Source organism: Lepus europaeus, chromosome 17 (assembly GCF_033115175.1).
Source record: "Lepus europaeus isolate LE1 chromosome 17, mLepTim1.pri, whole genome shotgun sequence".
In the NCBI taxonomy this organism is placed as follows: Eukaryota; Metazoa; Chordata; class Mammalia; order Lagomorpha; family Leporidae; genus Lepus; species Lepus europaeus.
Window position 1 is genome coordinate 12,223,070 of NC_084843.1, and position 143,677 is coordinate 12,366,746.

The 143,677-nt window shown below is 46.3% G+C and overlaps 1 protein-coding gene and 1 long non-coding RNA gene across 3 annotated transcripts; one reads left to right on the forward strand and one right to left on the reverse strand.

Moving 5' to 3' along the window:
• The first annotated feature begins 41,320 nt into the window (after positions 1–41,320).
• Positions 41,321–84,347, forward strand: RAB11FIP2 (RAB11 family interacting protein 2). Of its 2 annotated transcripts, XM_062214163.1 has the most exons (6): positions 41,321–41,751; positions 47,038–47,480; positions 48,181–48,649; positions 53,749–53,889; positions 74,285–74,330; positions 80,180–84,347. In XM_062214163.1, exons 1-6 carry the CDS (start codon positions 41,402–41,404, stop codon positions 80,399–80,401), a joined length of 1,671 nt encoding a protein of 556 aa, XP_062070147.1. In that variant the 5' UTR covers positions 41,321–41,401; the 3' UTR covers positions 80,402–84,347. The 2 variants fall into 2 exon arrangements, with proteins under 2 accessions (XP_062070147.1, XP_062070148.1); XM_062214164.1 differs by lacking the exon at positions 53,749–53,889 and having other exon boundaries at positions 41,323–41,751.
• LOC133775695 (uncharacterized) lies at positions 42,218–44,860 on the reverse strand. The gene is made up of 3 exons (XR_009868300.1): positions 44,809–44,860; positions 44,620–44,704; positions 42,218–42,399 (listed from the first exon to the last, which is right to left on the reverse strand). It is a non-coding gene; the product is annotated as an uncharacterized LOC133775695 (long non-coding RNA).
• Positions 84,348–143,677: the final 59,330 nt, after the last annotated feature.

Below are 143,677 nucleotides of genomic sequence, written 5' to 3' on the forward strand. Positions count from 1 at the left end.
TACTATCCTTTCTCCTACATTACATTGAATGACTTGCAGTATCACAAAGAAACTCTATGTGTGTGTATGTGTGTATATGTATGTGTTTGTGTATGTGTGTATATGTGTATAAGTGTGTATAAGTATGCGTGTATGTGCATGTGTGTATGTTTGTGTATATGTATGCGTTTGTATACATGTGTATGTGTGTTTGTGTGTATGTGTATATGTATGTCTATGTGTGCATGTGTGTATGTGTGTATATGTATGTCTATGTGTGCATGTGTGTATGTGTTTGTGTGTATATGTGTGTGTATGTTTGTGTGTGTGTGTGTGTCACAGGGGCTGCTTTGTTGTGGTTGGTTTTCCCCTACCTCTCTTGGACCTGATGAAGGAGCAATGCCTTCTAGTGGTTAGTCGTCCTCAACCTCCTACAATGCCTCCACACGACCCACAGGAGTAGGGCAGGAAGAGAAACCTGTTGGAATGTGAGGGGAAGGAGCGCCCGCACTTTGAAAAAGTCAGCTGCCCTAAAAACACACCGCCACCTCCATGCACTTGCGAGTCATGCTCTACACGGGTGAAGTTTAAAGGTGGGCTGGTGTTTGGCACGGTGGTTAAGTTGCTGCTCAGATCACCTGCACCCTGTAACATTGCCTGGGCTATAGTCCTGGCTCCTTTGCTTCCAATCCAGCTTCCGTACATGTGTACCCCGGGTGACAAGTGATGGCTCAAGTGCTTGGGTCTCTGCCACACACGGGAGACCTGAATGAAGTCTGGACCTCCTGGCTTTAGCTTGGCCCAGCTCTGGCTCTTGTGGGCATTTGAAGAGTGACCCAGTGGATGGAAGATCTGTGTGTGTGTGTGTGTGTCTTTTTCTCTCTGTATCACTCTGCTTTTCAAATAAAATGAAAATCAGTTAACAAGTTAATTAAAAGGCTGAAAGATAAGCATTAACAGGAGCTCTTCAAAGAGATACAATTCCCCAACTTGTCATTCACATATGATCTTCAGATTTAAAAAAGGACACTACTTATTTATTTGAGAGACAGAGAGAAGGGAGAGAGAGAGAGAGCGAGCGAGAGAGAGCTCTCATCCATTGGTTCACTCCTCAGTGACCAAACGATCATGACTGGGTGCAGTTGGAGCCAGGAGCTGGGACCCCAATCCAGGCCTCCCACGTGGGTGGCAGGAACCCAGTCACTTGAGCCGTCATCTCTGCCTCCCGGGGTCTGAACCAGTAGGAGCCCAGAGTCAGGAGCCAGGACGGAGCATCAGACCCAGGCACTGTGCTGTGAGCCGCGGCTGTCTCAATCACCAGGCCAAATGCCCCCCAACCCCCTGCCGTCAGGATTTCTGACACACTCAAGGATCACTGTCCTGCTAGCTGCTTCGTCCTCACTAACGATTTTGACTCTTAAAAACAATTAATTTTCTTCAGGGGCAATGTCTCCAGTACCTTGTGTGATGTTCTGTTTACCCGTGTGGTTGGCCTTTCGCATCTGAGGGGGATCCTGGCCTCTCACGGATACCAGGCTCCACAGAGGCTCACGTCCCTTATTTAAAGAGTGTAGTGTTTGCACAAAGCGTCCTCCCCTTCTCCCACAAGCTTGAAGTCACTAACGCAGGACTTAGACCACCTAATGCAACGGAAACGCTATGTCCGTGGTTACACAGCACTGCCTAGGGAAGCAGAGCAAACAGTCTGGAGGCCTTCAATAAAGAGAGAGCATGGGATTTTCTGAATATTTTCAGTCTGTGGTTGGTGGCAGAACCTGAGGATCTGGAGGGTTGACTGTGTGTGTCTGTATTTTGTAATGCATGCTATAATAGACATGTTTAATATATGCATCATATGAACATGTAATCTCGCCCATTTGTTCATTAAACTGATATCAAACATACTTCATGAAAAGGTAAAACCCAGGACTATCCTAGTTCAGTGTCATTTTTATGTTTGTAATTAAAATCAAGACAACTGGAGAACACATCCGGCACAGCAGTTAAGACACCCCTGGGGTTCCGGCAGCTCACTTCAGAGGGCCTGGGTTTGAGCCCTGCTCAGCTCTTGAGCCCAGCTCCTGCTCACGTGTGCTCTGGAAGGCAGCAGGTGTCGGCTCAAGGACCTGGGTCCCTAGGACCCGTGTGGGAGACCCTGCCTGAGTTCCAGGCTCCTGGCTTCAGCCTGGCCCAGCTCTAGCTGAGAGCATTTAGAGAGTGAACCAGTGGATGGAAGATTCTCTCTCTCTTTCTCTCTCTTTCTCCTTTTCCAATAAATAAAACTAAATGAATTTCTTTAAATTTAATTTTTAAAGAACTGCAACTATTCAATATTATCATGTCCAAAACCACATACCATGAACAAAAAACTAATGAGTTAATCGTGGCCATTTCATATCTTATTCAGGGATTGATTGCAGTCTGAGACAGAGGCGCATGTATGCGCGCCGGTTCTAGTCCCGGCTGCTCCTCTTCCAATCCAGCTCTCTGCTATGGCCTGGGAGAGCAGCAGAAGATGGCCCAAGTCCTTGGGCCCTGCACCCGCGTGGCAGACCCGGAGGAAGCTCCTGGCTCCTGGCTCCGGATCGGTGCAACTCCTGCTGTTGCGGTCATCTGGGGAGTGAACCAGCCGATGGAAGACCTCTCTCTCTGTCTCTACCTCTCTCTGTGACTCTGACTTTCAAATAAATAAAATAAAATCTTTTTTAAAAAAAGAGAGAGAGAGAAAACAAGTGAAGAGTGCATTCGTGAAGCCAGGCACAGTAACAGATGCAGCGCCCGCACAAAGGAAGGCACACTCCCCCCACTCAAGTTCACCAAGCACCTGTCACCCTCTGGCTCCCAGTCTTGTGTCCTGGGCAGAGGCTGGGGGAAGGACTGAGCAAACCAGGCTGGGCAGGCTGTGTTCTCCCGCTTTGGTAGAGATGGACAACAGAGCAGCACCAGTGTGCGTTTTGTGCTGGGCTCTGGGCGAAGGGCCTGCTGCTGGTCCAGTCATTCTCACAGCAGCCCCGGAAGCGCGGAGGAGGGACCGAGGGTCAGAGCTCCTCGGGGACGCGCCCAAGCCCGCGGGCCTCGTCACCCGCCTGACCTCTCTGGCTTGCTGCCTCTTCTCCCCTCTGGGAGCGTCCCCAAACTTACCGGACCACACTCCGTGTCTCTGGAAGGCAATTTGGCAAAGCCAGAGCACACTATTTCTTTGATCCCTTGCCGGTCAAGATGCATGACCTTGGAAACAGGGAAATGGGTGACAATCAGAAATACGCTCCTAACTTGAGGAGACAGCTAACACGAGCTGAGTCTGAATTCTTCTTCTTTTTTTTTTTTTTTTTTTTTAAGATGTACCCATGTATTTGAGAGGCAGAGTTACAGACAAAGAGAGGGAGAGACAGAGACAGAGACAAAGAGCTTCCATCCGCTGGTTCACTCCCCAAATGGCCAAAATGGCTGGAGCTGCGCCGATATGAAGCCAGGAGCCAGGAGCTTCTTCTAGGTCTCTCACAGAGACTTAGGCCACCTCCCACCGCTTTCCCAGACCATTAGCAGAGAGTTGGACCGGAAGAGGAGCAGCCAGGACAGGAACCGGTGGCCATATGGGATGCCAGCGCCACAGGTGGAGGCTTTACCTGGTACCTGGTACGCCACAGCGCCGGTCCCCAGAGTCTGAATTCCCAGTTTCTGCGTGTCACGTAAGTCACCTGTCGTATGAGGGAAGGAGGCAAGATACTTCTTGCCTTTTCTTAAATCCAGACTTAACCGGATTGACATGTGTGAGTTAATAACCAAATAAAACTCAAAATGTGCATTGCTGGTTAAGCACAGCGTGGCGCATGATGGCCTGAAGTTCACAAAGAACAACAACAACAACAAAAATGCAAGAATTGTCCAGGTCTCCAAAGTAAATGAAACTTAGGCCTCGCCACCCACCCACGAGCCATTCCAGCGACAGAATCCTTCTCGCAGCCACGAGCTGGCCCTAAGGGGACGCCGCCGCCGAGTGTAACGGGCAGCACTGCGTTCTGCACAGCTCGGCCGTGACCTGAAAGAGCAAAGGCCGGCTCAGCCAGGGCAGGGGAGAGGCCTGCTTGGCCTCTGAGAGGCACACAGTCCAGGGCTGCCCACAGCACAAGGAGCTCTCTGCTCCCTCAGCTGCCCTGTGGTTCTTGCTCCTGTCCACCAAGGTCAAGTCTAAGGTGGGGAAGGATGGCAGGCGGGAATGACCCAAGAGCAAGCGCGCAGGTAGATAAAGCAGCAGCCAAGTGAACTGCATTGTCAGCCGCTGTCACAAGGGGAGGCCACCCACGTCCTCTTTGTCCTGAACAAAAGCAAAGGCCCCTTGGGACACCCTGGCAGCTTTGGTTTCGTGTTCCCACTCCTGGGGCAGAGTGGAATGTGAACTTGGTGCACTCTCGCAAGCAAGGGGCTTGGTGAGCTGAGCTGTCCGGGGCTTCCATTTTTATGAACACGCTGATGACTGCTGGTTAACACACCAGGGGAACAGAAGCCAGAGCAGATGACCAGGCCGGGAATGGGCAGCGTGGGATTTGGCCTGCAAACCACGCTTCTGAGTTGGGAAACTGGCTCTTCACTTCACTATTAAGCTGAAGTTGATTTTATTCACCATCACTTCTGACGTTGTGAGTTGGCAGAACTTTGGAACAAAGAAAATACCCTCTGTGGACGACTGTAACGAATCACACGCATATCCAGTCTCATAGTCTTCCAAACTTAAAGGTACAGTTTGAGATATATCATTCGAATGCATAATGCAATCCTTGAGTGGTTCAATGGATGGCTTGAATTAATAAAAACATAGGGAAATTATTCTTTAAAACCATGAATTCACAACTACAAAGCCTATTTTTGCTTTGCTATTATTAATACAATAAGAGGTTTGACTTTGACCCTGGAATCATAAACGTGGAAAACATTAACGGTATTATATTGACATGTCTGAACCTCTCTTCTTCTGTATTCAACTGAGGCTTCTGATAACTTTGGAGGAGTCCCTGTGGCACCAAATAAAACTAAACAATTCATACAGACCGAGATCAAGGGAGCCTGGTGAAGCAAAAGATGCCAGCGCCTCACTAAAAGGAAGATTGTTTGAAACCACGGCAATTATTAATGTTTTCAAACTAGAATTTAAGAAATCATTCATTTTAAAAATAAATATTAAGCTCTTGGAAAATCTGTCCTTTATAATCAGCTGTGTAGCAGGGTTTTCAAAAACATTTCAGACTCATGTTGATAAAAAATGTCTTCATAATACTAACCTAGTCTTTTCCCTTGAACCACAATACTTTTGAACCAAGAACAAATTGGAAGGCCACAGTTGTCTTTAATGCACTAGGACTTCCATTATAATAAGAAAAGATGCCTTTTAGAGTGTGAGTTTGTTTTTCTAGAAGTATTTAAGACTGAAGCTTGGGTTTTGGCAAGATGGGATTTTGACTGCTGGACTGATGGATCTCCACTGACGCGAGCAGAGGGCCGGGTGTTGCAACCTGTGAGTTGTGCGGATGTGCTCTGTCCCACTGCACCAGGAAAACCGGCTGTGGTGTCACAGATCGCAGTGGAAGACACAGTGCCATCTTCCCCATGCTTTTCAGCCTACGTAGATCGGTCGCTCTGAGTCAGGCTTGGGATGGAACGCAGTCCGGGGTTAATCCTGTAGCAAGGAGGAGTCGCGAGGGAACAAGCGGCCCTGTCGTCTGATCACGATACCTCAAGCAAGAATCGCCCCAGCTTTTCCCCAGTGGGGTAACAGGTGGGAGATTTGGTCTGAAGCCTTTCGCAGCCTGAAAAGAGCTCGCGGTGAATCTGGGTGCTGGGAAATATCACTGACTGCAGCCCTGTGGTTCTTCAGATATCACGTTTTCTTAGATTTTCTGCTAAAATCATGACTTCGGTAAAACTTGCAGGATGAATGAACCTTATTTCTTTCCAGAGATAATTTTTGTCAGAGGGAGTCCTAAGAGGATGGCTTCCTTGCTTAGTTAAACTATATGCAATTGCGAAGAGTCAACAGTAGTGATTTTTGCAAATTATTATTATTTTTTATTTATTTGACAGGCAGAGTTAGACAGTGAGCGAGAGAGACAGAGAAAGGTCTTCCTTTCATTGGTTCACCCCCCAAATGGCTGCTACAGCTGGTGCTGTGCCGATCTGAAGCCAGGAGCCAGGTGCTTCCTCCTGGTCTCCCACGCGGGTGCAGAGGCCCAAGCACTTGGGCCATCCTCCACTGCCCTCCCGGGCCACAGCAGAGAGCTGGCCTGGAAGAAGAGCAACCGGGACAGAATCCGGTGCCCATATGGGGTGCAGGCACCGCAGGTGGAGGATTAACCAAGTGAGCCACAGCGCTGGCCCCCTTTGCAAATTATTGAAGTGGGCTCCCATGCTGCTTCACCTCGGGCTGAACTACACAGGCAGAGCTCCGTTTGGAGAAGGTAAGGACAGAGCCCATTTCGCAGCTGAAAGTGTGGGGAGGTACTGGTTTCTTGATGGCTAAGGAAAGCTGTCTCCTCTACACACCCAACTGGGACTAATCCTCAACGTCTCCAGGTGAATGCGTTTTCACTCCAAACATGGTAACCGGCACGTCCTGTGATTTCCCTGACACCTGCTAAGGTCCCCATGTTGTTGTGGGCGTGGGCATAGTCTGATCTTTTTCCAGGTCCTCATCTCACATAAAGGTAAGCATTCTAAGCTGAGACATGCATAAGGTACACAGAGTGCTGACAAGATTTATTCAGGAGGCGAGAACATGAACACACAGACTGACACGTGTAAGCAAGGCTGGCTCCACACGGAGAAATACCCATTGAGAAGGGGCCAGAGGATTGCCCGATGTGGGGGAGGGGAGCGCCTCCAACAGTGACAGAGGGGCCCTCCCTGCTTGTTGGCCTCTTTTATGAGATAGGGGGTGGTGCCTCTACGTGCGTGAAGCCACTGGAGAATTTCCCGATACTCCTATACATTCTATGTGGAGCTTAATATTTTCATGGTGTCCCCCCTCTTCCAGGGCTGAGATGGGACAGGTGCATTCTGGGAAGGGAACAGGGGGTTGGTGTACAGGTAAAGGGATAACATTCAGACCCACCTAGCTGCCTGCCTGTGCCTCCTCCATCCATGTTACTAGGAAACTCCCTGAATGGACAAGTTTTCAAACATCGTGAGCCGTCTGTGTGTCCCAAGGGCTGTCCCTCAGCTCATTTTGCTTTAAACAACTGGTGTTTCACTTCCCTGAGGAACACTTTAAATGAGATTTTCATCTTCTGGAGTGATACTCTTCGATTTCAGCTCACAGATCTATTTATATATGTAAGTATGACAAACGGTGATCATTCTTTTTAAGGGGGCTTTAAGTAATGTTTGGTCACATGAAACATTGTCAAACATTTAAAATTTGTTCATAAATTCAATATAATTATATTCCTATTTTTAAGTACCTGAGTATCTTAATTATAGAAGCCCCAACAGACACTAAAATAACACACACACACATATGTGTATACACACACACACATCTGGTACCTTAAACTTAAATGACACCAAAATTCTCTTAAACGGTCCAATGTTGTATATGAGTTTAGTAAGATTTGAATTTAAAATCTCAAGTCTGAATATAATGACAAACCTTCCCAAATTGAGGTCTCTCTGGAATATAGAACTTTCAATTTTAAAACAAAGACAGCGCTGAGCAAATTGGGGAAAGTCGGTCACACGGAGCCAAAATCACATGACGGAAAATGTTCGCTGAAGTTATGAGCCTGCCATCCCAACAGGACAAGCTCGCAAACGCAGACAGCGTCCTTCCAGCGCTCCAATCAGCACTACAGTCCTTTCCAGACTTAACGCCTGATCTTCCCAGGGCTAAAAGCTTCTTACCTACTAAAGGAAGTCCGTTACCATCTCAATTAATTCGAATCACTTGTGCACTGAGATGTTGGTCTATACTGGGGCTAGATTCTTTTTTATTATTTATTTATTTATTTTTTGACAGGCAGAGTGGACAGTGAGAGAGAGACAGAGAAAGGTCTTCCTAAGCCGTTGGTTCACCCTCCAATGGCCACCGCAGCTGGCGCGCTGCGGCCGGCACACCATGCTGACCCGATGGCAGGAGCCAGGTGCTTCTCCTGGTCTCCCATGGGGTGCAGGGCCCAAGCACTTGGGCCATCCTCCACTGCCTTCCCAGGCCACAGCAGAGAGCTGGCCTGGAAGAGGGGCAACCGGGACAGAATCCGGTGCCCCGACCGGGACTAGAACCCGGTGTGCCAGCGCCGCAAGGTGGAGGATTAGCCTAGTGAGCCACGGCGCCGGCCTGGGGCTAGATTCTTATAAAAGACCCTGAGAAGTCACACTGAATCCTGTTTTATGGTTGAAATGTCAGGGGCTTCAAAATATGAAAGTGAGCTCAACCGTGCTAATCACTGGGGAAATGCAAATCACAAGGAGACATGCCCACCACCATTCCCAGAAAACCAGATCAAAACAAAACAAAACAAGAAGCAGAAAGCAGTAAGTGTCGGCAAGGATGTGGGGAAATGAGAACCCCCGTGCAGTGTAGCCGGGAATGCAATGGAAAACGGTACACCAGTTCTTCCAACAGCCGAAACGAGATTTATAATAAGCTCAGCAGTTTCACGTGTGGGCATATTTCCCAAAGAAGTGAAGCCAAAAGCTTGAAAAGATACCTGCACGTCTTATGTTGGCAGCAATGCTATTCACCATAGCTACAAGGTGGAATCAATCTGTGTCCACTGAGGGATGAATGGATAGGCAAAATGTGGTTTACGGGGCCAGCACTATGGCGCAGTGGGTAAAGCTGCTGCCTGCAGTGCCAGCACCCCATATGGGCGATGGTTCGAGTCCCAGCTGCTCCACTTCTGATCCAGCTCTCTGCCATGGCCTGGAACAGCAGTAGAAGATGGTCCAAGTCCTTGGGCCCCTACACCCATGTGGGAGACCCAGAAGAAGCTCCTGGCTCCTGGCTTTGGATAGGGCCAGCTCCAGCTGTTGTGGCCATTTGGGGAGTGAACCAGCGGATGGAAGACCTCTCTCTCTCTCTCTCTCTCTCTCCCTCTCTCCTCTCTGTGTAACTCCGCCTTTCAAATAAATAAATAAATCTTTTTTAAAAAATGTTGTTTACACATGAATACAATGGGATATTATTCCACCTTATAAAGGAAATGCTGATAGAACCACAACATAGATGAACGTTGAAGACATCATCTTAAATGAAGTAATCCATTCATAAAAAGTCAAATATATATACCACTTGGAGGAGGCAGGTTGGGCAGTCAAATGCATAGACTGAAGGTGAACTAGTGGTTTCCGGGGGCTTGGTGTGATTTATGTGCTGAGGCCTCTGGATAGTTTGAGTGTGGTTTGTCCTGTAAGGATTCATGTGATGGAAGCGAGGTCCCCAGGGTGGAGGTATTAAGGAGTGACGCCCTCTCAGGAATCCAGTTGGTTCCCCTGAGAAGGGTTGTCATAAAGGGGCAAGACTGAGCCCCGAATCTCCCTGGCTGCCTTTGTCACGGTGTGACGTCTCGCTCTCGCACACACCTGCCTTCTGCAATGATGTGGTGCAGCCAAGGGTGCTCACCAGAGGGCGCTGTGCTGTTTGAACTTGCAGCCTCCACCATTGGGAATCAAATCAACCTCTTTACAAACGACCGAGCCACAAGTGATTTGTTACAGTAAAGGAAATAGACCAATGCAGGCTCTAATGGAAAGTCAATGACATCTAAATTCTGAGAAAGTATCCAAAAGAAATGTTGGAGACCAAAACACCATAGAAATCAAGAATGTTCTTTATGGGCTCACTAGTACACTGGATACAGTGAGGAAGAATCTCAGAGCTTAGCGACATGTCAACAGAAACTGCTAAAAAAGCAAAGAGAAAGAAGATTCCAAGTTATGGAACAGACTATCCAAGGATGTGGGGCAACTATCAAGAGTGTAACGCATGCATAGTGGGAATAGCAGAAGGAGAAGAAAGAGAGGAATGTACGGAGAAATATTTGAAGCAATAATGACCGTGTATTTCCCCCAATCAATGTCAGACACCGAATCACAGATCCAGGCACCCCAGAAAACACCAAGGAGAATAAATGCAAAAAAAATTTGTTATCTATATGACAGAAGAAAAATGAAGTACTGATACATCCCACAACATGGATGACCTCGCAAACAACCAAACAAAATAAACCAGCCATTGAAGACCACATATTTTGTGACTCTGTTCATCGGAAAGTCCATATGGAGAACACGTATAGAAACGGGAAGAGTCGTGCGTACTCAGGGCTGGGTGGAGAATGGAGACTGATGAGGAAACGCGGGCGACAGCTGAAGGCGGTAGGAGTTCTTGAGCTGATGAGCGCATTCTAAAATTGACTGCAGCGATATCTACATTCGTATCTGTGAACACACCAAAAACCATGGAGCTGAACATTTCAAATGGGAGAATTGCATAGTCAGAGAATGATACATCAATAAAACTATAAAGCGTTTTTTAAATGTCACAGTGAGTTGGGTTGGGAAGTCACCTCTCATAGCCCCTTGTCTGCTTACAGAGGTCTGTAACTGCCAGCCAACTAAAATCTTTTTTGATTTTTGCATTTCTGACTGAATATGTGTTCTAAAATTCTAAAGAACTTTGGCTGAGATGAGTCTTAGATATGCAAATTCACTTTGTATTAACCTGATGGGATTTTCCACTGTCTCATCTTCTGAGAATCATCCAACCCTTGGAGTCTTTAAAATGATGTCCAAAGAATTCTGGAGACCACTCCCAGCCCCCAACGCGAGACCACTCCACTTCCGGCTGGGATGTTGGCAAGGCCACGATTATTCCTAGTGTATTTCTCTGTGGCTGGAGGAATTAACAGGAATTCTCAGAATCACCAATTTGCCCATTTATAAAATTTACCAAAATTATTTAAACTTTGATTATTTCGCCTGTCATAAAGTTTATATAGGTTAGTAAGGGAGTTGATGATAAATCAGGGATGGTTTCTATAGCATTAACAAAACTTAGATTTGTCAAAAGCTAGAGACTGTAAAGCTATTAAGTCTTATGAACATACTCAAGAAAAGAATTGAAATTTTTAACAACTCATAGACACTGTAAATGGATACAGGGGGCTGTGGGACTTACATCTTTTAATTCATACAGAAATTTTGTAGTTCATGCCAGTGTGAACTGAGTTGTGCCCCCTCTGAATTCCTATGTGGAAGCTCTAACTCCCAATGTGACACGTATGAAGATACGACCTTTATGGGTCACGAAGGTTAAGTGAGGTTCTGTGGCTGGGACTGTCACCTAATAAAACGTGTGTCCTGATAGAGAGACACCAGGAGAGCTCACACAAAGGACAGGCAAGAGCTGATGTCTGCAAGCCAGCAGGAGAGGCACTGCCGTCCACCCCTCTGCTGGGGCACCTTGCACTCGCACTTCCAGCCTCTGGAACTATGAGAAGACAAACTTCAGCTCTTAAAGCCACCTGACCTGTGGTATCCTGCTATGGCACCCCAAGAGCACGTAGACAGGACCAATTTCTAAAAGCCATTTTGATGCCATTTTCTATGTTAACAGAACTTTTAACATTTTAAAAATTATTTCACCAATTTTCCAGGTTGCATAGCAACGTCAGCTCATTATTTTTATCAGAGACTGGAATTTAATTTGCAATATGGTGGCTCCTGGATCGTCCCCATTATTTTAGGTTTGTGTCTTGCTTTATTCATCCTTTTACTCTCTTTAGGGATTGGTAGCCATCTTACTCCTTCTTGAGTAATTCTTTTTTGGATCACGTATTTAAGTTTCAGGTTCTACTCACGGTAAGTGAAGCAATGCCTCTCGGCACCTGCAGCTCACTGCTGCACAGAAAACGTGCTACAGAGAGGCCACAACTCCCGTACAAAAAAAGATTCGAGCGAGTCTTGTGGCTGAACCGTTCAACAGTCTACCAAAGTTTTTGTTTTAGCTTTACTTCTTCTATACCCCCTTTTCCACAGTCATTTGCAGAGGACTTGTCGGTAAACTTGAATATGATGTCAAGTTCAACTGCATTTAATAGTTGAGACATTGAACATTTCTCAGATGCTTAAAATGCTTGCAAAATATTCATATTTTATTGCGTTGACTTACTAATGGGCACATTAAGAAAACTGAAGGAGACTAGATTGACAATATGCTAGGCAGGCGCCGTGGATCACCAGGCTAATCCTCCCCTGCAGCGCCAGGACTCCAGGTTCTAGTCCCGATTGGGGCACCAGATTCTATCCCAGTTGCTCCTCTTCCAGTCCTGCTCCCTGCTGAGGACCAGGAAGGCAGTGGAGGAGGCCCAAGTCCTTGGGTCCTGCACCCGCATGGGAGACCAGGAGGAAGCACCTGGCTCCTGGCTTCGGATCGGTGCAGCGCGCCGGCCATGGCGGCCACTTAGGGGGTGAACCAACAGAAGGAAGACCTTTCTCTCTGTCTCTTTCTCTCATTGTCCACTCTGCCTGTCAAAAAAAAAAAAAAAAAGAAAGAAAGAAAGAAAGAATAAGAAAATATGCTGAAAAGAAGACTTCAGGGGCTGGCGCAGTGGTACAGCAGGTTAAAGCCCCAGCCTGCAACGCCAGCATCCTATATGGGTCCTGGTTCGAGTCCCGCTGCTCCACTTCTGATCCAGCTCCCTGCTGGTGGGCCTGAGAAGGCAGCGGAGGATGGCCCAAGTTCTTGGGCCCCTACATCCACGTGGGAGACCCAGAGAAGCTCCTGGCTCCTGGTTTCGGCAGCTCTCGCAGTTGCGGCCATTTGGGGAGTGAGCAAGCAGGTGGAAGACCTCTCTCTGTCTCTGTCTCTACCTTTCTCTGTAACTCTGTCTTTCAAATAAATAAAAATAAATAACTTTTTTATTAAAAAAAAAAGGCTTCATCTCATTGTATGTAAGTCATAAGACATGCAATACAATTACATTTAAAATTTGGAATATTCGCCATATGTATTCAGGTTTGGCTCACCACTGCCATGGCAGAAAAACTAAAAGCTAAATAGAAGCTTTGAAACAAAGTCTCTGAGAGTGTTGCAATCACCTTAGGCATCCTGCTTACTGAGAACATCAGACCAAGTTAATGGAAACAATTTGATTTTCAGTAAAGTGCTCATTTGATAAATTGGTTTTCCAGCAAGTTGATTTTCTCCTCTCCCTTATCGAATATGTGTGTTGCGAATACACTTGCATGGAGAGGTCTAAACAGTAGGGTAAATGCACTCAGAGATTGGGAGTCTTTATAGCACATCGCCTTCCCAGACAGAACAGAAGGGAATAACCTCTCCGTTAAATAAGATGATGCACTTGACATCGGGAGAGACAACTTGCAAGTCTGGAAAGTTTTAGGCTTGACTGAGGTTACCGGTGACAAACTTTATCTCAATGGAAACTTTTTTTTTTTTTTTGTACTGTGTACTAACTAGAAAGATGGCTTTCTTCAACTGGACACTTTAAAGCACTCAGTAAAACAGCTACTTGACATTTAACATTTTTTCCTTCTTGAAAACAAATTTATCTTTATAAGGGTTTGAAGTGATAAATACACAAGATGTAAATGAACACTTTGCGGTGACTTCATGGGGTTATCCATCCTGCACCATTAACATGCACTAAATAGATGTTTTAAATATTTGCTCCTAGAGGTTCCTTCTTGAACTTAAGCGTAAGTTATCTAAACAGTTGAGAAAAGATTTATAGTTATGAAGAGGCCTATATGTCAAGGAAAGTTTTATGATATGTTCTATAATAAATTAGCAATAAATGGATACAGGTGACTGTGGAATTTATGACCTTTAATGCTTTAATACAGCACTAAAGAAAAACTAATTATTAAGGTCCTAAAGGGTAATATAAGAATATCATCTACAAATTGTCAAATTAAGCCATTCGCCCTGGGTATCAGGGGTAGGTGCTTTTTGTGCAGCCTGGCCAAGGAGGCAGATACAAATAAATTAAAGCAAACTCGAGGCCACCAGGTAGTAGGAACCCAACGTGAAGCTTTCAAGCTCAAACAAAGGAATTGCAACTCCGAGACTGTGTTCTTCTGCTTAGACGAACTCATTCTTCCAGCACTTCGTGGACTGTTATTCACACACTGCCGAGAAATGACTGATTTCAGTAGATCCTCACATACCATCTAGTAACCATTTTCCCCCAAGTGCCCGCGAAGATGTTTGAACACAGGAGATCCCAGAAGAAGTGATCTGGTTGCAAAATCCGCCCCAAGCTGCTCGCAGGTTTGTGTAGGGCATCCCAATTAAAGCACTCGTGGAAGTGAGTTGTCTCCTGCTTTCATCTTGAGTTTTTCTTAAGGAAAAGGAACTCACCCTTTTATTCCTAATTCGAACCTCCCCAGGAGGTAGATGAGTTTGTTCCCTAGAGGGAAGAAGCGATTGAAAAACTCAGTTTCTAGAATGATCTTCCAGTTTCCAGTCTCTCGCCTTCTTAATCCATTCTCCACACCAGCCCCAGAGTAGTCTTAATTTTTAGGGGAAAAAGTGATTGTATCACCTCCCTTCTTCAGATCCTTTGACAACTTCCAGCAGCTGGGCCCCAGCTCTAGCCAAGCACTCCGTGACCCTGATGACCCAGCCCCAGCCCCTCCGGAAACCCCCTGCTCTGGCCCAGGAGGCCACGGGCTACCCTCGGGGGGCCTGCTCCTGGCTCCCGGTGTGGACACCCTGAGTTTCTAGTCCTTGAATTCCCTTTCTCCTTATTCTTCCTCTCTGCTGAGGGCCAGTGTAAATGTCACTTCAAGAGGAAATGGATTCCTGCCGAATCAGTTGCCTATTGATGCTTCTGCACCTTGGAGTCCCTTTCCTTGCCTGTGGCTAAGGGTGTAGGCAGCTGTGTTGTTTGTCAGCTAGGGAAGGCAGAGACCCGACCTGTCCTCACGTCTAGCGCCCTGGGCTATAACTGCTCAATAAAGTTTTATTGAATGTAACACTTGAGGCAAGGATATAAAAAGGACCACGTGCTGGGAGAGGAAGTGTGGCCCCCAGAGGCTCGTTGCAAACCTCTCCTCCTGTTCAGTCCAGAGCTAAGGGGAGGACTTGGGCAGAAACCGAATCTCCCTCAGGATATGTTTCACCGGTTCTTTAAGAGGCTACTAAGCAGGACACTGCAAAGTGCCTGTATAGTCTGCAATTGGGAAGCATTTGTGCATGGGCAAAAATTAAGATGGAAATTAGACCAACAGGGAAAATGAGGAGCTTAGATCTCCCACCGGAGAGACTGCCAGGGCACAGGGGACGGACGTAAAGCTGGCACTGGGAGGGGAAGAGGACGTCCCGTGCTGGGTGAAGTTTGGAAAATAAGCTGGAAATTTATTCTGACCACAGGCAAAGCTGAGGAAGGTGAGCGTGGAGATGTCAAGTGATGAAAGAGGAAAGTCACCAGCTAGAACTTTCTAGAAAAGGAGTCTGATGTCAAAGTTGACAAGAGTGAAGTTTGGAGAAAATATTCTTTTTTTTTTTTTTTTAATTTTTGACAGGCAGAGTGGACAGTGAGAGAGAGAGAGACAGAGAGAAAGGTCTTCCTTTGCCGTTAGTTCACCCTCCAATGGCCACCGTGGCTGGTGCGCTGCGGCCGGCGCACTGCGCTGATCTGATGGCAGGAGCCAGGTGCTTCCTCCTGGTCTCCCATGGGGTGCAGGGCCCAAGCACTTGGGCCATCCTGCACTGCACTCCCGGGCCACAGCAGAGAGCTGGCCTGGAAGAGGGGCAACTGGGACAGGATCGGTGCCCCAACCAGGACTAGAACCCAGTGTGCCGGCACCACAGGCGGAGGATTAGCCTGTTGAGCCACAGCGCTGGCCGAAAATATTCTTTTTAAAAATGATTTTATTTATTTACTTGCGAGGCAGAGTTACACAGAGGGAAGAGAGGCAGAGAGACAGAGAGGTCTCCCATTTGCTGGTTTACTCCCCAATTGGCCGCAATGGCAGGAGCTGTGCCCATCAGAAGCCAGGAGCCAGGAGCTTCTTCTGTGTCTCCCACGTGGGTGCAGGAGCCCAAGGACTTGGGCCATCCTATACGGCTTTCCCAGGCCACTGGCAGAGAGCTGGATTGGAAGAGGAACAGCCGGGACACGAACTGGCACCCACATGGGATGCCGGCACTGCAGGCTGAAGCCTAACCTACTATGCCACAGTGCCGGCTCTGCAGAGATTCTCATGGCTGACATAAACGTGCCCTACTCTCCAGCAAGTGTAACGAGACGCAGTCAGGAACCAGAACACTCGTCTCAGGGGAAACCTCACAGCACAGTGGAAATGAAGTCACTTAGCCCTCCTTTTGAGTAGGCTAGCAGTGAAACATTTTCCAGGATGAATCTAAACAATACTGAGCCTCATCACAGACTTATCTGGTACCAAATTTTTTAATAGCTGAATCCTGCAATTGTCTTTCAAAGCGGTATCGTGGGGAAGGCATTTGGGCCCAGCAGTTGAGCCACGGGTGCCTCGGGACCCCTTTATCCTGTGTCTCAGTGATTCCAAGGTCCTGCTGCTTCACACCTGCGGAGGCAGCAGACGATGGCTCAAACATCGGGGCCCCTGGTACTCACCTGGGAGACCTGGGTCGAGTTGCCGGCTCCTGGCTTTGGCCTGGCCCAGCACTGGCTATTGTGGGCATTTGGAGGAGTGAAGCGGTGGATGGGATCTCTCTCTCCCTCTGTCTCTTTCTCTCACTATTTCTCTCTGTCTCTCTTTCTCTTTCTCTCTCTCTCTCTCTCTGTGTGTGTGTGTGTGTGTGAGAGAGAGAGAGAGACTCTGTCTCTGACTTGCAAACAAATAAATAATTTAAAAGTAGTATCTCGATAGAAGGATTATATAGGTGATTAACAAAAGGATGAAAGGAAATAAATATGCATGAGGAAAACAAAAAAAAGACAAATCACAGAAGTTACCCTGGCAGGAGTGGGGGAGGAGAGGATGACGTAGGGACCGGTGGTGCTGCGTGGTGCCCCAGATTAAGCCACCTGCTGTGAGGCTGCCATTGTCCTCTCTCTGAGCACTGGTTACAGTCCTGGCTGCCCCAGCTCTGAGTCAGCTTCCTGATGCTGGGCCTGGCAAGGCAGCAGGAGGGGACCCAAGTACTTGGGCCCCTGCCACCCATACAGGGGCCCAGATGGAGTAATGGACTCTTAGCATCTGCCTGGCCATTGGTCTGGACCCGGCTGGTGCGGCCATCTGGGAGTGAACCAGTGGATGGAAGACCACGTCTTTGCCACTCTACCTTTCAAATAAGTAAACCAATAAATCCTTAAAAAAAAAAGTAACAAGCAGGTGATAGAAAAAGCAGAGAAGGGATGGTGATGGATGAATAAAATATCCCTCCACTGAGCGGGAAGCTTGGTTTTCTCTCTCCTTATGGCCACACCTTTGCTCACAAAATGTAAATGGCTGTGATTGGAAGCCTCCACTTGTTTCAGGGTCTGCACAGCTGAAATACCAGTAATCAAACTCATCATTGCTTATGCGAGCCATTTTATCCACTACATTTCCAGGAATTTCAGAGGTTAATCTATTAGTTCTCCCCCGTTTCTAATAGCTTGCCTTATCACATTAATAATATAATCGTAAAGTTTTGAAATTGCATTGTCATGGCTAATAAAACATGGCTATTTTCTGTATCATATTTTATCATAAAGCACATTTTGATACTATGTTAGAAATATTGTTTGTTTTGCTAATGTAGTCATCACTCACTTCTGTAATCCTACTACCTTTCTCCCTAAAGGTGTCTGGGTATATTTCAATTGTGGGTGGTATATTAGTTAGGTATTGATGAGTAACAAATTGCTACGCATTTAGAATCTTAAAACAGTAGAAGTTATTGTCCTGAAGTTTCTGTCGTTCCAGGCTCTGGGCACAGGTTTCCTAGGGTCTCTAAGAGACTAAGCAGGGTTGAGTCCAGGCACTGGTTAGGCTGTGATGGAGACTCACATGGGGAGGAGCCCACCGACATCCAGGATCATTCAGGCAGAGGCTGCCACGGGTCCCTGCCACATGACTCCTCCGTGGCGAAGTCGCAACCCTAACACGGCCGCTCACTTCCTCAAGAGCCGCACGAGGGTGAGATTCAGCAAGTCGAAGATTAATGTAATATGGTGTAATCCTGAGAGGGACGTCTCTTGGCCTTTGTCCCATTCTGATGGTTAGATGCAGACCACAGGTCCTGCCCACACACATGAAGACAGGGTTACGTACAAGGGTGTGAGCGCCAGGAACAGGGATCACCAGAGGTCACCTTAGGGTATATCTGAGCCAGGTACTGAGGTAGATTGTTTTTTTAAAGATTTATTTATTTACTTGAAAGGCAGAGTTACAGAGAGGCAGAGGCAGAGAGAGAGAGAAAGAGAGAGGAAGAGAGAGAGAGAGAGAGGAAGTCTTTCATCCACTGGTTTACTCTCCAGATGGCTGCAACAGTCAGAGCTGCGCCAATCTGAAGCCAGGAGCCAGGAGCTTCTTCCAGGTCTTCCACGTGGGTGCAGGGGCCCCAGGACTTGGGCCATCCTATATGGCTCTCCCAGTCCACTGGCAAAGAGCTGGATCAGAAGTAGAACAGCCGGGAATAGAACTGGCACTCATATGGGATGCCGGCACTGCAGACAGTGGCTACACCATGGCATCAGCCCCCCAAGGTAAAGTTTTCATACTTCAGATGTCTTTTTTTATGTCAAAAATAGACATAATTTAAACAGCAAGAGCGATAATGTGTGATAGTGTTTTAATAGAGAGGGGAATATTGACAGTAAAGAAGAAAAAACTTTAAAAGACATTTTTATAAACTTTCAGAATACAATAAATAAAATTCAAACTTCCATTTAAAAATTATCTAAATAATAATTAATATGGAACTGAAAAAGTATGTAGCCAGCTGATTTCTTGAAATCTTTTTTTTTTTTTTTTAACAGGCAGGGTGGACAGTGAGAGAGAGAGACAGAGAGAAAGGTCTTCCTTTGCTGTTGGTTCACCCTCCAATGGCCGCTGCGGTAGGCGCACTGCTGCCGGCGTACCGCACTGATCCGAAGCCAGGAGCCAGGTGCTTCTCCTGGTCTCCCATGGGGTGCAGGGCCCAAGCACTTGGGCCATCCTCCACAGCACTCCCAGGCCATACCAGAGAGCTGGCCTGGAAGAGGGGCAGCCGGGACAGAACCGGTACCCCGACCGGGACTAGAACCCGGTGTGCCGGTGCCGCAAGGTGGAGGATTAGCCTATTGAGCCACGGCGCCAGCCAATTTCTTGAAATCTTAAGTGCTGCAATGTTTTTCCATGCTGAAACAGGATCCAGAAATAAACAAAGGTTACAAAAAAAAGCAACGGGCTGGCGCTGTGGTGCAGTAGGTTAATCCTCTGTCTGCAGTGCCGACATCCCATATAAGCACCAGTTCGAGTCCCAGCTGCTCCACTTCTGATCCAGCTTTCTGCTATGGCCTGGGAAAGCAGAAGATGGCCCAAGTGCTTGAGCCCCTGAACCCACATGGGAGACTTGGAAGAAGCTCCTGGCTCCTGGCTTCGGTTTGGCTCAGCTCCAGCTATTGGGGCCATCTGGAGAGTGAACTAGTGGATGGAAGACCTCTCTCTCTGTCTCTCCCCATCATCGTTTGTAACTCTAACTCTCAAATAAAAAAAATTTTTTTAAAGCAACAAATGGGAGAAAATATTTGCAACATATTTAACAGAGAGAGGATTAATAGTCAAAAATACATAAAAAGCTTCCACAAGTTACAAAAGAAAAAAAAAAACAGAAAGAATAATGGACAAATATAGAATAGGCAATTCAGAAAGAACATAAATAGTAGATAAAGAAAAAAATACAGAATCACACTTGTAAGTAAGCAAATATCAAAGCAACAATGAATAGTGAAATGTAGATTCACTCACAATCAGAAAGGTAGATCTGTTTAGTCACGTGCTCTCAAGGACCCGAGACAGCAGAGGTTTACGGATGTACTGAGAAGGACAGACAAGCCTTTTGGAAGTCAATGTCGCAAAAACCCCAACATAGTAAAAAGATTTACTATTTGATCCAGCAATTTCATTTCTGGTAAGTGGTTATAAAGAAATACTCCCACTCTTTAAAAAAAAGTAATATGTGAGGATATCCACTGTATCACGTTTTGTAACAGTGAAACACTGGAAATAAATGTGTTACAACAGAGAACTGAAATAGGACCTCACCGTGCCATGAGATTCTGTGTGGTCAGTAAGCGGGAAGAACAGGAAGTTGACGCACGAAGAAATGGACTTAAGGAGTGTATTTGCTTCAGAACAGCATCATGGCTTCGCTACCAGAAAACAGTGAAGAGCGACAAGCAAATTATGATCTATTTATGGAAACAAGAGAGGGGCAGACATGCACACGTTTGTGGAAAGGACTGAAAGCACACATGGCCGACTCTGAACCCCTCCCAGCTTTGGTGAGACGTGGGCACAGGGGACCAGAGGGAGCATCCCGCTCCCCATTGTGTAACTGCACCTGTGTACTTGTAGACACTGAGAACAGGAGCAACAATTCCATGCCACCTTTCATTTACTGCTCTAAATGGAGAAAGAAAGAAAGAAAGAAAGAAAGAAAGAAAGAAAGAAAGAAAGAAAGAAAGAAAGAAAGAAAGAGAAAGAAAGAAAGAAAGAAAGAAAGAAAGAAAGAAAGAAAGAAAGAGAAAGAAAGAAAGGAAGAAAGAAAGAAAGAAAGGAAGGAAGGAAGGAAGGGAGGGAGGGAGGGAGGGAGGGAAAGGGAGAGAAAGGAAGGAAGGAAGACCCAAAACACTTTAATAATAAAGATAATGACTTTTTTAAAAAAAGAGATTTATTTATTTATTTATTTATTTATCTTTATTTACGTATTTATTTGAAAGCTCGAGTTACATAGAGGAAAGGAGAGATAAGAGCGGGAGAGCTTCCATCTGCTAATTCACTCCCCAGATGCCCACAACAGCTGGGGCTGGGGCTGGGCCAGAAAGAAGCCAGGAGCCAGGCACTCCATCCGGGTCTACCGCCTAGGTGGCAGGGGCCCAAAGACTTGGGCCATCTTCTGCTGCTTTCCCAGGCACACTAACAGGAAATTGGATCAGAAACGGAGCAGCAGGGACTCGAATCAGCGCCCATATGGGACACTGGCATCACAGGTGGCGGCTTAGCTCGCTTTGCCACAAAGCCAGCCCCATGAATTTTTTTTTTTAAACCACCTACATTTAATTATGTCCTTCTTTGCAATCTGCTTGCCTACTGGGTCAGCTAAGTTTCTGTCTTATGATAAATGTAAGCAAGAGACTGAACAGCAAGGAGCACCTCCATCTGTTTGTCACCTGTTCTCTATCATCCGCATGTCTATTTGCCTATCTGACAACTCGCTGTCCTTGCCTTTTATTTTCTATTTGTCCTTGATAATTTATACCACTCTTAATTCCAATCCTAAAATGTCTACTTCTTCTTCCTCAGATGGTTTAGTTTTCAAGATCCATGAGACACCAAGAAAGAGCAGATTTGTGTCAAAATAGATCTTGGGAGTTTGGCATCACCGGGAAAGCTTTGGTTATTTACGTCTGGCTTCCCCTTGTAAAAGTTTCCAGTGGCTCTATTTTCTCAGCAAAATGGCAACAAGCTGGAAGGGATTCACCCCACAATCTGATTGACTTTGTCACAGCGGAGAGCTTTCTAAGGTGACCTCACGTCACTTTCTGCTGATAGGAGCATTTGGCCCCGCGGTTGGTACGTTTCACTACGATATCCGCTTTGTGGAAAGCAGCAAGCAACATGTTTCAAAAAGTTAGTCACACTTTTTTCACATCAGCAAAGTGAACTAAAGAGCTTAAAAATTAAAGCCAAAATTAAAAACACATGGCCCTGGATCCTGGCATTTGCTTGGGTAAACGTGTACATAAATTACATTGAGACCAGCAAGTGTCCTGCGCCCGTTTCTACCCTATGATTGCCTCAAGTCAACGCAGCGCCTTGGAAAAGCGTACCTGTGCTGCAGCCATTCCATAAACTCTATGAAATCAAACACATCTTTCCGGCTCAATGAAACTCAGAAAATCCGGGTCTTCACTCCTATAAATGTATCACATTGCATTTACTGGCTAATAAAGTCTCAAAGAACAAGATGGCCCTTCTTTTCACAACTTGATCCTTTACAAATTTACAAATGTAACGCTTTAACCTGCTTGAACTCAACTCGGCTCCCTGAGGGAAGATGTTAACCACCGCAAGGTGTTTGGGGCAGCTCCAGCCTGAGGGGCGGCGCCCGCCCCTGCCCCAGGCTTAGGAGCCTGAGTTCATGGGGTTCATAAGCCAAGGTCAAGACAAGGAGACAAAGGAGAGAGAGGGCACCATGAAGGCCTCAAGCAAAGATCTGGGTGCCTGAAGGTCGAGTCACATACAAGGACAAAAACTCCATCCAACTGAAGCCAAACCCAGAAAACCAAACAGAGATAAATGCCGGCAGGGAGGGGCCCTGTGGGTTCCTTCTTAGCCACCAAAACCCTCTCAGGGCTTCTGTGTTCAGACAATCTCAGCCATCTTACCCGAGAAGTTGTGACATTCACGTGACCTTGAGCAGGGCTTTGCCGGAAAAAAAAGCCCTCACTCATTCAGAGACTACCTAGAACAAAGAATTTTGTGTATTTTTTTTAAAGAGCATACTTTAGAAACAGAAGCTCCGAAGGGGGTAAATACATAAGGAAGACACGGTGGTAATGTTAGCAGGCACTACGTGACCTTGGATAAACATAGAATTATTATTAGCTTTTTGAATCAAACAATAAAATGTTTCGTCTACACAGCTCGGGGCATTCTGGAAACAGCAAAACTGTTAAGTTTGTGTAGGAAGTAGAGAGTCGGTGGAGAAAGGGGAGACATGAGAAGAGAAATAAGAAGTAGGGGAGAGGGGCTGTAGGAGCCCCTCTGGGCAGCTGGGGTGCAGGCTTTACCTGCCACATAGGAGCAGCCAGCTCTGTCACAAAATCAAAGCTTGGAAAGTTATCCCCACCGAGGAGGGCTGGATATTTTACAAATTCCATGATGGACAATGGAATCCATGAGCCTAGGAAGATGTGTAATTAAAGCTGGGTGCTAGATAATTCACAGGATTGCTTCAGCTACAACCACAACCATAAAAATACAACGCATACATTATGGGGGTAATTTTAAACGAAAGCTCTTGTACCTAAAATAATGACCCAGTTTCCCATTGCACTCTGCCAGCTGATCTTCATCGGAAGCCCGAGACAAATGGCATCTTACAGGGAAATGCACCCACCGCATCTGTGGTGCTGTTTCTAACAGGGAGGATCCTCTTTTCTAGTGGTTAAGCAACACCTCCACCTGCCTCTCTGTCTCCTCAGAGGAAGCACAGCCTATAAGCTAACGAGTCTGCCCCATCAAATTCGTCTTTAAAATGAACCATTGAGGGGCCAGCGCTGTGGCATAGCAGGTAAAGCCACGGCCTGCAGCACCAGCATCCCTTATGGCTGCTGGTTCAAGTCCTGTCTGCTCCTCTTCTAATCCAGCTCCTTGCTAGTGCACCTGGGAAAGCAGCAGAAGACGGCTCAAGTGCTTGGACCCCTGTACCCACGCAGGAGACCTGGGAGAAGCTCCAGGCTCCTGGCTTCAGTTTGGCCCAGGTCTGGACCCTGTTGCCATTTGGGGAGTGAACCAGTGGAGGAAAGACCTCCGTCTCTCCCTCTTTCTGTGTCTTCCTCTCTCTGTGTGAGTCTGCCTTTCAAATAAATAAAATAAATCTCAATAAACAAATAAATAAACCATTGAGAACACTCAGTAATCTCTGGCCACCGCATGTTCATTTCTACTATTTTCTAACAGTTTCGAATCTTCATGGCAAACAATTTTAATCAGAATAGTGTAGCTCTGAGTGTCCCTGGATGCATGTTGGATTTTCAAGTGATATCACTGAATAAGACCCCCCAGGGAAAAAATGGAACCACGTGGTGCTCACGGGAGCCCTGCGGAATCCCGGCAGAGCAGTGGTAAGGTGGTCTTGGGCCACGGCTCACACAGAATGTGCTTGTGAAAACAAAGGCGTTTGGCCTGTGCTTAGCCCCACTGTGTGCCCTGGGATAGAAGAGGATCGTGTTTGTGAACCACCGCCACCATCCCCTAAGTTGCTGTCTGGGACCCAGAGGCCAGGAGCTGAAATAATCTTTGAGTAGCACCTGACGGACAAACCCAGTGTCTCAGAGCCGACAAGCCGTGGGTCTTCGGCTCACACGTGTTTGTGTGCTCTTATCTCTATTTCTGATGCTGTTGAGACCTCAGGTTATTTTTAAAGACTCGAACATAAGAGAAAAGCGTTCCAGTGGGGGGTGGGTGGGGGGAGACCACAGCTCTATTTGCAGTGGTAATGTGCTTGCCTGCTCATCTTTGGGAAATATTTGCTTATTCTTCACAACAAATACTTGGCAAGAGCAACCGTGCCTTAAATAGTAGCTGGCACTGTAGTGGAGATACTGTTGCTTGAGGAGTGATGAACATTTCAGCTCCATGCAGTGTGATACTGAGCTCCCTGTGCTTAGGACCTGCTGAGGGCCAGTGGGAAGAAGCCCCCCTGGCTTTTTCTTGAAGAGAAAAGATAGTAGTGCGGTGCTCTGCAAGGTGGTGTGTGACCCGCGCCGCTGGTGTGCTTCTGTCTTATTTTTGCGTCAGATATGCTAAGAGAAGCAGCCAAGTGCTGTCTTCCTCGGAGGTGGTACGGGATGGTGGGGGAAACAGAACCAGAGATTGAGAGTCAGGCAGTGGCAAGCCAGGTAGCCAGCAAGGCATCAGACGTCTCACCAGATCCCCCTCACAAGGCCTGGTTTGAATTCTGACTTGGATGAGTTTTCTGTCTCTTCGAGCTTCCAATTCCAAATGAGGATAATAACAATAGAATGGTGCTGTGTTTATTTCAAAGGCTCAGTGGAGTGGGAGCATAAACATAAAGTTCTTACTTGTGTCCAGTCACTACTTTTAGCATTGTTTGAGGGGGGGTCAAATCTACTTTTCTCATCTGGGCGCTAAAACCCTTATAATTTCTTGTTCCTCTGTGAACAGAACTGAGATCAGAAACCGGTTTCTCTCCCAAGGGCCAATGATCAAGCAAAACAACCTGACTACTTGGTCCAGAAGGAAGCCGTTCTGAGAGAGAACACCATACATCAGTTCTGAGCCGCAAGTGTCAAGGAAGCAGCTCATTGGTTAAGACTATCTACTCGCTCAAAGGTTTCCGTTGGAGACCTTGGCCTTGCTCTGCATTTATCCTGAGCAATTATGTCCCACACGGACCCATCACCCCCAGTGACGCCCGCCCTGCCTTGCAATCGCCACGTTAAAATCACCGCTCCCCTTCCCGATCTGAGGCACCATTAAAGCCCTGTAAAGAGAGATGTTCTCTCTTACTGCAGGCCAACTGACTGTCTTCTCTTGACTCCATCAATGTTTCTGGTTTTGTTTGTTTTTTAAAGATCTACCCATCTATCTGAAAGGCAGAGCTACGGAGGGAGAGAGAGAGAGAGAGAGAGAGAGAGAGAGAGAGATCTTCCAACTGCTAGTTCACTCCCCAGATGACAGCCACGACCAGGGCCAGGCCTGATGCAAGTCAGGAGACTGGAACTCCACCCGGGTCTCCCATGCAGGAGGCAGGGGCCCAAGTACTCAGGCCGTCCTCTGGAGTCCCCCACACTCAGGCATATTAGCAGAGAGCTGGATCAGAGATGGAGAAGCCAGGACTCCAGCTGGCACCCATATGGGATACCAGCGTCACAGGTGGCAGCTTAACCCACTATTTCATGTCAGCCACTCTCTGGGGGTTTTTTAAGAGAGTGAATGGTTGGCACATCACTAGACATCTTCAGTAGGTTTTACAGTATCATTAGCGCATTGGAATTAAAACACACATCGGTCAAGCATTTGGCCTAGCAGTTATGACATGGCTTAGGATGGCAGCACCCCGTAACTGGGTACCTGGGCTCAGTATCTTTCTCCAGCTTCCTGCTAATGTGGACTGTGGGGACAGCAGCGATGGCTCAGGTGATAGGCTTCCTACCACCCACATGGGAGAACTGGATTGACTGAGTTCTAGGCTCCCAACTCCTGCACTATGGCCATTACGGGCATCTATGGAGTGAACCAGTAGGCGTGATCTCCCCCAACCCACCGTCACCTATCTCTCTGCCTCTCAAGTAAAAGTAAAAATAGCACATTTCAATTTATATGCTCCTCAAAGTACCCACCCAGCCTTACCAAGGGCGATGGGATGGGGTCGCAGCGTGGCCCTCTGAGACGCAGGTGGGGCAGGGCAGGGGGAGGAGTGTGATTTGGGAGTCGCCCCTTCCAAGCCCAGCAGCTCTGGGAGGAAGGCTCTTCCCGGGTAACTGGTCACCACGCAGCAGGACAGGAGGGCTCTTTGTCATTTTGCTGCTCTGGCGGGTTCCATGGGTCTTTGTGTCCAGCAACATGGCATCCCCTGTGCAGGTGGCGGGTGGACACGGCTTTCTCTGGACAGAGCTGCACTATGCTAACCTCGCCACTGTCCATGTCCCACTCCTATGGGGCTGCTGTCTCCATCCGTTCCTGCCCTCCAAGTCCTTTCTTGGAGCAGTGCTGCCACATTCTTATCAGCCGGCGCCGTGGCTCACTAGGCTAATCCTCCACCTTGCGGCACCGGCACACCGGGTTCTAGTCCCGGTTGGGGCGCCGGATTCTATCCCGGTTGCCCCTCTTCCAGGCAAGCTCTCTGCTATGGCCCGGGAAGGCAGTGGAGGATGGCCCAAGTCCTTGGGCCCTGCACCCGCATGGGAGACCAGGAGAAGCACCTGGCTCCTGGCTTCAGATCAGCGCGATGCGCCGGCCGCAGCGGCCATTGGAGGGTGAACCAACGGCAAAAAGGAAGACCATTCTCTCTGTCTCTCTCTCTCTCACTATCCACTCTGCCTGTCAAAAAATAAATAAATAAATGTTGTACAGGAACCACTGAGAAGAGGAGAGTAATGACAGAAAATTGCAAGGAGAAGTAAACACATCACTAAACTACGTGGCACGGAGACAGTACCCAGTCATTGCCCCTCTTCTCTGTCATGTACAGTGCACTGTGTCGGTGACACTATCTTTGTAACAAGGGAGATATGAGAATATCATGTAAATGTACTATTTTTACAAATGTAAGAAAAGGTTCACAAACATTTATACTTCAAAATCAGAAACGAACCTACGGTGACTTCCTCAAACTACAAACAAGCGCATATTCACCATTAAGCCTTTAAAAATCCTAGTCAAGAGCAATCAGGAACACCATGTCGATGCCAGAGTGACACTCCGTTTTGACTTTTTCGTTGTTGTTACCTCTTCATAAATAATCTTTAATTCAGCATCTTAAAAATAGACGCTTCAGTGTTGATGTGAGGACTCTCTTCAAGGTGTGAAATTAACAGGCACCAACACAGAAGAAGAGACCGTCTTCTCTTAACATTTTCCATGACATGTCTTAAAGACTGTTACGATCTGGGGGAGATCCAAAGAGCAGAGTGAGAAATATTTATAGCATATGAGTGTAATAAAAAGTGTAATCATGAACTAACAATACATTAAACTAGTAGGACACAGTTTACATTAGATCACAGGAATGAATATCAAAAATACAGGCAATATTTTTGAAAAAACAACCAGCAGTGAAAAATTTATTTATAATACAAACCAGACTCTCCAAAATAATTTGTGGTTTATTTAATTCTTACCGTTCATTCTGTGTTCTTTTGAATAAGCTGAAGGAAGGCACCCGAGTAACTATCTCAGCTGGTTTTGATTTTGATTTTGAATTTTCAGTGAGATGAAAACTCGAGTGTGTGTAACACAAAGAGATGGCATGTCACTTCTAGAAATTCAGATTCCCCCCTCAATGTAGATACCTACTCAAAAGAAATGTATTAGAATAAATTACTTTATTTCCAAATTGTCTCATTATTTCTGGACAAACAATAATTGCATATAAATTCTGAATAAAGGAATATCACGTTGCATCTTATGTGTTCTGCAATATGCACTCGTAGAAAATCATTACAGTAACAAAACCAGCTGCATGTAATAGAAAGCAAATGATTTACAATGTTACTATGAGAAACTACTTTATTTCATATTATCATAAAAAGAACAGAGCTGAGTATTTGCATGACAAACAGAAGAGTGCAGAAATTCCAAGTGCAACTCAGTTGTGTTTTCTTTCTTTTTTTATTTTTTGTAAAATCGGTTTTAATGCTGGAAGGTGATCTGAAAAGCCTACTCTAGAAAACATTGGCAATTATAATTTGCAAAGTCTTCCTGTGTCTAACAATGACAAGGAAAAGATCTACAAACATTAATAGAATATAGAAGGAAATACTTGGAGTAATATGTGCTTATAGCATAAATATCAATATCACAAGGACTTACATGTTGATATTTTGAACACTTTATTTCATTTAGACTAAGTAGAATGCATTTGAGTTCCTAAATGAAGCTTGACCTTGAAATGTGAACCACACCAAAAGCCTTCCATGTCTGTGCTCTCCTGTTTTATGTGTCAGTCAGCACATCTGTCTACCAACAGCCCAGGCCGAGAGACCCGGGCCCACTCCCGCCCCCACCGCAGGGGGAACCCTGTGCCGACTCGGAGTCCAGCTCTCCCCTCCGCCCAGCCATAGCTGCAGGTGGCGGAGCCAGAAGCACCGTGCACAGCCGCCTCAGGAAATACTGACTGGGGGAAGTCAGACGGCCTCTCTCTTGGCTATGGGAGGTGAAGCCCAAAGCCAGTGCCACAAGGAGTCCTGGCAAGGAGAGGGAGCAGATGTCTCCTCAATGTAGATGCCTACTGGAAAGAAGGAGTGAGAGAGGGGGCATTAAGATGAGGAAGCAGAAGACCTCAGGCCTAGTGCTTACGATGCTATTGAGATGCGCATCTCCTACAGGGGAGTGCCTGCCTCAGTACCAGCCTCTGGCCCCAGACTCCAGCTTCTTGCTAACCTGGACCCTGGGAGGCAGTGAGGGCTCAAGTCACTGGGTTCCTGTCCCCCACGTGGGACACCCAGATTGAGTTCCCTGACCTAGGCTCGGGCCCCTGTCAACTGCCAGCCGTTGTGGGCATTTAAGAAGTGAACCAGCGGTGAGGAGTTCTCGCTGTCTGTCTCTCTGCCTCTCAAGTAAATAAATAAATAAAATCTAAAAACTGTCCTTAAAAAGAAAATAAAGATGAGGAAGCTGACGGGGCAGAGGCGAGAGCCAGGACACGTGGACCCAGGTCACGGGGAGTAGGCAGGCGGCACGAAGCAGCCGAAGGTGCTGAGCCGGGCTGACAGAAGTTCCTGCTGATGCCGGATCCCCGACTTCAGCCTTGGCTACAGGATGCCTCGCCCAGGAGTGGCTCCCTGTGCCATTCCATGCTCTGATTTTGCCTCTCAGACCTCAATATGATAAACACACTCTAACCAAATTAGCTACTGAACCTATCAACTGAATACATGGGTATGAAACCACACATATCAAGTGTATATAGCCCATACATAACTTAATAATTAGTGTATGGTATTATGGATTATATAGTTATATATTGTATATTTGCAAATTATATTTATTATACAATAGCATACCATGTAATACTTATGTAACACTAAAACTTAAAAATTATATGTAGTATATATGCCATATATTTATATATCATGTTTATAAAATTGTAGGCTTTTATATGTGCTATATAAAAACTAGAGAAAGTTTCCAGGACTCAAACATTCATGTTTGAAATCCAAGCTCCAAGTTTTTGCAAGGGCTACCAAATTAGAATTCTCTTTAGTGGTCATGCTCTTTAGAGAAACAGCTAATTTAAGTTACCTAATAAATTTTATGGTGGGTGCAGTGGATGAATATAAAACATATTTTAAACATAATTGAAAAAATATACAAAATGAACAGAACCGGTTCTTGGCTTATGTCTTCCTTACTTATCACCATCTGTCGTAATGACACTAGACTACAATACCCCAAATATTACAGTAGAGTGGGCCAGCATGCTGAACCTTTGAGTCCTAATACGTTCTTGCCTCATGAATTTCAACATCACTTTTGCATGGTGGATGAAAACTATTAGGTGATCAGCAATATCAAGTGCTGCTAATTGACCAGATAAAGGCTGAAACGGGCACCCTGGCAATATAGAGGTGAAGAGGAGAGAAGACAGAACTGTGATTGGAGTGTGTCCAAGAGAAAATTGCGAAGAGAGTGGGCCGGTATGGACAAAACTTGCAAGAAGTTTTTCTCCAAAAAGCAGCAGAGGGGATGTTTGCTCAAGCATGCTTTTTCCTTTTTTTTTTTTTTTTATACAAGGACTATTAGAGAATATTTGTAAATCTGTGCAATTGATTGGGCAGAGAAGACAGATGAAGATGCACAAGGGGGAAGAGATAAAGCCAGATGCAAAGTCCTTGAGAAGGCAAAATCAGGTGAGATCCCTTACCTGGGTGTGGTGGAATGAGAAGGCCATACCAAGATGGCCTCTGGCAACAGAGTCTGCCTGGCAACAGGCTGTGATTGGATGGTTTCAGAAACCACATGACAGTGGAGTCTGCACTGTCTTCAGATGGGAGCACTGCTCTCTGAAACAGGACAGAGAGCGCTGGGGCAACTTGGGAACTTTTTATTAATGCATCCAAAATTTGCATTAATTTTGCAAGCAGCTACTCTGCCGTATCAATTTCCCCTGCAGTGAGAATCACCCAGCTCCAGTCTGCTGTTGGTGGCTCGCCTAATCCTTAGCAGTTCATTGTTAGGACCAGGTCCATTGGAGATATCACTTTGGTTTATGTTAATAAGTATATGACAGCCAGATGTTCCACCCCTGCTGACAGGATGGGGAACCCAAGACCCTCTTCCTACATCTCGGTTGGCCCCTCAAGTCCCTGGGCTCTGGCCATCACCCACTTGGCTTATGATTCATACCTTGTAGCAGTGCAATGTTTCTCTCTTTTTAAAGACTTATTTATTTATTTGAAAGGTAAAGTTACAGAGAGAGGCGAGAAAGAGAGAGAGAGATCTTCCATTCGCTGGTCCATTCCCCAAGGATCACAGTAGCAGAGCCAGGAATTCCACCCAGATCTCCCACTTGAGTCCATGGGCCCAAGCCCTTGGGCCATGTTCCACTGCTTTCCCATGTTAGCAGGGATCTGGATGGGAAGTGGAGCAGCCAGGACTAGAACTGGCGCCCATGTGGGATGCTGCTGTCACAGGCAGTGGCTTATCCTGCTATGCCACAACCCTGGCCCCAGGTACAATATTTCAGGCCACACAATGGAGTGACAGGCAAGCTGTATAAGTCTGTTTTCCTGTTACTCTACATAATCTCTATTTTGATTGCCCCCCCTTTTTTTACTCCTATAAAAGTTTATCTGGAAACTGTCATCTGGATAAATGCAATCATTTCAGGTTTTAAACAGAGCTGGGAACTTCTGCCTCCCTAACTTTCTCTCTCTGATGGCTCTAAGGGTAAGACTGAAGTTTGAGGCCTCAGGACAAAACCCCAGGCAGGCCAATGGCCTGGATTCCCCTGGCATCTAGGCGTGCGAGTCACTGGGTGTGGAGCCCGCCACCGCCAGTCTGCTCTTTGATCCCTGTACTCTGCATCTTCCAGGCCTGGTCTGCAGGACCCTGGGGGTCCATCAGGCCTCTCGGGGTGGGGGTGGGGGGGGCATTTTCACACCTTTCAGGAGATGACATTTGCAGATGATCTCTGGGGCCTGGAGGCTCAGAGCTTGCCTCAATTCTTCTCTACTGAGACTCCCTCCTCCCTGCCTGCTACTCCACTGCCGCTCCTGCTTCTCCAAGCCAAAGTGGCAAATGGGATTGGGGAACTTCGCTCCCTTCCAGGTCCTTCCCGGGACACAAGGCACAAGTGCTTTCGGATCCCCACATTTCTCCGGGGCTGCTCTCATCCTTTTGCTCCGTATCCACGTTCGGCTCTCTGTAGGTAGGAGAGCAGAGAAGTCTTGGAGACATTCCGCTTGTCCAGCCTTTTCAACCTTCTGTCCAGATCTCCCCTACTCTTCCCTCTACCCAACGAAATCTGTGTCTTGTCTTACTCTTTCATCGGTTCCACTACTGCACCTGCTTGGGCTTTTGTCCCCTCTTCCTCCACTATTTGCTCTGCAATGGGAAAGCAGAGAACTGACTCTTTCTCACGCCTTGATCTCATTCTCTGGAGCAGTGGGCCTGGCTCTCCCAGCTGCTGCCTCACACCAGAAGGAAGGTCACAAGGGGACCAGCAGTTACGAGGACTGAACACCACGTAAGTCATTACCAAGATATTAGCAACCTTACAAGCTTGTTAAGGCATGTTTTTCCAAGAAGGCATTGAGTTTGCCATTCCCCAATAAATTAGAATTTAGCCTGACTTAATGCAGTATATGACTTTTGCTCTGCACAGCTTTGGCCCTACAGGTATTTATCCACTTAACTATCACGTTCTCATTTATCTTTCACATGTGCCTTACTTTGTAAAGTTATATTTGATTGAATGTAGCGCGAATGAAGGTAAACTAGAATTTTCTTGTGTTTAACTCTGTTCCAGCTCTTGGCATTTGAAGCAAATTGATGCTGAGGAGAAAGTGTGGATGCTGACATGTGTACATTCAGCAGGTTCCAGCCTAACACCAGATACAATTTCATATATGTAAAACGCCTTACAGTTTAAAAAATGCTTTCGCATACATTACTGTGTTTTATTCCCCAGCAAATGTTTGACGTAGCTGGAGTCAATGTCGGATATTGGTTTCCTGAATGAAAACCCAGCATTGTCCATAAGGGACAGTTAGCGTTTTGTTCTTTGAGTTCCGTGATGTCCCAGCTGACTCTTTTTCCCCTGGATGGAGTTTGTCAACGTGTTTCCACCCTGCTGCGGTGTATAAATGCCAAACACCTTACGGCTGGCACTTCCCTGCGTCTGCCCTGAGTTGCCAAACAGATCGATTATCTTTTGCTGGTCTCTCTGCTCTCACGCAAGCGGTGTTAGGCCCTGGCATCTTGTCAAGGATGCTCTGATGAGTGCTCCAAGCCCATTGAAGGACAAGAGTTGTTCACATGAGCTGAAGGATGTGCCCTCCAGGTGTCCTGCACATCCCAGCCCTCTGAGCAGTGCCCAGAGTGCCCTCCACAGCCTCGCATTCTCTGGGATGAGAGTGGTAATGTTTGTGTTGGCTGCAGCTTCAGACTACATGAGATTGTGACATTAGCGAATTGAGCACCTAGTAGGTGATCAGCAAATGTTACTAGTATGATTATTAAAATAGAGTTAACAGATTTAAAGTCAGAGTAGCAAATGGGGGTTAGAAAACAATAGTTAGCAGAATGTTTGCTAAGAGGTTGGCTAAAGGGAGCATACTTTTTTGAAACCATCAATGGTCTCCTACCTGAAATTCTAGTATCTTAAAATATTATCTGGTACAAAATCTAATACTTAATTTTTAAAATTCAGCTACATACTTGTCTACATGAATCTCAAAATCTTTTTTTTGCACCAATAAACTTATCTCTTAATTTCATTTTCCATGAATTTCTGAAGTACCCTCATTTTAAGACAGAGTTCTCATTTTTCTTACTCAAGAATCTGATTATTAATAATTCTCATAAAGGTTAATCTGATTAATTCTTATGAACTTGCTAAAATAACATCTAGAAAGTCATTATTCAACTTTTTTAGAGAGGTTTGAAACATTATTGAGTTTTGCTTTTTTGCTTGGAGAAAGGACATCCAAAAATGTTGGGCTTGGGTAGAAACAGAACTAACTCAGGCTGTCCATGTGCTGGCTCCCACTTGCTGGGTGACAGGTGCACCTGCTATGGCTTGGGATCCTTGATTACTGGGTGAGGAATGGGGCAGAACAACTCCTGCCTAGCCTTTGCCCTCGGAGAGGAAGAAGGCAGCTATGGAGAGAAGCAACGTCACATCACCAAGAGGCCAACAACAGCATCTTTTGCGCCCTTCTCATCTGTCAGGTCCTTTACCCGATTCTCTGATTTAATCTTCCCAATAACCCATTATACAGATGAAGAAGCTTCAAATGTAGAGGAGTTTCTTGGCTTGATTGCCAGTGCTACTCTGTAGTTATGTCCAAGGGACAAAACCTACCATAGTATGAACAGTCCACAGAGCCCGCAGAGTAAGTTACCACTATCCAAGGAACTTTGGGATAAATTTTGTTTTGGAATGTTAGACGTCCTTGATTGCAAAGGGGTCTAAAATGTAAGACTTTACTTTCACAAAGCTAACTTGTTCCAATCCTTTCCAGTATCTGATTATAGACGGGAAAGGAAAACAAAAACCCTCAAAATTACAAAGGTTTAGGGTAAACCTTACCTTAGAAATTCATGCAATGTATTTCATACTTGGGTTAGGATTTTTGGGAAAATTCCCTTAATTTTTCTTTAGAGGGGCCGGCGCTGTTGCGCAGCAGGTTAAGCTGCCGTCTGCGGCACCGGCATCCCAGGTGGGCGCCAATTCAAGTCCTGGCTGCTCCATTCTGAGTCAGCTCCCTCCTAGCGTGCCTGAGAAAGCAGCAGCAGATGGTCCGAGTGCTTGGGCCCCTGCACCCACATGGGAGACCTGGATGAAGCTCCTGGCTCCTGGCTTGGGCCTACCCCAGCACTGGCAGTTGTGGCCTTTTGGGGAGTAAGCCAGGGTATGGAAGATCTGTCCGTCTCTTCCTCTCTCTCTGCAATTCTGACTTTCAAATAGACAAATACAATCTTTAAATTTTTTTTTTCTTTAGACCTCAGGTTACATGTATGAATCACACAACCTATATACCTTTTCCTCCTGCCTAAATTTGATAAATAACCATAGTAAAACACCATTGACAATTGATTTGAATATACTGCGAAGCATCCTGGGTAGTCTAAGATCCAAGCTTGGAGATAAAAGAAATTTAAAATTCATTTTTTTAAAAAATTCAATTATTTATTTGAAAGGCAGAGTTACAGAGGCAGAGGCAGAGGCAGAGAGAGAGAGAGAGGACTTCCATCCACTGGTTCACTCCCCAGATGGCTGCAACTGCTGGAGCTAGGCTGATCTGAAGCCAGGAGCTTCTTCTGGGTCTCCCATACAGGTGGCAGGGACCCAAGCACTTGGGCCATCCTCTGCTGCTTTCGGAGGTGTGTTAGCAAGGAGCTGGATCGGAACTCAACCTGGATCTATACATATAGGATGCTGGCACTGCAGGCAGCAGCTTTATGCCACAGCCCCTAGAATTCACTGTTTTATGGAAGAAGAATGTAAGTTGTTCAAGGTCATACATAGTATTTGTTGATTAAGTCAGATTATTTCTCTTAGTTCAATACTCTTTCCATTACACTACTGAAGTTCCTGGAAGATGGTATTTCTTCTGGTTCTATATGGGCAAACAAAGTTCTGTGCTTAATTTTGGCTATGCAAATCACCCATAATTATTCCAATGACGATCATTACACAGAGTTGCAATAGTCCTTTTGCTATGTGATAAGCTATCAGTGCTCTGAAGGTGACTTCCCCAGAAGGAGGTTAAGATAAACACACGGTTCTAAGGGAAAAATATTTGTATTATCAGATATTCAAGTGGACCAAAACATTGTTCATACCAGTTGAAAATTGCTTCAGGAGAAAAGGTCCTGGAATAAAAAGAATTAGACCCATCCTTGAAAACGCCATTTTCCCCACGCTGGGTTTTATATCAAACACACAAAACACAACAACTAAAGTATGACAAAAGTAACACGTAATTCATCAGCCCTTGGTTTCGTGTGACATAGTTCAAATACCTGGAACTGGGTGTTCCAGATCTCTTGTGGAGGGGAGCCATGCCCTTAGAGGGCTCCGCCAGCTCTCCACAGAGGACGTATTCCAGAAGTACTCTAGAAATAGTAAACATTCCAGAAATTATAAACCTAATCCCTTATTATTTTTTTTAAATCTCCTGTCTTGGATTTTAACTGAACGTGAAATAAGTAGATCTTTACAAAATACCAGGATAAGTTTATGTAACTCTGGTAATTGTTTATTAATAATCAGACTCCTCCAGTCCTTGTTAACCTTCACTGAAATCCAGAAAGAATCGTGATGATGAGGCCATTAAAATTAGAAGACGCACAGCGACGTAGTCACAGGATCTTTCCCTGAGAGCGATCATCTCTGCCTTCCGTTCTACAACAGGGGCACTCGGAGAATTCTGGAGCTGGAAGGGATGTCGGAGGGGTAGACAGAGAGGGCTTCACCTGTCTCCAGGTCCTGACTTCGGAGAATCGGATTAGAACTCAGGTCTTCTGACGCTCAGAAGGTTTTCCACAGCTTTACCAACTCCCCTCATTTCACTGTCAAAGAGGAAAAAGAGGTATGGTTATAAAAAAAACGAAAAAAGCTGGCGCCACGGCTCACTAGGCTAATCCTTCGCCTGCAGTGCCGGCACCCCAGGTTCTAGTCCTGGTCGGGGCGCCGGATTCTGTCCCGGTTGCCCCTCTTCCAGGCCAGCTCTCTGCTGTGGCCCGGGAAGGCAGTGGAGGATGGCCCAAGTGCTTGGGCCCTGCACCCCACAGGAGACCAGGAGAAGCACCTGGTTCCTGGCTTCGGATCAGTTTATGGACCGGATTCAATTAGATCATTATAATGCAGTTTGCTTGTGTTGTGGATGTACTGGAGTTATTAAAGCATGGAGGATGCCTCCGTGGCTGCTACTGTAGACTCTAACTTTACAGAGGCCCACAGAAGAAATCACTTCCCTACAGATGCTGGGTGGATCAGGGCAGCCTGGGGTTAGGCCCCAGTCTGCTGGTAAGAGCTGTTCTTACTGCATGTTACACGGCTTCTCCTGCATCGCAGACTGTGTCCCAGCAGACAGACAGACAGTCCAGTGAGGAAACACACCCAAATCACCAGTCCGCTCCTCACTAGTCAGTTGCTATTACAACTTTGTTTTTTAAGATTTATTTGTTTGAAAGGCAGAGATACAGAGAGAGAAGGAGGGAGTTGGGGAAGGAGAGAGAGAAAGAGAAAGAGAAAGAGAAAAAGAGAGAGAGAGAGAGAGAATATGAATCTTCCATCTGCTGGTTTACTTCTCAAGTGGCTGCAAAGCCCAGGGCTGGGCCAGGCTGAAGCCCGGAGCCAGGAGCTCCATCCAGGTCTCCCAGGTGGGTGCAGGGCCCAAACACTTGGGCCATATTCCACTGCTCTCCCAGGCACATTAGCAGGGAGCGGGATTGGAAGTGGAGCAGCCAGGACTTGAACCTGCACCCACATAGGATGCCAGCACTGTAGGCAGAGGCCTAACTTTCTATGCCACAGTGCCAGCCCATTATTACAACTTCAGATCAATTTTCCAAATATTTCTTTTTTTGACAGGCAGAGTTAGACAGTGAGAGAGAGAGACAGAGAAAGGTCTTCCTTCTGTTGGTTCACCTCCCAAATGGCCGCTACGGCCGGCACCGCGCCGATCCGAAACCAGGAGCCAGGTGCTTCCTCCTGGTCTCCCATGTGGGTGCAGGGCCCAAGCACTTGGGCCATCCTCCACTGCACTCCCGGGCCACAGCAGAGAGCTGGCCTGGAAGAGGAGCAACCGGGACAGAATCCGGTGCCCCGACTGGGACTAGAACCCAGGGTGCTGGCGCCGCAGGCGGAGGATTAGCCTAGTGAGCCGCGGTGCCAGCCCCAAATACGGTTTTACCTTCTGATTGGTCATGTGGAAATTGGTCTATCATCCATGTAGCTTTACCATAACTCAGAGGCTCTGCTCTATGTGTTCCTGTGTGAATTTTATACACATTTCAGCCGTTTACATATTTAAGGGGTGTGTGTCTGAAGTCTGGAGACTGTAATGACACCTTGAGAAAGCCTCTTGTTACCCGCAGGTTTCTAAACCTCCATCTGGAAAACAATTACTACCCACTCCCTAATGTAAATGGCAGCACTGACACGCTCAGCCCAGCTGGGGGTTTAAATGTGGAGCGCATTAGAACCGCTGTACACCAGATCTGTGAGATGCTGATGTCCAGAGAAAATCTCCCACCACCCTGGGGTAAGACTCCTTGCAGGACAAGTTGTAGCACTTGGGAATATTTTTATTTGTGACATCCTCTGCTCCTGGGGTGTAAATAGTTACCATTTTAACTTTCTGGTCAGATCTTATTCAACACAGCAGGCTTTGCAACAAGTTTAAAATTAGAATTTTCAGCACTTTCCTCTTATGAAATATATTTTTTCCCCAAGCCTTTGATTTTGGAATTGTACCAAACATTTCCGGACATATCATTAGTCACAGGATAATAATAATAATAAAAGCAGAGTTCTTTGCTTCTGGTATGTCACTCTGATGCACGCCATTCTCCCATCTTCACATTACTGTCCGTGTCGCTCTTACAATGAGTAAAAAGGATTTTCAAAACGCCAGGACAATAAACATTTGGGCAGAACCACTTGGGTCCCAGGTCTTGAGTAATTGCCGTTATTTTTCACTGTAAGTCAAGCAGATACTTGACTTGGTGGACATGTCTTTACTCTCTTAATAGAATCAAAAAGAGAAACCCTCTACAGGAAGTTACTTGTGTTGCGTAATGTAATTCCAGATTCTATTTAACTCATTTGGTTTATTTATTTGCTTCTTCCTCCTGGGGGTGGGGCAGTAAAAGCTTGCTATTTTCTTATCCTGGCTTAAAGATATTAAGTGCTAACTTCTGATAGTGCCAGGTAGCCAAGCTAAGTACTTTTGGCTCTAGCTAGGTTTTGGGAAAACTCAAAAGAAACTTGAGCAGCGAGGTCAGTGATGCCAGTTGCTGAGCCTTGAGCACCCTCTGACTTGTGTTGGAGTTTGTTGCTGCGTTGCTGGGAACAGTGCTGTCAACGGCCACCCTAGATGGCTGTATTTCAGAGAGGAGTGAAGCCACACGTGTAAACATGTTTATAATCATTAACAAAGCTTACCAAACAATTTAAGCTCTCTAGAAACACACATCCACTAGGACAATTAATTGCCTATTGCTGATTGAAGCACAACCTGTAACAGAGCCACGAAGCCTTTAAAATGCCATTAGTGAAAATTCTAAACTTAATGAAATTTGATTTCCTGATGCTTATTTTGTTTTGTTGAATTTCAGGCGTCCACTTGCTCCTCCCTGGAGATGCCGGTGAAATTCCAGCGCTGACTGTTCCAAGCTAGTCTTTAAACATCCTTAAGAATATTTTTCTTTGAAGCTGACACTGCCCACTCTGGGATCCAGATGCTGTATTCGACCTACGGCGGCTCTGTGCTGCTTCCCACACGTGGCCTTTTCATACTCTGGCTCCCAAGGATGGAAAAATCTGCCTCCAATGTACAGGTTTTAAACCTTGTGTGAAAATAATAACCACATACCTTACAGGTTGACGGCCATTCCAAGCCGAAAAAGTGCGTTTGAGGGGCAGAGGCTGTGGGGTAGCAGGTAAAGCTGCAGCCTGCAGTGCCCGCATCCCACATGGGCGCCGGTTCCACCCAGCTCTCTGCTACGGCCTGGGAAAGCAGCGGAAGATGGCCCAAGTCCTTGGATCCGACTGGCTCATGGCTTCAGACTGGCCCAGCTCAGGCCGTTGTGGCCATCTGGGGAGTGAACCAGCGGATGGAAGACCTCTCTCTCTCTGCCTCTCTGTAACGCTGCCTTTCAAATAAATAAATAAATCTTAAAAAAACAAAGATGGTTTCCAGCGTATCATACTGCTGACTCTCAGAACTAGTCTTGTATAATGGGATTATCAAGGCACGAAGAGATCCAATGAATAAGTGCTGACTGCACGCCGGGCGGTCCGGAGGAGCTGCAGGACACACGGGGCACCCGGAGACCCTACCTGGGAAGACAGGAGAGAAAGGCCTCGGACGTGGGGACTCAATCCCGCTACCTGGGGCTGCCAAAGCTAGAAGTATCCTAACACTGCCCCCAGCCGTGTGTCCGAGGCCAGGTCAGGAGCCCAGCAAACCGGTGGTGCCAGGCAGTGCACTCTCCGCACGGACCCCGTCGTCATGACCCGGCCCCCGACCCCACGGGGACCCCAGATGCTGGGTGGGAACGCGGGGGTCCCCCGCTGCTCGATGGGAACCAGGGGACCCCGCTGCTGAGCCGGAACGTCGGGACCCCGTCTGCTCGGTGGTAACGCGGGGTCCCCAGATGCTGGGTGGGAACCAGGGGACCCCCCTGCTCGGTGGGAACGCGGGACCCAGGCTGCCGGGTGGGAACGCGGGGACCCCAGATGCTGGGTGGGAACCAGGGGACTCCGCTGCCGGGTGGGAACCAGGGGGCCCCGTCTGCTTGGTGGTGACGCGGGGACCCCACTGCTCGGGGACCCCACTGCTCGGCGGGAACACCGCGGCTTAGCGCGGGAAATGGCTCCATCAGTCACGCAGGCCGCTGGGGCTGAGGGCCTCTCCCTCCGTCCGGGAGGGACTGCCACCCGCAGTCAAAGACAAGGGCGGGCGGAGACAGAGCGAAGTGGCCACCGAGGGGTCCGAGTGGTCCCACCGGGGACGCACAGTGCCAGCACGAGGCTGCACAGGCCAAGTCCCCAGCCCTCGAAGACGCAGACTGGGCCTCTGCCCTCGTTCAGGCCGTCCCCCGGGCCCCGTGACCCCCTCTTCCGAGCCGTCCCCAGCTCTTGCCCGGGGTCTCCCATCGAAGGCCCTCCGGGCTCCAGCGCGCAGCGACGGACCAGGCCTCGGCAGCACCAAGCACCCGGAGGCAGCGCCCGCGCCGCGCGCCCCGTCGCCATGGCAACCGGGGAGGCGCTGACCCCTGACCCCGCGGCCCCGCCCGGCCCCGCCCCTTCACGCTCCGCAGATCAACATGGAGAAGGCCAACCCGGAAGTGCCGCCGCCGCCGCCGCCCGCCCGGTGCTAGGAGCCGCCGGCCCGGCCAGGCCGCGCTCCGCGCCCGCCGCCCTGCAGCCCGCGGCCCGCCCCGCGTCCCGCCGGCGCCGGGGCGGCCGCCTCTCCCACCCCCGGCCCACTCCACCCCACCGGCGACCCGCCCCCGCCCTAGAGGAGGAGCCGAGGCCGGGGGGAGGAGGAGGAGGAGGAGGAGGAGGAGGGTGAGGTTTGCGAGAGGGAGCGAGGCCGCGCGGGCCGCCGGCGGTTCGTATTACCGGGGTCGGGAGGAGGAGTCGCGCCGGGCCCGCGGGCCAGCGCGGGGCGGGCGGGAGGCGCCGAGCGGCGGAGGCGGCCGGCGGGAGGCCGGGGGCGCGGAGCGGGGCCGGGGCCTCGCGTGCGCGCAGGCCCGGCCGCCGAGGGCCGCCCCCGGCCGGGCAGCGCCCTGAGGATGCGGTGAGTGAGGAGCCAGGCTCGCCCCCGGCCGGCGCCCGCGCCCTGGCTGCGCGCAGGGCAGAGCCATGCTGTCCGAGCAAGCCCAAAAGTGGTTTCCAACCCACGTGCAGGTCACAGTGCTGCAGGCCAGAGAGCTGAAGCCGAAAGGCAAAAGTGGCACCAATGACACGTACACTATCATCCAGCTGGGCAAGGAGAAGTACTCCACCTCGGTGGCCGAGAAAACCCTGGAGCCCGTCTGGAAGGAAGAGGCCTCCTTCGAGCTCCCTGGGTTGCTGGTGCAAGGGAGCCCGGAGAAGTACATCCTTTTCCTGATAGTGATGCACAGGTCCCTGGTGGGGCTGGACAAGTTTCTAGGGCAGGTGGCCATCAACCTCAATGACATCTTTGAGGACAAACAAAGAAGGAAGACAGAGTAAGTCGCGCCCTTTGGTGTTGCGTTTGGGGGAGCCGAGCGGTGCCTGGAGGTGATTTGGCTTCCTGGGGCGCTGGCGATGCGCTGGCTGCAGCGTGACCCAGTTGGAAGCACCGCGTTTGCGTGGAATCTGAAGCAAAAATAGCCCCTGGGACAGAGCATTTTTTTTTTTTTCCCCCCAGCGGAGTCATTGAGGAGTCATCGCTCTGCTTTGCGTTTGAGGCAAATTTCTGTTAAATAATTGAGTGTTTCGGCCTGGGTTTTCAGGAGGTGAACATTATTCACCCCCAGAGGCCTGGATCCCAGTGTTGACCAGCTAGACCGCAGTGTAGGTATTCATTCTACCATCAGGAAGTTCCCTCTGTCCACCTGTGGGCTGAAGCCGGTGCCCGGGCGGTCAGGACTCGGGGTTGCATGCGGCACCGGGGTCCCCGTTGGCCCTTCTGCACCCCAGCCATTTCTCAGGATCGCGCACATCTTGCTGCCCTGGGGAAGTTTAGAAAGGGCACCCAGACGTCCTCAGCCTTCAGCGCGCCTGTTTGCTTTGCGTTTGCAGTGTTGGAGTTCCTGTGTCGCTGCAGAAGTAGCTTTGCAAAGCTGCGTTGAGACTTGAGTCTGAATCCTTGGGAGGGACTGATTTCCTGACACCTTCAATGAAAACATGGCTTTTAAGCTCGAGTTAGATATATTTTATTTTCCAAAATTAAGCATGAACACAGGGTATTATGTCTTACTTTGAAAGAATAGTGTATTGTCAGAGATAGGATTACTTACCCTACCTTAACATTCGGATTTTTCTAATCTGAGGTGAGGTTAGAATTAATAGAATTGCTGAGAGAAATTTGGGTCGAATTCACAAAGAAAACTTCAGATTTCCAAAATAGCTTTGGTATTTCATCATAACTGAAATTTATTTACCCGTTTACAAACTTTTTAACGATTTCTTGAAGTTTGTGTTAATTCCTTATATTCTAAAGCAACTCTCTGGTTTTGTTCTAAACATGATGTGCCTGTAGGCTTCCCTGGGAGTTTTGTTTTGCTCTGAATCACATCTTTACCTAAGGTTTAATATATGTATGGAAAAAAGGGAGAGAGAGAAGAAATTCTAGAAATGCAAGGGGGAAAGTGGTAAATATTTAAATTCCTTGAAGAAATGAGAGTATTTTAAAAGGAGAGAAAAAGTTTTAAAGTGTAAAGTTGAATATTTGTCAGTGATAAGTCACAAAACTATGTGGTATTTGAAAAGTGGCATTCAGCTTCCTCTGAGAGGTTCTCTGCCGAGTTTAAAATGAAAAATAAATAATCACCAAATCATGTGTTTCAAATTGTCAACTGCAGGTGACAGTGTATGGTATTTAAAGTGTTTTGACTGTGAACTTTTGGGCATAGTGCAACTTTTATTTCTTAACGCATCTACAGAATTTTTAATACTAATGAATAATGGATCACGGGCTCTCTCGGAAACGTAAATTTTCCGAGTGGAAGTAGTCCCAGGTGCAGACTCGAGGGGTCTGAGGAGGAAACCCCCTTTTACGAGTTTCTTCTTGTTTTGTCCCTTGTCTTTGGCTGTGTCACCGTTAAGGATGGATTTGGCCATGGGCAGTGCTGTAAAGTTGTAGTGTCTCCCTCCAGAAATTGGACACTGGCTGCTGAATACAATTGATTAGAACTTGAAGGGGGATACTTTTAAATATTATCAACAGGGCATGTGATGTTACTGCATTCCAAATGATTTTCATGTGTTTTTAAACCCTTACCATTTTCTTTCTTTGTGGATAAATGGGGGACCACGTATTTGATGAAGTATCTTTATTGGTATCTTTATTGGTAATATTTCTAGTTTTTTAATATAGTTAATAGCTTCCTTTTCCAGCACAGCTGTACATGTGGCACAGTAAGAGAGGGACTTGAGCCACCAGTATATTGCAAGAAGGATTTTACTAGCCCGCACGTTGCTGAACCTTGTCGGCATTCTCCCAAGTGCTTTTTAGAAAACTGGTGGTGTGGTGAGCTACCAGCTGATCCCGAAGTCCCGCGAAGATGCTGGGTGTGGCGCGTCTTACTTTTTACACTGAAGACAGCCACTCACAGCTTGTCTTCCAGTTGTGTCATAATAAGAAGTAGGATGGCTCAAACCATTATTTTAGTTACCTTGGAAATTAATGCCCCCCTTTTTTTTCTTTGTAAGGAGAAGGGGTAAAGAGCCTGAGCCAGAACCCTTTGAGTGGGGCATGGAGAGAGAACTTCTGTATCGCCCCCTTTAATGGATGTCTGGGTTGGTTCTGGCACAAGATTTAAGGGTATAATACAGTGTTTAATAATAGAATGGTAAAATCGTTGATGCTGTTATGTAATATGCATTGATTTTTTACAACAGAACTAGGAGATTTTTTTTCTTTAATGCCCATGAAAAGTAATAACAATCAGAGTCCCTAGAGTTAGGTATGACTCAGACATACGCAGATTTAGGACTTATGTGTGGGTCTCTGCAGTGCACCTGCACCCTGGCCTCTGGCACCCTTACTGCCAATCTTGTCCCACTTCTGACCACACAGCACCAATTGCTTGTGAATAGTTCCCACATGTGTGGTGGTTTTTGAACATGGACCTGTGCCCATTAAAAATTGAACAGAGGCCATATACAGTTTAAATCCAGCACTCCAGAGGTGAAAAAAAAAATCAGTATTAATCCAGTAAGCCCCCAAAGCTATCGTTCTTCATCGTATCTTTTTGAAGCCTGGAAAAACAAATGCTGCCTCTGGAATGATTCTTGAACGTCTCATTAAGACCTCTCTGTTATGTCAGCTTCAAAACAAGACAGCCCAAGTTATTTTCCGTGCCTACATTTGAAGTTAATATATTTATTACCGTTTTCCACGGGGCAGGAAGATAGCACCGTATTGCAGCACTGACTCGTCCCTTCTTCAGAGCTTACCCGGATCGGTAGAGCTTCCTGCTAAAAGACAAAGCACTGGAGAGCACGCACTCACTTGTAGCTTGGTTGTTACATGGTTCTAGAAATAAAAATTGGGTAAACATCTAGGACAGGGCACATACCTTCAAGGAGCTTACACTCTAGCACCAGGAAACCCGCATTGCCTTCGTCTTGGCTGCTGTGTCGCCTGATTAAATACCGTGTCCTGTAATATATGTCAGCCATGTGGTTAACCTTATTAACATATGTGAGTCATCAAATGAGAAAGAACTTCCATTGTGCTGCAGCTGTTCTTCATCAGCTTTAGATTTTTCCTCCGCGACTTTAATCTGGCAGTGGGAAGTTAACGTAGCATTCCCTGTGCCTTAGTTTCCTCGTCTGTGAAATAAGAATGTTAAAATAGCTGACTTATTTGGTTTTTATTTCTCTAATGCTGTGAATTTTGACTACCTTCGTACCCATCCATTTTTTGAATTACTACTTTATTTTCTTCTCGGACTTGCTTTGATTTGTTGGATGCATGGAGTCCTAAGTGCCTGGTTTCTTTCTTTCTTTTTTGGTCCCTGTCTTGCGAAGCGTGTTCAGCTATTTTTGGTATAGCCTGAGATGTTGACATAACACTCTGAGGTACCGTGCCTCAGAAGTCTCCCCACTCCACTCCCCTCTCCCCAGTCCATCAAAAATGACTTTTTCCAAAATTGAGTTAAAGCAGGAGGATAACCTTGTTTCTCTCCAGGCTTTTGAAGTGCTCTGTCCTGTGGTGGTCAAGTTTCTCTATTCCACAAAATTTATTGGTATCATTTCTTTACGTCTAGCTCATTTCTTCAGATTTTAATGTTTGCCTCACATAATGGATTGTCTCCGTTTAGGGTCTCATTTAGTTAATGTTTTCTGTTATAAAATATTTAAACAATCACTTGGTAAACTGCATTACTTAATTGAATTGCTCCACTTTAGTTAAGAAATGATTTCTTGCGTGTGATTTGCCAAGATCTGGCTGGTTTGTGTGTGTGTGTGTGTGTGTGTAAACCTGCCATGTCTTATACATACACATGCACACATGTAATATGTGTGGATTCTCTTTCCTTCTGGGAAGACCCAGTGACTCAGTCTCCCACGTGATGTACAGTAAACATAATCTCCTCCTGGCGTACCCTGTTCGAGCCAGTGAGAGAAGAACTAATGTAAGATTACATCCGAGCTCCTTTGTAGAAATTCTCCTCTAGACTTGGTTTGGCAGTTTTTGGCTTTTTGCCCTATAAATTGATCACGTGTGACGCCAACAACTGGAGAGTTTCTCTTGGATAAAGATACCATAAACAAAACCAAGTAAAACTTTGCTTTTATACATCCTTTTTTTAAATAGGCAGTATTGAAGTGACTAAAAGCAAAATATTTGGCTCCATTTATAAAATAATCGTGACTTGGCACTGTCACAGCAGTGGCAGTAAATGACGCAGTGATTCTAACAGGAAGCATTCAGTTTTTTGTTCAAAAACTCTTCACAAGGTTTACTGTCACTTACTGCGTTTTACTCATTTATTTTATTCAGGAAGAGATTTTGATCCATCTGATAAGAGTCTAAATTATATCATATCCAGTTTTAATAATTACCAAACTATAGGTAGTAGTCTCCAATGTTAACAATTCTTTTAATATTCTTACATAAGTAATATTTTGGGATGGGGCTATTTAATATGTTATTAAAATGGCATTATTATAGTGTTCAGAACTCACTCGTATTGATGCATTCTTTCAGTGTCCCTTCCTCAGTGTGTTTTAATTTAAGAAATGCCCTTCGGCCATTATTAATACCCTGTATGGAAACATTAGGTATTGTGGATAAGAATTTCTGTTGGTGATTTTCAAATTGTGAAAGAAAAGGTTACCTACAAACCTTTTGCAGTGCCCCAAAGGCCTACTCCTTCAGTAGCTATTTCCAAAAATGTCTGGTAAAATGAAATTAAAAGATGAGCTTATTTTGGTAAAAAAAAAATTGAAACCTACGCATATGAGGGGTCTTTGAAAAGTATGAGAAACGCATATGGTGAAAAACCGCATGGATTTCCGTTGTTTTTTGCACCAGAATAAATTAATCTTTTAATTCAATTTTCTACAAACTTTAAAAATTACCTTCTTATGTCACATCATAGGCAGAATGATGTGTTTTTAAAAATTTGTGAGTAAAACCAGAAGTATTCTGTCTACTAGAGTATCTTTCAGTGTTTAGGTTGGCTTGATGTCCTATAGTGGCTTTGCCTAAAAAACAGTTTGTATGTAACAGAACTCTGTATCCTCTCTTCGTTCTGTGTTACAACTCATTTTTTATTTATTTACTTTTTGTCCTTAAGGTGGTTTAGGTTGGAATCCAAACAAGGAAAAAGAGCCAAAAACAGGGGTGAGATAAAGGTGAATATTCAATTTATGAGAAACAATATGACAGCGAGTATGTTTGACTTGTCGATGAAGGACAAAACAAGATCTCCTTTTGCAAAATTAAAGGATAAGATGAAAGGTAGAAAAAATGATGGCACGTTTTCTGATACGTCTTCTGCAATCATTCCAAGTACTCACATGCCTGATGCCAATACAGAATTTTCAAGTGGTGAGAGCCACATGAAATCCAAACCAAAAAAGCCTTTTCTTTTGGGCCCTCAGCGACTCTCTTCAGCGCATTCAATGTCTGACTTGACTGGGTCCCACTTGTCCTCTGAGAAAGTGAAGCCTGGCACCGTGAGTCAGACACATCTTCTGGGACGCCGGATAGACGCCTTTGGAGCCGTGCCAGAGAGTGGTGAGTGGCACATTCTTTCTCATTGTATCCTCAGTGGGCCAAAGTACCCTTTTCGTTTTTAAAGTTTAACTTTTGAAGTTAGAAAATTTAAAAAACTGCAGTTTCTTGGTAGCATTTTCCAAGTGTAGTCATTCATCAAACTTTGAATACCTACTGTACCCCAGATTGGTCAAGTTCATGGACAGTGGAGTTTGTCTGCTCTTGTGTTTATTAGATTATTAACTGATGATAAAACGCGTCCCAGTCTCCTTTCACGGCCTAGCTTTTTAAACATTGTTCCTGCTGCTTCTGCTCTCTTGAAAGCCTGATGCATAAATAAATGTTCCATTTTACCGTAAAATCCCTAGAAGAAAACATTCATGTTCAGAAGCGAGGATGTAAATTTAATGCTAATGATGAAAGGAAGTCTGAGGATTTCTGGCATTATCACACTGAGCAGAGCTTCTGGTTTGGAGTCAGTTTGCCTGTGTGAGCCCAGGACGTTGGCACTTGTCTAGCAGTACGCTAATCATTATTGGCCCAGATACTTCAGGCTGCTATACCTTAGCATTTTAAGGTTGTTTTCCTTGATTATTTTAAAGGTTAATACCTTTAAATAGCTAATTACTCTCATTTTAAAACCAACAGAATGCACACAGAATGTCAAATAGTGTGATGTAATGTGTCACTGATTGTGTAGTAACCACAAAATTGTTTGTAGGAAGTCTCAAATCTCCACACAGAAGAACATTAAGCTTTGATACTTCTAAAATGAACCAACCTGACAGCATTGTGGATGAAGGTGAATCGTCTTTCGAAAGACAGAATGACCCATTTACAAATGTGACTGCTTCATTACCCCAAAAATTTGCAACACTGCCAAGGAAGAAAAATCCGTTTGAAGAAAGCAGTGAATCCTGGGACAGCAGCATGAATTTGTTTTCAAAATCAATTGAAGTAAGGAAAGAAAATAAAAGAGAGAAAAGGGAGAAAGTTAGCCTGTTTGAAAGAGTGACTGGAAAAAAAGATAGCAGAAGATCTGATAAACTTCACAATGGGGGATCAGATAGCCCTTGTGACTTGAAATCACCCAATGCGTTTAGTGAAAACCGGCAGGACTATTTTGATTATGAGTCAACTAATCCGTTTACAACAAAATTCAGGGCCTCAAATATAATGCCATCCTCAAGGTAAGCTTAATATGGAGGAAGCTGTACTTGAAAGTACCAAGTACTCCTTTTAAATATATGGCTATCTTAAATTATTCTTATTTTACTTGACAAAAAGTCTTATTTTTGTAATGAATTGCAGAGCCAGGAAACATTGCATGTATCTTTGGGATTGAACTTTTTTTTTTTTTTTTTTTGGTCTTAGAAAGATAAAAGATTCTTATTCTCTAGTCTACTTCCATTTATGTGAGCCAGAAATTCACTGAAATTTATGAAGAAAATGGCGTGACTTTTGATGAGACATGGTGAGAGTAAATCAGCAGTGGGTGTTAATTCAAGCCAGAAGTTTAGATGATGTGTTTCTTGATATTTTCTAGGGATTAAGTCATGGGCTATCTGGAGAGAATTAGTGGATCAATAGCAGTCTATGGGCTATTCTTACAAAATACTGGCTTAACTATTAATGGTTTTCATAATGGATGTAAACTGTCATTAAATGACCATTTAGAAGAAAATTTTCATTGTTAATATTTGCTGAAATGTATTGCCTTTGTAGATACTATAAATAGACCAAAGAGCTCTGTGCGATGATTTATATCCACAGAAAGCATCACCAGCTTGAGGAAGGTTAGGTTTTCAGTTGTGTGTATGCTGGGACTTTTCTCATTGCTTAGTAGAGGTTGGAACAACATGAATTTAGATAGAATCACAGATTTTACCAGTGTGAGCAATGGAATAGCTAACTAAGGAAACATCACTTCAATGGTTATCATGGAAGATCATGCTAGGATGTTTGCCATCTAACAGGTTTTTCCAAGGCAATAATTATCATACAGACCTCAGTGGGAATCCTGGCTTAGTGGTACTATGACTTCGTCAAACTTACTGTCTCCATCTTTGAGACAAAGAAAATTATATCTACTTGTAGGATTTGCTAATGATAAATGATATATAAGGTATGTAAAATTATACCTACTTGCAGGATTTGCTAATGATAAATGATATATAAGGTATGTAATATGAAGGCAAGCCCCAGTAGGGAAACCATGAATGGCAGCTGCTATTATATTCCATGTATTGTCATATTTTATTTCATTCAAAATTAGTGCTCTGTTTTGTTCCATTATAAGCAGAAAATACACAATTAACAGTTACCCTTTTAGGCTATGCCTTCTACCTCTCTCTTGTGTATCTATTATGATGTCTTAAGAAAACACACATTTAAAATTTTCAAAGGAAGTGTGTGTTACTTTTTTTCAGTAAATTGGTATTTCCTATGGTTTTAAAAAGTATCATTCAGTTTTGTTTATAGGCTATACTATAAAAAATGCATTTTTAGCATGGGGTATCAATATTTTATTGAAAAATTATAGTTTTGATATGCTATTCTACAATATTTTAGTATTTTACATAGTGCGCTTCACATAATGCATTAAATCCTAAATTATAGGGGTAAATATAAGTGTATTTGCTTTTTGGTAGTAGATTGCTGAGCACAGTTGTCGAGATAGCCCAGAGACTGCTGGGTAATTTAGAAAATTTCAGAGTCCAAATGGGAAGTGGCTGGAAACCGTTCTCACATTTAGGCAGCGTGCGGTAAAGTGAGTATCCTCCAGCCTTCCATCGCCCTGTCCTGGGGCCGTTTGCATGGATTGTAAAGGCAAGTGTGGTGTTTCCACAGATCACAGATACAGGCTTTTATTGGGTTACTTCAGCATTAATGCTGTTCCCATCAAAATTAGAGCTGTGTCCTGATACATAGCATAATTACAGTGATGTAAAAAATAGTGTTTTTTTTTTTTTTTTTCCCCAGTTTCAAGACTTGTCTCTATCTGTATAAGATGCCAGAAATGAGAACAGAACATTTGTAGATTTCTGGAACATTACCCTTTTTGTGTCAAGCTATCTTTGTGGACAATCTAAAACGTTTTCAGTCAAGCCGTAGCTCTAATTAGTAGTACGAGGAGGGATTGAATACAAATAGACCTAGGAGTACAGGTCGAATATTTGGCAAGCAGCTTGATCTCCAGTGGGATTTGGGAGAGTGTTGTCACGGAAGTGTTGTCTTCATAGAACAGTGTATTCCCATTTATTTTCCAAATAGTATCCCTCTGTTGTGTGGGACATTTTAAATTTCTCAGGTTAGTACCCAAACCAAATGCACTTTTGAAGCTACCGACTCACATCCCTAGGGCACGTGCTGTGAGTTACTTTTGCAGTAGCGCTAAACCCATGTACGGGGTTCCTGGACTCTTGTGACTAGCGTTTGTGAGCATGTGGAGCAGCAGCCGTGGCACTGGGTTTTGTTCTTCATGAGCCCGTGGCTCTCCTTTGGTTGCAGATGTGTGGAGCTGTGCTGTTACCCTCTGAGTGGCTGATGTGTAGGATTAAATCTGGGAGGTTTTCTTTAGGCCTCAGCATTGTAAGTATGCAATGGAACACTGTTTTTTGGAAGTTACGGTTTTTATGTGTCAGTATAAGTAAAATCCACCTGAAGAAATCACTTTGGATATCACAAAAAATACTGCATTTTGCATCTGTTCTTAGAACAGTTCCCAGAGTTCTGCATAAAACTGGTAGAGGAGATGACTTAGGTTTTGTGTTGTTTGACTTCAGCGAAGAGCAAGGCTGTTTGCAACGTCTCCCTGGAGTCGGTGACTCGCGGCTCTTCCCGCTTGCGTGTGGCTGCTTCTCTGAAGTCTCCCTGCTCCTCTGTTCCCGGTGTGAGAGCGGTGCGCCGAGACGGATGTCGGCATCACAAGCTGCAGCGTTTCCTTACGTAGTCCATCTCCTGCGCACATCTCACTAATCCGCAGCGGCTCAGTCACTTTCCTCTTCGGTCACCACGACCCCTTGGAAGGCAGGACCTGCATTGCATGCGTCTTTCCGCCCTTAGTCTTCAGCATGTTGCTTGGTCGGCACTAGGGGTTAGACATTTTGAATAAATTCTGTGTTCACAGAATTGCAGAGAAGTTTCTTGAAATGCTACTTTCATCCTGTTACTCTGCTGTTTCCAGCCCAGGGCTGTCAAGATCTTTCTGAAAGACTAGAAACAGATACGTCAATGCAAATGTGTGCATTTTTGTCTGAGTACATCTAAATAGTGTTGAAAATCTAAGCAAGTGTTCAAGGGTTGCTAAGATTTAATGCTTAGAACCTATGCACATTTCTGGCATCTTCTAAGAACTCTGTATTAGGATAGGTCATAAACTGCAACGACCTGAGATCCTAGCGTCTTACCACAGTAGAAATGTCTTGTTCACTTGTCATGAGCAGGTCACTGAGACAAGGGTAGGAAAAGTGGGTGCTTTGCTGCGTGCAGCCATTGGACTCCACACAGTGTCTCAGAAACCAGGCTTGTCTCTGTGATGCTGTCATTTAACATGTGGCCTCCCGGGTCAGCGCGGCAGAGGAAGAGGGAAGGGTCGAAGGTAGGAGGTGGGACGTTTTTATGTGCCAGGCCTGGCAGTGGTGTGGGTCACTTCCACGCATGTCCCATCAGCCAGAGCTCAGTTGTGTCCTGTCTTCACTGCAACCAGTTAGGAAACAGGGCTTAGCTGTGCACCCAGAAGGAAACGGACGAGGTCTGATGAGTATAGAGCACTGGTGTGTGCCGCTGATGCCTGTGCAGCGTTCTGCTGAGCAGTCTGGGCGCTGCCCAGTACTTGACGTTCTGCAAAATGCCTGCTAGACCGTGTGCACCTGAGTGTAGGTCTTGGGAGTTTTGAGAGAAACACATTGTTAAATCTGATTATAGATATTGAGTTATTTGTGTTTTAAAATCGCTCCTGCTCTTGGCTTTTTTTAAAAAAAAAAAGTTTATTTATTTATTTGAGAGGCAGAGAAAGAGGGACTGAGAGAGATAGAGAGATCTTCCATCTGCTGGTTCACTCCTCAAATAGCCCCAACTGCCAGGTCCAGGCCAGGCTGAAGTCCATCCTGGTCTCCCACCTGTGTATCAGGGACCCAGATACTTGGGCCATCTTCCACGGCCTTACCAGGTGCATTAGCAGGAGGCTGGATCAGAAGCAGAGCTGCTGGGACGAGAACTGGTACTCTGATATGGGTGTCACATCAACAAGCGGCAGCTTAATACACTGTGCCACAGGCCAGCCCCTGCTCTTGCTTTTCAGTGATAAGTCACAGGTAGTTTAGTATCATCAGTATCAACTGATTTTATCATTTATCAAATTATCAACTCATTTGTTTTATTCCACAAGTTGTGAAACACTGCTTTGTTTTTATCAGCAGAATATCATTCTCTGAAAACAAATATGCCTGTATGCTTGTTATACCATTTTCAATACTTTTTACAAATTATTATTAAAATTTGTTTATATGTTTGAAAGGCAGAGGGAGGGAGGGAGAGAGAGAGAGAAAAAGAGGGAGAGAGAGAGAGAAAGAGGGAGGAGGGAGGGAGGGAGGGAGAGAGGGAGAGAGAGAGAGAGAGAGAAAGAGAAAGATATCTTTGATTTGCTGGTTCACTTCCTGAATGGCTACAGTGGGTGGGGCTGGGCCAGGCTGAAACCAGACTCTTTGAGCTCTGTCTGGGTTTCCGTATCGGTGGCAGGCCCCAAGCACGGGGCCATCTTCCACGGCTTTGTCAGGCACAGGATTGGGCTTGGAATCGCCAGGACTCAAAACGGCACTCAGTGGGGTGCCCATGTCTCAGGCAGTGGCTCAACCCACTGCACGAGAGTGCTCGCCCCTGTGAATTATTTTTTTAATGAACTGTAAGTAGTTTGAAAAATGGAAATGGATCGATATGTTCACCAAACCAACTTTGTTTTTAAATTCTTTTTAAACTGAGTGTAGCTTAGACCCATTGATGGTTAGCTGGGACCAGGTTCTGGCTGATGGCAGAATTGGTGGAGGGGATGTACAGCCCTTCTAGATCTAGTCCATGAAAACCTCTCCTGCGGTCCTTCATATTGTTTCTCCTTCGCTGTCCTGGGCCAGACCTGGAAAACTGCCCGTTTTCATAAAGAAAGTGTTGCTGGACCACAGCCGTGCTCGTTCGTTTGTGGCTGTTTTTGTGCTAGAGCACTAGAGTTGAGTAGCTGTGACAGGCTTTGTATAGCCCGCAAAGCCAGAGACATTTATTATCTGGTCTTTTACAGAAATAGTTTGTCGACCTCTGCACAAGTTGAATGGAGAGGATCCTTGTGGAGAATCCTGCCTAAGACAGAAGCACACTGGATCCCTGACTGCTCGTGCGAGGGCACAAGATCAGGAATACCCGACTGGGTCTTGTCTGGATGGTAATTCTCAGAATACCAAATTACTGGGAATTTTGCGTGTATTTGTTACAGCACTTAGCATTACCTACCCTACTAAGTAAAGCACAGGGCCCATAGCACCTTCCATTCTGTTTAAGAAAGACCCAGTTAACATTTTAAGATTCACTGGTTTACAGCACCAGATCCAAACTCTTCTCTAGCTTTTTAGGCTTATTGTAGTTTAGATTTTTTTCATTGATCCAACTTTGTTTCTAGCTCCTCACCCATCCACCCCGGGTGCATGTGTTTTGTTGCTGCCGCCCTACCCTGAGGTTGTCAGCTGTGCCATCTCTATTCCTGGCTCCATGGTGAGACGCACCCTTCACTTTCTCTGAGGGTCAGAAGCCTGTTTGGCCTTGCCCTTTCTGTAACCTGCTGTTTCCCTTCTTTGGATTTCTGCTGGTCACCATGACAAGACATCCCAGCCGTGAGCCATAGCAAGGGCTGCGTCTCTGTTCAGTTAGGCTTCTTAGCAGCTGTGCAGAGCCTTCCTCCCAGCACCTGAAGTGTGCCGGCCTCAGGGCTGACTGTCAAGGATGCCCTGGTTAAACTACAGTTTGGGTGGGCCTTGCTTCAAACTGAATTAGAATCTTTAGTGAGTGGGTGCCGGCACTGTGGCGTAGTAGGCTAAGCTTCTGCCTGCATCCCATATGGGCGCCGGTTCATGTCCCGGCTGCTCCTTTTCTGATCCGGCTCTCTGCTATGGCCTGGGAAACCAGTAGAAGGTGGCCCAAGTGCTTGGGTCCCTGAATCTATGTGGGAGACCTGGAAGAAACTCCTGACTTTGAATTGGTCCAGCTCTGGCTGTTGCGGCCATCTGGGGAGTGAACCAGCGGATGGAAGACCTTTGTCTCTGTCTCTCCTTCCTCTCTGTAACTCAACCTTTCAAATAAATAAATAAAAATCTTTAAAAGAATAAAAAATCCTTAGTGAGTGGACACTGAAATGAAAATTAAGATTTAAAAAGCTTTCCACTGACAGTCAGCCAGGTTTAACTCTCACTCAGTCTGTGAGCAGCTGGCAGGTGCTTCCTGCTGAATAGGATCCGGGAGTTGTGCTGGTTGTCTCACACTTGAGCAGCCAGCGTTGCCATATTAGCTTTGTATGTGGGACTCAAGGTCAGGGCACAATAAGGACATCAGCTTGGCTAAAACAGGTACGAAGAGGAGTGAGAGATTTGGCCGGATGGCAGCAAACTCACATCTCCACTGTAGTGGGCACTGGGAGTCAGAAGTGTCTGACTAGTACACGTTTATGGCGTCTGTGGATGAATTGTTTCTCAGGACTCAGGCGACTGTGAGCATCAGGAGTGGTTGTGATACTTCAGCAGGGAGCTGTTTGCTCTGATGTGTGTGCTTCTAAAGAGGTATAGGCTCTGCAGAAACATTCAGGACTGAGGAACTCCACGTGGGGCATGGAATTCGTTAACATGAGAAAACCCTTGTATAAGTCCTCATCTGAGACTTTAGAACTCAGTGTGAGTCTAGTCTGTACAGAGTAATGTTGGATGTGGGAGGAGCAGCTGATTGTAGAGAGCATGACCTTGGGGAGCTATCTGACCATTGAGCTGCTTGGGAAACAGCCTTCTATTTGTGACGGAGAATGGGCTTGCTCTTCTAGTACTTTCTGTGTAACTGTGGTTGGAATGGTATTATTTCTAACTATACGAGCATGCATTTCTGGTTGTGGTATTTGTTGTGGAAGAACCTGTTTCCTTCTGAGCAAATGAACTCACACCAAGTAAGTTACATGTTAGAGCAGTGTAGAAATAGTATCTGGGACCAGGACTTCATGTTTGTACTGATATTTTGTAATTTTGGTGATAGTGTGTGTTTTACTTGTGACATTGGGTTGACCTCCTTCCTCTTCCCTTCTTTTTCCTTCCCTTACCCAGGTCCTTCCTATCTTTGGCTGTGTCACACCTTTTTTGGGAGGCAAAAAAAGTTGATTACCAAGAGTGTGTATTTATGTGTGTTTCTGATTTTAACAATTAAAAAGTCACAGGCCTGTAAGCATGTAACCATTATTAGGAGTGTGTAACATAGCCATAAAAATGCTGGGCTGTTTTCTGGAGGCTTACAGTGGATTTTAAAAGGTGTAGTAAACCAGTGATCCTAAAATAGAGCTCCTACTCATAGTTTTAAGCCTTCATTATTATAGTGTCCTCTGTGGCTTCTTGTTTTTCTTCGTGAGTTTACAGCTCAGTCTTTAACATACAGGAGATTTATTTTCATAGCAGTCTGTCTAACATTACAGATAATTTGTCATTATTCTTGGTAGGCCATAAATGTTTCACACAGCTGAAAATGTAGCCTCATTTATGAGACAGAAAACAAAAACTTTTCAGATAATTTTTACAACCATTAATCCATTAGTGTCTAGGGATTTACAGAATGTCTCCAATGAAACAATGCCTAGGAACATGAAATACGCAATGTGATGAGTTCCCCTAACTCTAACTAGGGCTTCGATGTTGGACTCCCCAGATACTACTTGAAACTTTTTCACCCTTTGTCATCCTAATACTCGTTACTTGGCTCTCATTAATTGGTGTGTCTCCCGATGGGTTAATTTGCGGATACCAACCATTCCATCCTGCCTCGGACTCACTTGTACAAGGTTGATGCTTACAGACTTCAAAATTGAAAAACAAAAAAGGTCTGTAACAGAAAAGACACACTTTGCTAAGTAATTATTACTATTTTTTGAACTGAGAGATTTGAAATACAGAGAGATTCTGTGAGAGAGAAGAAAACAAGCCCCCCCCCCCAAAAAAAAAAAAATCCACCAAAACTACTGTAGGCTAATAAACTGATGTGAAAATTTCTCAATTTACAGCACTTGACAGGTGCTAAAAGAAAAGCATCTTTAATTTTAATGTGTTGTTAGGACCTCTTTAGAGAGACTGTACAAGTTATTAACAAGGTCCTCTGAGACAGGAGACAGGTAATTAACAAGACCTATGGAGATAGAGTTTAGGTAATTAACGAGCTCTTAGGCACTGGACACAGGATAGCATGAATTGAGTCCGATAGTTAAAGAGAACAGGTTGTCACGATCGAATGCGAGATAGAGTGTGCACCTCCTCTTGAGGCTTCTGATGGGAGAATATTAAGATGATACCCAGTGACCCCAGTGACTACTTTTTGTAAATCAGTATATAAGTTTTTTTGGTCTAACTTTTACAGTAGAATTTGAGAGAATTATTTCTTTGTAAAACCAAAAAGCAGGGAAGCTTTTTACATGTAGGTTGGTAATCATTGTTAATTGCCATTAATGAACATGTAAATTTTGAGAAAAAATGCATAGGAAATTCATACATTATATGATTCTCAGTTACCTTAACATTTATTGTTTAGTGTTTTTTTAATCTGTGGCCTGTTGGCTAAAATTGCCTGTTCCACATTAGCCTTGCTCCTTTTGTCAACAAAACAGGATCTCAGCCAGTGAGGAAGCCCGCCTTGGTGCCAGCTTGGTTTTTACATATTAGGCACAGGTTTTTCCAGCCATGCTCCTGTGCTACCTGTAGGCTGGAGTTGATATTCTCAGTTGGAAATATTTGGACTGGTTATTTCCTGTGTCAATTTGATACCACTGGTGTATGCATCTTGAGTTTTGGTTCAAAAAACTCCCATGTTCCACACATATTTATTAAAAACATATTCTACTCTAAAGGTTAAGAATATAAAGAGGGCCCTTGCGATTTCCCTAATTCATTCCATGGCCTCCTGTCTCAGGGTGGCCACTCCAGTCCATCAGGGTGTTTTTTTTCTTTCAGCTCTAATAATGAACTGATACTTTAATCATCATTATTTTTGAATATTTGCTGCATATAAGGAAATAAGATTATTAAGACATAAATCCTACTGTGACTCACGGAAAAATGTAAATATTAGGTCTGAATTTTATGCTAAGGACTGCACATTGTGTGGGTATTAGGGAACGATGACAATTATTGAGTTGTAATATGATCAAACTAGTATCTTAGACAGCTGGTGAGCCGGCTTGGACTATCTGCTGGGGACAGGAGATGGGGGAGCGTATTTGAGGCAGGGAGACTAGTTAGGCAGCTATTTTAACTATTCAGTTGAGAGTTGACAGGTGATTTGGCAGTTAACAGTGGAAAAGTAGAGAGGATTTCTGATAAATATTTCTTAGTTAAAATAGGCAGGATTTACCTGTTTTTTGGATGTGTTTGGGGGTGATGGTGGAGACAATAGGAAATGAGTACGGGAGAAGAAATGATTACTTGATGTGTCTTCGTTTGATGTCTTAAATTTGAAGAAACAGGCTTTTCAGAACTATTTAGTGTAATGTTGTCAGATCGGTAGTCTTTTGAATCAAACGCAGGGTTTTAGTCTTAATAGAGAGGTTTGAGTTTTTTGGCTTTTTTAAGTGAGTTGCGCTTGTTTACTGTAGATTTTTGTTTTAGAGATTAGGAGTTACATGTTTTGAGTAGTTTGAGGCTAGCAAGTTAGTATCAAAACAGCAACAGTTCTTGAATGTGTGTTTTTTAATGCTGAAAACACTAACTTCTTTGAACACAAAAGTATAAATTTTGGTAACTGTATTTATGCATTTAAAGTCTTTTACCTTAGCATTGTAATGACTACACGTATTTCTCTCCACAGTGTGTTTTTTTTCCCAAGATTTATTTTATTTGTTTGAAAGGCAGAGTTAGAGAGAGAGCACAATTGATTGATTTTCCATCTGCTGGTTTACTCCCCATCAGATGACTGCAGTGACAAGTAGGCCAGGCTGGAGCCAGGAGCCAGGAACTCTATCCTGGTCTCCTACGTGGGTGCAGGGGCCCATGCACTTGGGCTATCCTCCACTGCTTTTGAAAGCCGTTAGCAGGGAGCTGGATTGGAAGTGGAGCAGCCGGGACTCAAACTGGTGTCCACGTGGGATGCCAGTGTTGCAGGCAGCAGCTTTGCCCACTGCACTGCCACACTGGCCACTGGACAGTGGATTTGAGACCGTGCCCCTCTTGGACTTCTTTGTCAGTTCCTCAGCGAGAGCGGAGCTTCTGTTTCTTACGTGCTTAGCTGCAGCCCGATGTGCCATGTTGGCCTCCTGCGTCTTTGCCTAGGACGTCTTCACGTGGCCAGTGGTGGCCACATCACCCATGATCACTTTTTTTTTTTCAACAATAAAGCTTTACTTTTCAAATATAAGAAGTGTTTTTGTAAGTGTTTAATTTATAATGGTAGTGTTACCTTCTGTCCAGGGTGTTTTAATTAGCTGTTGGTGGTATATAAGAAAGCAGTTAATGTGATTGTGGACTAATTTTTCTTCTACACATCTAACTGGTCTCTATAAACAACAGTGTCCAGACATTTGACATTTGTCTCCTTGAACTTAAGGTTGAATTATTACTCTCCGATTTATTCTATTAAATAGCTCACTGTGTAATATTATATAAAATAAATATTAAAATACTTAAATGTACTTAAAATAAACTGTTAATGTATTTTGTATAGTTATTCTGAGCTTAGAAATCTTTTTGATTAAAGTGCTAATATTGCTTAAATAGCAATTACTTGAATGAGGTTGGCCACTATGGAGTAAAACAATTCAAGTTGCCTGTTTTTCTTGGTGGCTTAAGTGTGTGTGAAGCCCTCAGGGGCTGGGTGGGGGCTGGTTTGAAAGCAGGATTCCTGGAGGACTGAAGTTGTGCCCTCACCAGCTGTGGGAGGCATCTCTAGGAAATGACATGCAGTCAGAGCAGAGTGGACTGGGCTGGACAGAAGTACTAGAAGTCTGCGTCTAGAAGCTGGGAAAAGCTTCTTTAAATAGGAGACATTTGAGCTTGCTCTTGACCTTTGAACATGATTGTTATAAGTTGGGGAATGAGTAGATAGACAACTCTTTTCGTAAATTCCAAGGAAGCTCATTACAGAATGGTTGGATGTGATTTTGAAGGAGTGTTTTATAGGTGGTGACTACATGCTATTACATCATTAGCTCCTTACTAGCGCCCTAGTCATTTCACCATTTATTTTATAGTTGGAGGTGTGGAACTGTGTTCTCTGCGGTGCCCTGCCTGGCAGGCTGCTCAGGAAGTGTATTTGCTGCGTTAGGCTACCAAGGAGTATAACGAACTCTTTGGTTTCAGAGCCAGATAGGGGAATGTGGATGTTCCAGTTAATCATGCATTTTATTTACAGTGGAGGTATACATTGTATTTCATGTCGATTTTTCATCTCCAAAGAAATTGCCCAGAATAATTAAAATTGAAAATCATACTAGGGCCGGTGCTGAGGCTCACTTGGCTGATCCTCCACGTGAGGTGCCGGCATCCCTTATGGGCACCGGGTTCTAGTCCCAGTTGCTCCTCTTCCAGTCCAGCTCTCTGCTGTGGCCCGGAAAGGCAGTGGAGGATGGCCCAAGTGCTTGGGCCCCTGCACCCGCGTGGAAGACCAGGAAGAAACACCTGGCTCCTGGCTTCGGATTGGCGTAGTTCCGGCCTTGGCGGCCATTTGTGGGGTGAACCAACGGAAGGAAGACCTTTCTCTGTCTCTCACTGTCTGTAACTCTACCTGTCAAAAAAAAAAAAAAAAAAAGAAATGAAAATCATACTGAACATAATTTAATTTTTAATTTGGAAGATACATTTGTTTCCCTTCTTCCAATAAAGGATTTTAAAATATAACATGGAAATACAAATACACTAATAAAGGGATATTTTGAAGGGAGTTTAGGATAGGTGTTAAGTTTTGACTTAGGGGTCAGGCAAGACTGGGTATGAGTCTCTGTTGAATAGCTGTGTGACCTTACTTGCTAACCTTTTAAAGCTTCTTTTTTTCCCAACTGTAAAATGGGGCTAACAGCCCTGGTGTGGACTGGTGAAGTAGCACCCCGCACACAGAGTGGCGAGTATTGCCTGGTACACTGGTAGTGGTAGCTCCGGCTCTGATCTTATCACACGGTGGCTACTGAATACTTAACCTTTGCTTTAAATGAGCGGGGCTTAGTCCAAATACGATATTCTCAAGTTAAATCATCTTAAATGAAAGAATTTAGGAACTCATGTTTTTTCACGAGTCAATAAAAGATACGCATTTGGCAGGAAACAATAAACAGTATTTTCTAGTGTCTTTCCAAACATATATCCAGTAGTAAGCTTGAATAAATTAATCACACTGAGATTAGATGAAAGTATTTCCTACATGAAGTGGAGAGTGTATTACTTTACAAGGCAAAACTGTCACAGTATTGCTGGTAAAGTCATGTTCAGAAATGGCTGCGAGCACTAGCCAGGACAGTGCCTGGTAGATCGCAGAGCTCTGGCCTTCCAGGGACGCACATGGCAGCTTCCACACGCAGACGGCTGAGCTCAGATGGAGCTGTTGAAGAAGGCAGTGTAAGGATAAATCCTGCCCACTGAAACCGCCTGAGAACATTGCGGAGTTCCCTTTGGGAAGAGGGTCCCTAAGGGGAATTCACACGAGCACTCGTATCTTCTAACAGTTTGGAGATGGGCTCTTCATTTTTTTGTCAATTGAAGATGCCCTCTTTTCTCTGTTTTTGTAACCAAGAGTGTAAGTTTCTACTTGAGTAGTTTCTGGGCTTTAGATTCTGTAATATGAACCAAATACTATTAGTTGTGTTTTTAATGTCCTGTCATTCTGGTTGTACAAAATATTCCTCACTTAACAGAAGAAAATGCATAGCCAGAATTTGATGATAAATACTCTTGAGCCACCAACTTCTTTTATTGGACTTCATATGTGTTGCATGTGCAAGAGATGGGAAGGCAGGTCACCTTGTGCCTGTTATCTTTAGACTTTATCAGCTGGTATATCTTAGGGTGATTGCTGAAGTGGAAGATGTTTGTTCTCAGAATTAAAAAGGAATGGACACTTCTGCCCTTCTGTGGTTCTATATTGCTCTCCTCTCTCGTAGGAGAGTTCTGTTGGTGCTGTGATAGAAAGGATGTGTTAGGCGTGGCCTCATCTTCAGGGTCACAGCACAGAGATGCAGAGTCTGTAAGTAACTGTGCTAACGGATGATACGCAAAGTACAGGTGGAGATAAAAAAAGATAGGAGATGAGATGTAGAAAGTTAGGAAGTGTAGGCGTTGCGGAAAAGGTCAAATCAAGAGTCTCACTCTGTGCAGAGAGAGGAGAGGGCTTTTGCGAAGGGAGAAGGGAGACACAGCGAAGAAGTCAAAGTGAGTGTTCTGTTCTGTGGCTCTCATGTCCCCAGCACACTCAGACTCCCACAAGTTTGAATTGGTAGTGGAGATGAAACCTTACCAGTGGGAACTTAACAGTGAAGAACTTGCATCAAATTCTGTAGAAAATATGGAGAGTTTTCAGCACATGGGTGCTGTAATGAGATACTCTTTTTAGGAAACTCAGAACAGCAGCAGTAGCCGGGTACTAGCGTGCCTAGGATGACGCACATGCGGACCCCAAGAAATATGTGAGTGAGACTGACCGTGTTTCTAAGTGCAATTTTAGATTCAGAACAAAAGCTTTCTTCAGTGAAAAATAATCTTAACTATATAATATATAGGGACAGGACACTGGAGGAATTATTATGGCATCAGGAATTTCCCAATATTAAAGGTACATTTTCTAAATAAGTGGACGCTTATGTTTTAACTGGTTTTGGACATTTTTTCCCATCATGAAGAAACATTCAGAAATAGCTGAATGAGAGGTAGTATAGTGTACAATTTCTGATAATATCTATTCATCTCTGGGGAAGTTTTATAGAAAGCATTATGCTATTTTCCAGCAAAAATTTTATAGTTCCATAGTCCTGCTAAAGCAGACTTGATTGGGCCTGATTACAGATTGTCCTTGAGCTTGTAAGGCCTCCCTGCGGACGGCACCTGGCTTCCCTTCCAAGGACATGACTTTGTCCCAGACAGAGACAGTCAGCCTGGGGTGCTCTTGGCCAAGGACGTTTTGAGCCCCCTGGTTGTCTTCACCTGCTCCAGAGACACCCAGGGGAGCCTCATCCCCGTGTTGGTGGAAAGGTGACCGCTGGCCAGGCTGTCCGCAGACGCACTCCTAGGAGTAGACTGAACGAGGCTGCGGGGTTGTCCTTGATCACAAAGACAGACAGAGCCCACGATGGGTCTGATCTTGCCAGAAGGCCCCGTATTCTCATCACTGCTTCCCACATTCAGTTCTGCTTGATCCCAAACACACTGGGCGTGGTCATGCACCCTCACATGCCTAGAGGCAGAGGACGACTGGTGGCGATGTGGCACGTGGTGGGCAGGGTCTGTTCAGAGCCTGATAAACACAGAGAATTTTCCCAAAGATGTTGGGAGAAAAGAGCCTGTGTTGAGGGACACATGATTATATTACAGGATAAAATGGGAAAATTCACTTGCATTTTCAAGTAAAGCTTCACATGTCAAAGAAATTTTATGCTTGTTGCTGAATTTATACTTCTCGTGTGTTAGGCTTACTAAAGAGAAAAGTTTGAGAAGCTTAGTTTTAAAAGATGACTTTTGGAATCCATGGGGCTTATGTTTGGGACTGGTGAGTAGTTTGCACAATCTTTGAACTACTTATTTCTTTTCCTTACCAGGAAAAAGTAGCAAGTTAAACTGGATGTAAATATTATATTATTGATGAAACATGCCTTAATTTCATAGATGTTTTTAAATCCTCAGGTTTTAGGGCTTTCTCCAACGACATAGTCATTGTTAATTCTAGAAAAGTAGCAGGTCTGAATTTGCTGTCCATGATGCTTGATGTCACTGACCACAGTTTTTAATTGTTTTGCCTCTGAGATCTCATAAAAGGTACCCTGTGGGAATATTAATGAGTAAATTACTGTTAATCCCCATGGATGTTTATGTATTGGGTTCTGTTTTGTCATCCAAGGTTTTAGTGTGCATGCCCAGTCCCCAGAGAACATAGTATTTAATCTATATTCTCATTACCTGGTTCTTTGCTTTTTTCTAAAAAGAAAGTGAAAAAATACCAAATTTCACTTTGCCTTTGCATTTTCATGTGTAATAAACACAATTGAAATGTTCTGAAGATTGTATTAACTAGTGAAAGCTCTCTTTAGGCACGCCATTTCTTTAGAGCTTTGGGAAGAGAAGTATTAAAGGACATTTTAAAAAATCTTTATTAACATGCAACCTAACATGTAATTCTTCTTCCATAGTCTTAAGGGAAGAAGACGTGTGGAAACAGTTCTGTTTAAGATTTATCAGAGAAATCTCAATCTTTATTGTAGTCAGATACCTGGTCTGGTAGGCCTGGTTGGTGAACTGGATAAACTGGCTAATTGAATTGCTTTGAAGCCTTTCCTCATTTCTTACTGGCAGATATAAATATTGAAGTACTTCCTCCGATCTTAAATAGAACTGAAAAAGCATCCCATTGCTGTGCTGTCAGGTCTTGAGATAAGTGGTCATTGTTAATCAGGAACAGGGTTTTTTCTGCCTTTGGGGGACTGATACTTTGTTGGCAGAACTTGTACTGGCCTATCATCAATTCACTCAGTCAACTGTTAACCAGGTTTTTAGTAAGCACTGGCTGTTAAGTTATTCAGCATTCGGTTGTTAAGCATCTGCCATGCTGTGGTCTCTGTACCGGATGTTATGACTGAAAAGATTAATGAGATACTAGTTCCTTCCTCTAGTGGCTTCCAGTAAAAGGAGATGGGAACCCTACCAGTTAAGATGCGCACAGAAAAGGCAAGTAGCATTTTGTCATACAGGGCATTTGCATACTCATTTCTTTCAATCCACTCTTCCCCCCCACCCCAACGAAACCTCTGATTAAAGAATACAAACTTCGTGCATTTCACAAGTACAACTTTAGGAATATAGTGATTCTTCCCACCATACCTGCCCTGCCACTCACATCCCCACCCCCTCTTCCCTCTCCCATTCCCAGTCCCATTCTCTGCTAAGATCCATTTTCAGTTAACTTTATACACAGAAGACCAACTCTGTACTAAGTAAAGAGTTCAACCATTTGCACTAAAAACAAAACCAAAAAAACTCTTCCTCAACAGTCAAGACAAGGGCTGTTCAAAGTCATTGCATCTTTTTTTTTTTTTTTTTTTTTTTTTTTTTCCCACAGGCAGAGTGGACAGTGAGAGAGAGAGACAGGGAGAAAGGTCTTCCTTTTTTACCGTTTGTTCACCCTCCGCTGCGGCCGGCACACTGCACTGATCCGAAGCCAGGAGCCAGGTGCTTCTCCTGGTCTCCCATGGGGTATAGGACCCAAGCATTTAGGCCATCCTCCACTGCCTTCCCGGGCCACAGCAGAGAGCTGGCCTGGAAGAGGGGCAACTGGGACAGAATCCGGCGCCCTGACGGGTTCTAGAACCTGGTGTGTCGGCACTGCAGGCAGAGGATTAGCCTGTTGAGCCATGGTGCCGGCTAGTCATTGCATCTTGAAGTTAATTTCATTTCTTTTTTTTTTTTTTTTTGAGAAACTTAATTAACTTTAAAGATTAAAGCACCCGAGAATGATACATCTTTTGCGAGCACTTAGACATAACTGTAACTTATGAGACATAAGAATATCCTCCATTTAATACAATAAAGTAAGTCCTTGAGAACAATTTCTATCATTAACTAAGGAAGCACCTAAGAAAGCAGGCAATGGAGTCGGACACTTAGGCATAACCTATGAGACATCAGAATATCCTCTACTTCGTATGCTAAAATGGAATAGATTTTTTTTTTTTTTTTGGACAGGCAGAGTGGACAGTGAGAGAGAGAGACAGAGAGAAAGGTCTTCCTTTGCCGTTGGTTCACCCTCCAATGGCTGCCGCGGGCAGCGCGCTGCGGCCGGCGCACCGCACTAATCCGATGGCAGGAGCCAGGTGCTTCTCCTGGTCCAAAGCACTTGAGCCATCCTCCACTGCACTCCCTGGCCACAGCAGAGAGCTGGCCTGGAAGAGGGGCAACCAGGACAGAATCTGGTGCCCCGACTGGGACTAGAACCTGGTGTGCTGGCGCCGCAAGGCGGAGGATTAGCCTGTTGAGCCACAGTGCCGGCCTGGAATAGATCTTTGAAAACAAGTTTTACTGTTAACTCTCATAATGCAACTCTTTGAGGACAGAGGTCCTGCATGGGAAGTTAGTGCACAGTGACTCCTGTTGTTAATTTAACAATTAACGCTCTTACGTGTGACATCAGTGGTCACCCAAGGCTCTTGACATGCCTAGGCTCTGAAAGTCTTTTGAATCCACAAACTCTGTCAGTAGTTAAACAAGACCATAAGCAAAGTGGAAGTTCTCTCCTCCTCTCAGAGCAAAGTACATCCTTCTTTGATGACCACTTCTTTCCACTGGGGTCTCACCCACTGAGGTCCTGCATGTAGGACATTTTTTGCCACAGTGTCAATCCCCTCTTAATCCTCATTCTTTGAAATAGATAATGGTGTTTGTATTTCTTAAATTAAGAAAAGTGTATATGAAATTAGAGCAGTTGAGTACTAGGTGCTGGGCAGTGAGTCTGGAAAGAGAAATTGTGGAAAATCTAATGGGCTTTAAAAGCCAGACTAACAAATTTCATCATTTTTCAGGGGAAGTTAGAGGCCAGAATTGTTTCGACATTTAACTGAGGCTGGACGTGAGCTTGAGGGCGCCATATCCAGCCAGGCACTGGCCAGCGTGTGCAGAGCCTCCAGGGGCTGAGACAGTGGGTAGGTGGGGAGCGGCAGATCTGTGATCAGAATGGTAGCGTTGCAAATGAGTAGTGAGGGAGTTCCAAGGGTTCCCAGGTCTGCATCCTGACCTGGCCCCATGTTTCTGAGCCCTCACACTGCAAGCTGGAGTGCAGGCTGTCTCTGGGCTTCACCTGGTGTACCCGGGAGACAGTGTGCTGGGAGGAGGAGAACCAGACTGAGCTGACCTGCAAGACCAGATGGGGCTGCTTTGGGATCTTAATTTTGAGGCACAGGTAATATTTTCAATCTCTTTTCACCAGACATTTATAAACATAATATTGGATAAAGAGATTGTGGTTGAAAGGTGTTAGTCATCCAACTATCTAGTGGTGATTATGGGAGAATATGAAATAAGGTAAAGTAGAAAAAGGTCTAGGGGCCAGCATTGTGTCATAGCAGGTTAAGCTGCCACCTGCGACGCCAGCATCCCTTATGAATGCTGGTTTGAGGGTGGAAGTCTTGGCTGTGCCACTTCCGATCCAGTTCCCTGCTGATGTGCCTGGGAAAGCAGCAGATGGCCCAAGTGCTTAGGCCCCTGCCACCCATGTGGGAGACCCAGATGAGTTCCAGGCTCCTGGCTTCTACCTGGCCCAGCCCCAGCTGTTGGAGCCATTTGAGGAGCAAATTAGGAGGTGGAAGACCTCTATCTCTCCCTCTCTCTGTAATGCTGCCTTTGAATAATAAATAAATCTTTAAAAAGAGACAAAAGAGGCAGTTGCCCCGCAGCTCAATAGGCTAATCCTCTGCCTGTGGCGCCAGCACACCGGGTTCTAGTCCCGGTTGCCCCTCTTCCGGTCCAGCTCTCTGCTATGGCCCGGGAGTACAGTGGAGGATGGCCCAAGTCCTTGGGCCCTGCACCCGCATGGGAGACCAGGGGAGGCACCTGGCTCTTGGCTTCAGATCGGCGCGGTGCGCTGGCTGCAGCGGCCATTGGAGGGTGAACCAACGGCAAAGGAAGACCTTTCTCTCTGTCTCTCTCTCACTGTCCACTCTGCCTGTCAAAAAAAAAAAAAAAAAAAAAGAGAGAGACAAAAAGGTCTGAAAACAACCTTAACAAATATCCAGTATTTCTCACCTAGGGTTGAAAAGAGGAAGATGACAAGGAAAAGAAGTAGTTAGAGACTTAGGTGCAAACCTCTGCCACCAGACATCACAGAAGAGAGTCCAGAGGGAGCTGAGAGGTTCAGGAGACCGGCTGTTGCCTTAGCTGAGATCACTTGTTGGTGATTTTCATCGAAGTCGCCGTGAGTGTTGGTGGTGGGAGATGTGTTTGAGCATATAGAAGGCAAGTGAGTAAAAGTCACAGAGTTGGCCAGGGTTGCTTGGGAGGGTTTAGAGATTGGGAAAATGAAAGTGGTAGAATATCCAAGGGGTTATGAATGGACTGTCAGTATGCTTTGGTGAAGATGTGAGTAAATACAGGTGGGTTCAGTGACAGCTGCAATGACAGTGGGCTCTGTACAGCAGGGTGCTGTGGGAGTGAGGGACTGGAAGAATCAGGGTGCGATTTTGATTGTATGTAACTGTACCCTACCTTATTGATTACTATTCCTTTGGAACCCTGTTCAGAGAAACTCTGGGTAAAACATGTGTAAAAATTGTAAGGCAGTATGTAAATACAAGGTGGCATTACTCAAATGCAAGACACATTAAGTAATACCATTGCAAAAATGCAGGTGCAATAAGGCTTTAAAAATAAAATCTTAAATTGACAGTAATTTTGAACATAAAGTTGTCCAGCTCCCCAGATGAGAAAAGTGTTGTTACAGGAAGGCCAGGAGTTTCCTCTTACTAGCAGTGTGTTGTCCTTTACAAAGGAGAAGACTGAAGAAGAAGAAGAAATAATGTTAAAAGTCAGTAGTTCTGGAACATCAGCCAGGACTGGAAGGGAAAGGGAAGCGTGGGGAGTCGTGTCAGTAGTTGTAATGCATTGTTTTTCTTTGGTTCTTTTTGCTGTCTAATAACAGAAATAGAACAGACATGTGTCGTTAAGCATTTACATTATGAAGTGAGTGGTTGCTGGTGCTCCTGTGTGTTCTTGGGTCAGCTGAGAGAGTTCCAGCAGGATACAAGTGACGTGTCCAGAACAGCTTAATGGAGAAGGCGGGTGAGTGAGGGAGCGGTCCAGGTAGGGGCATCAGGAAGGGCTAGTGCAGCACAGGGCAGCTGCGTGTGGAGGCACAGACCAGCAGGGAGGCCCTGAGCAGGCAGCCTGGGGACTGGGAACAGCGTTACAGACGCCCCCGGCTGCCCTCTGGGTGCTCTGGTCTTGCCGAGGCCTCCCGGTGGCACCAGTGGGCAAGGGAGCCCAGGTGGTTCACTCTGCAGACGTGAGCCTAGCGAGGGGCAGGTGGGGAAGAGCGCAGTTATTCCAGTCCTGTTGCTTCCCAGCCATTGTTCTGTCTCCTTAAGACTGCCAGTGTTGAAGTCTTTCTGAGTCATTTTTGGATGGAAGAAGCCTTGGGAAATTGCATGGGACTCCGTGAGAGCTGCCGCCTCTGAGCCCACAGTGGGCACCTCTGTGGAGGAGCCCTGCGTGGGCCTCTCTCTGCCTCCTGACTCGCTGTGTAATGCGTGTTGCTTTGGGTAAGCTGCCTGACAGCTCTGCTCATTTCCTCTGGAGATGGAGCTGACTCCAACAGGCACTCCCAGGACTGTTACTAGGATTAGGGTGAGGTGAGTGTGTGAAGGTCTGAGGTCTCTGGTGCCACAGGGAAAGTCCAGAAAATACCAGCTGCTGTGAGGACCCGTGTGAGCGCTCTGCCACCAACCAGAAATGGGCGTCCTTTTTTCAGACTCTTGACAGGTGTTGCAGTTTTTTTTTTTTTTTTTTTTTGGACAGGCAGAGTTACTAAGAGAGAAGGGTCTTCCTTCCGTTGGTTCACCCCGCAAATGGTTGCTACGGCCGGTGCACCGCGCTGATCTGAAGCCAGGAGCCAGGTGCTTCTCCTGGTCTCCCATGGGGTGCAGGGCCCAAGGACTTGGGCCATCCTCCACTGCCTTCCTGGACCACAGCAGAGAGCTGGCCTGGAAGAGGAGCAACTGGGACAGAATCTGGCGCCCCGACCGGGACTGGAACCTGGGGTGCCGGCGCCACAGGTGGAGGATTAGCATACACTCCTCCCAGCTGCCTCTGTCACCCCAGGGAAGCGGAGGTCTCTGGAGCCCACTCTCAGTTACACAGGTAGACAAATAGATGTTCTCCTTGGAAAATAACCACTGTCGGGTGTTCTCCTGTGGTAGGTAGTCACACCCTTTTCTGACACAACAAGAAACCGGCTGGTGTTTGGGCACCTGACTCCCACCTCGCCTCCCTTTCCTCCTCCTCCCCCTCCCCACTAGGTGGCATGCTGCCTGGCTTTGGCAGATCATTTGAATTCACTTATAAATATAAAATAGGTCAGGTTGTAGGCCAAAATGGACTTTGCTTTATGGTTTCGGTAGTAATGGGTTTTGGAAGGAGATGAGAGTTCTGTGTGTTGCTCCATGATTTCTCATTGAAAGGTTTCAAGGCTGGCGCCGTGGCTCAATAAGCTAATCCTCCGCCTAGCGGCACCGGCACACCGGGTTCTAGTCCCGGTTGGGGCGCCGGATTCTGTCCCGGTTGCCCCTCTTCCAGGCCAGCTCTCTGCTGTGGCCCGGGAGGGCAGTGGAGGATGGCCCAAGTGCTTGGGCCCTGCACCCCATGGGAGACCAGGGGAAGCACCTGGCTCCTGGCTTCGGATCAGCGTGGTGCTCCGGCCGCAGTTCGCCGGCTGCGGTGGCCAGTGGAGGGTGAACCAACGGCAAAGGAAGACCTTTCTGTCTCTGTCTCTCTCTCTCTCTCTCACTGTCCACTCTGCCTGTCAAAAAAAAAAAAAGAAAGGTTTCAAATCCTGCAGGAGTTGTACACAGTGTGCATTGTCTTTCAGTAGCGCTGGGAGCCAGTTTTAATACACCATTCTATTAGAATGGGTCTTTCCATCTTTATAAACCCTTCATATTTTTTTCACTGTGAATAGTCTTTCTCTTTTTAGGTTTTCTTGCTCCAAAATAACGTATGTGTGTATTAAAAAGAGAAGGGAAAGGATGAAGAAAACAGTAGTGACCAGCTTCATCACGGTATAGGGATTGGGTTTTTCTCTGGCCGAGGCAGGCATACAGGAGGCCAGTCCTCAGCACGGATCGGTGGACAGTTTCAGGTTCTCATCCGCTTATTTCCTGTTTCTTCACACATTATTTATTCCAACTTTGAGTCAAATTAAAGAGCGATATTATAGAAGAGACACCAATAATTCCTGGAAATACTTAGAAACTGTGTCAAGTTTTAGAATTAGAGTTTACTTGGAAAATTTTTTAGAATTTGAAAATACCATAAAGTAAAAAATATTTGAGCTTCCGCTTAAAAAGTTAAGGTTAAGGCTGTTAAGGGCAAAACATGTTTTCAGTTTAAAATCTTTTTTAAATAATAATTTAAAATATGTTTGGTAGTTTAAAAGTTACTTTGAAATTCTCTCTCTCTAAACTCCTCATTTCTAAAATTAATTTTTTTTAAATTCTGGAATTTCAATTTACATAGACATCTTTTTCAGTGTGAGCATGTCTGAGTGTGTCTTATACCTGATTAAAAACACCATTTTCCTTAACCTGTCGACAGCTCCGTCGAGCAGTCAGATTGTGTTATTCAGTATCTTGTCAGACACAGGATGGCAGCCCAAAGAGAAAGAGATCACAAACGGGTGCCACACGTCGAGAAATAGAGACATCTGATTCTGCGCCAGGCTAATTCAACCCAGTTCAGCTTGCTCTTTTTTCCCCCTAAAGGACGGATCAGAAAAGGCAGCCGTGAATGACCGAGTTTGTCCTGTGTTTGACACGTCCGTGTGTGAATAGAAAGCAGACCCCCAGAGAGGGGTTCTGCCTGAAGGTTTCAGACAATGGCCTCCCCAGAGCACGCTCACTGTGCTCTGCCCCGTGGTGGGCTGCAGCCGTCCCAGGTCACTCAGGCACCACGGGCACCTTTGTTCCCCCTTGGAGTTGTGACCTTGTGAAGGTTGTCTTCCTGAACCATTCTCAGCGGTTGTCAGGTGGTCACTGAGCTTCATTCTAGTTCCATATTGTTAGTTTTGTGATTGTTTTGTTGTTGTTAAAATCCTTGTCTTAAATGCCTGTTGCTTGACAACCCTTAACAGTAAATGTGCCAGTATTTCTGTGTCTTAATTCAGTTCCTTCCTGAGACGTACTGAAATGTATACAGTCATAACATCAGACGCGCTCAAGGATGTAATGGGGATGGGTTATGCCACCAAACGTGACACATTTACATATGGTTTTTGAGAGAAGGGGACATTGGCAAAAACTGCCCATTGCTCAGTGGTTTGGATCTACGGCCCTTGGCAGAACCCCTCCAGGACTCCGCCATGCCCCTCTCTGCCTGGTGTTCCAGTGTCTTTGGTGTCCCATGGCGCCGGCATCCATCTGCAGAACCCCCTCCTCCGTCTGCCACACCTGTCCCTCGTGTAGTTAGTCCTGCTGTTCCCGTGGGTGAGGCCTTGGACTGACTGCTCTGGCTGAAGACCACTTCTCTCTCTGTGGTCTGAAACTGGTTTCCAGGAGTGCTGTGCCCCTGCCGCCCACAAGTGAGTGCAGCGATGCTGACTTGGCTGAGGTTCACGGCCTCACAGTGCAGCCCCTGCTCAGGAAGGGGGGTCTCTACACAGGGAAGGAGGCTGGGGCCGTGTGTCCCAGCTGGACGGTTCACCATTCGCTGGCCATGTGACTGCTTGCTGGTTAGCTAACCTGTCTGGGACTCATTTCCTTGTTTTTAAAGTAAAGATGCAAAGGTCTGGGACCATAGGACCCCTTAAGGGTCATGAAGATTGAGTTAAGTTTGTGAAGGCCTGAGAATAGTGTGTGACACAGCTTAAGTGCTGTGCACATAATGTATGAAGTAAAATAAATTTTGGAACGTGTTCTCTCTCTAGTTACTGGGTTGTGTTTTGCATGCTGTGAACTCGCTCAATCTTCACAGTGGTCGTAGGTGGGAGGCACTGTCGGCACCCTTGTTTTACAGATGAGGGGACCGAGTCACCATCAGGGTTCACTTGCGCAAGGCCTCGCAGCAAGCACGGCAGAGCGAGGATTCGCAGTCACTGCTCAGCTCAGGGTCCTTCACCCCTTGTCACCAGCACCTGGGAGACTGTCAGGCCCAAATGTAAATCATTTTGTCCTTGAGGGCGTGGCAGTCAGTGGAGTGAAATGCAGCAGATTGTGTTTCTTGACCCATTAGAGAACACACTGAGATAATGGGGCAGGGAGAGGCTAGTCCCCCGGGACCCTGATGTTGCCTGTCTTGCAGGGGATGGGAACCACATGTGTTAGCAGCTGTCGGGCCGAGGTGGACTCTACAAAAGCCTGGAGTCCGCCTTTGTCACCGTTTTCTTTTAAGGTGCCCTCGCCAGGCTCTTGACGCTCCGCTGGCTCTGTGACGCTGGTCCAGGGCCATGCAGAATAGCGGAAGACGTGTCAGGCACAGAGTGTGTAAGTGATGCAGTGTAGGTATTTGAAGCGTGCTTGCCTCTTCTGTGTCTCCCAGCTCTAGCAGAATACGGAGTCTCTCCACAGGAGCTCCACCCAGAGCAGGTCCGCGCCAGTTCTGGAAGCTGGTACTGCAGGTCTCGGGCACGACAGACGAAGCCTTGGCTCCGTGGGAAATGCACCGGAGGTGGTTAGATACACGTGCCTGTCATTCCTGGCGCTGTAAATATTTTCCAGGAGTTCTATCCAGTGGCCAGACTTTTTGTCACACAATGACAAGTTTTAAAAATGGGTTTCTTAAAAGGATTCCACTTACTTTTCAATGCTAGTAATGTACAGATAGTGAAAAACCAATCTGTTGTGCACCGCAGTCTTCCTGTGTGTATGGGAAAGGAAGGCCGTTGGGACAGTACTGCTGAGTAGCGGCTGGCTCTACGGCTGGCACTCTGAAGTGCTGGGTAAAAATTAAACTTGGGCAACGCTGATGAAATATTTACTCATCAGATGGCTTTGAAGTTCAGCTTCTTTGGGGTTGCAGTCGCCTTCCTAATGGACATGTTACAAAGAAGAAAATGGTTACAGCATTCAGCTGTGATGTGTTTTATTCTCTGCATGGGAGAAATCTTGTTTTGGTCTGTTTCCGTATTTAAATTTTGAAGACTAGCTACTTAGAAATCACATTAGTGATGTAAATAGTTCCTACGACTCTGAAATAATTTTCATTGATAGGTCAATATTTGACAATTATTTTTTCTTGTACCTGTAGCATTTTAAAGGTTGATTTAACTCATTTCTTCTGTAATTTTTCCAACCCAAGTTTATTAATTCTCCCATTGTTTTTTTATCAGAAGGTTTATGGTGAGTTGTGAGTATATAAAATGAGTAATACGTTATCAGAAGTAGTTTTGTAAACTGCATTGCTGGGTAAAATATTTATGTTTAAAGAATTTAGAAATGACATAGTTAGAGGTACAGTTCTAATGGGAGCTGAAGGGTTTTTCTTTTCATAGTTTAAAATTTTAGGTGCTTTAAGATTGTTGAATACTGTTTTCCTTCTCTATCTTGGATCACATTTTACTTGGGCAGTTGAAGATTTTAAGAAACTTTTGCCACAGTGTTCATTAAGATGTTTTTGTGTTTCTTCCCACAAGGACTTTGACGCACTTTAACATTTATCTTTGTGTTTCATTAGTTTTCATATGAATCCGACAAGCGATGAAGACCTCAGGAAAATCCCGGTGAGTTGCTGAGGGGCTGGAGAATTCCCGGAGAGCAAGCTGGCGTCTCTGGCTCATGTGTCTGAAGGTGCCTCCCTCCCCTCTGTGCCTCAGAAGGGCTTAGCGTGGTAATTTGGTGAGATTCAGGTTTTGCCTTTAATAAACAATAGAATGTGACGTCTGTACGTAGCTCTATGTGTAGGATCCGTGAAACCTCAAGTAAACACAGCTACAGTTGAAGCCAGTTTAGAACATACATATTTTGTTTGCAACGTATCCTGAAATTAATGTGAAAGCTGTAAGTGCAGATCAACAGCATAGTTAAGAAAAGAGAGCACGTGGAGAAAACTAACATTTTTGGTTGTTGGGACAAGGATTTCGAAGACAGAATAAAGCCGCTTGTTAACTTTCAGCGGTGGGGAAACATCCTGGCAGAGACCCAGCTAACCAGAAAGTACTGGAAAGCCGAAGTAGCGGAGGACACCTGTCTGGCTGGTCAGAACAAAACCAGCTATGGCAGAGGATTGGCAGCAGCCAGCCAGAGAGCTCCTGGGTTCTGGGAGGGTTCTTCAGCTCCTAGCTTTATTTGATTGTTGTTTGAAGTCCAGTGTTGGGTGTCTGTTCTGAGTTCCATTGTGTCTGCAGTTCTAAATATTATTAAACCTAGGGCATTGTTACTGTACAAAAATACGGGCAAATGGTCATAGTAGAAAGCTAAATTCTCACGAGTAACAGAAACAGAGCTTTGATTCCAGGAGGCTGGTGGTTGAGTTTTAGCCATCTGTCCTGAATGTGTGTGATCCAGATGTATAATAAGAATTTTTTTAAGTGATCACATAACAATTTTTCTAGGATGTGATATGCCTAGAACCAGCCAAAGTGGGGTCAGGCTTTATTTTATAAACCATTCTAAATGCAGTTGTCTGTCGTTAAAATTGCAGAAAACATAGAAGCAGGGGACGTTGGACTGTGTTTTTGCTGTTTTATGTAAATGATTTGTAAGTTTTGATGTTTCATAAATACTCAAGTCTTTATAATGCAGCAGTCTGGCGAGAAATGTCAGCAGAGATGGAGTCAGCCTTTGATCAGGTAGTAAAATGAATTCTATCAGACGCTACTTAATCTCAAACAAAGTGCAACATCAAAAAATCGATTTAATGTGTAGCTATTGTTTATTAAATAACCTTAATTACAATTTCTATGTGCTTGTAAATGTACTTTTCCAAATCTTGTAATTTATTGCTGTAAAAGCATCCTTAGAATTCTTTTAAAGAAATAAAATGTGAAAATTGTTTTAGTTAAAGGATTTAAAGGTGATAAAAGAACCCTTGATGTGTGATTATTTTTCTCTGGAATACTAACTATTCTAAATGACAGTTTAAGGATTACTAGGTGTTGTTAATTTACTGCATGATACAATTAAGAGGAGAAAGCTCATCTTCATTCTGATTGTTATTGAGGAAAAGTATTTGAACAATTTTTCTGTTGAAGATTATCAGATGTTTGAAGTAATTTACATTAAGTTCTCCAGTAATCGCCATCCACCGTGTTATTTTTTCCCCTCCTGGACGTGGTTTTTGTAATTAAGTTTGTGTGTCTTCCATGCGAGTGCCAACACCTGTCTGTGGAAGCGCAGTGTTTAAACAGGAGCAGTAGCCAGTTGAAAGGGCAGTGTGAGCTCTTTAAGGCCTAATTAAGAACTGAAAGGGAGATGAAGGGAGTCGGACAAAAGATGTGAAAGTAGCTGAGATGATATTCCCAGAGCAGAGTTCCTCATTAGAACAATAATGAGATGATCCGAGAATGCCAAGCCTTCATCTCCTCTCCCCGCTCCCGCTCGCTGCCTGGCCTGTCAGTTACTGCCCCACCAATATTTGGTTACCAGGACAACCTTTCTTTACATCTGCAGTTATTTTGAGTCCTGATAATTCGCTTTTGTTTAAATTTAAGTATTGTAGAAAATATACATTTCCTAGTTTAAAAGACTTGTCTGTGGGTAAAGAGAGGCTGCTGGTAATTCTCAAGGTTCTGTGCACACTGTATCATTCAGAATTCCTGTGAGGGAGACGTACGTCACCATGCTCTCAGTCCCCACGGTCTTGGATCTGTGTGGACTCTTAAATGGAGGTAGGGTAGGAATGAGAAAGCATTGGTTGTAAAAGGGGAGGAGAAGGAAAATTTTACATTAAATTTCCAAATAAGAGGTCATCTTAAAAACATGAGTTGAGTGCATGAAGTACTGTGGGGAAAGGTACTGAGGACTTAGCAGTTTCATTGTAGGTTATAGTCGGTTTTTACGAGTTTAGAGACGTCGCTAATTTTACAAAACTAGTAGTAAAGGCACCTTTCAGAAAAGTTAGTCTTGGCCTGAGAGTTTTTAAGCGAAAGTGATTTTTGTAACCAGAAAATGCTTTCGTTTTCTATTAGGTATTTGTATTTATTTAATCTTTTATTATTTCATTTGGAGTTATATTAACAGAGATTATTTAATATTTATTTAGAATATTGGTCAATTTAGGAATCTTAATCCTAAATTTAGAAGGTTTAACAGAGGGTTTCAAGTATGGTATAAAACCTGGAACTAAGCATGAAACTGCTTTTAATTATTTTATATTCTTTTCCAGAATATAGTTTATAGTACATGTGTTTCTAAGATGTTCTCTTGCCTAGAAACTTGATACTGAAATTTGGGGTAAAATTTTCACAAATGGAAAATTTATGGAAAAGACTAAAAGTATATTTCCAGTAAATCTGTCTTATTCATTAGTATTAGATCATTGTGAGGGGGAAAAAACAGCCAAATGATATATTTGTTTACTCTAGATTATGGCTATAAAATGATGAACAGTATTCTGAGATAATTGATTACTTCAAGAGATTCAGTTGCTCGATTGAATTATATCACAGCATTAGATTGCTCAGATTGAAATAAAATTTTTTGTACCTTTCATTTTCAGTGTCTTTAGAGAAAAATTTAAAATAAATTATGTTGGTAGTACTGGTATAGTGTTAATTGTAGCAATACAAATGATTTTTAAAGAATATTTCATCACTTAATTGAAGAATTTGGTTCATGTATTTATAATTTTAGACTAGAGAGACTTGAACAGATGCTATTATTTTGCTAGATTGAGACAAAGCATAAACCAATCAGCAAATCTCATTTTGTTTGATTTCATTAATCCTTAAAATTCTTATAAGAACTCATTTATGTAAATGTTTCATTAGAAAAATAAAATCACATTACTTGGATTTTATTAACTTTTTAAAAAAATTTATTTATTTGAAAGTCAGAGTTATACAGAGTGGAGAGGCAGAAAGAGAGAGAGAGCAAGAGAGAGAGGTCTTCTATCCGATGGTTCACTCCCCTATTGGCCGCAACGGCCAGAGTTGCACCAGTCTGAAGCCAGGAGCCAGGAGCTTCCTCCGGGTCTCCCACACAGGTGCAGGAGCCCAAGGACTTGGGTCATCTTCTGCTGCTTTCCCAGGCCATAGCAGAGAGCTGGACAGGAAGTAGAGCAGCCAGGTCTCGAACCGGCGCCCGTATGGGATACCAGCACTACAGGTGGCAGCTTAACCCGCTAGGCCATAGCACCAGCCCCAGACTTTATTACTTTTAAAAATACAGTTGAGAAACTTCACTCTGTGACCAGAAAATGTTAGAGCTGAGGAGGACCTTGGCAATCTCATTTGTCAGTAAAGGAAAGAGAGGCGTTGAATTTGTAGGTGTGTATGTATTTGTCAACTGTTCTGACCAGTTACATGAACTGGTAGCTATGTTGTATGTGTGTTGTGTGTAGTTACTCTTATGAAAAGATTAGTTGATCTGAAGGGAAGAAAAGAAAAAAAAAATCCAACACTTATCCTAGAATCATCCTTTAAAGGTTTAGAGTAATATTTGAAATGTTTTTAGTGAGGAAAGTAATATAAACTTACAAAGTTACATCTGTTCCCAGTTTCTAATGCCAAAATAAAGCCAGTTGTCTCTTACAGACTGTAAACTGACTTCCGTTTAACATCCTCCTGATTCATTCTTACTGACTCTAGTCTTCATTGTTTCAGTAGCCCATAACTAATGGCAGCCCCTCCAAATGATCTGACCCACTGTTGCCACTTTAATTTTCCTAGAGCGTAGCTTTAATCGTGTCATTCTTCTGGTTAGAAACCTTCAATGACTTCCTGTTTCCCATAGCAAGAAGTTTAAAGATCCTTAATGATGGCGTTCTGCATCCTTGGTGGTCTAGTTGGAGTCCGGGGCATTGCAGCCTCTCTGCTCCCTACCCTCTGCCTTGTTTTCTAGCTGCTCCACCGACTGCCCCTTCCTGGCCACTGTGCCTTGCACCTTACTTCCTTCGTTGAATAAGCAGACCCGCTGCTTAGCATTTCTGCCTGCAGGCTCTGGAGGCCGCGTGCAAGCTGTGTCCTTTCCACAAGGCCTCGGAGCCCTATGAAATGGGGGAAGCCTTTCAATCCTGAAATATTTGTCGTTTCTCTTGGAGAAGGGAGTGTGCTCCCGTGACCCAAGCACCCAGTTGAAATCTGTGCTCTGGCTTCTGTTTCTCTGGTGCCCCAAAGCCACGGTGAACTGGGGGAGGGAGGAGTGAAGAGCGAGGCTCTCCTGGTGGGAGCTCCTAGACACAGAGCAGAGGCAAAAGTAGGTGCTGACAGCGGAGAAAGGTGAACTTTATTCCTGTTGCAGGGAGAGATGTCTGTCTATCAGTTCCTCCTTCCCTGTTCTCCAGGGAATGGATTTAGTACTCTTGGGCCTTATGAGCAAGGAAAAGCAACTGCATAATTGAGTTGATTTTCCTTAAAGTCAAATGGAAATATTTTGAAACAAAGCAATGACAGTTGTGTTAAGTTGTCCTGTTTAGTAATATAACTGTTTTTAAAAAGGTGTAAAAATTGTTACTTTTTGGGGGGCATTTTAATTTTACACAAGTGAAAACTGCTGTTACAAGGCCATTCTTGATTTGTGAAAACTATTTCTTAGCTTTTGGTATTACATTAGTATTACTAATGTTAGTATTATAATTTGTGATACAAAATTCATTTGTATTAAATGTGTGCCTTTTTATTTTTTGATTTACACTTTGAATTTTCATTAATAGAATAGGGCTAACTAAGTAAATAAATGAGAGAAAATGCAAACATACTAGCCATAGTATTTAACATGATTGTAATTCAACTCCTGAGTTTTCTGATAAACAGGGCAAAAAAGAAACAAGATCAATTAGGTGGGTATTACTACTCGGAGGAGGAAGTGGGGCAGTTAGGGGAGAAAAGGCTCTGCCTGCTCTACAACAAAGGGACTCCCGTGGGTTCTGTGTCAGGACGCCCATTGATTTGATTCCACGTGTTCGATATTTTACTACAGTTTGGAGAAGCAGATTGGGCTGTTTCTGTGGCCACCTTCAATAAAAGGCCAGGACATGACGTTAAACCACGGGCAGTGGAAACAGTTCCATGAACACTAACGTCCAAATGGATCGTTTCCAGTGACTTCCTGTAGTTCATTTGAATTAATTCTTCAAAATTTCTAGTTTTAATGTATTTCAGTTACATTTTTTTTTATGGAACATTTCATTTCTTAATTGAGTGTGGAATTAATATGGCTGGTCTCTGATATCAGGAGATTGTCAACAGGGTGAACAGTTTCAGAATTGAGAGTTGTAATCAAGGCTTTGGGGCATGTACCCTAGTTCTTGCCACAGACCGGCTGGCCAGTCTGTGAACTGTCAGGATAGTTGTGGCCAAAGATGGAGGAAACTTGGCCAAGGTTTGAAGTACCAGCAGTTGAAGTTCAAGATAGGTGCTAGTGCTTCATCCCTGGTGGTACTCCCACTGAAGTGACGGCTCTTCTGTTCCAGGACAGCAACCCCTTTGACGGCTCTGCGGGGTACCGGGGTCTGACCTACGAGGAGATCCTGCAGGAGCTGCTGAAGCACAAGGAGCTGCTGAGGAGGAAGGACTCGCACATCCGGGAGCTGGAGGACTACATCGACAACCTCCTGGTGCGGGTGATGGAGGAGACTCCCAGCATCCTCAGAGTGCCCTACGAGCCGTCCCGGAAGGCCGGCAAGTTCACTTAGCGTTGGGAAGAGAGGGAGAGGAGGAGGAGGGAAGGAAAGGAGACTGTTGCTTAAAGAAACTGCACCACCAGTCTCATTACACACTCACCTTCGTTGTGGACACTGTGTCACCTGTACATATTAGCAGGGCCTCTCAACAGTGACCTTTGAAGGGAGCGGAATCATTTAGAATCAGTGTAGAAGTGGACCCGATGCTCAGCGAGTACGCAGTTCCTTAGGATTCTCTTAGGTGCTAGGCCAGCCCGCTCCTGTGCCACGGGCCCAGAAACGCTTCAGGAGTACAGGAGTTATTCCTCAGGAACAGATTTCTCATGCAGCAGGACTGATACTGTGGTTGGTTTCTCAAGTCAATTTACAGACATTCAGCTTCAGGAACACTGCTCATACGACACTACTAAAAATCAGTACATATTTTATATGCATAGATTTACATGAATATACACTCATGTATCTTTGTATATAAAATTATGCATATACCTCATGTACACATGTGTTTTTAGAACATTTAAAAACAACTGGTTGCCTCTAAGGTTAGGATACCAATTTCATAGCTGGAAAAAGCGTATGCTCCATCCATGCAAGACAAGTCATTGTCATTCCTGTTTGCTACGGAGACTCTGCCTCCAGTTCTCGACTGTGTGAGCCTGGGTTTCAAGATGAGCTGCTGGTTCCTACACCAGCATCCAGTTTTCACTTTCTGCAAATGATCTAAAATCGCTTTTTAAAGAATGACAAATTTTAGGAAACTTCATTAACTTCACAGCAATTTCTTTGAATTATCTTCACATTTGAGTTTTGTGTAAGGTATAAGCAGAAGATAAGCTAATGCAACTTGTTTTGTTGCAGTTTTGCATGCCTTTAAATCACTATCAAAACAATATGAAGTTATATCTGAAAATAATCTTGGGGGGAAAAATAGATGATGGTCTGGTGCCTGATAATGCAAAGCAACGGGCAAATTCTAGCCCTGAAGATTAGGCTTGGTCTCAGGTTACATAAATAATAGAACAGATGGTTGCTTTTGGGTCTTGAACCAAAACAAGATTTACTAAAGGAGGAATGAGTTTTTGGAGCAGATCTGTACTAGCCTGGCATTGCACGTTACATCCACCCCCAAAGAATTGATTCATCACCAAATTATATGATTTGAGTCCGCAAGCCTGTTATATATTTGTACAAAATTATTCTGAAATATAAATTGAAAAAACAGTGGTATTGAGAATATTGCTATTCTTATTTTGCAGCTTTAAAAATCTAAAGTACTTACCGTGAAACACTGAGTGTATCTGTGTCTCCAAATTTAAAATGAAAACTGAATCTCTATATAGATGGAGACTTCTGTATCCCCCAGTCCTTTACAAAACTGCATTTTCTGGTGTTTATCTTTGTTGAGTTCATTGAAAGTTAAATAAAAAGCGCTATGATAGTTTTGCTTACTTTAAATTTTAAAAATCAGACTAGTTAGCTAGGCTTATATTTGTAAACTAAAATCTCTTCTTGTTTGTATTTGAGTTTTTTTAGTTTCCCTATGAGAATGTGCATTTTGAAATTATGAAAAATTTCTCTGAGTAGCAAAAATGAAGTGCTTTTCTAAAATTAAGAAATGGAGAAGGAAAAGTAGCTTATATCAAGTTTCCCCTCCACTTATAACTAAAGTTCTATAATAAGCTTCAAAATCTGGTACAGAATTTTATTTCCCCATTTGAGGTCTTGGTAAGTGTTATTTTTTAACATGGTACCATTTTAAGTTAGCGTTTATTTTAAATGTTTCAAATTCTTAGCATTTGTTTTTTTTCTGATAGTATTACTGAAGCTCTTATACTTTTTATAAAACCAAATTCCATGTTTTTTCAGTATTATGTCAGATATCTACAGATATTCTAATATGCTTTGGCTAAATTTGCTCTTTGTAGAATCAACCAAGATACCAGTTTTGTACAGGGGATATATTTTACATGAATAGAGCTCATTAAAACGTATTGTTCAAGTACTGCTTTTTTAAAATTCATATTTGAGAAGAAATTGTTTGCCTATCGAAAAACCATTAAGGATTAGACTCACCCGTACATGAGTGATTTGATTATTCTGAATCAGTGTTTTTATCCTTAAATCTGAGAAAAGAATTGTATTTAAGGTCAGATCTATATCCATCACTGCCTAAAAATGTTTTGTTCTAGTATTTATGAATTTTCATTCATGACCTAAAATATACTTATTACCTGTTTTCATAGTCTATATAATGAACTAAAAACAAAAAGTAAACTAAAAATGAGTTCCCAAGTAACATATCCATCTTTGCTATGAGAAATGTTGGAAGTAGAAAAACATGTGCTAGGTAAATAGTACCCAGCACAAGAGTCTTAGGAAAATAGATTTCACATTTGCTCTGATGGCTGAAAAAATGCATGCTCCAAAACATTTTCATCATAGGAGTATTTCTTTAAATCACAGTATTGGTATTTCTCACAAGCCTATCTTAACCTAGCCTACTTATGTTACATTATTAAGCTATTATTTTAAAAACAGTATTGCTTAACAACCAGTTATCCCCCCCACCACCACCACCACCCCTAGATCTAAAATTTAGCTTTGAAAGTGTTAAAAGTGCCATCCTACTACTTAGGCTGCAAATTCCATTTATTGAATACCAGGGTCCTATCTCGGCATTGTATATAAAAAATGTGCAGCACGTGGATGAGGAATGCTGTAAATATGGCTTTCTGCTGGTGTGTTCGCATTAAGCCTGGTTTTGCCATCCTCCCATTGATGTATATTACCCATAGACTATACATAACTCCCACTAATGTATATTACACATAGATTATACATAACTCCCATTAATGTATATTACCTATAGATTATACATAACTGCATCTCTTGCTTTCTGCAGTGAATCTTTAGTTGTGATTTTCCAGCTGTGAAAATGTTGCCTTGTATTTAAAAGGGTTTCATGAGGGAGACCTGAGTAAAACTAAGCTCATTAGTGATAGGCTTGCTTTCTTCATGTCCTCCCATCACCCCCCCCCCCCCACGCCCCTTGCCTACCACCCCTGGAGGGTGCTTATTCTTTAACGAGGAGAATCTAAAGATAAAAATTAAATAATAAGAACTGCTGTTTAATGTATCTACAGTAATTGTCACACCAGAGCTTTTATTCTCTTCTGTAGTTGTTAGAAGCAGCAGCCTACCTTGGATTCCTAAGTCAGGCTGAAACTTCGTTGATGTTCATGTACTCACATGTCTTAGAGATGTGGTAGGTGTCGCTTGTGTGTGTGCAAGTGAAGTATAAAGCATGCGCGTTCACTTGGCCTCTTTGAAGCGAGAGAGATGCTGCTGGTTCATGGTGGCCGACGTGAGGGTCTGTCAGCACACATGGAAAGTCCCATTTTCACAGATGTGTAACTAATAATGCAGATGCAATCATTGGGAGTATTTAATATGCAATAGGTAGCACCTTAACTAATTAATCTGCATATGAAGGGTTTTCTGATGTATTTAATAAGAAGCGAAGAAGCTCTTCAAGCATTAAACTAGAGTTGACATTTTATTTAATTTATTTTCTTTATCAAGAAATCTACTCTTACAATGGAATTGAAGTCTGCAACAAATGATTCATTTGGACACATTCATCTTTGAAGCTTTCATTTGGGTTGTATTTTGAGGTACAAAAAAATGCTGCAGATCTAGGAATGTATATATGTAGTAGGTATTTGAAAGATACAAGCATTATTTATAACTGAAGAGTATTACACTTCCTGAGTAAATGCTCTAGTAACTTGTGTACAGTTTTTGCAGGTACAAACTCAAAAGTATGTACGCATACTTGTAAATGTGACAGTTGCATAATTTATGTATTCTGATGCATGAATCAGGATTTTATATAATATATGATTGTTGATTTATTATAGTTGATTAAAGTGTTCAAGCTTAATTCTGCTGTCAGCATTTCTTATTGCAGAAAAATTAGTGTTATAATGTGTTCTACTTGTCTTTTAATAAATCCTTAGAACGCCTCGCAGGTGGTGTGTTAGTACATGCAGAGTGTGCGTGGGGCAGTGCACTGGGTGGCTGTGTTGCCACCGACCACGAGATGTGAGCTCCAGGCTTCTTGCGTGTGAGTCGCAGGCGTGTGGAGCGGGGGCTTCCTCTTCAGAACAGAACCCCTTCCTCTCCTGGCAATGCCCCACACACCTCTGTGCGAGCAGCCATACAGAAGAGCCCTGGCACTGCGTGCTCTCTGCCTGGAAGATGTGTCCCCACGGGGCGGGGATTGGTGGCCGGTGACGTCAGAATGTTTACATGCAGGCCCAGGCTCTGTTTCTGCCTTTTTTTTTTTTTTTTCCTTTCTTTTCATTTCTTCCTCACAACAGCCCTGTAAAGTAAGGAATGTCCAGGTCTCCCAGGAAATCTGAAGACAGGAAAATGATGTGTGGTGCTTGAAAGAGCCACAGTGAGGGTTTCTCATCGCTTTCTGTCCCCTGGCTTGGCAGAAGCCACCAGTCGATCACCACCTCCAGTCCCCTCGGTGGAAGCCTGAGTGGATACACACCTGTCCACGTGAGACGGCAGCGGAGGGGAACGTGGGTCTCCCCTGTGTGCACGCACATCCATGGAGAGCGCACCTGGCAGCGTGCTGGGTGGTTGAGTTGTTCAGGTCGTGAGATGTGATCCCCGTGCGGTCGGGGTGAACAGGACTTCTCGGAGGCCTGTATAACCCGCCCCACCACTTCCCACGTAGCCCCTCTGGATCCTCCTCCTCCGTCTCTGGAGACAAAGATACTTGGGATAATTTGGGAGTACACAGCTATATTCTGTGACAGCAACCATTTTTCATGTAGGCCATAGTGCCTGTAACAAATTTTTGATTCTGTGATATGAATTCCCAACATTTTATGTTTTTCCTTGAATAATTTTGCATGATCACATAAGTTAATACTTTCAAATTTTTGATGATTGGAAGCAATATTTATGGGCAGTATTTTTATTTACTGGTAATTACATGAACTGGAAGTGCTTAATTTGTTCCTATACTCCATGCACCCTAAAGTTTGATCCCTCAGTGTTCAGTGGCTTTGTCATTTGCTGGGCATACTAAAAAGCCAACTTGATTCTGAGAAGCATGAAATCAAATTTCTTTGTCAGGACTTTCAGGTATGGTCTGTGCGCTCAAATGTAATTCATGGTCTGACTTATTGATGTTAATACCCAAGTTTGCAGTTGAGTTTTTAAAGTAAATTAGGACAGGGGCAGGCATTGTAGCATAGTGGGTTAGACGACTGCTGGGGCACCTGCAGCCCATATCGGAGTTGGGGTCCTGGCCACTCCACTTCTGATCCTGCTTCCTGCTGATGTACCTGGGAAGCAGCACTGTTGGTGCAAGTACTTAGAGCCCTGCCACTCGGGGGAGAGACCCGGATGGAACTCCTGGCTCCTGGTTTCAGCCTGATCCAGCCCTGGCTGTTGTGACCATTTGGGGAGTAAACCAGCAGATGGAAGATTTCTCTCTCTCTCTCTCTCTGCATTTCCATAAATTTTTAAAACAAAATAGAACAGACTCAAGATGATTGCTGCTCCAGCATTCTGGTAGGCTCCGGCGGGTGACAGCGACGTGTGGTTCTGCCCGTGCTGTGCAGTTCCCAGCAAATTCCCATTTGTGCTGCCAGCTGCGGTGTGGGATTTCGCCAGCTCAGACCTGAGCCGGGTAGGCACTGGATCGCAGGGCAGGTCTGGGGTAACGAATGCCGGGGCGGAATTGCTAAACCCAATCTTTCCAGAAAACTGAAAATAATAGATTGCTGTGTGAAATATGAGTTCCAAATGTTGGCAGATTTTTTTTTTAACAACCCAAACGTGAGAGCCACCAGTTTTCCATCTTCCACTGAGAGTCGAGGTTTCTGATGAAGCATCAGCCGTGGTCCTCGTGAGCATTGTCGCGGAAAGAACAATTCAGAGCAGGGTGGTGGTTCTGCTGCCCCACACATGATTTTGTGTGTAATCAGAAACCGGGTTGGCGAGGGCCAGGTGGGGGGCTTGTGACCGTAAGACAGGACGTGAGGGTCAGGAGACCCGCCGCACCACGTCACACCCGCAGTCAGCGGCGCTGTGCTAGGCACTGGCACATCTGTTAAAAGGACAGGTCTCATGGCGTATGTTCCTGCCGCCGCAGCAATCACAAGTTTTCATGCAAAAAACAACTTCTCTAGCATGCTTGTCCCTGAGCCTGACTGGGCAGTGCCTCTCGGGGGAAACCAGTGCGTTCCCCGAGGGCTGCTGTTCTGGGTTAGAGCATTTCAGAACGTTCTCCCGGGATCTGATGCAAACTCCCTTTGTGGTGGTTGGGAACTTTCCAGTATCTTCTTTGTGACAGTTTTGCCCTGTTGGAAAACATCGTATAAAAACCATTAATGTCTGGCCGGCGCCGTGGCTTAACAGGCAGAGCGCTGGCACACCGGGTTCTAGTCCCGGTTAGGGCGCCGGATTCTATCCCGGTTGCCCCTCTTCCAGGCCAGCTCTCTGCTATGGCCCGGGAAGGCAGTGGAGGATGGCCCAAGTGCTTGGGCCCTGCACCCCTATGGGAGACCAGGAGAAGCGCCTGGCTCCTGGCTTCGGATCAGCGAGATGCGCCGGCCGCAGCGGCCATTGGAGAGTGAACCGATGGCAAAAAGGGAGACCTTTCTCTCTCACTATCCACTCTGCCTGTCAAAAACAAAACAAAACAAAATAAAAAAACCATTAATGTCTCCAGAATCAATTCATGTACCATTGTGCTGTGTTAAGATCAAACCACATATGGTGCCTGCCGGTTTTCAGTAAGGTCAAGTGCATGTTTCTCTTGTGATCTTCAGGGTATAGAATACATATTTCCATTAAAATACAATGGCCATTGATTCTCTAGTTCGGTTTTATCCGCCAGCCACTTAAAACTCTACTGTGCTTTCTCCACACAGCCAGTTCAGGAAAGGAGGATGGTCTAGAGGGCTGGCTCTTAAAGTTTTGTCTGCAGAGCTGCAACCTTCAGTGCCGCTGGGAGCTGCTAAGAATTTGGATGCCCAGACCCGGGCTGCTAGGGCCAAACAGGCCTCCCCGGTGGTTCTAAAGCAGATTCACATTTTAGAACCATCGAGATAAAGACTGCCCCCCAACTATGTTATTCCTTCAGCTTGGTGTAGTATAAAGAATCCTCTTTTGTTAGCTTATTGTAAGCCTCCTTGCCAATATGGAAGTCGTTTAGATATGTTTTCTTTTTGTTCAGTTTTTTTTTTTTCTTTAAGAAAAGAATGTATTTTAAAGAAAAATTTCCCATATGACAGTTCATCCAGGTTGAATGTTCCTGAGAGACGCACAGTGCCTTCTGCGGAGTAGCTTCCTGATAATGCTGTTGCTTATCGATCCGTTTTTTTGTTTGTGCAGTAAGATTTGATCTGGTGATCGAGGAGGAGAGGAATAGACCCTGGGCACTAGTGTCGAGCTACCCGGGTGTCTCTCATTCTGTTGGGATTTGGCTTTGCCAAGGTGGGTTAGGAAGGGCAACTGTCCCGGCCCTGAGGAAGCCTTCCCTGTGGTAGAAGACGTTTACAGAGTAGGAACGGAAGTGGAGAAAGCAGCCCCACAAGGAATGTGGTAGAAAGCAGTTGTGAGCGTGTGCCCGAGATTGTGGCGTGGACCGTGAGCTACCGCAGGAAGCCGAGTTGTGATTCACAGGAGAAGTTGTACTTGACACGTGTTTTTCTTTTTCTGCCATGGCAGTGATCATTTTGTCAAATCACCTGTTCTTGGAAAACGCATGTTCCTTTTGTCGTCAGAACGGGGTCAAGATCTCATTTCTAGAGAAAGAAGTGAGTTTTTATTTTTATTTTTTGTAAGATTTGTTTATGAGACCAGCATTGTGGCCTGGTGAGTTAAGCTGCTGCCTGCCACACAGGCATCCTGTATGAGCGCTGGTTCGAGTCCCAGCTGCTCTACTTCTGATCCAGCAACCTACTAATATGCCTGCTAAAGCAGCAGAAGATGGCCCAGGTGCTTGGGCCCCTGGACCCATGTGGGAGGCCCAGATGAAGCTCCTGGCTCCTGGCTTTGACCTGGCCCAGGCCTGGCTGTTGCAACCATTTGGGAAATATCTCTGGGAAGATCTCTGTCTCTAACTCTGACTTAAAAAAATTAAATAAACCTTTAAAAAAAAGATTTACCTATTTGAAAGTGAGAGTTAGAACAAGGTCTTCCATCCACTGGTTCACTCCACAGATGGCTGCAACGGCCAGGGCTGTGCCCCGCCAAAGCCTGGAGCCAGGAGCTTCTTCCAGGTCTTCCATGTAGGTGGCAGGGGCTCAAGTGCCTGGACCATCCTCTGCGGCTTTCCCAGGCACATTAGCAGGGAGCTGGTTTGGAAGTGGAGCAGCTGGGACTCGAACTGACACCCTTAGGGTATGCGGACATCGCAGGTGGCAGCTTTACCTGCTACACCACAACACTGGCCCCAAGTGAAATTGTAAAATCTTGTTAGTTCTTACATCAGACATTAAGAACACTGAATGGTCAGAGAAAGGCCATAGATTAGATTAACATAAGGATAGTGTAGGAGCATCCAATAGGGGAGAGTATTTCATTAGTTTTTAATCATGAGTGAAGTGTCTGGAACGTTAGCTATTTGAGATGGGTTCAGGGACGTCTGAACACTGGGGGAGGGGCCATGTTTCAGGTTCTTCTTGGTGGTGGGGTCATCGCGCATGCTCTCAGTGAAAGCAATTTAGGGGCGGACCTAGGGAGCACAGGCCATTAAAAGCACAACGAATTTGGAATTCTTACTTTGAACTTGTAGTTTGAAACTTGGAAATTTTGCCTAAAGATAAAAGAGCAGCAAACTTGGCTTGTGAGTTTCCTTTCCTTTCCTATTAGGGAGGAAGGGCTTACTAAAGGAGGCAATGGCAGAGAAGGCCATGGGAGGTGGCAGGAGAAGAAACAGTAGGCCTGGCTCTCTGGGACACTTGTCGCCCTCAGATGAGCCTAGGGTAGAATACCGGAGCCCACACAGGAAAAACCCCTCTTTTAAATAAAAATTGATGTGTTATAAACAGTTGACTGATAAGGTAGTAGCATTTAATGTTTTTATGTTTACACTTAAAGGGTTTTTTTTTTTATTAATATACTGTTATTGAACATCTTTCATGATTTATAAGTTGTAAAATATTTTAATCCTTGGCTCATATGTTTACCAAGCTATTCACTTAATGCTATAGAATATGTGGCACTTGAGACCATCTGTTAGGAATATTTGAATAACATGCACGCTGTGAAGATACATACAGCAAATAAAGCACAAAACACATGAAATATTCAGGAAGAGTTGCGATGAAGACAGCCCATGGATTTTAATTTAGGGGGAAAATGTCTGAAATGGAGCAGTCAGTCTTTCCAAAAATGGAGCTGCCTTATTCTGGTCAAGTAGCTGTGCTGAGAAGGCATTAAGATGTCATTTTCACTTCAAGTGAGAAGATTTTAAGTACAATGGGAATTAATGCTAATTAGAATTGTGCTTCCAAGCGCTCTTCATTAAGTGGGGGAAGCCATGGCAGAGTAGTAGTAGCAGGTGTGTGGGAACTATTGTTTGCTTTTGTAAAGCAGGCCAAGGAGGGAGGCTGTGACCTGGGGACAGCTTGGGTGTCTGGGTCATCTTGGAAGGCAGGTGTTTGGGGGAGCACTGGGTGTCATTTGTAGCCTTGGATATGGTGAGCTGTGTGCATGGCCTTGAAGGGTACCGAAGTTGTGTTTTTCTTTCCTCTGGATTGGTTGAGCAGCAACAAATGTCGTGAAAGGTGGAAAATTGCAATTTCCTAAGTCACTCACTTGGCTATGTGTAGACCCAGCTGCCTTCCAGCTGTGAGTGCCCTGCCCTACACCTGGTAGGCTGGTTACTTTGAGGTTACCCCATTGGATGAGCTGTGGCTTGTAATGATGCCTCCTGGAAGAATGTGCCAGAATGGTGTTTGCAAGGCACGGCATTGCTTCCCGCGCACCAAGGCGATGTCTGCCACGTGTAGTACTCACTCCTTCGCCAGGAGCTCCCACACCAGACCCCCTTGGAATTAAAATCCAATTAAAATTCTTTAGTGCCTGTTACTTGTGCTCTCACAATAATAGCAGAGTGACCCCACTCCACGGGCATCCCTCAAAGCACATCTCCTTGTCCAGACCTGTCCAGAAACAACAGTAGTGTTCCACCCATACTGCAGTGTGTGCCTGGCTGTTCCAGATGCATATTACATTAAGAGAGTAGTGTATTAGCTCAGCCTTTTGTCTGATCCTCACCCTTCCAGCCTTATTACAGACTCTGTCACTTTATTCTTATGCACCTAAAGTATCTGCAGACTGTCCGTTCTCCTGACCCACCGAGGGCCGGCGGGTTTGTAAATGCCCTTCAGTTGTCCACATGCCTCGCTCCTTCTGTTTGCCGAGCAGGTGGAGCCCTGAACAGGCCTTGCCTGAGCTGCTTTTGAGTTTGCATTGGCTTTCCAGAGTGACTAAATGACGTCGTCTACTCTCCTACCTTTAGTCGGCTCATGTCCGTACTTCCCTGTGTCCTGACTCATTTATATCATCGTGTCTCGTTCCGCCTGTTTTTGTCCATCACCTCCAGTGGGTTGTGGGACGGGGCACCCTCTGAGCACGTTGTTTTGTCTGGCTTTGCTGCCAGTCCTGCCCTTCCCACTGTACGCAGAGCACCTGTCTAATCTCTGCCGACTCTCCGTGTGCCTTGGTTTGTTCCCGTTTCTGGGTCTAATAGTTATTTTATAAACATACCCAGAGTTACTGGAGAAGAGTTTTAAGCTTCTGGTCATTGTAGCCCTGGCACAGATAGCTAAGGTAGTGCCTGCTAAATTGTTGGCACTCAGTAAGTATCTGTCGAGTTGTCTTACAATCCATGGAGTTGTTCAGGAAATCTGATAAAACACCGATGTCACCTTAAGAGGGACCCTCCTCTTCAATGAATGAAACCAGGGTTTTGGGCAGGCAGTGGGAGTTGAATCTGGGGGACAAATGAATGCCGCAGAAACCTTGTCAAAGTGAACTGGGAACCAGCGGGAAGGAGTGCTCATTCAATCCACAGGCGGTCTGCCACAATTGGATAAGCAGGCTTCGTCAGCGCCTCCACTCCTGTTTGGAGCAAGGGCTTGTCCTGACCTCCAGGAGCTACTTGTGTGCTTGTCTGTGCCCTGGCCGGAAGGGATCCTCTGCTTACCTTTGCCTGCTTCCTGCTTCGGGTCACACGCCACATGGAGGCCCCGTAGATGCACGCTCGAGAAAGGGCTGGGTCTGTGACCCTGCAAAAGGAGGTTCTGCCCTTTGGTTGTATGTCATTCGGATGGCAGCATGCTAAGATTTCAATTACCTGCCCTGCAGCCACGGTTACTGTGAGACACGTTGTCCTTGATGAAGGGAGGGGTTCCCCTTGTGATTAATAAGAAAGAAGGAAGCCTTGAGGGGTCCCTAACTGAAAGAGGGAGTGTGTTGGCCCACTTTTGTTCAGGAGTGGTAGAGAACCTACACATCAAGCCTTCTCAACGCCATCACAATGCAGAAATGCATATATCGGGGCCAGGGAGTGGGGCTTTGGCTTAGCGCTCACGAATGCCTGTTACGAGGCCCCCGTCCCTTAGCAGAGTCCCTGGGTTCAGTACTTGGCTCTGACTCTGACCCCAGCTTCCTGCTAACGCAGACCCTGGGAGGCAGTGGTGGTGGCTCAAGGAGTTGAATCCTGTGTGGGAGCCCTGGTTTGTGTTCCTGTCTCCCAGCTTTGGCCCACGGCTGCTGTGGATCTGTGGGGAGTGAACCAGTGGATGAGAGCCTATTCTCTTTTTCTCTCCCTCTCAGTGTGCATATTTGTATATGGTTTTGATGAGAACCTAAAGCAAGACAGACTTTTCTGCTTTATTTAATATATGTGTTTTCCACTGAAAAGTCAGGAAGAATGAATCTAGGATAAGACCTGAGTGCGGTGGCATAGTATGTAGACTTCATCGGGTCTTAGTGGCTCAGTCGGCAGTTGCTGCTGTGTTGTAGAAGTGGATGCGGCTTCATTTGGGCCCCCCGCCCAGCCTCCATCGACCCAACATGTATCCTTCCGTCCTTCCACTCAACAAGCACATATGGAAACCTGCTCTGTGCAAAGCACTGCTCTCAACGCTAGTGATTCAGAAACAAGGTGGACAAAGAAGGGGCGCCGTGATTGATTAGTGATGCCTGCCCAGGGTCGGTGAAGTCCTTGCTTTTGAATCTTTTAAGATGCACTCAAACCAGCTAAGTACTCTTGGTTTAATAATATCAGCAAAGGTGGATGAAACTTGAAGCTTACCTTCTTGTGGGGAGGGATCCACAGGTCGCCTCCCCAGTGATGATCTGGACAATGAGTTAGCCATGATGGCCCAAAAACCTAACAGAGAACTTACATGCAGTCTGTCCGTGACTCTCCCAGGTAACCTCTGAGCAGAGTTCACAAAAAATGTTGTTGAAACCTGGGATATATTTCTAAGCAAGATTGACAAAACAGTGCACTACCTTCACTACAGAGGCACTTCCTGAATAATTTAAGTAATGTAAATTGACTATTGTGATTCTTTTTCACAATGCAGGGAATGCAATATCATTCTCTACTTGGAATTACAACCACATCATTTAGAAATGAAAGTAAATTTAAGAAATTTTCATCAACATATACACAAGATCTTTGGTTTGAAAAAAAAAAAAAAGATGGGGTTGCTGAATGGATTAGAGTTGTATATGAAATGGGTATTTTCTATGGCTCTGAACTGAACAACACTAACTGAAAGACTTCCACACACAGAGCTAACGATGCCTCATGTAGTCTTTTCCTTGGGAATAATTACCTTTGCAGCATGAAACACAGTTACGTGGAAAACCTGAAAAACAAGAGATCAGTGAGTAAAGATGGCTCCAGACAGCTGAATGCCGTCTGTAAACTCAGATCCCTCCCTCGGCCCTGACCCCAAAGGAGATTCTAGAGGGATTACATTTTAGAATATGCTGAGTGGCAGATAAAACGTGGAGTTCTTGTCCAGTTTTGTTGCCTAACAGTCTCAGGACAGAGAAGTCATAAAACCCCACTTCTTTTCTTTCTTTTGACAGGCAGAGTTAGTGAGAGAAAGGTCTTCCTTCTGTTGGTTCACCCCCCAAATGGCCGCTACGGCCGGCGTGCTGCGCCGATCCGAAGCCAGGAGCCAGGTGCTTCCTCCTGGTCTCCCATGCGGGTGCAGGGCCCAAGCATTTGAGCCATCCTCCACTGCCTTCTTGGGCCACAGCAGAGAGCTGGATTGGAAGAGGAGCAACCGGGACAGAACTGGTGCCCCAACTGGGACTAGAACCCAGGGTGCCGGCGCCACAGGTGGAGGATTAGGCTAGTGAGCCATAGCGCCGGCCACAAAACCCCACTTCTATACAGGATAAAAAAATGTATTTAACAACACAACATTTAAAAAAAAAAAAAGATACAAAAAGTCAAAGGCAGATGGCAACACAGGGAAGAGTGTTCAGCCAGAGCTCCTAGAGCCATAAGAAAGAGACACAGCATTCGGCAAATACAGACCAAAAGGCAGGGGAACCCCAAGGAGCATCATCAGTATTTGCAAATCAGAAAACAGCAAAGGAGATGCTGCAGTTCCCGCTCGGCTGTGTTCACTCCCAGCCCTGCCAGAAGGAAGAGACTTGGATGATCTCAGAGCATCATTTGCAGTGCACGGGGAGACCGCTCTTCAGAGTGCGATTCTGCTCACGGGGTGTCTGTTAATATCCTACATGCACACCCCGTGCGCTCCAGCAGGTGTACTCCAGAGGTTTGTCTTACCAAGGTCCTGGGATGTGTACACAGACTCATATTTGCCGTATCGTTGGTAACAGCAACAACAAAAACAGGAAAATAAGCAACTAGTCAATAATTTTTGGTAAAACTCATGACCTGTGTCCAGATACCCACGGTACATTAGTAAAGGGGAAGGGAAAGGCAACAAAAGAGTCTATAGTGAGTGCTCTAGTCATTTGTAGATTAAAATATGAGTGCATGTATTTTCTGGAACATTCCTGGCAAACCAGGCGAGGCTGGTGGTGGTTGTTGCTGAAGAAAATGATTAGGGATTCGCCCAGGAGAGAGACGATCTTTTCACAGACTCCTTTGATCTGGTTCAATTTTTCATCCGATGCACGTGCCATGTTGAGGATCGGTAAGAGACATCTTTCGGTCAGCTTCAGGACTACTTGTTTAATTGGTAACTGGCTTTAGGCTTTACAGCTCTCTCTGTATGTAATTCTGGGTCTATATTTGGAAAATAATATGTATGTAGCCTCTAGTGAGCCACTGCCCTGCAGGGGTGGGTGGTTCACCATCTGGTCAGGACGGGGAGGCAACTTCTCTGCTTTCACGACTGTCAGGCTTCCCACGCGCACATCTGGCATCCAGAACCCGTAGGGCCCGGCCCACCGGAGCCAGGCTCTGCGTGAAGACCGAGGCCCCTCCCCTGGCAGGTAGTGCCTGGCGTGACTGCCAGGGTTTCTCCTGATGCCCTGTAGAATCCAGCCCAGCAATTTTAAATGTCCTGTACCGATCTATGATCTAGAATTCGGTTTCCTTAGCAGGTTGTTTTCTTTGCCTGGAATTTTACTTAGCGTCAAACTCAGGGTTCAGTCTATAATAACTTTTAATGATCTGGTTGTGACCACAGTGCCTTGTCAATCTTGGGGGGAGGGGTGGGGCAGGACCATGACGTCCACCTGTGAATTGTAAAGAAACAGACTTAATTCCACTCTAATGAGGACTTTTCTGTAGGTAGGTGAGACATATACTGTGAAGGTGAGCATTCTTGCCAGAGACCGTATTTAATTTAATCACAAGGAAATGGTGCATTCCAGCCAATTGTCTTCACAAACATCAGTGTGCTGAAAAACAAACAGTAAACAAGGCATTGTTTCAGATTAAAACAGACTACAGGGATTAACGCATTATACAATATTGTTAGACTCTGGATTAGAAAGAAACATTTGGGGAGCAATTGAGAATACTGAATATGAATGATGAAATTGATGCTAATTTTCCTAGGTACCTTGATGGTTATGGAATAGAAATAGCCTTATTCTTGGGAATGGCATGTTAAAATGTTTCACAGTGAAGTGTTTTGATGTTTACAATTTATATTCAAATGATCAGGAAAAAAGTACATAGCCACAAAGCGAAGAGGAGCCGAGCAAAGTGGTAATTTGTGAGTCTAGGTGAAGGGTATATGGGCCTGGGGTGTATTTTTGGGTCTTCTGTGTGTTTGATATTTTAAAAGTGAAGGAATGGGGAAGGGAGAAACCTGGTTTGGCTTTCACAAAATCATTTGCCAAGAAACATGCTTTATAGCCAAGTTGTTTGAAAAAGAGGAAAACGACTTTCCAGGGAACGCCCCTGTGCCCCCGCCCCCTCCTGCTGTGGCTGTGTCCCTCCTTAGCCAGGTGAGGTTCCCGGCCCCGCCCCCCAGCCTCCCCAGATCCGCTTCCTGGGAGCTGCTGACCTGCCTCTTTGCACCGTGTTGTGTCCCGGGGGAGTGCTCCCTCACTGGTCCCAGGGGCTTGTTTTTCTCAACCTTTGCCCCCAGCCCTCCCCGCCTTGGCTCCCCAGGTGTCTCTGCCCGCCCCCCAGCCTTTGTCTCATTAAGCTGAAGTGGTGCCACCTGGCAGAGGCTTCCTGGGCCTCTTGAGGCAGGTCTGTTCCTTTTCCCCCTCCGGGGCTGTCAGGAGTGTCTTGTCGGCGTCGTTGGCCTTTCCTGCCCTCCTTCCCCCAGGACGGGGCCTGTGGCCTGCCCAGGTGTCCAGTGTGAGCTGTCATGGGATTGCTGATGGCCTTTTCACGAGGGCCTGGCTGAGACTGCCCCTGCCTTTCCAGCCAGAGATTCCAGTCCGGGTGCCCCGGCGGCTGTGGTCGGATCCTCTTTCTGCTTCCCCGGAGTCTGACTTCATCTCGGGCCAGGGAGCGGTGCTGTTGCCCTGTCCCTCCTCACCCTTGCTTTCACTCGTTCATTTTCACTCCGAAAGTTGATACCAAACCTTCCCTGTCACTCCACTGGAACCCCAGCACCCTCCATCAGCTCCCCAAACAAACCCTCAACTGTTGAAGCCAGTTGAATGGTTTAGGTCCTGGGTCCACTCAAGCAAGGAAGCATAAATTCAGAAATCGACTCCTACCTGGATGTCCCAGCCTGGACCTGTGGTCCATCCATTGAAATTGGAATCTTCTGGCGACTACAGCTTAAAAAAACACCGAGAAGAATGAAAGCTGCCGAACACTGGGACTTTGTGTGAACCAAGGGGCAGCCACACTCTGGGCTGGAACGGGTCTGCAACGGACGGCAGGCCGTAATCGGTACTTCCACCAGCTGGTATGAGACGCAGATACTGGCAACCAGGTAGCATTCACACTGCCGTCTTCTCTGGACCCTGGTTATTTTCCCCCAAATTTCCAACATCTGAAAAGCAGAGATTACTAGAGAGAGATCAAGGGCCAGAAAGAGTTATAGCCCCGATTCACCGATGAGCTTTATAATTTGATCAGGTTGTTAATTCGCTTGCTTCTGTGTCTTTATGGTGTAATATCAGGGAGTAGGGTGGGGAGCTGGTAGGTTTGGTGATCTCCAGAGCCTCCCTAATTACAAAATATGGGGCCTGAGGTTTTATATTCTGTCTCAGTATTTTTTAGAAAATGCCTTTTATTTTTTTTTAATTTTTATTTTATTTATTTATTTTTTTGACAGAGTGGAGAGTGAGAGAGACAGAGAGAAAGGTCTTCCTTTGCCATTGGTTCACCCCCCAATGGCCGCTGCGGCCAGCGCACCGCGCTGATCCGATGGCAGGAGCCAGGTGCTTCTCCTGGTCTCCCATGGGGTGCAGGGCCCAAGCACTTGGGCCATCCTCCACTGCACTCCCGGGCCACAGCAGAGAGCTGGCCTGGAAGAGGGGCAACCGGGACAGAATCGGTACCCCGACCAGGACTAGAACCCGGTGTGCCGGCGCCGCAAGGTGGAGGATTAGCCTGTTGAGCCACGGCGCCGGCGTAGAAAATGCCTTTTAAACATTGAGAGGAGGTTTTTGTGTTTTTCAGAATTCTCGTAGTTTTCGTTTTGAGCAATCTAACTGGATCTGAACCCAAGGCTAGGATCATATCAAAGAACTGTGTGGAAATCAAAGCCTGGCGCGTGGGGGGACACCTGCAGTGCATCAGCACCGAGGTGTCTTCCCCATTGATCTAAATCTCAGCCGAGCCACTCCGCAAACACGCCTGGACGCCCGTGCCTGCGCATCTGCATTTTCCACTACAGAGCCGGCCTGGTTTCATCACCTCTTGCTAAGTGTTTGATGATGGTGCCTTTGATCGGAGCCTGAATCCCCGAATCAAAGTGATCGTTTGTGTAATATTTGTCACACATCCGGAAATTCTGAAACCCGAAACAGAATAGGAGGCACACACTAACAAGGATTTCTCTTTCCAGCCAATTAAGGTCATTAACGAATGGTTTTCTGAGTTAAATAGTTGCCCAAGTGTGGTATTGCTGTCTCCCCAGCAACAGGTTCCAGAAAGGGGACGCCAAGCCATGGTGGCGAACAGAAGGGAGATGCCATCGTGACAATAAAAGTATGATCAAGTGACTGCTTTGACAACAACATGGCTTAATGTGAATCTAAGGCAGATTGCAAACGTGGGTCTAAGCCATAGAATGAATGTTCATGTTACTTGGAGAGAGACTTGCCTCTCGTCTTACTCTGGTTGCCGCAACGATGCAGTTGCTAGTTCTCGCCCCAGAGAAGCCCACGTAGAATAGTGCAACACGTACGTCTGAATGCACACGCCCCCCCATGTTACCAAACCTGGATTTTCATGGCTTTCTGTTTCCGCAAAGAGCCATCGGTTTCCTTTCAGCTCCAACAAGCAAAAGTGTGGGTACACTTGGTTTCTCTCTTGCTGCTGCCTGGCTGGTTTGGGATGGGGACCTGAGCGTCTGTGGCTTGGAGGCAGTCAGCCGTCCTCAGGATGCCTGGCCTCTGGGAAGTCTCCGTCGCCCAGTGGGCTCCGAGGCAGGCCCGGCATGGCTAGGGGATGTTGAGTTGGCCCCAGCGGCCCCTGCTGGAGAGAGCCAGTTCCACCTGGTGTACAGTGCAGGTGGCAGCGTGCGGTCCTGTCTCCTGGCTTAGTGTCATCTTGCAGAAGGCCAGGATTTTCTGTCTGTGGCCGGCCAGTCCTGTGTCTCTCAGGTTGGAAAGAAAGAGGTGTTGTTTGTTGTAGCCCCTGCAGTTTCACAGTCAGCCGACGGACATTTGCCCAACAGAGAGCCGGGCTTGTTCCTGAGCCCCAGGCCTGTGAAGGGGGGGGCCTCCCCTGTCCAGAGGAACGCGCAGCCAAGGATTCTGAATTTAATTAGTTTGGATGGTGAACAGGGTCCTGCCTCACTCTTCTTTTGATCTCAGGTGTTATTATCGTCCTGCCTTAAACGTAAATAGCATTGCATTTCTAATGCATTCTGGGAGTGCTATTTTGGTGCGCTTTGTATTACTGTAGGGCTTTATCAGCTCATAGAGAACAAATTTGATTGTGTTTATATTTAAACCATCTTAACGAGGGACACCGAAGGATTAGTTAAGATTCAATAAAAACAGGAGCAGCACTGTGAATGTGTTTAAACAAGTTCCCCCCGCTGGTAAATAGAACGGTTGAGGATCATTTTCAACTAGACTGACAAAAAACAAAACCAAAAAAGCCATCAGCTCCCCTAAAGAATGCCTACAACGCTCAAGGCAAGTTACAGCTGGATCCTCTTAAAGAAATCAATGACTCGGAAGGCTACTTAAACCTATGACGTTCTTCAGCGAGTGTATTCCATTAAAGGGATTTTCAACATTTTAGTAAATATTAAATTACACATAATATTGTTGCAATGTCCGAAGGGAAAGCACAAGCCAGCACCCAGCCAGCAGCCGTCCTGGGCGCGGGCAGCCGGTGCTGCAGGCGCGTCTCCGTCCCCGTGCAGATGAGGGGGAGTTCCTGTGCTGTGCTAATGCTGACAAATTCACTTATCATTCGTGCTAATTGCTCCCTGCCGCTCTAGGGGGAACATTTTTTAAGTAAGTACTGGAGGATTACATCTGCCAGGAGCATCCACGGTGACAGACGACAGCCGCCAGGGTTCCGACCCAGCCAGGCGTCCTGGTCACTCATTCTCTGTGTCCTCGTGAACTGAGACGGTGACTTTTTCCTTCGTGAAGAGGCAGCTGGAACGGTTGACCCTACAGCCTATGGCTATTGTTAGAGGCGTCAGTGGTACTGACAAAGCCCTCAGTGGTGTGTCTTCTGGTTCCCAGTGCAGAGCGTATTCCGGAGATCAGGATACTAGGATGAACAGACCATAACCGGAGAAGAAGCCGTCCTCCTCTTCCCTCCCTGCCGCAGGGGGGAGGTCTCTAAGCTCTCGTTCTCAACCCTGCCAAGGGAGAGGTTCTGCACCTGCCTCTTGTGTGTAGTAGTGGGGGGGAATTGCCTACTTTCGGGTCTGAGCATGGACACAATGAGGTTTTGTCTTTCGTGAGTTCCTTGTGTTAATCTTGGAAGTACTCGTTGGATCCATACAGCAATAAAACCACACTTTGCAGTAGGCTGCAAGGAAGCAGGCAGCTGGGCGATGCCTCGTGTTGCGGGGTTGTAGAAACACAGGCACCTTCTGACCCTGCTGTTGGTCAGGCTGGGCGGCAGGCTGCGTGTACCGCAGGGCCCAGCAGTCCTGCCTCTTGTGGTCTGTCCCAAGCAGGTGCTGGGGCCCAAGATAAACATGTCCCTTGCTGTACTGTTTGTTCATCGTGGACCTGGAAAGAGCTGGAGCGAGTGGGAAGGCCTCGCCTGGCCTGGGCAGACCATGAGTGCTTTGCAGCAGGGGTAGTCACAGGCCAAGGCACAGCAAGAAGACTTGAAAAACGTATAGCCCTGTCCCCCCACCCCCCAAGAAAGAAACAGACCAACATCTAGGGAGCAACACCGTGCATGTAGATTAGCAGCATTTGTATGCAGAACAGGAGCCTGTACCTTCCAGGACTGCTCCTAAAGGGCCCAGTGCACTGGAGGGGCAGGGGGCGCGGGGAACGAGGCAGGAAGGGAGTCAATCATGTAATTAAGGAATAGCAAAAGGGGGGCCGGGCACAGGGACAGCAGTGCCCTGGAAACTGAGAAGGGTGAATCCAAGTCTGTGTTGCAGTGCCAGCCATTCCTGGAACACACACACACCCACAAGGGGTTGCAAGGTAGCAGCACGTGGGCCAAAGCAGGCCCTCACGCAGGTGGTGCTTGGCCCATGCCGAACACGGAAGTGCTTTGAGGCCGTCACCGATATTTAAAATCCAGGTCTTCGGTACCCATAGAAGATGGAGCAAGCTCGGGCTGAAGCATCAAGCCTCGGCTGGCGTGGCAACTCACCCCATCTGAGAAGAAGCCTGTTGTTTGTGTCTGTCTGTGACCCAAGGGCCAGCTCCCGCTTACCTTTGGGTTATTCGGAAGGTAGACCAGTTCTCCTGCTCTGTGTCCTCATCTGCTGTCCCCCTCCACACCTCTCACCCGCTCAGAAATCTGGTTCCAACTGACCAACTGAGAGGAGCGGAGGCGCAGGACCATCTCACGTCATTTTCATGAATGCAGCCACATAGATTTGGACTTCTGCTAGGTTGGGAGAGTCCAGGCCAGGAGCAAGATGGGGGAGAAGTTCAGAGCCCCGTTTCGACCACGAATCGTCTCAGATGCGCGTTGGCCAGCCAGTGGTGAAGATGGGACCCCGGAGGTGGGGTGAGAGTGGCGATCGGGAACTCGATGCCGAAGCTGTGGGGCTGCGGGAGAAACTCCGAGGCAAGTGTGGGAGGAAGGCAGGCGGGGCCGTCTCTGTCTGAGCGGGAGCTGAACAAGGCAGCTTGTGCGTGTGCTCCAGAGCGATCGTCAGCTGCAGAGACCCCCAAACAGCGTGGGGTGCAGGGGCCATGCTGCAGTCAGCAGGTGGGGTAGGGGAGTGGTTACGACTGTTGAAGGGAACGTGCGAAACAGCACAGGTGTGTCCGGCCTCGCGTGGCGGTGTAGCCCCTTGAGGGTGGCACTGGCCACTGAGCTGGGCAAACAGCGGGGCTGCAGCCGTCAACAGCCTTCTCTTTATTGCTTTAAACAAAGTTTTTAATAACTTTAACAAATGAGCAATTTTAGTGAAAATTCAGGTGAAACTGGGGATATGGGAAATTATACAGCAGTGGCTGAAGTACATGTGACCTCTCCCTGCTGCTGATGGCGGCCGCGTTAGTGAGAACTTGCCCGGCTCTCTGCGTGCCCACACCTTGAGCAGACGTTACTGCGGGTGGGCCTGGAAGTCCCGTTTGAATCAGCAGACAGAGAGGAGCAGATCACCCTCCATCGCCTGGGCGGGCCTCACTCAACCCTCAACCCAAACGGCCCAGCAGGAGGGCACTCCACCTGCCTGCCCGCCTGCGCCGCCCCCCTCCGCCCTCCTGGTTCTGCAGCCTTCACGTTCGGCCTGGAACCACGCCATGGGCTCTCCTGGGCCCCAGCTTGCAGACTCTGGTCCTCAGCCTCCATTATCGGGGAAACCATCTCCTTATAATAAACCCCTCTCTCTCTCCTCCCCACCCCCCCTCTCTATATATATGAAGGACTCTTCAAAAAGTTCGTGGAAATGCATATCATTAAAAGTCTGTGCATGGATTATGGGTTTTTTTGCACCAAAATAAACTTATCTTTTAATTCCATTTTCCAAGAACTTTTTGAAGCCCTCTCGTTGGTTCTGTATCCTTGGAGAACCCTGACCCATCCAGCCTGTAGTAGCAAAGTTAGCACCTTTGGTTCTCAGCAAACTGGACTAGGTCACTCAATATGCTTTTTATTATTGATGTAAGATTTTCTTTTTCTCAAATGCATTTTCACTCATGTATATAATTTGAAATGTCAAAAATTGCTCTAAGGCAAAAAACAAAACAAAACAAAAAAAGGAGGTGGACAAGCATGTGCAAAGGCTCTGGGGCCAAAAAGAGCCTGGCGAATCTTTTCACCCAGTGCTTCCGGTGGGGTTGAGAGAGATTGAAAATATCTGGAGGGAACTCAGAAGGGCCGCTTTAGGAGAGGAGGAGAGCACAGCCCACGGTCGCTGTTCCAGGTGAGGTGGATGCTCCCCGTATGCCTGCCACAAGGATGGCGTGGGCGCTCTCCTCCCATTCCACAGCCCCACCGTCCTCGCGTGGGCTGCCCCTGTTAATTGCACGTATTACTGAGTCGTTCTTGGCTTCATCTTGGGGTTTTAGGTGGGTGTCCTGGGGGTAATCCCAGTGTCCCTGCCTTCCAAGGAAGTGCCCTCCTTTGAAAAATCACTTTTTTTAAAAAAAAATATTTATTTGAAAGAGCCACACAGAGAGAGGAGAGAGAGAGAGAGAGGTCTTCCATCTAATGGTTCACTCCCCAGATGGCCGCAACGGCCGGTGCTGTGCCGATCTGAAGCCAGGAGCCAGGAGCTTCCTCCTGGTCTCCCATGCGGGTGCAGGGGCCCAAGGACTTGGGCCATCCTCCACTGCCTTCCCAGGCCACAGCAGAGAGCTGGATCGGAAGAGGAGCAGCCAGGACTTGAACCAGCACCCATATGGGATGCTGGCGCTTCAGGCCAGGGCGTTAACCCCCTGCACCACAGCACCGGCCCCCAAAAATCACTCTTAAAGTGAGCGGATCTTTTCTGGGTGCCCGCACATTTTTTTTTGGTTACTGCTCAGTGAAGTCAAGTAACCCTAGAAGCCTCGTGGAAGGCAGGGGCCTCGGGAGGTTGGATTGTGCTGAGCCTTGGGCGGGGGAGGGGCGGCCAGGGTTGTTCCACGTTTTGCAGGGAATCTTTTTTTCCTTTCCAGGGGACTTCCGGCAAATTCTTTCCTGGAGACAGGTGGTTATAAACGCGCATTAGCTACACCCTGCCTGGGTTACAGCAAATCCATCTCTCGACCACAGAAACAACCCCACATCCATCAGAGAATAATAATAACATTTCAAGCACAAACCTCTGGGTCCCTGGTGCATAAATTCCATGCTGTCACTGTCTGGATGAGAGACAGTTTTGGCGCTGTCTTGAAAGCCGGAGTGAAAGAGGCCAGGAATTTAGCAAGTTCTTTGTTATTGGGGTGACAGCCACTTCTGGGAAATTGATGCGTTGAACACCTGAACACCTGTGCTCACCTCCCCGTGATAACCCAGCAAGCTCATCGGATGCTGCCCGCACAGCTCTCCCCTCCAGTCATCGCCTCTCTTGGCGTCCTCCTCTGCTCCCTCCCCTTCGCCTGGGAAAATCCGCCACTTACCAGGTTGGGTTTCCTGCTTGGGCTTTGGCTTTTCTTATCAACCTTTGTTCCCCCAGCCTCTCTGTGATCTTGGCTTTGGCTGGGCGTTGTACGTTGCTCTCTTGATCTTCGCTGGCCCTGAAGTTCTCTGTGTTTCTGTTGGGCTGGTGGCAGTGTTTACTTCTCTCTCGTCCTGAACCGCTGACCTGAACTTTCCTGTCCCGCGCTATCTCCGCAGGCATCTCTCTACCCTTGCTGTCCTCCTCTTTGATTTTCCTCCCAGTGGTTTTCTCATTCGGAAAGATGTCAAGGGTAGCGTGAACGTGACTCACACCTGGTCTCCTGAGCGCACCATCTGCTGAGCGTACTCACATTAACGTACAATTGCTGAGCTAAATGGATTATGATTGCACACTCTACTGCTTTGGTCCATGAAGTGTGTTTTCAGTGAGGTGAAAACTTGCCACATCACCTGGGAAGAAGTTGAAAGTGAAAAGGAGGCTAGCTCTTTAGCTACAATAAAATGTGTTTGTTTATTGAACACTCATTATCTGCTAGGCACTTATTGAGTCTTATGATAAATACTGAGTTTAGACTAATCAGTAAAATAAACCTAGGCGCTGCCCATTAAGGAGCTTAGAGTCTAGGCGGGGATGCAGAATAAAATAGCAAACGCATTCATAAATGAGTGGACTTTTAAAAGGTTGTGAACAGATAGAATTAAAAGCTACATCGATGGGGCTGGCATTGTTCTGCGGTGGGTTAAGCTGCTACCTGTGATGCTGGCACCCCGTATGAGTGCTGGTGTGAGTCCCGGCTGCTCCTCTTCTGACCTAGAGTCCTGCTAATGCACCTGGAAAGACAGCAGAAGATGACCCAAGTACTTGGGCCCCTGCCACCCATGTGGGAGATGTGGATGGAGTTCCTGGCTCCTGGCTTTGGTCTGACCCAGCCTGGGGTGTTGCAAGCATTTGGGGAGTAAACAAGGAAATGGAAGATTCTCTCTCCCTCTCCTCCTCCCTCTCCCTGTCTCACTCCCTCCCTCTTTGACACTCTGTTTTTCAAATAATTATATAAAATAAATCTTTTTAAAAAGTTCATTTTGGTACAATAATAGTTTGGAATCCGTGTAGGTTTTTCATCATGTGTGTTTTCTATGAACTTTTTGAAGACTCCTCATATGCTTTTGCATCGTGGCAAATGAATGAAGAAGCAAAGAGCGATGTGGTTACAATCATTTGGGGAAGCCCTTGGGTGCTTAGCAAGTAAAAACGCAAGATACCCAGTTACACTTGAGTTTCAGGTAAACGATGAATACGTTTTGGGAGTAAGTGTGCCCTATGAAATATTTGGGGACTTGGATATACTGAAAATACATGCTTGGGGCAGGGGTTGTGGCGTAGAAGGCTGAGCCTCCACCTGTGGCGCCGGCATCCCGTATGGGCGCTGGTTCCTGTCCTGGCTGCTCCTCTTCTGATCCAGCTCTCTACTATGGCCTGGGAAAGCAGTAGAAAATGGTCCAAGTGCTTGGACCCCTGCAGCCACATGGGAGACCCAGATGAAGGACCTGGCTCCTGGCTTCAGATTGGCCCAGCTCTGGCTATTGCAGGCATCTGAGGAGTGAACCAGCAGATGGAAGACCTTTATCTCATCTCTTCCTCTGTCTGTAACTCTGCCTCTAAAATACATAGATACAATCTTTAAGAAAAAAAGACATGTTTATCTGAAATTCAAATCTGACTGGTTGTCCTGTGTTTTATCTGGTAACCGGGATGGCCAGAGGCCCCTCGGGAAAGGTCATGTTGGAACTGTGGCCTGAAGGGTGAGAGGAGGGCCAGGAAGGGAGCCCTGAGTTGAAAGCTCAGGACTGAGAACGGGGCCTCTCAGAGGAAGGGGCTGGGGGGCCGGGCCCAGACAGCAGTGGAGGCACGGGCTGTGGCCAGATGGTTCAGGGCTGCTAGGTCATGGCCAAGAGGACGAGCTTTGTTTGAAGAGCAGATTCCCTGTAACTTACAGTGGTGCTGTCCGTATCAGCCCACCTGAATGCTGCTCAGATCTCAATGACCACCGTGCAGTACCCAAGGCAGTTAACATTATTTCTGGAAGTTCTGTTCCAAGACTGGGCAGCCCCATTGGTGTGACCTCTGTTGAGGGCTGTAGATGGCAATGACCCAGGGAAGTTCACGTGGTGAGCCAGAAAGCAGAGGGAGAGCTGGGCCCAAGTCAGGCGTTTGTAACAACCCTCTTGTGAGAGTGACCCTCCGAGGACACACCATCAGTGACCGAAGGATGTCACACTAGGCCCACCTCCTAAACACCTTGATTGATTAAATGTCTACTTGCTTCGTGCAATTAGCTTAGGACTGGAGGTTAAACCTCTGTGTGACTTCAGAGGCTGAACCTGCTCACCATTGCTTAGCTTATAGCCTGTCTTGTATACAGAACACTTAAGATGCTGCTTGGGATACATGCATCCCATTTCGGAGTTGCTGCTTCTAGTCCCAGCTCCTCGGCTTGCAGATGAAGGTTCAAGTGCCCGCGTCCGTGCCACCCACATAGGAGACCCAGATGGAGTTCCTGGCTCCTGGTTTTGGCCTGGTTCAGTCCTGGCAGTTGTAAGCATTTGAGGAGCTCAACCCAGGTCTCCCATGTGGGTGGCAGGGACGCAAGTACTGGAGCCATCATCACCAGGGTGCACGTTAGAAGGCAAAGGGGATTAGAAGCAGCCACATACTCAAACCTGCAAACTCCAACATGGGATGCAGGCGTCCCACATGGCATGCTAACTGCCGTGCAGTTAGGAACTCTGCACACACACACACCACTGGAGAACAGTTTAGAGAAGCATAGCTGATCCTTCAAGAATGTCATGAACCTTTGGATCAAGCTATACCTGAAGTTCACACACCTGTAAAACATTTTACTTATATAAGCATTAAGTCCCTTTATTGCCTGGGAAACTTGTTTTTAGATTTGTTTTTTTTTATTTGAAAGAGTTATACAGAGAGAAGGAGAGGTAGAGAGAGTGAGAGAGAGGTCTTCCAGCCGATGGTTTACTCACCAATTGGCGCAATGGCCAGAGCTGCACAGGTCCTAAGCCAGGAGCCAGGAGCTTCTTCCAGGTCTTCCACGCAGGTGCAGGGGCCCAAGGACTTGGGGCATCTTCCACTGCTTTCCCAGGCCATAGCAGAGAGCTGGATCAGAATTGGAGCAGCCGAGACTTGAACCGGCGCCCATATGGGATGCCGGCCCTGCAGGCGGTGTCTTTTACCTGCTATGTTACAGCGCCGGCCCCACAACATTGAATTCTATTTTTTTCTTGCCACCTGGCTTCTTCCAGACTTCGAAATTGGATTTTTTCAGCCACTGAGAGAGGATCCAGCTCACCCTGGCCAGTCTCAGGAAAACGGGTATCTTCCTCTACAGTGATGTCGCTGCTGGGCCATGAGCACTTGCTGCCTGCGGGGTCGGCGCCAGCAGGGTTATTTACGTGAGTTGACTGTTCAGTGACGACTGGATATCTTCAGCTATCCACTTGTCACTCCTGAAACCATACGAGCGCTAAGGACAGAAGGAGCCCTTAGGTTGGGGCGTTCCATGTTGGAGAGGATAGATGCTGTTCTCAAACCAGCACATTATGCCACAGGGGAGCACACACACGTGCGCACACACACACACATCTCAGCAGTTAAAAGCCACATGCTACCTGCCCATCCCAGGTTGGCTGGGGCTCGTCCCTAAGCGCCCTTACTCCTGGGACCTGGCTGAAGGAGCTGACAGTCTTTGGGATGCTGTTGGCTGCTATGGCAGAGGAAGAGGGACCCAGGGCCGGCACTGTGGGGCAGCAGGTTAAGCTGCTGCGTGGGCCACCCGCAGGCTGTGTGTCAGGGGGCTTGGTTTGAGTCCTGGCTCCTCTGCTTCCAATCCACCTTCCTGCTGATGTGCCTGGGTGGCAGCAATGATGGCTCAAGTACTTTGGTTCCTGCTATGCACATTGGAGACTTTGAAGTTCCTCGCTCCTAACTTTGACCTGGTCCAGACAGCCTTGGATACTGAGGGCATTTGGGAAGTGAACCTCTCTCTCTCTCTCTCGCTTGCTCTCTCTCTTTCTCAGTCACCAATCAAATCTTTTATTTTTATTTATTTTTATTTTTTATTTTTTGACAGGCAGAGTGGACAGTGAGAGAGAGGAGAGAGAGAGAGGGAGAGAGAGAGAGAGATAGAGAGAGAAAGGTCTTCCTTTTCCATTGGTTCACCCCTCAATGGCTGCTGCGGCCAGCGCACTGCGGCCGGCGCATTGCACTGATCCGAAGCCAGGAGCCAGGTGCTTCTCCTGGTCTCCCATGCGGGTGCAGGGCCCAAGCACTTGGGCCATCCTCCACTGCACTCCTGGGCCACAGCAGAGAGCTGGACTGGAAGAGGAGCAACCAGGACAGAATCCGGCGCCCCAACCGGGAGTAGAACCCAGAGTGCTGGCGCCGCAAGGCGGAGGATTAGCCTATTGAGCCTCGGCGCTGGCCCACCAATCAAATCTTTAAAAAGAAGAAGGAGGAGGGGGGGAGGAGGAGGAGGAGAAGGGAGAGGAGGAGGAACTTTAACTTCAGCCTATAGTGGGACATCATTTCTGTCCACAATGTATGAGTCAGGACTAGTTAAACAGCTCACAGGAGGGTTGGGAAATGCAATTTTGCCATGTACCTGAAACAGGACCAGAAATATTCCGTGAACAGTCCTTGGACCTCTGTGGACCTCCTCTGTCCCCATTTCTTTGCGTATCTCCTTATCTCATTGCCTGCCGTGTCCTGTGTGTTCATAGATTTAGGCAGGTTAGAGGGAAGTCACGAAGGCCCACAGGGTGTTTTGTCCCTGTTAGACGGCATCACGCATCTCTGCTCTGGTTCATCCTTACACGAATTATAATAAAATCCTCCAGGCGCTTGGAGGGTGAAATTGTTACTGGTTTGATCGTTCAGCCCTTTGCTTGGGTAGGACCACCCTCTCAAGTTCCCGCCACCACCCTCCCACTCTCTGTTAAATAGTTGAGGAGCGCCATTCCTCTGAAATGTGATTTGGTAGCTAGACCAGTGGTCTTCAAATACGTCTGCTCACATTCCAACTAGAAGAGTTGTGACAAATTATCCGCCGTAACATAGAATTATCAGCCGGCTGATCATGAGTAGTTCCTGGCGTTACAGCACTAGGTGATTTTTTTTGACATATATAATCTGGAGGGATTTTAAAGAGTTGAACAGAATTGTTGTAACAACTCAGAAGGCAAGTGATACCACTTCAAGAAAAGGATGACCCATGAGAATGGCTCCAAGTGAAGTGATTATTTTCTGTCATTTTCTTTCCAAGGTGGAGCATAGGCTGAGGCTTGGTCTTTGCTCAGGCTAAGGGAATCTCCCGGGGAAAGATGAACCAGGCAGGCACACGGGGTGTTCAGGCACATGGCAGTTCTTTCAAGGTGTGTTTGCTGAGCACGGTCTGGCGTGGGAAGCTGCTGAAAGGCACAATGGCATCTTCCACACTTTCCTGGTGCTTTGGAGGCAACGTCCCAGAGCGGGCATTTCGTGTACAGGTCAGTTGCCACTTGGGATGCCTGCATCTCATATCAGAGTTCACGTCCCAGCCTCTCCACTTTCGAAACAGCTTCCTGCTAATGTTCACTCTCGGAGGCAGAAGATGACGGCTCACGTACCTGGGTTCCTGTCACTCCTGTGGGAGACCCAGATTGAGTTCCAAGCTCTTGGCTTCAGCCTGGCCCAGACCTGGAAGCTATGAGCGTTGGGGGAGTGAGTCAACAGATGTACAATCTCTCTATTTCTCTCTTTGCCACTCAAATAAAATTAAAATAAATTATTTTTAAAAGGAGGTGATGTCCTGCTACAGGGAAGAAGGTGGCCATGAATATATAGTGAGCCTCCCCTTCAAGGCCTTGGTCAGATCTATTTATCTGCAAAAATAGACTTTATTTTTTAGAGAATGTGTAGGTTCACAACAAATTGGAGTGGAAGGTTCAGAGACTTCTCTCTCTCTATCCTCATCTATGTGTTGCCTCCCTCACTGTCAACACCAGCACCAGAGGGTGGTGGATATTACAACTGATAAGCTGGCATTGATGCACTGTTGTTACCCGACGTCCAGAGGTTCACTCTTGGCGTTGCATATTCTAAGGTTTTGACAAGTGTAGAAGAGTCTTCATGGAAAATGCATAATATGAAACAATCATGCATAGGTTTCAAGGGGTTTTTTGCACCAAAATAAACTTGTTTTTTAGTTTTCCACTAACTCTATGAAGTGTCCTGGTATATACAATGATAGGCACTCACAATTACAACACCATGCAGAATAGTTTCACTTTCCTTAGGATCCTCTGTGCTTTGCCTACATTTCCCTCCTTTCCATAAACCCTGGTAACCACTGATCTTTTCATTATTTCCATGGTGTAGCCTTTTCCAACTGACTTCCTTCACTTAGTAACTTGCCTCTAAGGTTCCTCCATGTCTTTTCATGGCTTGATAGCTCGTTTCTTTTTAGCTCTGAATAGTATTCCATTGTCTGGCGGTGTCGCAGTCGATTCATCCACTCACATACCAAAGGAAGTCTTGGTTATTTCTGAGCTTGGGCAGTTATGGCTAAAGCTGCTGTCCACATCTGGGTCCAGGTTTTCAGCTCATGTGGGTAAATGCACAATTGCTAGGTCATATAGGAGGAGTATGTTTAGTTTTATGAGAGACTGTCAAACTACTCCAAAGTGGCTGTATCATTATGGATCCCACTGACAACTGATGAGAGTTCCCATTGCTTCATGTTCTTTTCAGCATTTAGTGCTGTCAGTGTTCTGAATTTTGGCTACTCTAGTAGGTATCTTGTTTTAACTTGCAATTCTCTAATAACATATGATGCTGAATTATTTTCCTATGTTATTTACCACTTCCGTATCTTCTTTGGTGAGGAGCCTGTTCAGGTCTTTTGCCCATTTTTAATCAGCTTGTTTTTATCTTATTTTTGAATTGAATCCTTTTTACCTGCTATATACTTTGGATAATGGTGTTCTATTAGATATGTCTTTTACAAATATTTTTCCTGGACTGTGTCTTTCATAGAGCAGACATTTTTAACTTTAATGAAGTTCACGTTAACAATTGTTTCTTTCGTAGATCACACTTTTGGTATTGTACCTAAAAATTCATTACCATCAAGTTGTCTCTATTTTCTCCTATGTTACCATCTAGGAATTCAAGTTTTGCATTTTACAGTTTGTTCTGTGGTACATTCTGAGTTGTTTTTTTGGTAATAGATATGAGGTCTATATCTGAATTCATTTTGTGTGTGTGTGTGAATGCCAAATTATGCTACCACTGTTTCTTAAAAACATTATTTCATTTCTTTGGTTACTAATGCAAATGGTTGTGTGTTTTTAATTTCAAGTTCTGTTCATTGCTGGTATATAGAAAAATAAATGCCTTTTGTATATTAACCTTATGTCCTGCAACATTCCTGTAATTATTTATTACAAGAATTTTTGCCAACTCTTTAAAATTTTCTACCTTGGACCATCTTGTTCGCCTGTGTACAGAACTTTTCAGTGATTCAGTCACAGTGCTATGATGTCAGCACTTCTGAATACCCAAGTTTTTCTGTTCTTTGAAAGCCGACTGCATTGCAGAGCCCAGTGCCCCCAAAGAAAGTACCAGAAGACACGCCCCATCCACTTGAAGTCTCAATGCTGTAGCTTCATGATAGTCTGTCATTAAGGATGTCTTCTCTAAGTAATAGTAGTGATACGTATCATGATACTGACGCTGCTTGGAACTCATTTCCACAGCATCAGTGCTGAAAACAAAGGGAGAGCCATGTAGACTCCAGACAACCAAATGCAGTGGCACTTAGCCGAGACAACCAAATGCAGTGGCATTTAGCCAAGACAACCAAATGCAGTGGCATTTAGCCGAGGAACTTACAGATTTTGCTGCTGAGGCTTTGAATCCAGCTTTGGAAGTACCTTCCTGGAGCAAGCGTACTCAAATCTTGGCTCCTTTCTGTGACAAACTTAGAGGAAAATTACCTGCCCATAATATTAAGTTTTACCCACATAATACTTCTGCAAGCTCTTTGAGCTTGCTCTGGGTTTTTTTGGGGGGGCTTCTTAATTTCACTAAGCCAGAACTATAAGAGCAGGGCTGAAGGAGGTCTAGTTTCTGAAGGAAACAGACCACTTATTGGTCCCAGGTGGCACCAAAGCTTTTGATCCTAATACAGCTATTTTTAAAGCAATGCTCGGGACTTGTAAACTTGGTCATTTTATGACAGAAATACATTATCCTTTAGTTAGAAAATGCACTCATTGGGAGCTGCCATCTGATTGGCCAATGATGCAGTCAATTTTTACAGTCACTTTCTAACCAAATAATATATTAGACTTTAAAAATATCTTTGCCTGTGCTGCTTCGAGAGAGTGAAAATCACTCCTTCCTTCCACTTAGAGACACCTCAGCACACTTGGACAAGAAAATTATTAAACAAAGCCACAGCTTATTTTGAATGACATTAAAACAGAAATTTCCTGGTCCATAATTTATTACTATCAAGGCTTGGCAGTTATCGCTTGTTTATTATCTCACCACTGTGTCTGATGCTTGGAGCAGCCCTATGGGACAGGGAGGCGTAGAGTTATGCCCACCTGCTGGTCAGGTGGTGAGAAGGAGATTCATGGGACAGAAATGTCCAGGTCTCCTACGGCCAGAGGCAGAGCAAGGCCAGAGCTGACTTACATTCCAGTGAGCTTCCCAGAGCAGGTGTGCAGGGCTCTGCGCTGTGCCCACAATGGGAAGGCCAAGGGCATTCGGTGGGCACATAGGCAAGAAGGAGGCAAAGTGGCGAGCAAGTGTTAGTTGTTTTGCTGGCTTATCCCAAAGTGGTGAACCTTGAAGGCTACCAGACACCTCCCTTCTCATCTGCTATTTTCCCTGTAAAGAACCAACTCTTTGTAGTAACCAAACCCATGCCATCACCACCGTTTCCGTAGAAATAGCTCTGCTAAGAGCCATCCTATTCTGTGAGCGAGTGCACCTTTATGGAGCAGGCCAGAGGGAAAAGTAATTGAATTTAATAAAAGCTGTTCCCAATATAAAGCCACAGGGAAATACGTTTAACTTCAAAGCCGAGATGCATGGTTCCTAAATATAATTAATTGCCTGCTTGTTTCTTCCATCAAATCTCAATCTGACAGTAAAGAAATGAATGGCTTAGCATTCTTTATTTTATAGTAACATGAATTCTCCATTGATAGCTGGTTGGTAAAAGCCGTTCTCAGCTATGTCATCCTGCAGATTTAGCAAAGTTGCCACAGCTGTCACTTCCTCCCTTTTCTGCTTAGGAGAGCCAGGAATAGCACTACGTAATATTACCAGGGTTGTCGAAGGCGAAACTTTTGAGAGTGGTGCTTTTTGCCCCTCTGTGTCCTCCTCATCCCCCTCTTTAGAACTTCCCACCGAAAGAAAACACCTCCAGGGAAAAATCTTTTCTAAGCTCGTTCCTGTGCTGAAACCCCAACCCGAGGTGAGGGTCTCGGGGACGGAGCCCTGAGGAACCAGGCCCCTGAGAGCTCCTTCAGCCCCTCCACCTCGTGGGGACCCAGGGAGCGGGCCCCATCTGTGAGCCAGAAAGTGGGCCCTCATCACTGCTGAGCCTGCTGGTGCCCCGCTCTTCCGCTTCCGGTCGCCAAGACAGGACGGAATGCTTTTCTGTTGCTTATAAGTCATGGTGTCTTGTTACAGCAGCAGACTGTGCAGAACCTGCCGGTCTCAGAGTGCTTGCTGCGGGGTCTCCCAACTCCAGTCGTGCCACTCCTCTCGCGGCAGGTGGCAGGCGGCAGGCCACTGTCCTTCACTGATGTGCCTGCCCACACTCCCAGCATCCTCCACCCTGCGGGGACAGGCAGCGGCCCTGTCTCTTGCCTAGGACTCTGGGTTCGAAGTCTAGTTCTCTAGCTTGTGTATGGCTTTTTTTTTTTTCAAGAAAGCCTGTAAGAAGTGTCTGCCAGCAATAACGTGACTGATAGAGTGATCTTAGCGACGCCTGCCGTTGCGCTCCTGTGGCTGGAGAGGGAGGCAGAATTCCAGTTTAAATGAAGATTTCTGGCAGATAAATAGCCCCGCAGCAAGAGCAGTCCCACCTCCCAGTTTCTAGCCTCGTCTTTCCCGAGTGGACAGGACGAAGGTGGGAGCCTCGTCGTTTTCCAGCTTTGTATTTAGCCAATTGTTCTCAGCACAGAATTACTGCAGCGTAGCTGATGAACCACTTCCATAAATGCCAGTAGTCTGACTGCTTCCCTTGTCTCTCCTTTTTCTCCTGTAAATGATGCTTTAATGAACACCCTTGAATGTATGTCTTTAGATTTATCCTAGGAAAGTCTTGGACTCTTACAAATCAAATATAATGGGAAATATTAAAGTATTTACTATAAGATATAGCATACACGTGTATCTACACAACACATGAATAGATTAAATAATAATTATGAATAAGCACCTGGGAACCTCCTACCCAGCTCAGGAGTGTGTTAGGAAGCTTCCACTGCTTTCCCAGGCCATAGCAGAGAGCTAGATAGGAAGTAGAGCAGCTGGGAGTCGAACCGGCGCCCACGTGGGATGCCAGGACTGCAGGCGGAGGATTAACCTACTGTTCCCTCTCCAAGATTTATACGTAGGGATCCATGCCATCATGTTTCCTTGCCCCCGTCCCTGGGACTTCAGTTGTTTGTAAGTTGTAACAGAGGCTGAGGACCTCAGCTGTACCCAGCCCACCGTCAGGCACCTCACATATGGTATTTTGTTGTGTCGTGGGCTCATCACAGCTGCCCTCGGACAGGGAGAACATTGTCCCCATTCTGCGGCCACAGTGGGAGCTCACGGAGGTTGAGATGCTTATCCCAGGTCCCTGGCAGTGGGTGCTGAAGGTGATTCCCCAATCTTGCATCAAGGTTTCTTGAAAGGCAGACTGACAGAACACAGACACAGACACACACACACACACATACAGAGAGAGAGAGAGAGAGAGAGAGAGAGAGTTTCTATCTACTGGTTCACTCCCCAAATAGCCGGATGGTCGGGGCTCCTTCTGAGTCTCCCCCATCGGGGGCAGGGGCCCAAGTGCTTGGGCCATCTTGCTCTGCTTTCCCAGGCACACTAGCAGGGTCCTGGACTGGAAGCAGAGTAGCCAGCACTCGAGCCTGGGCTCTGACATGGGATGCCAGTGTCTCAAGCCAGCAGCTTAACCTGCTGTGCAACAAGGCTGGCCCCAAGATTCCTTCTGATCCATACTGTGGGCGGAGCTTGGCACCTGGTTGGTGCCCTGCAAATATCTATGAGTAAATGAAAAGAAGGAGAAAGGCAGGGAGTGGGAGACTGCTTAAAACCAAAGCCAGACCACAGAAACAAACAGTCCGGCAGGCTCCGGGGTCTGCCTGTGACTCGCTTGTCTGCTGGTCCTTGTACCTGGTCCACACAGCAGGACCAAGCTCTGCTGCTGGTGCTGGCCTCGGCGAGCCAGCACGTTCTCCGACCTTCGGAACGACCTCGAGGGAAGCAGCAGTCGGCAGGGCAGGTGTGGGGAGGTCAGCCCCAGCCATTGGTGCCTGCCTGGGGAACCTCCCTGGCGCTCCTGGTGCAGGATTTCAGACACTTCACAGAAGTACTGTGGAATGGGCCCAAGCCCTGGGAAGGAGGTGGCCCCAGCACCAGGCTGATCCACTGTGGGAACAGAGTCGCCAGGGCAGTGGAAGAATGATCTGAGACCTGAGATCCAGGCTACGGGGCTCGCATCGTGTCTCTGGGAGCCTGGGAATGAGGCCCAGGTCCTGGGGGCCAGATGCCCCCACCCTTTGAGTGCCCTCCACCCCCTCCATAAGGGTCCTGTGTCATTCTCAGAGCTCAACACGCCACTTCTGAAGTCAATGAGGAAACAGGCAGGACGCCGGGCTGCACGGTGTTGATGCGCTGCCGGGAAGGGGCAGCACGTCCATGACTGACACGGATTTGTGTGCAAGGCCCTCGTCATCAGCCTGCGGCCCTTCATACAAGGACAAGGGCATTTAATAATGATGTGCACGTGTGTACATGCGTGTGTACGTGTGTGTGTGTGTGTGTGTGTAGCAGGCCCTCCATAACCCCCGGCTCTGCAGCTGCAGGTTCAGCCAGATGCTCCTCACCCAAGCCCCCAGGAGACCGAGGGATGCTTGCGGGAATATTTTGTAGCAAAACGTTTACAAATTTCTGGGCTTTGTCCTTGGAGAGGTAAATTCCAGCTCTGACCTTGGTCCCCTGGGGTTACGGTGTGTTGTTGTGGTCACCCTCCTCTTAGGGACTATTAATACATTTTATATACTGCAGTATGTAAGTGTATACACATATGCTTGCATAATTACCTGTATAACTTCTATGCCAATGTAGACTATGCTATGTAAATGATCGTATAGTCTTCATGCTTCTGTAGTTCACACAGGTGTATAAACACAGTTCAGATTGTAGATGTTTGTACGTAGATGGTTAGATATAAATGTGCAAACAGCGTGAACATTTGTATACAGTTATGCACTTCTAAATACATATTTAATATACAAACATATACTACATATAATTCTTGGCACAAGTATGTATTTGCATGTAGAATATAAATTCACACACCCTGGCATGGGAATAGGGGGGGTGAACTTCAGGGTAGCTAACACCCCCGCCAAGTTGGGGGACCAGCAGTGACGTCAGCTCTCCAGGTCCGGCCCCCGAGCCTCCTCACTGCGCATGCCTCCCGCCCGGCACAGCCGCAGGCGTGCTGACCCCTGGGCTGTCCAGATGGACTAACCGAAGCTGCAGTCATTATACTTAATTGGGCGAGTGGCCCTCTGAGCTGTCTATGAACTGTGTGTTCACAGTGAGGTAATTAATAACGCCACTTCCTTTCGAGAGACGTATCATTAGCCATTATTTCTAGAAACACGACATTGATCTCTTTATTCAGAGAGGTAATTGCAGGTTTCTGAAAAGAGCGTATGGTTTACCCAACAGTTCCCCACAAATGACATCATCTCTGAAAAGTAAAACCCCCCATGTCTGTCATTTTGAATCCATGGTTGGGATTTTGTTCCCTAGATGGTAAAAGAAAATTCTGGAAAAAAAAATGTTTTTAAAGACGAACTCGTTTGGCATGGAAATGAGAGTGAAAGATACTTTTTATTTTCTCTTTTTTCTAGGTTTTAGTAATTTCTTTAAGAGGCCGGTGGATGGGGTTGAGTTTGTGCCTGTTAGGAGTGTGACAAGAAGTGAGACAAAATCATGATAAAAACGTTATTTAAAGGCTTCGATGATGGTTTCCTTACTGTGTCTTACGGTATTTCACAAATGAGATGAACATGGGGAACCCATGCACCCAAAAATCAGCTCTTAGCATTAGCAAAGACGCTGAGAAGTGGGAGTTCGCAGGGCTTGGTGGTTTCCACTGACTGGGTTCCGCGCTGTGCAGCAAGAATTAATGGAGAATTCCAAAACAGTTTTTGCCAAAAACCTCCCTCTGACTTACCATCAACAATTCCACTTGCAGTGCTCACATTAAATTGAAAAATCTGCTTCATTCCACTTTCTCTGTTGTTGTTAAGGACTTTATAAGTCACTGGCAGGATGAACGAGAAACAAGACTTTATTTGTTTGGGTTATTTGCTCGCCAGTTTCAAATCCTTGCCTGGGTTTGAGACATGGGCTCATCTGAGAAGGGAGAGTTTTGCCCGGTAGAACAAGGTAGCATGCTGAAATGCCTCCAGACTCCTTCGGAAACTTGACGCTGTGAACCTGTCAAATGTTTGTCAAGTTGTAAACCATGATTTTCCAAAGCATCTTTCTTCTTATAAACTCGTTTGGCATCAGGGTCCCTCCTTTTTTGGGTCGACTTCTCCGTGGAAATGATATTGCCTCCAAGCTTACCCTAAGCCAGTGTTTCTCAGGTATCTTACAGAGCACACGAAGTGTGCAAGATGCTGCAAATTAGAATGGAATGTGATGCTTTTTCTGTTGTCTGGGAAACTGACCGTATTCAAGGCCTTGAAAAGTACTGTAACGAATGGACCTTCTTAGGTTTGTATACCTGCAGGATTTTTTGTTTTTTAAAGATGTATTTATTCATTTGAAAGAGGGAGTTACAAAGAGGGAGAGGCAGGGGAAGAGAGAGAGAAATCTTCCATCTGCTGGTTTACTCCCAAATGGCCACAACGGTCAGGGCTGGGCCAGACCGAAGCCAGGGGTCAGGCGCTTCATCCCGGTCTCCCACTGGGGTTCGGAGGTCCAAGGCTTGGACCATCTTCCACTGCTTTCCCAGGCCACAGCGGAGAGCTGGATCAGAAGAGGAGCAGTGGGGACATGAACCGCACTGGAGCCTCTATGGGATGCTGGCGCTGCAAACGGAGGCTTTACCTGCAGGTGCCGGCCCCCTGCAGTTTTTTTTTTTTTTTTAAAGCTATTTACTCTTTGGTCTGTATACTTAAAATATTTATAATAATAGGCTAAATTAAAATGATTTTACATTTTTCCCACAATACCTAATAACATTCTACAGTTATCATTTCTCAAAACTCTGTAAGAAATTGTGCCCCTAGGAACCCCATTTTACTATCTGTTGAGTTTCTCTTCTTTTCAGATAAACAAGAGAATCATCTGAATATGGGCGTGCTGATGAAATATGAGACGCTTAAACTTGGAAACTATCGACTGTCATAAGTGTGAATTCATTTCTCAGACAAAATAATTGTCATTGTTAGTCCAAGCTGCTGAGATGCTATTGACAAAACTAGATTTGTAGTCAGTACAGGAAAAGGAAAAGATGTTTTTCATTAAACAATTTTAATCAACAATACAGTTAAGTTCATGAAAATAAATTCCGATTTTAAAGAGAAAGTTGCTGAAAGAAAATGTCTCTTCAATTGTAACACCCAATAAATGATGGAATTAAAAATGAAGTTCAAACTCCTAAATAATTATTTCAAAGGTAATTCTGAAGTGTCATTTAATGTCTCAGTACCAAATGGGTGTGTATTGGATTGGATAATTTGGCATTTTCGGGTTTGGAGACTCGGAGCCAGTATTTAGGGCTTATGAATTTTAAAACCATAATCTCATGATGAATTTGGTTAACGTTATTAAAAGCAACATCTTAAATAGCCATGCTTTGGTGAATATATTAAATTTATTAGTACAGTTGTCTGTTGGATTTTATTTTTAACCTGGCAGGAGCATATGCATTTTAATCTAAATTTAATCTAAATGCTCACATTTGTCTTCAAATGCTTCACTTAGCTAATTATGCGATGCATTCCACTAAGGCGGCAAACAGCTCCATCCAAGATGTACTTTTGATGCCAGTTTGTCTATAAGAATTAAAACTCTTGATTTAAAAGAAAAAAAAATCTCTCATTAAGAATGAAAACCTCCACCCTCCCTTCCCACAGTCATTATGTGCACCTCGGCTGGGGCTGTGCGGGGAGGGATGGCAATGCCAAGGCAGGGCCCTGACCCAGTGCTCGGGGACAGGGCCTTGCAAGGCTTCTCTGAGGGGCAAACTTCTCTCTGGGGTTTATCAGTGTTAGGGATATTAAAAATATGTTGATGATTCTAATTCTCTTCTCAAGGCTCGTGTTATTCCACGTGTGGCAAATAAACAATAGAAGTCTTCTGAAGAGTGTTTAAGCTAAACAAATAAATTCTGGCCACGTCAAGTTAGTGGATCAAGATGGTTTTTGTCTTTTTTTTCCCTGCCTCAGCGTGTCTGATAAAAATCAGAAACTTCTCTACCCTTTGGATTTTTAAGTCGGAAAGAAAGACCAGATTAAGGCACGGGTGCCTCTCCCTGGGCCCACTGAACCCGAACCAAGTGGTTGTGGGTTGCAGAAACAAGAGCTCCTTTGTCGTCTTCATTAATCAGACCCACCAAGCCAGATGAATGGGCAGCCTTTTTTCAAGTAAAAGAATTCACTAGAATTTGGATGTGTTTCTCTTTAATTAGTTTGATGAGCCCCACGTCTGAAGACTTGTCAAACACCTGGCACTAACCCTGCGCAGCTGACCTAAGGGGAGAAGCCGGGAGAGGCAGGACAGGCAGGTGGAATTAGCTGAATGAGGGCCCTTTGCTCTGCAGCCCGTATTCCAGATGAAAAGAATCATTACCACAATGATACTTCTAATTATACTGTCATTAGGATACGGCTTGGGTCTGCCGTGGTGCGGGGAGCCTTGCCTTCAGACAACATGATCCAGGAGACGTGAGAGCGGGAAGGCTGAGCAGCGCTTAACCCTTTCCCTCGACACAACTCCACCTAAGTGCGCGAGTGGAGCCCAAGAGTTTGAAATTTGCTTTGCGCCCTGCACATAACAGATGTCAAAACAAGCAAAAAAAAAAAGTTACCCCGCCACTGGGTAAGAACCAACCAAGCATCAGCTCTCCAGCGTCCCTGGCTCTAGTGTGCGTTTTACGAGAGCGCAGTTGGGTTCCACAAACTTTAGGGTCCTTTGTTCGTGGACTGGTGTGGCTCAGAGGTTGTAACTGTGGATTTTGGAATTTGATGGACCTGGATTTGAATCCCAGCCCGTTAACCTGCTTGGGTTTTGGCTTCGAGTAGATAGCTTAAATCCAGGTTTTCTGCTCGGTGGAGTGTAGTAAGAGAGGCTGGTGCTGTGGTGGTGTGGGCTAAGCCTCCGCCTGTGGCGCCGGCATCCCAGATGGGCACCAGTTCGAGTCCTGGCTGCTCCACTGCCAATCCAGCTCTCTGCTGTGGCCTGGAAAAGCAGTGGAGGATGGCCCAAGTGCTTGAGCCCCTGCACCCACATGGGAGACCAGGAAGAAGATCCTGGCTCCTGGCTTTGGACTGGCCCACCTCCACCGTCACAGCCGAATGGGGAGTGAACCAGCAGATGGAAGACCTTTCTGTTTCTGACTCTCCTTCTCAAGTAAATAATCAAATCTTAAAAAAAAAAAAAATGCCTCATGAAGCTGTTCAGAGGAAGCAGTGCAGTGATTGGCTTATGGTGCCAAACAGCACTTGGGAAGCGTATGGCAAGTACTCAGAAAATAGTGGCGAAGCCGTGGTCTCTAAGCTTTTCCTAAGGGGAATCTACATTTTCCTGAAAATACTGACTTATTAATAATGCCTGTAGGCCGGCGCCGCGGCTCACTAGGCTAATCCTCTGTCTGCGGTGCTGGCACACCGGATTCTGTCCCGGTTGCTCCTCTTCCAGGCCAGCTCTCTGCTATGGCCCAGGAAGGCAGTGGAGGATGGCCCAAGTGCTTGGGCCCTGCACCTGCATGGGAGACCAGGAGAAGCACCTGGCTCCTGCCTTCGGATCAGAGAGATGCACCGGCTGCAGCAGCCATTGGTGGGTGGACCAACGGCAAAAGGAAGACCTTTCTCTCTCTCTCTCTCTCACTGTCCACTCTGCCTGTCAATAAATAAATAAATAAATAAATAATGCCTGCCAGTGCCACAATAAAAGACCTCCCCAGCTGATTCTCTACTTCTGAGGTTAAATGCTGCTCGGGGACAGAGAGCCTGACGAAGCCTGGATGATGAACTGAATTCTGTATTTCCAAATTTTCCCTTTGAATACCATAAGCTCTTCGAAAGTATCTTTGTATAAAGACCCAGTAAGACACATTTGCCTACTAAGAGTAGTGGTTTCATGTCGGTGACATTTGGATAGTGCGAATGATAGTGTTACAAAGAATCTCTGAATATCTTCAGGACTTTATTCTTCCTAACAGTGAGGCATGATGCCCCAAATGGGGTCATGGGTTTTAGCAGGAATAAATCCAATCCTGTTGACACCTCTTCAAAACGCTATCTGCCCCAGACTTCAATAGGAGCTGAGCATTTTAAAAAAGATTTTATTTCTTACATTCTTCATACATATAAATGGATCTCCACGAAGGATAAGAATTTGAACTATTTTGGGGAAAAGTACTATTTATATTTAAAGTATTCTCATATTTTATTGCTATTCTTTTTTATGTCTGTGTTGAACAATAGTCTAGAGAAACCACAATTTAAACGATTGCAAAATAAGTCACTCTTGAATTTCACACTCACAGGGTGTGGGTTTGTCATGAGACGTAATGAAAAGCATACATGGCGGGGTGGATTTGATTGACAAATACCACAGATGAGTGGAATGGGGCAAGTGCAGTGCAAGGAGAGGGTACGGCCAGACACAAATTTGTGCAACTTTTATGCAAAATATATACACGTATATACCCAGGAACTTCAAAAAATTCATGGAAAAAGAAAATTAGAATAGGGGCCGGCGCTGTGGCACAGCCGGTAAAGGCACCATCTGCAGAGTCAGCATCCCATGTAGGCACCAGTTCGAGTCCCGGCTGCTCCACTTCTGATCCAGCTCTCTGCTGTGGCCTGGGAAAGCAGTAGAAGATGACCCAAGTCCTTGGGCCCCTGCACCCACGTGGGAGACCTGGAAGAAGCTCCTGGCTCCTGGCTTCAGATGGACCTATCTCCGGCCGTTGTGGCCATTTGGGGAGTGAACCAGTGGATGGAAAACCTCTCTCTCTCTCAAAAAGTTCCCAAAGAATGTATATTATGAACAAACTATGCAAAGGTCCCAATGTTTTTGCATCAAAATAAATTGGTCTTTTAATTCTGATTTTCCATGAACTTTCTGAAGCACCCTTGTGTATGGCTACGTTTCATACAGTGATGTAGTCACACACATATTGCAGGTGGTTATTGACTGAAGTGATATTAAACCATGGTTGTGGTTTATTTCTGACTCAGTAATGGGATTTTCATTAGGAGAAATTATCATTTTTTAATTTTTAAATCCATGCTGTGATTATTTTAAAATCTACACATTTTGTGGGTTTGGTATCTTGCTAAAGTCAAATTAGTATGAACTCTGAAGGATAGCTAAATCCATGAGCTAGTTAATTTCTACAACCATTGTAAAGATGACATTGTATTGCTATGAATTTTAATTAAAATAGCAGACTTTATTTAATCCTTTTATTAAAAACCTCCCTACAATGCAAGTAAAAAGTTTATGTAAGAAAGCAGTTAATTTTTGCAATGTTTAAATATCTCTTCTGTTTAAATCTCATAAGTGTAGCCCTCCATCAATCTATTTTTTCCTTAGAAGGCAGTTTTCCACCTATTTTATAGAAAAAGTAGAGCCTGAAATTTGCTTTAAGCATAATTAGGGCCCTAAAATGTATGGTTGCTCTCTGAAAACTCTATCTCCAAGCTCTTTTGCAATACAAGTTAATTAACTGGATTTAGATATTTGCAAGATGATATATTTAATGGGATTACTGCTCATATAATGTTCTCAGTGGCTGATTTGCAATCTAAGCTCACGGAACCGAGTGCTGAATTTCCAGCTCTTTGAGAGTTAATGTTGTGTTAAGGAAAAGTACAATTTGAACCTCATTGTTCATGAATAGGTGAGTTATTCCTGTGAAATGGAACCGAGCCCTACAAGGGCTGCAGCCGGCAGATGCATGTGCAGCATGGAGCAAACCATCACATTCCAGCAACTGCCCAGGTAGCTGGATCCCCACACCTGAACCCCGACAAGTTCAAGGCAATTGTGTGTCTCGTCAAAATAGAATGGCCCATTATTCACAGTCTGTCTCCCAAGTGGGATCAATTAGATGCTTCTGCTCCACAGGCTTAAAGATAAACACCCATGTTTTGGTTGGTTGAGAGTTAAAATGAAACCATACATAACCATTCTGCACCCTGGGACCTGGCCATTGTGAGCCCTGAATGTTCTAAATCCGGCTTTCAATGCAGGCATTCAAAATATTTGCGAATATTTTATCAGACTAGATGGAAAAGCAGGAAATCAGTGGAAAAATGTCACTCTCCCAAAAAAAAAAAAAAAAAACACCTTCTATTCAGGTCTGCCTTTGTCTCACTCATTATTTTTTTTTTAACGCTAAGCAAATACATTTGTGCCCGTCAGAGGAGCTCACCTAGCATTATGGCTCCAGTCATGGAGCAGGACACGGCTAATGAACATAATTGAAATCTTCCTGATCGCAGGACTACTGGAAAAATATCATTTTAGCTAAAATGTTGAAAACTTTATTAAATGTATAAATATTAGCTCAGTAAAATCACTATTAAGAGAAAGTTTAAATTCTCTTGGAGTCAGAAGGCTCTATAATGGTCCGCCCAATTTCTCAGCTTTCATTGGGACTTAATGAGTGAAGTCATTCTTCGTACTTGACCGAAGAAGATCATTTCCAGGCTGTGTCTCGTACCCAACTTGAGGTCACCGAGGAACTCAGATGCAAAAAGGTCTTGAAGGAAGCTTCACCTACAACAGAGATGTGACAGTCCCCTTCCAACTTCACCCAGGATTCTTAAAGGGGGGGGGGACGTTAGGCCATACACAGGTGCAGTTAGAATACGGCTGTCATAGGTCAGAGTGCAGAATCCCCGCACAGGAGGACTGAGTCGGCCCGCAAGGTCATTTGCCCTAAACTCACCCTGTGGAGGGCAAGAGTGTTGTCCCAAGAGGCAAAGTAACTTGCCGGTCTGAGGTCGGGGCAGATGGCCAGGCTGGGGGGATGGAGTGTGAGGAGGGGAGGTGCATCGCCAAGTCCCCAAGTCTGATTTCTGCTCGCTCTTCCCCCTAGCTCTCTACAAAGTCAGGAGCAGCTCGCAGGCTGCTCCTCCAAGTCCCTCTCCCTGTCACAAATGTGGCTGGGCACTTAGGGGTGACCAGATACCCCAGTAGCTCTGCAGTGATTCGGGCTTGGCTCCAAGGGCTCCTGAGCCCCCTTACTGGGGCCAGCCCACTACCTCTCTTCCCTTTCTCCTGCCCTTTCAGTTTGCCCAGCAGTCTAGGGTTTTCTCGGCTCCTGGACCCCTCTTTTGCAGCCCACCTACGGGGAGGCCTCACTGCTTGTGCGTCTTCAGTCGGGTTTCCCCTTGCAAGTTCATGGAGGGAACTGTTTTCCTACCTTATTGAACTTTTCCTAAGTCAAGAGAATTGGATTCAACCTCCCTGCCCTTTGCACCTCATTAACCTCTCCCCTTCCCTTAGATCTCGGCTCATTTTCCAGTCTTGCATGACCTGCACAGCCAGGTCAATCCCTGCATCGGGGGCTGTCGTGGCATTGTGGGTCTCCCCGGAGCACGTCACAGAATGGCAGTTCCATACGTACTTATGTGATAGTTCTAATACATCTAAAAAAAAATAAGTGGGACTCACAAGAATTGCAATACTAGATTTGAGGATTCTCTTGTACCCTTCACCCAGCTCCCTCCAGTGCCTACGTGGAACATAACCACCATCTGTCATCACACGAGGGACTGGCATGGGTGCATTGCTCTTAATTCACGTAAAAGACTTCCTGGGATCACAACAGCTTTTACTTAAATACTGTGTGTGCGTGTGTGTGAGTTTATGAGATTGTAGATTCTACTGTCACCACAGGCAGGACTCAAAACTGTAGTTCACACAAGGACTCTCCTTTGAGCAGCCACTGACCTGTTCTCCATCACCACAGTTTGGTGGCTTGGGGAATGTCATGTGCATGGATTCATGGAACCCCTTGGCAATGGCTTCTTAGGCTCGGCACAAAGCCCCTGAGATCCATCCAGGTTGTGTGTGTATCAGTTATTTCTGTTGCCTAGTGGAGCTCCTAGGTGTGAATGTATCCAGTGTGCTTTTTGTTTACCTGTTGACCATTTGTACTGTTTCTGGGTTGGCACTCTTACAAATACAACTTCTGTGAGCATTCATGGGCAGGTTTTTGTGTGAACATATGTTTCCATTTCCCTTGGATAACTACTAGGCAGTGTAAATACCAGGTGGTATAGCGGGTGTACACTGGGTACTTTCGGGAGTTCCTGGAAAGAGAGAATTGAACTATAAGTTTATTTTGGTGGATACAAAACATGTGAAATTCATAGTTTTACATGCTACATGTTTTTCATGTACTTTTTGAAGGTCTTTGCTGTGCATGGAGTGCTAACTTTTTTTGCACAATTTTTTATTTCCATTTCCGTGAACTTTTTGAAACTCTCTCAAATGTATAAGAAACTGCCAGTCTGTTTTCTCCCATGGCTCTTCCATTGCGTGTTCTCCCCTAGCAGTGCGGGAGAGATGCAGCTGCTCCAAGCCTCAGCACAGGGTTTTGTTAATGTTTTCTGTTTTTGCAATTCTAACAGGTGTGCAGTGGGATCTTATTACACCTTTAATTTGCATAACCATAATGCTTAATGACACCACACACGTGTCCTTATTTGCCACTTATATGCCTTCGTTGGTGATGGATCTCTATGTTCAAATCTTGCCCATTTTCTAATGGGGGTGTTCGTTTTCTTACTGTTGAATTTACAATGTTTTTTATATACACTTGGATACAAGTCCTTTGTAAGATAGGTGATGTCCAAATATTTTATTTCCAATCTGAGGTTTGTCTTTTACTTTCCAAGAGGGTGTTTTTCAGAGCAAGAATTCTTTATTTTTTAATTCCAATTTATACATTTTTATTTTACAGATAATGTTTTCTTAAATGTTTATTTTATTATTTAAGAGGCAGAGAGGCAGAAAGACAGAGAGAAAGATGGAGGGAGTTAGAGGAGGAGAGAGCAAGAGAGCGAGCCAACTCCCATTTGCTGGTTAACTCTCCAAGTGTCTGCAATGGCTGGGGCTGGGCCAGGCAAAAGCTGAGAGCCCGGTACTCAATCTAGGTCCCCCACTTAGGTGACAGGGACCCAACTACTTGAGCCACCACCTGCTGCCTCCCAGCATCTGCATTAGGAGGAAGCTGGAGTCGGGAACCAGAGCCAAGACTTAAACTCAGGGACTCCGGTATGGAATGCGGGCTAGGCTAAGTTCTCACTCTCTGGAGGACGTGTTTATTTTGTTTGTTTGTTTGGCTACTCCAGCGGGTTGTTTTGTTTTGTTTTGCTTTGGTTTGGTTGTTACATGGATATCATGAATTCACAGGGAAAACGTTCTAGCAGCTCAGGCTGCTTCTCATGGGATGGACAAAGCCACTGCTCTGGGCGGAGCAGGCTGGGGCTTCTGGTGAGCACAGGTGCCTTTCTCTCTGGCTTCTGCTCATTTTCCCTCGCAGGTTTCAGGAAGCGATCTTGGCTCCTAGAGTGTTTACTGCGTTCAATATGCACATTAATTCTCTTGGCAAGAGTCACGCCCTTAACTTGTTTGGTTGCAACAGTGCCAACAGCGTGCTGGGTAGCATTGTAAACACTATGAGTTCTGCCATGGGGACATTTATGGGGCACTCCTTTAGGAACAGTACCCATTCATTCCTTTGATGTCTACGATGTCACCTTTCTTGTAGCTGCACGTGTATGTGGCCAAAGGAACAACTCCATGTTTTCTAAAAGGCCTGGAGAACACGTATCAAGTGCCTCTCCTCTTTCTCATTGTGTTCGTCACTTTGGTGAATTACTGGAAGACAGCGGTTCCAGACAAAAGGCCTGGATAATGGTTTCGATATGTCTAGAAACACACCACCCAATCCTAGGTAACAAAGATATATTATCATGAGTTTTCTCCTAAATGTTTTATACTTTTAGACCTATGACTCATTGCAAGTTAATTTCTATATAACATATGATGTTTGGGTCAAGTTTCATTTGTGATTGTATCTATAGATGTTCAATTATTCCATTGAATATCTTCTGTGATTGCCAGACTTCCATCCACCATTCTTACATGGGGTGTATGTAATATATTAGTTCATTGACTTCTCCCTCATTAGATGACTCCCGGAGGGCAATGACCGTTCTGGCATATTCCCCATAATATTTTTTTTCATCATTATATTTCCAACCTGTAGCACAGTGCCAGAAACACAGTTAAATGCTCAGATATTTGTTAGATGACTGACAAATCAACCAAGTTCATAATGATACAAAAGCATTTGAAAAATGCAAAGAGCTTTTGCTGTTGCTATCCCTGTGTTAGTTGGTATTTTAAAGAAGGGGGTGGTATAAGATTGAAGCAAATCATGTGCAAAACATTTTTACTTGTCCAACTTAGAATTATTTTATGATTGCACCTGACAACATTGAGAATAGACCCCAGAGCTAGACTTACACATGGAGCCATACTCAGTTCCCAACAACTGGTTCAATGGAACAGATGGCAAAGAACATTTGATCAGTTTAACATGTTACTGACAATAGTGCAAAATACACATTCTTGGAACTGACACAGTTTTGAAAACAGGATTTGGGGGAAATCGATTAAATTTTCAATAGCAAAGTAGATCTCTGAAAGAAAATAGATATTAGAAAACACATTACAACGTCCTAATGTGTGCAGTCTACCCGCATACACCATTTTGGATGCGTGGAAATGGTGGTCTCAGTTTGATTCTGGTCTCCCAAATAAGAAAAACAGAAGCTTACAAACATTTTATTAAAGACCAGGCCAAGATAGGGAGAGGGATGCTTGAGTGAAAAGCTGACTAAGTTGGAATTGGTTAAAACAATGTTCTCTTCCCAGAATCCTGAAGCCTTACATCATGCCTTTATTTCTATGTAAAAAAGCACTCATCCTTATCATGCTGATTGAAAATGGATCATTGTGAGCAAGAACACCCATTAGAAAAACTGATGACATTCTGGTAGGTGTTGGGTCTGACATTCGTTTCCAGAGAGGGACATCATTTCATGTTCATGGTTAAATTATATTAAGCAAATGTTTGGATTGAAGTGGGAGTTACTGTTGCTTAATATAGTGCCAGAGCCATAGAAGCTCCCGATTCGCTTTGGAGAATGAATGAACGCTGGTTTTACTCACTGAAGTCTTATAGCATGGTATTGTGTTAGACACAGGGTATGGAGTTGTGAGGCAGGGAGGAAGAGTAGAGTGCCTACTGTGTACCGTACGGCCTGCTGGGTGAGGTCATGCTTCCTGTCACCTACGTTGTCCAACAACTCTTAGGATAGGTGGTTTCTGCAATTTGTAAGTGGCGGAGTTACAGTTTAGAGAGGCAGAGGAACATCCTAGGGATACACTTTGGATGACGGTGTATCTGATGTCGAAGCCCCCCCTCTTTCTGATCTAGCACACCAGCAATAGCCAGGACAGTCACTTTTTCTCTTCTTCTCCCCATCCTCCTTTTAATAATCAGATTATATTTTATGTATGTGTGTGTGTATGTATGAGTGTGTGTAATTTTTTGAAAAAAAAAAGTTTTATATAAGAGGGAGAGAGAGAGAGAGGGAGGAAGAGAGGAAGGGAGGACATGCAAAAAAGAGTGCTTCATTCCACTGGTTCATTCCCCAAATGTCCCCAGTAGCCAAGATTGCACCAGGCCAAAGCAGGGAGCTGAGAAGTCAGTCCAGGTCCCCACGTGGGTGGCAGGAGTTCGGTTCCTTGAGCCATCACTGCTGCCTTCCCTGGAGTTCTAGCAGGGTATTGAACCCAGCTACTCTGGTAGGGGCTATGGGACGCCGGTGTCTGAAGTGCTAGGTCAAGTGCTTTCCCCCATAAAGCCGTATTTCAAATGGCTACGAGTGAAGACACTGGACTGTGTCTTTTGAAAAGCCCCCAGGAGGTTGTGATCTAAGTTGAGCATCAAACACTGGGCCAGGTTAGGGGACTTTAGTTTGCTACTATCTGTGGTGCTGTTTTATTCTACTCGACAAACAGAGCGCCTACTCACTGCCACGTGGACCTAGTCTTTTGCAGTGTGTGACTTCTAGCTGTGCTCTGGCCAGTGAAGGAAGGGCCGTCACAAGGGCAAGACAAGGAGGAGCCCTGGTGGCAAAGTAGGGCAAGGTGGCATCTGGGGGAGTGGGGTGGGATTTCAGCCGGCAGGAGGGAGAAGACAGGAGACCTCTGAAAGGGACGGAAACAGGAAGCTGCAGACAGAAAGCGTAGGACCTGTTTGAGGCGAGACAAAGGCCTTATCTTCAGGAAGGGGGAGAAGGGAGAAGATGATGGGGAAGTTGTCTGGGTCCATGCTACAAAGGCTGTGAAAGACAAACACAAGTCTTTAATTTTCTAATAATGGATGGAATCCATTGAACATTTCTGGCCAGAACTTGGGTTAGCTGTATCTCATGCTTGGAATACGTAGTGGGCAGGGGGTGTGAAATGGTTTCTAGAGAGACATGGGGGAAAATGCTGGCTCCTACAATAACCCAGGTGAGCAACCCTTTCCTCACTATTTATGTGTGATGGGTGCTGACCTGGTGCAATTCTGCGGGAAAGAGAAAGAATTATCAATAGGGCCTGGAAATTGAATCCTCTGAGCAATTATTTGTTGAATGAATGAAAGGTGTTTCTCTCTAAATAAGCTTGTATTTGTCCAAAATATAGGTTGTCCATAGAAGTTTTTGAGCAATAAAAAAAATCATTCATGCATTAAATAATGTTATGGTTTACCCAGCCAAAAAGGAAAAAAAAAAACTTTAAATGAATGTAAAAAGAGATGTCTCATGGCCTAAACCCACTATTGCACAGTTTATTACAATGATATAAAAGCCTCTAAGAATTATAAGTGAGCAGGCTGATTCTCCTGCCCCGCCCCCCCCCCCCCCCCCGCCCCAATTTTCACGCCAGAACAACAAACAGGGCTTCTCTAAACACCTGGGAGGAGACAGATTCTGTGGAGAGGAAAGATGGGCCCTGCGTGTGCTGTCAGGGGCACAGTCCCTCCTGGCCAGCTTGGCAAGGGGCACAGCGACAGCCCGCCTCGCACCAAGGTCAGCCTCCGCCAAGCCCGTGGAAGGCAGGATCTTTCTCGTGACATGGAATGGAGGAAACTTCAGGTATCTAAAAACGGAATCCTGGGTGTAGTTTCTCAAGAACAGAACGGAGGGAAGGAATGGAGGGGGGGAGAGAGGGAGGGAGCCCAGTGCCTTAGCTCACACATTTCCATGAGCCACGTCCGTGCTCCGCCAGTGTGCACCTGCTTAGAGATGGCTTTAAAAAAAAGTGTGAAAGGTTCCTCTTGCGCCTTGTGGAACATCAGTCTAGCAACCCTCGCTATCTGCCGAGAGGGAGGCCGGCACACCTGCACACACCTGCACGCCCCAGCCTTGCCCACTCGCTAACCTCAAGCAAACTCCACATTTCAAAGAACCCAACACACTGGTTCCTACCTGGTGTCCCCCAAGGTTCTCACACCGCCAAGCCTTCCGGGCGGATACAGAGATGCCGACTGTCAGCATCAGCCGACTTGAGGATCCCCAATCTTATTTTAAAGAGCGGAAGGCACCATGGGGCCTCTGCAAGGCTAGCATGTGAGAAACAAAACACCCCATTAAAATTCTGCACAATACCCTGGATTCCTGTTAGTCATTTTGGAAAAGAGAAACAGGCATTGGTTACACAAAGATAAGACAGAGATGGTTAACAGCAGGTAACTGAGACGCCCTGCAGCAAGTGGAAGGAGGAAATGCCCCCACCCCCGCCCCCCAAGATGATTCCAGACTGAACCCGTGCAGACCCCCCCCCCCCCCCCCCACCCCGGGTTGTCCCTGTGTCGCCGACTGAAACCGGCTCTGCAGCGTCCCTGGGAATTTGCATCACGAGATGTTCGGAAAGAATAGTCCTTCAGTGCATTCATGAGCGAGCGGCCAGGTCATCTCCGAGAGCAAATACTTTCGCAAAGAACACGACTCGGGCCCTGCCTGGGCCCAGGAGCGAGCACGCGTGCACCCGTGCAGAGCTGGGGCTGAAAAGCTCGCATTCAGGACGCATTAATCTGGAAACAAGTGTACTTTTGTGTCTGCCGAGGGTTCTTTTCATTGCCATCAATTTAGTACATCGATAGACCGAGATCCTAGCCTCACTATCAGGTTGCCCTCCAAGCAGGGACCCCTGTGCCGGCCGTGCCACTTAGTTTAGCCTCAGCTGAAGCTGAGTGAGGCTGCTCTCCGCTCTCGGTACGCCCCTGCCAGCCTGCGCACTCCCGGGGCCTGGCCTGTGCCCCGCACTCGCCCCGCGGAGACAGCGGCCGCCGGCTTGCACGAGTGGCAGAAGGAACACACATGCGCATGCGCACAGACTCGTGCCCTGACCCACGCGTGCGCGCGGAAAGGCTGCAAGCTGTTCACAGCCTGACAGCGTCACAGGCGTGGGCGTTTTCGGTAGGCACGTGCCTTTTTGCCCCTGCTGGACTTTTCTGAAGATGCGGCCATGCTTTGAGCTAAATTCTACTGAAATTGAGCAGGAAAATGATTGGGGGACATGTACACTCTCGGGGGCTCAGGACTCCTGGGATGGCCATCCAGGGATGAATCTGAATCTGCTGGTTCACTCCCCAAATGGTCGCAATGCCCGGAGCTGGGCCAGTCCGAAGCCAGGAGTCTGTAGCTTCTTCCAGGTCTCCCGTGTGGGTGCAGGGGCCCAAGGCTTTGGGCCATCCTCCACTTCTTTCCTAGGCCTTAGGAGAGATCTGGATCAGAAGTGGAGCAGCTGGGACTTGAACTGGTGCCCTTATAGGAGACCGGCACTGCAGGTGGATGCTTAACCCAGTACGCCACAGTGCCAGCCCCTATGTTTTTGATTTTTTTTAAACAAGGCTTTTGTCTTTGTAGTAGAAGGATTTATGAATTAGAAGTATCGTGAAGAGAAATTTCTATTTTTTGCATTTGTAAAGCTTTGAGAATCATGTGCTTTTGTTATTAATTAATTAATTAAAATAGTAATATTATAGGACTGAGTGCTTGCCGTGAGCCAGTTGGAGACCAGGCCCTTGCCACACACACACACACACCACACCACCCCCCCCCCCCCCCCCCGTGAGTGAGTCCTGGTCCACGTGACAGCCCAGCTTGCCCATGGGGAAGAAAGGGAGCGGCGGGAAGGCTCAGTGACCGGCTTGGGGGAGGCCGCCAGCCACAGTCATGGCCCCAGCTGTGAAGCCCCTCCCCACGGGCGCCTTGGGAAGCCCTCAGCGAAGTTCCGTCACCCAGGGACCCTTCCAGCCCAGGCTCACAGCGAGAGCGCCAAGGTGGTTGATTCCCATCCTGCTGGTTCTTTGCTTTGTTTTAAACCAAAAAGCAGAAGAAAACAAGTTAACTTCAGGCCTTTGTTTTGCTTCTTTGCTTCCAAAAGCCATGTTTCCAAACTCTATTTTCTGGAAAACTCAAATTATGCGGTCCGAACGAGGTTATCCATCTGGGATGCGGTGAGGCTCACAGCTGGCCCCCTGTGCTTCTGGGAGATGCCCGTGCTGCCCATAGCTAACCGACGGTCGAAGAAAGGGCCCTCAGCCAGCTCTCATCCAGCCACTCCATTTCCTCTGGAGTTCAGGGTCAAGTCAAAGCCAGGATGGGGACCTGGGCACCCCACCTCACTCTCTCCATCAGAGGGATTGCCGGGACTTCTGGAAACGGGTCCTTGCGTCCCTCTGCCATTGCTTGCCTGCACCACTGTTAGCGTGTCATGCTCCCTGCGGACCTGAGTGTGGCCCCGCCGAGTCTCTGTATGGCTTGGGGAGCTTCTCTCGTTGGCATGGACCCTGCGCGTGAGCGTGCTGCCCACAGGTGGTAAGCACATCCCCTCTCCACGTCCTGCTGTCTCAGGCCTGGAGGCTGAAGTCTTATTTAGTTAATCCCCGTAAATAATAGCTTGGAAGGGAAGTCACTCTTAATTCCCCATTTTACTCTCGGAGGGAGGAAATCAAGAAGCCAAAGGTCAAACGGTTTTCAGGGATCACTGGGTGCCAGGGCCCCGGCCCCCGGAGCTCCCAGCGGCCGCCCTGGGGAAATGAAAGCCCCCGGTCAGCAGGAGCCCGGCAGGGAGCAGGGGGGGGGGGCCCTCAGCCCTCGCTGCTGTGTTCGCATCCTGTCTACTCTTTGTACCTCTGGGTCCCCCACAGTGTGCTGGTGCCTGCTCCCCTGGCAGACAGGGGCGTGGAAATCCCTTTTCATCACCACTCAGGGGACATCCGGGACTCTCATGCGTAAGTTTGTTTTGTACATATTAGCAGAGTGCCAGGCCTGGTGGCCAGTGCTGGGGAAGCCAGCGGGCGAGCCCACAGGTAGGCTCGCTCCCCTCGTGTGGCTCCCAGGACTCCTCTGGAGAGTGGCCATTGGGTTCTGAGTCAGATCTTTGGCTTACTCCCTCGCTGGGCACCGTCTGGTCTTTGTGCGTCAGAGAGAGCTGAAGTCGGAGGAGGTCTGTTTTTCACACACTTCCGTCCAGCGGTTCAGGTGTTGGGGAAGCCCCTCTGTCCCTCCTCCTCTCCAAAAACCACTTTTGAAAAAGATTTGCTCATCTGGGAGGATGTGCCAGCATCTCAGATATCGCTCACTAGCAGGTTTGCACGCACCGTACGTGACCTGCCTGGTTGTTTCCTGCTGTCTCTGTCATTCCGGGCCAACGTAGCAAAGTCCCGTAGACTGGGTCGCTCAGAAGTGCCAGAAACTTCTTTCTCAGTTGTGCAGACTGGAAGTCCAAGATGAGGGACAGCGTGGTGGGGTTCTGGTGAGGGCCTTCTTCCTGGCTGTGGACTAAAAGCCAGCCTGAGAGTGCCTGGGGGTTACTCGTATAAGGATACAATCCCAGTGGTGGGGGCTTCATCCCCATGACCTGGCACACCCACTGACCCCATTTCCTGGTGCCCTAATACTGGGGTCTGGATGTCAATGTATGAATCTGGGAAGAGGGACAGGCACATTCAGTCCACAGTACCTGCTACTTAATCCAGTCAACATGGGAGCCTTCTGTCTGCAAGCCAGCGCTGGGAGAGCATTCTGCTCACCTCTACTGTTCAAGGAAAGACACACCCACCTGCTACTGTCAGTCAACAAGTGTCTCTTAAACAAGCCCCTTGGACGCACTGGGCTCTGTCCCAGGCACCAAAGGAGCAGTGGCTAACAAGACTGTTCCCGCCCCTCTCTCGCCTGATGCGCTGAGCGTGGGTAAGAGCGCAGGCCAGCTGGATCTTTGTCTTTACCAACATAATAACTAAGGAAGGAAAGGCACATAAGAAGCCATCAGAACCTCCTTCCCTTAAAATAAGTTAGAAACTTTCTCCATATAGTGATAATGTTCAGTAGATTTTTTTAAAAAAAAGATTTATTTATTTGAAAGGCAGAGTTACAGAGAGAGAGACAGAGAGAGGGACAGAGAGAAAGATCTTCCATCCACTGGTTCACTCACCAAATGGCTGCAACAGCCAGGGTTGAGGCAGGCTGAAACCAGGAGCCAGGAGCTTCATCTGGGTCACCCATGTGGGTACAGGGACCCAAGCGCTTGGGCCATTTTCCACTGCTTTCCTAGGAACATTAGCAGGGAGCTGGATCAGAAGTGGAGTAGCTGGAACTCAAACCAGTGCCTATAGGGGTTGCTGGCATTGCAGGCAGCGGCTTAACCTGTTATGCCACAGCACCAGCCCCAATAGATGTTCTCTCCATCTACCTGTCTCTTACAGGAACACTTAGGATAATTAGGGCTCCTCTGGATAATCTTGGATTCATCCCCACCTTCCAAGATCCTTAGTCTAATCATATTGTGAAGACCTCCTTTCTGGGGGCTGGGGGCCATTCCTCAACCTACTGCAGAGACTTATGTGGAAAGTGAGTTACTTGGCATAAAAGGAAACAGAGTTGAGAGAAGGTGGAGTTGGGTGGGCTAAACCCCAAAGATCAGGGAGGTCTGACAGGCACAGATGGGAAGGGGAGAGAGGATTCACACTGGCCCCGATAGACGAGAGACGGTAATGTCAGACCCTGTCTCCTATCCCTTTAGCAGCCTGCAGGTGTTCTCCTAAGCATTCCTTAATCTTTCCGGTGTTCCTGAGTGGTTCTGGACCCAGACCTTGATGCTGAGTGCATCCGGCTTCCCGTCACAATATCGTCACTTCCTTCTAGATGACTGGTGGACAGAATTCTAAGATCCTCCCATTTCCTGCCCCCTTGCTGTACATGCCTGTATAATCCCCTTTCCATGAGTGTGGACAGGACTTGTGAACATGATGGGGGTTTTGCCCTGCTGAAGAGGCCTTGTGTAGATGATCCCATGTGTTGACAATATCAGCTGAGTCCAGACTTCCAGTCACTTCCCCCAAGGCACAAGACATGTAGGCTGAAATTGTCTCGTGGACACTCTGCCACTCACTGAATATGCCAAGAAACCGCAGCCCAGGCCAAGTGAGCAGAAGAATCACCAGCTGAGCCCTGCCTCAAACCTGTAACACAAAACCATGGCATTTTTATCAAATGACTTGTTTTAAGCCCCTAAATTTTGGAGTAATTTGTTATATAGCAACAGATGACTGGCATTATGTGTTTCTGGGAGTTGAGTTGAAGTTTTCTAGCTCCTGACTTAGAATTCTTTCTATTAGATGGTGTTGGATAGGAGTTGGAAGAGCAAAGAGCAAGCAGGACAGTGTTCTAAGTAAATAAAACCAAATCATTAAAGGCACCGGAGTCTGGCTGGCAGTGGGGAGATAGTGGGGTAGGAGGAGTTGAGAGGAATAGAGAGAGAATGGGGCAGGAGCTGCAAGATTGTCTGGGCGGTCTGAGGCCAGGGGATGTGGGACTTAGAGGAGACAGGCAAGTTAGCCTTGATGAAGCTGTCCGTTGCTGTCTGGAGCAGGGGTGTGAGATGAGGCTGGCTCAGGAAATGATGTCAGCATCCAGGCAGCAGTGGGAGGAGCATCAAGGATGCTGTGGGGACCCAGGGGTGAGGGGAGAAGGGGCCTGAGTTTGGGTACAGCTGTGAGAGCAAAACAGAGGAGAAAGTGATGAAGAGAGGATGACACAGGATGCTACTCTGAGAAGAGCCTCAGACCTACCAGGGACTTGAATCCCAGAACCTGAAAGAGCTGAGGGGCATAGAAGAGAGATGATGTGGAAGTAACTCCTACTTGAACTAAAATACAAGCATAGCGGGAAATGCAAGGAGTTCTGTGTGCACCGTATCCAATGCCAGTGAGGAAGAATGAGCCGTCAGAAGCACCCGGCGCCATGCTCCAAGCAGCTCCACTAGTAAGTCCATCGAGCTGTTGGATTTACAGCAACAGGGGCTACGTTGGGACCCCCAATTCAAATTGCAGCTTTTCCCAAGCGCCTCTGCAATGGGCACAAGTCACAGTGACTAATACAGAGCAGGCTTCCACCTGATGTTTGTGGTGGAGCGCCTGAGTTTCCTTGCTAACTCACCACCCTATAAATGGCGATAATTTTAGGCCTGCTTCAACGCTAATTATGGCTTGCATGAGCAAAGCTACGAGCTTGCAGCGTGCAACACCACCGCTGCCCGGGCAGGAGCTGCACTAAGTGGCTTGGTTTTGAAGTCAGCATAAATGACAACTGTAAAATCGTCAGTTTTTCTCACCGCACTCATTTAGGATGTATGTTATATAGCAGGTGCATTTAAAAAAATAACAACTTCCACTCTCTATAAAGGCTTACTGGCTTTCTCTAGTCATTAGATTCAGTCCTTACAATGCAATTTAAAACCCAGTAATAACTTTAATAAGGTTTGTATTAGAAACCAATTTTTTTTTCTCTGTATGTATATGAGTTCTCATAAACCAGGGAGATTGTGTTTCAGACTCTTTCCCCAGCTTCATCATCTTGCTGGAAAGAGAGAGTGAGGATTAGCAATCTGCCTGCAGTAAGCTTCTACTGGGAGCCGGCTCCGTGCCCAGGACTGGGTGGGGAGAAGCCAAGGGCCCGCCCTTGGGCAGTTCAAAGCAGGCATCTGGCAGGTGGGCTGCACTGACCCGTCACGAAGGGCACAAGGCCAGGGAAGCCCCAGGAGGGAGGGTGTGTGTGTTCCCAGCAAGACGGTGGCCTTCGTATCTTTTTCTAAATAGCAGGGCAGTTTTGCATGGTGGGTACGTTCGTGCTGAACTCTGGGTTCATTACTAGGTGTGAGCTGTGACTTGGGCAATTAATGATCTGTTCTGTGTGCTGGCTCCTCATGTTATTTTAGTTGTTCGCTATTTACTTTTATTTTTTTTTTAAGATTTTTTTTTTTTTTTTTTTTTTGGACAGGCAGAGTGGACAGTGAGAGACAGAGAGAAAGGTCTTACTTTTTGCCGTTGGTTCACCCTCCAATGGCCGCTGCGGCCGGCTCATGGCGCTGATCAGAAGCCAGGAGCCAGGTGCTTCTCCTGGTCTCCCATGCAGGTGCAGGGCCCAAGCACTTGGGCCATCCTCCACTGCCTTCCCGGGCCATAGCAGAGAGCTGGCCTAGGAAGAGGGGCAACCAGGATAGAATCCGGCGCCCCAACCGGGACTAGAACCCGGTGTGCTGGCACCGCAAGGCGGAGGATTAGCCTGTTAAGCCATGGTGCCGGCCAGTTGTTTGCTACTTGTACATTCATTCTTTCATTTGGGAGACAGAGGGACCATAAAGACAGACAGGGTGCTCCCATGCACTGGATCACTCCCCAGTGTCCCAGTGGCCAGGACGATGCCAGGCTGAGGCCAGGAGCTGAGAACTCAATCTCAGTCTCTCCCACGGCGATGGGGACCCAAGGGTCTGGGCCCTCGCTGCTGCCTTCCAGGGACTGATTAGCAGGACGCTGGAGTCAGGAGGGGAAGCTGGGGCCACACCTGAGCACTCTGGTGTGGGACGCAGGTGTCTGTGTCTTGACCGCTAGGCCGAGTTCCCGCCGGCTTCCTCGTTTGAAAACTGAGGGTCATGGAGCTGAGCCGTGGCGTCCTGGCCGTGAGGAGCACAGGAGAGCTTTCTGGACGGCACCACTGAGGGCCCTGGGGAGTGCGTCCTGTGCTTTTGCGCCTTGCTGCTCTGGTGGCAATCCATCCACACTCACGGAGATCAAGGCAAACGGCTCCAAAAAGGGTGAGGGTGAAAAGTGGGCATTGTCTGCGCTCTTGCCGCTGTGAGTAACCAACATCCTTTATTGATTTATTTGAAAATCAGAGTCACACAGAGAAGGAGAGGCAGAGAGAGAGAGAGACAGAGAGAAAGTGAGAGAGAGAGAGAGGTCCTCCATCGCTGGTTCACTCCCCAGTTGGCCACAACAGCCAGAGCTGTGCTGATCTGAAGCCAGGAGCCAGGAGCTTCTTCTGGGTCTCCCACGTGGGTACAGGGGCCCAAGGACTAGGGCCATCTTGTACTGCTTTCCCGGGCCACAGCAGGGATCTGGGTTGGAAGTGGAGCAACTGAGATTCGAACTAGAGCCCATATGGGATGCCGGCACTGCAGGCGGTGGCTTTACCCTCTACGCCACAGCAGTGGCTCCAAGTAACCACTATTCTTATTTGGTGACTGTACTATCATTCACCTCTAATTAAAGGTAAACATGCCCAGAAATGTAGTTTTTTTAAAGACTCTATTTATTTACTTGAAAGCTGAGTTACAGATACAGAGAGGGAGAGAGGTCTCCCATCTGCTGGTTCCCTCCCCAAATGGCTGCAATGGGAGGAGCCTGGCTGATTCAAAGCCAGGAGCCAGGAGCTTCTTCTGGGTCTCTCAAGTTAGTGCAGGGGCCCAAAGACTTGGACTATCCTCCACTGCTTTCCCAGGCCATTAGCTGGGAGCTGGATTAGAAATGGAGCAGCCGGGACTCAGGCCAACGCCCATGTGGGATGCCAGTGATGCAGGCAGAGGCTTAACCTAGTACACCACAGTACTGGCCCTTTAAACTGTAATTTTTAAAAGACTCTATTTACTGGAAAGGCAGAGTTACAGAGAGAGAGAAAAGAGAGAGAGAGAGAGAGAGAAAGAGAGAGAGAGATTGATTGTCCATCTGCTGGTTTACTCCACAAATGGCCACAATGATTGGGGCTGGGCCAGACTGAAGACAGGAGCCAGGAACTTCATCCAGGTCTCCCATGTGAATGCAGGGGCCCAAGCACGTGGGCCATCTTCTGCTGCTTTCCCAGGCACATTAGCAGGGAGCTGGATTGGAAGTGGAGCAGCTGGGACTCGAACAGAACCCATAAGGGATTCTGGTGTCCCAGGCAGCAGATTAACCTACTGTGCCACAACGCTGGCCCCAGGAAAAATAACATTACATAAATGAACACTATATCCCTTTATTTTCAAAAATCAGTGAGGTTGAAAAAACAAAACACCTTTCCCCCACCTCCCATCCAACCTGCAGTCCGGCTGCATTGCTGACAGCCTGGTGTGCATCCTTGTACCCCTTTCTCAGCGCTGCTCTAACCTGTGCAGCCGTGGGGCAGGGCCTGGGAGTCTCATTCTTTTGGTAAAATGTGGTCACGTTATTCACATTGCTCTGTGTGTGTTTGCAGCTTTTTACTTCCCTTTCCTTAATAGCATAAACTGGAATTCCTTCCAAATCTACTTACAGTAGGTCTGACTCATTTTTTTGAGTGATTTTATAATATTCTGTGGATTTACCATTCGTTCAGTTGCTTTTTTTCCCCCATGTGTATGTGTGTATGCGATCTCACCATAAGTTCTATGGAGTTCTGTTTCTAGGGGTAGTACCCCAGGAATGTAATTGTGGATTAGTGTGTTTATTTTTAATTTTGTGGAGAGTTTGAGGGAGTGGATTGAGAGGCCTTGGAAAACAGTCAAAGTCATTACCCCAAGAAAGAATGAGGTCACCTACCCAGCTTTCCAAATCTGTGAACTCTGACCTAGGCCTACCGAGGAAGGGTGACTTGCGTTATGTCACACATCCATGACTGGCAGAGTTAGGACCTCTGGGTCACAGGCCACAGAGGACGTGACGTTGGATCTTGGTCTTGAAGGATGAGGATATAAAAGGTAGAGGAGGGGGCAGAGCCACCTCAGATGGAGCTAACGGCATGGACAAAGGCCAGGCAGGCCCAAAGTGCGTGGGCAATGAAGGAATCCAGACTTCTCTTACTGCCGGAGCCTAGAGTTGGACTCGAGGGCTGAAGATGGGTCGTGCTAGCCAGTGAGGCCGGACGGGTGAGTGAGTGGCAGAGAGGCCATGGGGAAATGCTGGGTTTGAAGCTGATTTTATCACACGGGTCTTGGGGGAGACATTCTGGCAGGTGATAGCCAGGAGGCTTAATGACCAGTGCAACTGAAGTGGCCAAGTTTAGTAGCCCGGGAGGAAGCTGGACGTGGAGACGTCAGAACGCTCCGAGGTGAAAACCCCGGACTTGCTGACTAGGTGTTCAAGATGTTGACTCTCCTGTGAGAGCCTCCTGTGATAGGCTCCCAGTAATCTAACAGCAAGAAGGACCCTCCCACGGGAGGCTGCTGATGGATGAGGAAGCGCCACGTGTGGACATTACTGCTGAGTGGGTCATTGCCAAGAGCGTGGGCCGTTGCCTGAGGCAATCACTCAGAGAGAGGGCCCATCGGCGGCCCTCAGCGCCACCACTTTGGAAACGTCTCCCCGAGTTCTGAGGGATTACCCTGATCTCACGTTTATGAAGCAGGATCTGTTACACGAAGGACTATCTTTTACAACCCTGCTCTTGGCAAGGAACAAACATCTCAAGTTCCCAAGAAGAAAGCCATGGTTCTATTATGAAATTAATTTTCCACTGACCTGGGCCCAGAAGGTTGTTTGAAAGATAAGTGTTGATTGATGTGAGGGCGAAGACTTCCATCCAACTTTGCAAAGTATGAGATCTGCAAATCTGCAAGTAGACATAAAGTCTTTCTGGCAAAAATATTAATACTGTACCTTGGTGTTACCGGGTGATTGCTTTTCAACACCTGGGAGGACTTTAAATGAACAATTCCTATTTATATCTTCCCCCAAATAGCGCTGGCTCTCCCAGGCATCTTATAAAAGTTTGGAACAGGCCTGTGTTGCTGATTAATCATACAGAAAACACAAGCCCAGGCATATTACAATTATAGAGGGATCATGTCTCAAATGATCCAGGCACCTGAACTGAGGGAGTGTAAGTCCCAGGAGGGGCTTTGAAAACAAAAAATGCAAGGAATGAGTCCAGAAGACGATATTGAAATGGATGGCAGGAGGCAAGTGTAAAAAAGCACTGGGAAATGAAGGGGGAGAACACAGCGATGGAAGCAGGACCCTGACGTTGGGTTTCCATGGCAGTGGACAAGCAAGTGGAGAGAAGAGTCATAAGGTGCGAACAGAACACAAACACCATGCGTCACAGACGCTGGAGGCCGGGAGATGGAAGAGGCCTTAGAGGTACGGAGCAAACCCTTTCTGCCTCCCCAGCTCACAAAGGAAGAAACCTAGGTTTGATCCTGAAATGCAACCCAGAGTTCCAATCTCTGCTTTCATTTTACAAGGCCACAGTCCCTGGGCCCCAGCCTGCCTCTCTCTCTGCATGTTCTGGGAACCATGTGGGTGTTGGATAGACATGGGTTCTGTTCCAAAGTTCTGTGAACATTGAGGCCCAGATACTGATTCAAGGTGCAGGTGCAGGAGGTCCGGAGGTTCTTTTGGTTTGGGTTTTTACACGCTGGTTTAGAGACAGGATGAATGGCTGTGCACCAAAGGTGTCCTCCTCCTCACCCTGTGCATGTGTTACCTTGCACGGGAAAACACTTTGCAACTGTGACTAAAGTTACAGACCTGGAGGTGAGGAGATGCTCCTGGACTATTTACCCCAGCCGAGTGTAGTCACCAGGGTCCTTCAGAGCTTGGGCTGGAGAGATGGCTGCAGAGAGCCTGCGAAGGGCTTAGCCCAGCATTGCTAAGAGTGAAGACGAGGGAAGGGGCTCATGACCAAGGAATGCAGGTGTCCGCTAGAAATCTGAAAGGGAAGGAAAACGAATTCTCCCCAAGATTTCTAGAAGGAACATCGCCCTGCTGATAGTTCAGTGATCTTGACCTCCAGAATGGCAAGGTGACATAGATGACGTGTCTGTTTGGCTAAGATTCTGGTGGCCATGGGAAACTAATAAACTCAGCAAGCTAGTGCAGAGAGAAGGCTCCCAGGATGCGAACATCTCCACCAAGAACAGAATGTGCCAGAGTTCTGCTAGATTTCACCGTAGGATTTGTCTTAGCTCAGGCTGCTACAGCAAAATACTATAGACTGGGAGGCTTAAACATCAGACTTTTGTTTCTCACAGGCTCAGATGTCCAAGGTCAAGGTGCTGGAAGATTCAGTTCCTGATCAGGGTCCACTTTCTGGTCTGCAGATGGCCGTATTCTTACTGTGTCCTCGAATCGTGGAGTTGAGGCTGGGGAAGGAGAGCCCACGCTGTAGTCATCATCGTCATCATCTTCTTCTTCTTCTTTTTCTCTCCCTCCTCCTTCAAGACTTATTTGTTATTTGGAAGGCAGAGAGAGAGAGAGGGAAAAAAAAGGGAGAGAGAGAGAGGGGGAAAGAGAGGGGGAGATGGGGGGGAGAGAGGGGGGGAGAGAGAGGGGGGAAGAGAGGGGGAGATAGAGGGGGGGAGAGAGAGAGAGAGAGAGGGAGAGAGGGGGAGAGAGGGGGAGAGAGAGAGAGGGAGAGAGAGAGAAACAGAGAGAGAGAGAGAGAGAGAGAGAGAGAGATCTTCCAACTGATTCATCCCCCAAATGGCTGCAATAGTGAGGATTGGGCCAGGCCAAATCCAGGACCCAGGAGCTTTTTCTGGGTCTCCCTCTTAGATGGCAGGAGACCAAGCACTTGGGCCATCTTCTGCTGCCTTCCCAGATGCATTAGCAGGTAGCTGGATTGGAAGTGGAGCAGCTGGAACTCAAACCAGCGCCCCATGGGGTTCCAGCATCGCAGGTGGCAGCTTAACCTACTGGGCCACAACACCTGCCTCTGTTCTCTTCTTGTAAGGGTACTAGTCACGTCCTGCAGCCTCCATTCAAATGACTTCATCTCAGCCTCATCACTTTCTGCAGACACCATCACATGAGGAGTCAGGGCTCTGACAAAGGAGTTTGTGAAGCAGGGGAACACAAATTGTCCATCTGTGGTAAGACTTTGCAACACACTGATTGACAAAATTGCAAAGCAAGAACTACCGTGAACATATATTG

Bases quoted from the DNA above. Each gene is read 5' to 3' on its own strand.
- RAB11FIP2 (XM_062214163.1), top strand. From the start codon at position 41,402: ATGCTGTCCGAGCAAGCCCAAAAGTGGTTTCCAACCCACGTGCAGGTC. The intron at 48,650-53,748 runs GTAAGCTTAATA...GGTCTTTTACAG, and splicing joins AATATAATGCCATCCTCAAG to AAATAGTTTGTCGACCTCTG. The intron at 74,331-80,179 runs GTGAGTTGCTGA...CTTCTGTTCCAG, and splicing joins AAGACCTCAGGAAAATCCCG to GACAGCAACCCCTTTGACGG.